Genomic DNA, 138,765 nt, shown 5'->3' with positions numbered 1-138,765 from the left:
GTCCCGTGATGATGGTTGTCCATGTGACTGTGTTTCGATAAGGCAGTTCGCTGAAAAGTCTGCAACTCTTGTCGATCATTCCATTTCCTTTGTACAAATTCAATAAAGAACTTGCCACGTAGACATCGCTAAGGAGATGGGTTTTGTGTGCAAAAGCATGTAAAGATTCTCCGAATGGAAAGTTGGAAGTTAGACCACAAGCCTTGAGTGCAACGCTTAGCACGTGGGAATCGGCGGAGACACGAGGATCATCGACGTGCATTGCAGAGAAGAGAAGGAGTGCTTCGTCGTAGTTTGTTGCAGCTATGTATCCCTGAATGATGGTTGTCCATGAATAGACATCTCTGTGTGGCATTTTATCGAACACTTGGCGAGCATCTCTCAGTTTTCCGGACCCGACGAGAGTCTTGAGTTGATCATTCAACTGATTCGAGACAAGGGAGGCCCGTTTCTCAACGGAAGCTGTGCAAAAATGTCGGAATCTGCCGCCATTTCTCACAAGAGTAATCATTCTGTGGGGTTCTCTTACTCGACGGATGTGACTGCCTTGTTGTCTAGACGACGGAGGTGCCCGCCACATAGTTTCAATCTATGTTACGAAAACGGCACGTCGTTCTAATTTCACAAAATCATTACTTTCATTAGCTAATTACATGATTTCACCTAATACAGAGATTAAACCACACATACAATAAAGTTTATTTTTTTTTTACACACAATAAAGTTTGATGGATCTTGTCTCCCCCACCCTGCCAATTATCATAAATCAAAGTGTTTTTCTTTTCTCTTTGTCCATTATTACTACTAATAAAGTATCATTACCGAGGGAAAATAACTATCACTATAACTTTTCTTGGACAAGCTGAGAACTAACGATTAGAAAGTCATCTCTAGAACATTTTCTAAATAAAAAGTAAAATATTACAAGAAGGCCCCGCTAGATTTTTCAATTTTGAATATTGTGACCTCCTTTTCTTACTGGTCCATAGCCTCTGGCTCTCTTCCATTTCTCCACATTGATCATCCTTGCGAAGATTCTCCGAATGAGAGTCAACTTGCGCGATTGCTGAGCAATGACGTTAACAGTTGAGGAGCTTTGGCTAAGTATGATCCCATACCCATCTTGAAAATTATCCATTCCGTTTCCCAAAAGTTGCCAGAACAATCCTCCTGCCGCTGATCCTCCTCGTTTCGCAGACTCGTAAATCTTGCCATACACTGTGTTGAAGACAGCGTCTCTCTGCGCGGAGCCTGCTTTCTTCGTTGATTTGCCGAACTCTGCTAAGATTATGGGTTTGTGAAGAACGTTCTGAGCGTCTTGGATGTGTGCGTCCAGCCATTTGTTTAAGAATTCCATTTGGGATTGCTCGTTCGAGTCTACAAACCTGCACACAACAAAACAACAAAAATAATACTTAGTTAGACATTGTGGTTTTTCTTTCTAACTGATTGGTGTAAAAATACATTTATGGACATTATTAATTTATTACCATTCGTCTGGGTAAGAGTGAACCGTGACGAAATCAATGCCCGGGATCCGGTTATTGGCGATGAAATCGGTTCCAAACTGGCCTGGTGGGTTCAGAGTCTTGCTTTGTGGTGAGGACTGACCGTAGAAACCTTCAAGTCCAGCTTCAAGCAGATGGTTTCTGTCTAGTGATTTCACATGAGCAGCCATTTCAGTAATCCAAGCCTGTTTTATAATTGACAATATAAAACAAACCAACAAGTTAGATCCCATAAATAAAAGAAAAAAGACATATAAATTATTATAGGTATGAAAATATATGTTTTTAAGGTGAAACCTGAATGGTTCTTCCGGTTGGATCTGAGGGGCAACGAGGCTCGTTCATGAGCTCCCAAGCCATAATGGTCGGGTCATCTCTGTAATGAACTTTGGTAAAAGTATTGAATCTGTTCAGCACAGCCTGCAAGTAGATTTCAAAAGCTTTAGCTGAGAAAGCCATCATTTCTTTTTATTTTGCGTTGGGTGGAATGGTATACAAGTGAGAGAATGAAACCTTGATATGGTTCTTGTAGAAATCTTTAACAAGAAAGTCTGTGAAGAAGTCGTCTTCAGAAGATACAGGACGGCCACGACTTCTAGCCCAGTCCACATATTGCTTCTTCCCTCCAAAGCTCACGTAGTTATTGGCAAAGCTGAGTATGATCTTTATCCCATGCCTTCTTGCTTCAGCTATCGCAAAATCCAAACCCTTTTTCACCATTAAAAAAAATAAAAAAGCTGAGTATGATCTTTATCCCATGCCTTCTTGCTTCAGCTATCGCAAAATCCAAACCCTTTTTCACCATTAAAAAAAATAAAATCAAAATCTTTAGAAAGAAACATCGACAGAGAATCTCAAACCTTGGCCACAAGATCCACCGACTAAAACCATAAACAAAGTAAATCGGTTTTTCATCTTAATAATTAGTCGTGTGAGTATATTTAATATCTGATCTAAACCACATATGGTCTTAGTCTAGTGGCGTTACCTGAAACATATCTTCATTGTAAGAGCCAGGGGAATACTGGAGAGGCCTGTAACCGCCGTCACTGAAGGCCCAGGTTCGAGCGACGGTCAGTCCATGGCGAGACGCTTCTTGGAAGGCGGCGGAGATCTTAGGCCTTTGGGAAGGATCGGAGGCAACGTACATGAGCCAATAGGCATTGAAGCCATTAGCGTAATAAGGATAGCCATTGAGGCTAAACTGAACACCTTTCGTTCTCACGAACCCATCTCTCGAAAACGCATCTGCTCCGAGCTTCAAATAGCTTTGTTGGATCAGGATCGATAGGATTGTAACCAGACACAGAGGCTTCATTTTCTCCTATTTTATGTCGTCGTTGTTGTTGTTGTGTTCTCTTACACTCTTCTTCTTCTGGCTTGTCTTTAAGTGGGTATTTATGGACACCGTTTTAAAGCATAAATCTCATTTAAGAGTGTGATGATAATACACGCATATTCATGTATTTGCAATTTATACGAGGGCTTTTCGCAGAATTGACATCTAAACTATTAAAACTAAAGTACAAATTTGAAATAACCCTGATTTTTCCTAAAAAATTACAATTTCATGCCACTGAGTAATTAAGATGTATTTATTTAAAACAATATATAAATTAATTATTTTGCTGAACCATTTCCTAATCTACGCAAACTATACCAGTACGGTTCGATTGGACTTGGTCCATATATATCAAAACTATGAGTTTAACTATTCATTATTGATAGTGCTCATATTATATATCGTACTAGGAAGTTTTTATAATAAATCCAAGACCTAGCATTATACAGTAGTATCCATTTTATGGCATATAGAATAATTGGTTTAATCTTTAAATACATGTATTTGCAACAATCTATCAAACCGGTTTAATATAGTTTGTTACAACGTTCACCACAGATTATAGTATCGGTGGCATACGAAGTCATTGGTTTAGTAATTGCAAACAAATTCTTTTCACAACAAACTTGGTCTTGGTGTACAATTCAAAAATCAATTTGTATACCGAAATATCTATCAAAATTAGTTACGAAAATCTAAACTTAACAATGTTGATCAACGAATAAAAAAAAATATCCCAAAACGAGATTATAGAAACTCAATATATATACATACCTACCACCCACGTATTAAAAGATTTCCTAATAACAGTAAAAATATTTTAAATATTATAGGTTGTTCACAAAAATCTTTAACATATTAACTAATTTACTTATCTACACCTAAAATCAAGCATATATATTTTCCGTGATACACTCTGTTTTAAAATTCTACCTTTTAAATATTTTATAAAATTTATTTCCAATTATAAACTTTAAAAAAGAATATTCAAAAGTATAAAATCCCTACAATCAATGAAAGTTTAAATATGAAATTAATTAGCTCACTAACCATGCCATCGTCCTATACATATACATTTATTACCATCTACTCTTTTTTTGCATCCAAAACACACAATTAACATAAAAAAGACCACTAACCGAGGTTTTATTCTTCTTAAGGAAGCAATTACTGAAGAGCGTACCAGTGATCATATGATTCTATGTTTGATTAGGTTTGCTAAAATCAGCTTTTACAAAAGTATTAAAAATTCTTTTAGTTTCTTTGTGAACAAAATTCCACTTAACAAGTGAAAACTCAACATTACGTTTTCTTTATGGGAAATAGGAGATGTACAAATCATAAATGCAGTTGATGCTTCAGTTGTGACTCTCAACCCAGCCATGAAAGAAGCTATTGACTTTCATCTTAATCTCATGGACTAACAAAATCTTGAAAATATTTTGTTTTAATTACAGAATGATAAACGATGATCTTCCTATTGCTCTTTGTGAGAGAAATAGTGACAAGAAGTTGATTAAGCATCAAGTTGATTAAGCATCAAGTCAGACCCATCTCTGAAATTTTGGCAGCAGTTGAGGTAAAATTTTAATATTTTGAGATATTTTACAGCGGTCTTATTGTGATTAGATGATTAACATATTGTGTCCGCGAGTACATATAGACCGGTTGAAATTTGAAAAAACAACCATGGAATTATGAATTCTGTCATGCATGTTTTAATTATCCAAGTTTTGTTTATATAGTTAGATATTGCACTTCTAACATGTCCAAAATGTATAAGTGTAAAAATTATTAGTAATAAAATATTTTAAACTGATTTAAAATTTTACCCAAAACATCATAAAATTAATAATACGTTCAAATCATAAAATAATATATGAAAGAAATGTTAATATAAATCTGACAGGACATGGTACATTTAACACATGGATCAAATTATTATCTGTATAACTACATAGGGTACTGCAATATATGGTCTCAACAATAAAATAAACTAAATTAGTAAAAATGCAACAATTAAATTATTATGTTTTAAAATGTTTATATATATTCTAAAAGAAATACCCGCACGGGTGTGCGGGTTAAGCTCTAGTATAACTTAAAGTCAAACACAAAACTAACCTCTTTTTTTTTTGAAAATTGGTTTTGCCCTATTCACCCCACAAGTTCATATAATTTACGAAAATGCCATCAATTTTTTTTTATTTTTTTTTCGAAAATGACATTTTTACTCTCTCACCCTCATCATCTTCAAGTAATTACAAGATTGTCATTGTCATCAATACCACAACCACCATGAACAACCAATTTGAAGCTCTTAATGCTCCCAAAATCGATTTACCCTTCTTCTTTTTCCATTCTTGTGAACTAAACACAACATATCTCTCACTTTCTCTCCACAATGAGCTAAAAAAACCCAAGATTTTGATTCTAAATTTTTTATGGTTCATAGAGTCATAGAAGCTAACGATTCTGGGTGGGTTACTTTCGTTTGTGATTCTGTGTGCTTGGAGAAGCCTTATGTATGCTAAGGAACTTATCTCACCAATTTAAGGTATGACATCGAGTTTTTTTTCAGATCTGTTCGTCAGACGACTTACTTGGGAAGTCGTCTGGCTGTAGACAACTTACCTGGAAGTCGTCTGGTCAACGCAGAGGTTATTTTTGCAATTGACTTAGAAATCTGTAACCTGAGACGACTGAAAGTTAAGTCGTATGTTTTTGTTTGGTTTCAAAAAAATTTCCAAAGAACCTAGACGACTTACATTTCAGTCGTCATAGGTTAGTTTTGCATTTGACTGGATAATTTCAGAAGTTTGACTTCCCCAGACGACTTACATTTCAGTCGTCTGGCGAAAATTAAAATAATAATATTTTTTTAAAAGTAGACGACTTACAATTAAGTCGTCATAGGTTAGTTTTGCAATTGAAAAAAAAACTTCAAAATTTAATTATACACAGACGACTTATACTTCAGTCGTCCACGAGACGACTTACTTGTAAGTCGTCCAGGATTTTTTTCTGAGATTCTGGTCAAACCTCGTAAATCCTGGACGACTTACATTTCAGTCGTCTCGTGGACGACTGAATTATAAGTCGTCTGTATATAATTAAATCTTGAAGTTTTTTTTTTCAATTGCAAAACTAACCTATGACGACTTAACTGTAAGTCGTCTACTTTAAAAAAAATATTATTATTTTAATTTTCACTAGACGACTGAAATGTAAGTCGTCCAGAAAAGTCAAACTTCTGAAATTATCCAGTCAAATGCAAAACTAACCTATGACGACTGAAATGTAAGTCGTCTAGCTTTTTTGGAGTTTTTTTTTTAGCCAAACAATAGTAGACGACTTATTTTTCAGTCGTCCGAAATAACAGATTTCAAAGTCAATTGCAAAAATAACCTCTGTGTTGACCAGACGACGTATAGTTTAGTCGTCTGGACAACTTAGATTGAAGTCGTCCGCGTCTTCTCCGCTAGTTTTTAAGTCTTCTACGTTAGTTTTTGAATAACTTGTATTTTTAAGAGTGATAAGTAACTTCAAGATATGTAAAACTCATATTTACAAAATATGTTCTCTCCCTTAGTTTTACTAAATTTGACTAAGTTTTTCAACGCAAACTTATAATAAAATATGATATGCTTTGACTAGTTACTATTGTTTGTTTCCATCTCTTAAGTATTATTGTTATAGACAATAATAATGACTATTGTTATGAGTTGGAAGAAGTGTTAAAATACTTCTTAAAATGTTGTATCAATATAAAGCTACCAACATTCTTGTTTATTAAGATGAGAAAAAGGCCATTGGAGTTTATTATTGCATATGAGAGATCCAAAGATAAGAAAAAGGCTACTGAAGTCTATTATTTCATTGATTTGTAAATGTGTAAACACATTGTTAGCACATTTAATACATCTTGGAAAACATTATTACTGATTTTACAAAAAATTCACAACTAAAAGAGTAGACATGCAATTCACAAAACAGACCACAAACAAAACTATTATAGATCATTCCTCTACAAAGACAAGCTTGAATTCCACTTGAGTAGACAAGACCACACGACTTTTAAGAAGTCCAAACGACTTCTAAGAAGTCCAGACGACTTCCAAGAAGTTCAGACGACTTCCAAGAAGTTCAGACGACTTTGTCAGAAGACTTTTAGGAAGTTCAGACGATTTCCAGACGACTTTACAGGAAGTCCAGACGACTTTACAGGAAGTCCAGACGACTTTGTCAGAAGACTTCCAAGAAGTCCAGACGACTTCCAGACGACTTCCAGACGACTAACAGGTAAGTCGTCCCAGAAGTCTTCCAGATCTGAAAAACCTGCATATTAAATCCAGATCTGAAAAACCTGCATATCCAAAAACGTTCAAAAGGCTTAAAAACAGAAAAAATGAGTGAAAGATTAGATAAATCTATCTTTACAGAACACACAAAAATACATATCTAAAAATAATAGATCTACCTTTAAATTAGTGGAAGATGAGTACCATCTAATTAAAAACCTGCAAAAAAGATAGATTAGTAAGAAAGACATGAGACAAAACTGGAAAATTCATATAAAGTTTGGTGTTTTCAAGTCAAAGAGATTAGAGTGGGTTTGGAGAGTTTTAGTTTGGGAAAAAAGTAAGAACTTTATACAACAAGAAATTACCAAATGAAGAAAAATCAGACATAAGAACTTATCAAAACGCTCAGATCTATTATGAAAGGGAGACTTCGTCAGAAGACTTCCATGAAGTTCAGATGACTTCCTGGAAGTCCAGACGACTTCCTGGAAGTCCAGACGACTTCCAGAGACGACTTCCAGACGACTAACAGGTAAGTCGTCCAAGAAGTCTTCCAGATCTGAAAAACCTGCATATCAAATCCAGATCTGAAAAATCTGCATATCCAAAAACGTTCAAATGACTTAAAAATAGAGAAAATGAGTGGAAGATTAGATAAATCTACATTTATAGAACACACAAAAATACATATCTAAAATTAATAGATTTACCTTTAAATTAATGGAAGATGAGTACCATTTGATTAAAAAACTGTAAAAGAGATAGATTTGTAAGAAATACATGAGACAAAACTGAAAAATTCATATAAAGTTTGGTGTTTTCAAGTCAAAGAGATTAGAGAGAAGTTGGAGAGTTTTAGAATGATGAACATTACATTTTTGTTGCAGCCATTCGAGAGGAGGAGAGAGAATGTGTAAATTTTTCTTTATATAGGGAGACAAAAAATCCAATTAGATTAAATATTTTTTACTCAGACGACTTCCTGGACGACTTACATTTCAGTCGTCTGGTGAAGAAATTAAAACAGACGACTTACATGTAAGTCGTCCAGAAGAGTTTAATATTTTTAGCGGAAAATTAAATATTTTTAGCGGGAAACTAAAATAGAAGACTTTCCAGACGACTTACAAGTAAGTCGTCTGGTTTAAATTATTTAAGCGGGAAAATAATTTTTTTAAAAAATTTTAGGCGGGAATATTTGGACGACTTACATGTAAGTCATCTGTTTTAATTTCTTCACCAGACGACTGAAATGTAAGTCGTCCGAGTAAATTATTCAACAGACGACTAAAATATACGTCGTCCGAGTAAATTATTCAACAGACGACTGAAATATAAGTCGTCCACACCCTAAACATAACCCCTAAACTTAATTATCTAATTAAAGACTTCATAAAATCAAATCAAACTTGAAAAGTGTTTACTATACACATAAATAAACACATATAGGTGAAAACTAATTTTTGAAAAAAACATTTTAGTTTTCCAAAATCTAACCCTAACAATACATACAATACTACAACATATGTTTGCCAAACTCCTAAACCAAAGTATTTCATGATTCACTACTTCCACTCATCTATCTTCAAGACAAATCAATTTTATCATATCTTAATTTATATCACTTAAAACTGTTTATAATTACTTGATTTTTATTTTTCACGCATCAAAATATTTTTTTACAAGATTTATAAATTATTTTTAAAATAAACCGGTACCAGACGACTTACACTTCAATCGTCCAGACGACTTCCAACATCTCAGACGACTCAGACGATTTACTAGGGCTATATTCGTAAAAATGGCTTCTGTTTTTTTGTTTGGTCACAAGGGGCTGAGCTGTAATTTCACTAGGCTTTTAGGTTAGTTTTGCATTTGATTCAAGTTTGGGTATAAGTTTGGGGTTAAAATCAAGTTGTGGGTTAGTTTTGGCAAAAACCCCTTTATATGAGTGGTTGATTACTGAATGGTATTATTTCTCCAAATTTTAAATTGTTGTAGTATAAGGAAATTAATGGTGTGTTATAAATCATAAATCTCATAATATCAGTTACGCTTCAAATGGTAAAAACAGTTCTAACCGAACAGATCATATCATATCATATCATGCTGATCAAACAGGACAAGTGCAGATCAAGCGGGACAAGTGCAGATCAAACGGATCATGCAGGAGAGAAACAGATCAAACCGATCAAATAATTTATTATAACTTATGAATGACAAAATCAGTTCAAAACTATGGATCATATATTATAACAATAAAATTACACCTAGATATATAACAAATATCTTAAATGTTATAGGATCGGCCAAAATACCTGTAAATGTTTTATAAGATACTTATACTTCTTTTATTTTCTTTTTAGGGGATCAAGATTTTCTTGAGAAAACCGGTAGGTTACACTAATATTGAACTTTTGGTTAAATTTAGCACCGGGAAACTCTCTACCAGTGGGTGTAAAATAATTGAAACGGTAATTAGTCATGAAAATTATTTGATCGTACAATTCAATAAATACACGTTCTCGGTTAAGATTTCATTTAAAATTGTCTTCTCTCAATAGATTTACAAAATTTCAATCATTTACCTATATATTAACTATTTTAAAACATAAAAAATATTAACTACTTACCTTTGTTGATATTTATGCAAAAAAATTTATATCTTCTTCCTTTGAAAATGTTGTGTTTTGTCGGCGATTGAACATCATGCTTATAATTTTAAAACAACACAAACAGTATTAGTGTAAACTATATAGTTTGAACTAATCATTGTACATTATTTATAAAATCAGATAAATATATTTTAAAGTCAAGTATTTGTAACAAAATTATTTTTTATCAAAAAGAAAAAAAAAACAGATCAACACCACCAAATGTTAGCGGATGAGATATGGATGCAGATTTCCCGTTTTTTCCACACAAAAAAAAATATTGAACTGCATGCAGATCTCCCGCTTAAACTGTTTTTCCAAACAGAAAAACGTGAATGGTGAATGTATTGTGGGAGAACTGAACGTATACAAGAGCACTTGTCCTGCCCTTCCATTCATAACTTACTGTCACACTTAAACTTTGAAAAGGTGTTTTACGTAGGAAGTAAAGCAGGTGATTCCGCCAATTTTGGTCCGAATCAATCAAAGGTACAAAGAAAGCGTGAAATCAGCGACAGAGTCCCCACTTAACACGCAAGCGTAACCGTACACATGCCTTAATGCTTCAGCATCGGATCATGTTACACGTGGCAGCGTTTCGTAGGTTCTTGTAGCAGTAACCCACGCGTCTTTCCACTCATGGATACAGAGCCCCTCTAACTTTTACTTGATTGACCCTTCCTGGCTTTATGGGTCGGTGCATCTCTATAATTTAATTTAAAGGCCATACAGACACTCATGTGCCGTTGCTCTCTAGATTTTTTCAGTTGGTTTGACGACAAAATGAGCGGTTCTAACTTTCCACCGACTCAACCAATTCACTCTACTACGTATCACTCGCCATAAATTACGGCCAGCTTTTAGAAAAGTAAAATTTTATTGTAATTGTTTATATATTACCGTGTATTAGGTTGAGAGTCTACTAACTACCTGTGACTATGAAATGAGATTAATATTCTGTGGTTAGTTAGTGGAACAAAACAAAAGAAGAAAGAGTTTTATTTTTCAGATGAATCATCTTGAGATTAAAGACAAAAAGCATTTCTGAGGCTGAGCCGTATCGATTAATACATACAAAACAAAACAAAAATGGGGAAAAAGCTGACCTGTCTTGCCATTTGCACTTTCTACCCTTGTTCATATCCCATTTGAAGCCGATCAATACACACTACTTACTTACATAGCTCGGATCTGTCCTCCATAGCCATAGTATTTGAGAAGTCCCTCATCTTGTCTCCAGTTCTCCTTCACTCTCACTTCCACCTTCATTCCCCCATTTTATACGTGTAATCAATCATATGTTCATTTGATATTTATACATGTAAATGATTCATGAACATTTTTAAGCGCACCTCAAGGAAGACTTTTTTCTGAAGGAAATCTTCAATGTCTAGTCGAGCAGCCGTTGCTAGCGTTTTCAAAGCCTTCCCTTCCTATAGTATATCACATTGAAACCCATTTCAGCTAACTTAGTCAGAGATAAACTTGTCTCCGGTTGAGACCTTATTGATCTTTGAGCAGAACAGCTAATAAACTGGTATGCACTTTATTATGAATGTCCACAAAACCTAGCTACAACATGTTATAACAAGAGGCCTAAGATCACAAGGATTTCTCAATGCAAATCAGCATTTAACGTTTTGATGTTTAAGGGTTGTAAATGTAATACTTACTTTTCCGATAAGGATGATCTTCTGAGAATTTTTATCCACGACTACTTCAACTTGAATAAAATCTTTTGCAGCTGGTCTAGTTTTGTAGCTCAGCACGTTCACCTGCCACATCGAAGCAATAAGCAAACATGACTTAAGCCCACAAGTTATTAATAGGACTCGAGAGAGAGAGAAGAAACAAGGTTGCAAACTTGTCAGCTTACCTGACATGCATAAGGAACTTCATTTCGGTACTGCATAAATATCTTCTCTCTAACGATCTCAGCAACAAAGAATCTCTCCGGGTGCTCACTCACAATATCCTAGAGAGTCCAATACCCGTATATGACATTAAGCAAGCAAATTTGTTGCATGTGTAAATACAAATAAACCTCACAATATTAAGCAAATTAGTCATGAGCTCTGGTATACAAGAGCACAGGAGAGAGTTTATTTTTTTCAAAATATACCTTGGGATAATAAGGTGGGCCAAAGGGAAGTTTGGATAAGATCCACTCTTTCACGTCCTCCACTCCATGTCCGTACTTAGCACTAACAGGCATAACTTCATCAACATCTGTAAAATTTTCATACCACTGCAAAGGAGGAGTTGCAGCATCTATTAAGCAAAGAATATTTACTATGACTCCACCAAATATGGATCTCAAGTTTTAATATAGTGAAGTACATTCTAGAATGGTGGTAACCAAGAAACTCACCTGGAGTTTCTTGGCAATCTCACCAGGTTTGATGAGATCTTTCTTATTCATAACAAGCAGCATGGGTGGCCTCTTCTTTTCGAGATCTCCCAAGCCCTCTTTCAAGACTTGGTCTATCTAGCTAGCGCATAAACACAATCCAATAGAATTATGAGAGGAGAGGGAATAATACTAAACTTAACTCAGTCCAGGGCGAATCTAAATCAAGCAGCATACATTAGCAGGAGTTTTACAAGCATCAACAAGAATGACAACGCAGTCGGCGTTGATGGCAGCATCACGAACATTCTTCATCATCATAGTGTCTAACCTGTGCATCTTCTTCTCGATTACACCAGGCGTATCATAAAGTATCATCTGCAACACAAGATTGCTTCTTAATTTCTAATGTATAACAAGAGAGAAAGGATTCAAACCTGATAATCAGGGGTGGAACAGATGCCGAGAATCCGATGCCTCGTGGTTTGAGGCTTATCAGTAACAATGGAGATCTTCTGACCAATCATTTGATTCGAAAGCGTGCTTTTCCCCACGTTCGGCATCCCAACCACCGCCACGTATCCTATTTTATTATTATAATAATAATACCATCATCATCATCATCATCATCCTAAAAATCGATTAGGAATAGGAGAAAAAAACAAACCGCTGCGATGATTGGTATCAGGAGGAGTGTGGCCGAGCTCCTCCTCCATCTCGTAATCGTCTAGCAACGCCATGTTTCTGTCCGGTTTCATGCTCAGCGAGAGCAGACTCGCCTCGTCACTCATATCCTCTTCCTCCTCTTCTTCTTCATTTTCTATTTGCGATTGCTCAACCTCCGTTTGCCTAATCCATAGTTTCTTCGAGGAGGCGAGTTCCGTCGTCCGAGGACCGTAGCTAATAACGGTACCATTGTTATGCGCTTGAAGATGCGATTTGGTCAATCTCCTCCGACGACGACTATCGATGTTTTGATGTGGATAGAAATTACGGTTTTCGACTGCGGAAGGGGAGAAGAATTTGTAGCGGGAAAGAGTGGGCGAAACGTGCGGAGTGGCCGCCATTGTTGTTTTTTCGAATTGATAGCTCTCTCACTCGCTCACTGGTTTGTGATTAGCCGAGGAACGAAATATGATCTTCATACGACGTCGTTTCTTCTTTTCTTATTTAAGTTAACACCCAATTTTATAATAATATAGCAAATTGCTACCTCAATTATATTTTAGTGCTTAGAAACTCCTTTGAGGAACACTAATAAACATGAAAAGAAGAATCAGAGGCAAACACCAGACGTTGGCTAACATTGCAAACCAGTGAAAGACACGAACCAACCAACCAAATTGGTCTCTGACCAATAATCTCTGCTGCATGTAGCTGCTGTGTTATTTCCTCAACGTGTTCTACTATTCATTCTCTAGGAACAAGGTAAAAAAAAACAATTCATATTCATATCCCTCTATTCACAAGGCCTAAAGCTCAAACTCATCCCCTTTAGCTCAGTTTCTATGTTTCTAACTGAACTCTGCGTCCGCTGTCTGGTGAATGTTGGTAGTTCTTGAAGCGAAGCACATGAAGCTTTTTTAAAGTCAGATTACTGAATTAGTATGATGAAGTAGTTCTCACTCGTAGCATGGACTAATTAATGCATGTATCTCTTAAGTATACAGGATTCCTAAGGCAAAAAGGCTACTTAACAGCCGGAATAAAAGTAGTGATACACTTGAAAACAAAAGACGAGGGGATCCAGGAACTGGCTTAAAATTCGGGATCCAGGAACTGGCTTAAAATTCTGGTTTTGAGATACGTTATAAATGTCAGACTGACATCATAACAACTTCTCGTATTAAAAATGGTTAGTAACAGGGGCGGATCTAGAAATATATTTTATATGGGGCACAAATATATAATTTAATTAAAATAATTAGACAGTTTTATGGTATTATTATAAATTATTATATTTTTACAGTAAATATTTTAACTAATTAAATATTCATTATTTTCCGAATTTTTTTTTACAAAAATTAGAACGTTTATCTTTAAAAGATATATATATATATATATATATATGTATATATTAAGTTTTTAATGCATTTTATATGAGTTAATAATAGTAAATTATAAACTCTTAGAAAATATATTAAATCACTGAATAGTTAATCAAATAAAATAATATATTTATTATCAGATTTAATGCTTTTAATATGTATAAAGCAGAAAATATGTATCTTCTAAAAATAGAAGGAGTACAAAATAAGTAATTGGAAATTCAAAATTGATATTTACAGTGCAAAGCTGAACATATTAGACATGTATAACAAATTTAATAAATTTAAGAGAACAAGAAATGCGAAGAATTAAATATGAAATCAGACATTTGACAAAGAAAGAGTAATTGCACACGTTAAATTTGACAACAACAAAATAAATAAGATAAAAAATGGGTGACCTCATTTATGATTTAACCAAATAAGCTTGATTCACATACTCAAAATTATGTTACAAACAAAAATTTATAAAGTTAGTATGGAGCACGTGCCTCACCTTCTATACAACTAGATCCGCCCCTGGTTAGTAAGCAGAATAATAGAATATGCCAAATGATCTCCTATATTCTTGGATCTAAAGCTAGTTTAGAGGAACTGACAAACGAACTTGTGGTATTTAAAGATTATGTCTTGTACATTGTTAAGGCAACGGAAATACATAAGTTAACATGGTATCAGAGCTATAAGCTCTTGAGAACTTCTTCCTCTCTCTTTTTCTTCTCCTTAAACTCTCCTCTTTTCTCTTCTCAATCTCTTTTCTCAAGACCGATCAATGGCCGCCCCAAATCCCCCCGAGCGTGCCTTTGGCGTCACAAACATCAAAAATCACATCCCTCTCATTCTCGACTTTGAAGAACACAACTATGACGATTGGCGTGAGTTGTTCCTCACTCACTGTCTCGCGTTTGATGTACTCGGTCACATCGACGGCACATCTCTCCCTGCTAACGATGATGACACACCATGGAAGAAGAAAGACGGCTTGGTCAAGCTCTGACTCTACGGAACCTTGACCCAACCACTGTTTCGAAGTACGTTCCAAAATGAAGGCTCGGCTCGCGACATTTGGCTACGTATTGAGAATCAATTCAAGAACAATAAAGAAGTCCGCGCAATCAAGCTTGATCATGACTTACGAACCACGGAGATTGGACATCGCACAGTGCAAGAGTACTGCCAGACCCTGAAATCTACCTCAGATCTATTGGCCAATCTCGACGCTCCAGTCCCAGACCGTACCCTAGTCATGTATCTCATCAATGGTTTGAACGAGAAGTTTGAAAACATCATCAATGTCATCAAACACAAGGAACCCTTTCCAACGTTTGACTCCGCAAAAACAATGCTTCTCAATGAAGAGACACGACTTAAGAAGGGAAACAAAACTCCAGTGACATCAGACAATGCGTCTTCCCCGACAGTTCTCGTAGCCACCACTGACAAACCGCAAACACAATGCTTCAACAATGGAAACAGAAAGCAAAACAACAGAGGTCGTGGTCGTGGACGTAACAACCATCAAAGGAACAACAACTTGAACAACAATTGTAACAACAGCTGGAACTCGTTGTGGCCATTACCTTACATGTCAGGACCAATGATGCAGTGGCCCAACTACACAACGCCCTAGATACAGCAACATTCTAGAGGCATTCTCGGCTCAGCTCCACAACGTCCTCCTCAGGCTCTCCTCACTGACGCTCAATACCAGCCTACCACAGACTTTGCCCACGCCTTCAATACCATGACATTGGCTGATCCTGGTGCAGCAAACTGGTACATGGATTCAGGAGCTACAAACCACTTAGCTTCGACGTCAGGTATATTAAATTATGTTCTTAAAAACTGCACCGGAACTACAGTCATGGTTGGTAACGGTTCTCGCATTCCTATATCTTCCTCTGGCTCTGCTCATTTAACATCTTCATCTCGTCCTTTGTCATTACAAAATGTGCTTGTTGCTCCTAATAACATTAAGAATCTTATTTCTGTTCGTCGGTTTACAAACGATAATTGGTGTTCGGTTGAATTTGACCCCTTTGGTTTCTCTATAAAGGATCTCAACACCAAGAAGATTCTGCTCCGCAGTGACAGCTCGGGAGAGCTATACTCGGTGCCTTGCCAAATAAATAAACCGAGAACACCTCATCAAGCTCTTGTTGTTGACTCTCCATATCTATGGCATAAAAGGCTCGCTCATGTCAACAATGCCTCTCTTCGCACTTTGATTTCTAAAAATTCTATCTCTTGTGATACAGACAAGCTTCCTCTTTGTTGCGAGGCTTGTCAACTGGGTAAACACTTGAAACTTCCATTTTTTAATTCATATAAGACTGTTTCTTCTCCCTTTGAATTGGTACATTCTGATTTATGGACATCATCAATCTCAAGCAACAGTGGATTTCGATATTATGTGTTTTTCTTAGATCATTATTCTCATTTTTGTGGGTATATCCTTTAAGAAGAAAATCAGAAGTGTTTTCCAAATTCACTCACTTCTCTGCCTTTGTTAAAACGCAGTTTCATACCACTATTCAGTCCTTTCAATGCGATAACGGTGGCAAGTATAACAATACCAAGTTTCACAACTTCTTCTCTTCCAATGGTATTGTGGTCCGATTTTCGTGTCCTCACACTTCTCAACAGAACGGCCGTTCTGAGAGAATGATACGAACAATCAATAACTCAATCAGGACCCTTCTCTTCCAAGCTCTCCTATCACCAACGTATTGGGTGGAAGCACTTCACACTGCTGTTCACCTTCTCAATATTCTCCCATCCTCTTCTATTCAAAACAAAGTGCCTTACACCCTTCTTTACCACAAAGAGCCTTCTTACTCTCACCTCAAAACTTTCGGCTGCCTCTGTTTTCCAAATTTGAATCATTCTTACCTTCACAAACTAGCAGCCAGATCAACACCATGTCTCTTCCTTGGTTACCCTACCAACCACAAAGGCTACTGCTGCCTTGATCTAACACCCATAAAAATCATTTTGTCACGCCATGTGATATTTGATGAATCTATATTCCCTTTAGCTCAAACAGAAACCACTCAAATCTCTCAGCCGTATGGTTTTCTTGACACCAACCCGGAGCCATCTCCAGTGTTTCAAAATATACTGGAGTCACCAATGGCTTCGGCTACTTCTCCCCTAACGGCAACAACTCTTCCTCCTCCTCTGATCGTTCCTCCCCCTGCTCCTCCTCAACGTCACTCGATGACAACCAGAAGCATAGATGGAACGATAAAACAGAGAACGGTTCTAAACCTTAACACTTCCACAGTCTCTCCCATTCCAACCAGCCACTTAAAAGCTCTACAAGATCCTAACTGGAACCCTTCTATGACTGTTGAGTACGATGCTTTGATTAAGAATAAGACATTTAATCTTGTTTGTCGTCCTCCTGATGCTAACATTGTGTGTTCCATGTGGCTCTATAAGCATAAACATGATGCAGATGAGAATATTTGACGTCACAAATCTCGCCTTGTAGCCAACGGAAAGTCACAAGAACATGGGCTCGACTATGACGAAACATTTAGTCATGTCGTGAAGCCGGTTACAATTCGATCAGTTCTCCATCTAGCTCTGCAGAGATCGTGGGAGGTTCACCATTTGGACGTCAAGAATGTGTTTCTTCATGGAACTCTTGATAAGCATGTGTACATGCACCAGCCGCCAGGTATGATAGATGAGTCCAAGCCGCAGCACGTTTGCAAACTGGAGAAAGCTATCTACGGCTTGAAGCAAGCCCCCCGGTCTTGGAATGCACGATTCTCGTCCTTTGTCGAACGTCTTGGCTTCCGAAAAAATACTAGTGATACGTCTCTGTTCACCTATAGCAAAGGAATAGACGAAGCTTTTATTCTTCTCTACGTAGACGACATTCTCCTCACTACCTCCTCCGCGCAACTTCGTCATGTTCTTACAACCTTGCTCAAGAAGGAGTTTGAGATGTCGGACGAGGGAAAGCTAAATTTTTTTTGGGTGTCAAAGTGGATTACAACGACAAAGGCATGTTTCTAAGTCAGTCGGCTTACGCCAAAGAAATCTTGCAACGTGCTGGAATGCAAGATTGTAAACCAATAACCACACCCGTCGACATAAAGTCCAAGCTTTCTCAAGAAGGAGGCGACAAGATAACTGACTCAACTCTATACCGCAGTCTTGCTGGTGCCCTGCAGTATTTCACACTGACTAGACCTGATATCCAGTATGCTGTCCACCAGCTCTGTTTGTTCATGCAAGATCCGCGGGTCACTCATCTCACTGCACTCAAGCGAGTCTTACGGTATCTTCAGGGAACTCTGTCACACGGCTTACAACTACATAAATCAAGCTCAAACGTCCTCACAGCCTACACTGGGCAGGATGCCCAGACACAAGACGATCGACATCAGGCTACTGCATCTACATCGGAGACAACCTCATATTCTGGTCCTCCAAGCGCCAGCCTACAGTCTCGAGATCAAGTTCAGAAGCAGAATACAAGGGCATAGCAAATGTAGTTGCGGAGACGGGCTGGATAAGAAACCTTCTCCTTGAACACAAATGTCCAATCACCACTGCCACACTTGTCTACTGCGATAACATCAGTGCAGTGTATCTCTCCAACAATCCCGTGAAGCATCAAAGAATGAAACATGTTGAGATTGACATACACTTTGTTCGTGAGAAGGTTAATATGGGTCAAGTTCTGAGTTCTACACGTCCCTTCCTCTTCACAATATCCAGACATATTCACTAAAGTGTTGCCTACAACTCTCTTCAACGATTTCAAATCCAGTCTATCCGTTCGGGCGCCAAACGATTAGACTGAGGGGGAGTAATAGAATATGCCAAACGATCTCCTATATTCTTGGATCTAAAGCTAGTTTAGAGGAACTGACAAACGAACTTGTGGTACTTAAAGATTACGTCTTGTACATTGTTAAGGCAAGGGAGATACATAAGTTAACACAAAACAGATCCAAAATGGTTACCATCATAAAACCTCTCCAGAGTTTGTGTGAATTTTCAGCTCCTAAATCATCTTCTACTTCTGTGTTGGCTGTTGCTTGTAAAGCTTACTGATTGATCTTTATTAAACTTGAAAAAAATTAGACATGGATTGATCCACACAAAGAAAAGAGAGAGCAAACATTGTGAACTTAGAGACGAGCTTTCCACTTTGATCACAAACCGAAACTAAATCTACAAAGCAACATCTCTCTTTTCTCCATAGAATCTATTTGTAATATATGACAGGACCATTTGAAGTAGCATCCCAAACTCCTCCTTCTTTCACATACTCCAGGTACCTAGAGAACTCTGGTTTCGCTGTCGTTGTGGTCTTCTTTTTTGTCTTCTTCTTCTTCTTCTGTGATCCAATATCGAAGAAACTCAAAAGCGGGTGAACTGAACGTCCAGTTTTTTCCACTGGTTTCTTCACCTCTGCTGGAACGCTCTGCACTTTCCCTTCTAAAAGCCTAACCCCTGCTGCTTCTTCTTCTTTCTCACCACCCAGCTTCTTGTAGCCGCCTCGGTCCTTCCTCGTGCTCAAGGCTCTAATCATCGTCTTCTCTGATTAAGTCTCTGTTGGAAGTTTAGTTGAATCTCTTATGGTGATGTGTTTTTTAAGATACAGAGAACGAGTCAAGTGCGGAGGGGTTTGATAAGGACACATCTTTTGACTTCTCTTGTCCTAATCCATTATCTTAAAATTACCTGTGACATTGGCCATTCACCTACTTCTAATCGCCGGTCAATGCTGCTCCATTCTGACTATGTCTTCTTTTGGTTTTTGACTTTTAGAACAAAGAGACAATTCAACAGCAATGCTTTGGTGGGGATTTTTTTTTCTGTTTCTTTTCATAAAACACTAGCTCAACTGCTCAAGTGTAGTATAAAGTGTTTAATAAAAAAAAAGATGACGACTGATGCTGAAAAAAAAAAACAAAGAGTGAAGATTCACATGAATGAACTGTGTCCAGCTGCTTTAGCCAAACCTTTCTTATTCAACTTCTCCCTCATTTCTTCAACCAAATCCCACTTCCCAATCGCTGCGTAGAAATTCGAAACCAACACATAGACGCTTGCCTTCTCATCATGACCCTTCTCCTCCATAACCCTCCTTGCTGCATACTCCCCTCGCGTTACATCCATATTAAGACTACAAGCACTAAGTACCGCGACCCATATAGCACAAGGAAGGTTGTTTCCATTATCGTTCATTCTCTCGACTAATCTCCATATCTCCTCTGTATCACCAGCCTTGCTTAAGATATCGATGAAGCATACGTAATGCTCTGTTCCTGGTAACAGCCCATACTTCTCCTTCATCATACCAAAACATTCCTTACCTTCTTCAACTAACCCCGCGTGCGCACACGCCGATAAAACAACGAGGAACGTCACTGAATTGGGTAAAACTCCTCTTCCTTCTTCGCACATTTCCCTGAAGGTTTCAAGCGCTTTGACGCCGTCCCCGTTAACCCCATACGCATCTATCATACTCGTCCAAGAGACCACGGTTTTCGACTTAATAGCTCTGAACACAGCACACGCTTGCACGATCTGACCACATTTGCCGTACATATCCATCAAGCCGTTGCACAGCTTCGAATCCGAAAGGAAGCCATTGCGCAAGGCGACGCAGTGTATCTGTTTACCGATCCACAGATCAGAGTTGTCAGAGCAGCTAGCGAGAGAGCTAACGAGCACTCTCGCGTTGGGTCTCCGCCTACTCATAAGCGATAATGCGTCCTTGTAGTTTCGGTTTCGTATGCAGCCTGATAACAAAGAGTTCAACATCACCTCGTCCGTATGAACATTCAGACTGAAATAAACCTTCATGGCCTCACTCATCAGCCCTACGCTAGAGTAGAAACTAATCATCGAAGTTCCTAAGACAACGAGATCGCGTCCGGTGACCACCACCACGGCGTGGACTTGCTTCCCTTGCTGCAGAATCTTGAGAGAGGCGCATGTTTTGACAACAGAACACAAAGTGAACTCGCTGATTGAGACTTTTTCGCTACACATAGCTGCGAAAACGCCGAGAGCTTCTTTGCCCTTACCGTTTCGAAGGAAACCGGAAAGCAGAGCGTTCCACGATACAACGTCTTTATCCTCGACGCTATCGAACACAGCAACGGAGTCAGCCAAGCTCCCGTGCTTTGAGTACATGTCGATAAGCGCAGTTTTGGATATGGTTCCTGTCTCGGCGCCTTGTTTGATCATCAAGGCGTGAACTTGGCGTCCTGTTTGTGGATAGGACGAGAGGGCACAGGCGCCGAGAACAGGAGTGAAGGTGTGCGAGGTGAGAACAGGGCTGGCTCGATGCATCTTAACGAAGAGACCCAAGGTTCCATCTGGGTTTCCTCCGCGGAGGTAAGACGAGAGCTGAGAGTTAAGCGATGAGAGGTCTCGTTGCGGCAATTCGTCGAACAGGTGATCGGCATGGACTGCAAAATTACGCGCGAGCGCAGCTCTCCATAGTAAATTCGTTGATTTACCGGAAGCATCACCGAAGCGAGACAGACATGCGAACATGTGAAAGGAAGAAGGTGATACTCAGTGGCTTATGATAGAAGCAAGCAGAACCCTAATAGCAAATCTCTATATGAGCATGTCAAAGCAAAAGGTCATATTCCATCTCAAAACTGAGAAATGACTGTTCCAACCACTTATTACACAACATAATAAAAGATCCATCCAAAACTATCCTCCCACAACTTTTTTCCTTGCAAGAGAACAAAAACCCTCAAAATCTTTAACAGAGAAATAGAATGTCTTTAAAGCTGAAAATTTTACTTTCCAAAGTAAGCGCTGGTCAATCAAAGGACCTTGAGCTCAAGAATTCTTTATCGGAGAAGCATTGAAATGAAGTTCTTGTTTTCTTTTCAAATCTAGCACGAATCAAAACTTCTCAAGCTGATTTTGGTACATGTTCAGAGAGACTGAGATCACTGAGTACTGAGTCGTATTCTGCATCGCGAGAGTTCTTCTTGTAAAGAAGCTTCTTGAAATCAGTCTCGTCCAAGTTCTTAGTGTTTTCTCCGGCGTGCGCTTGAGCTAAGTTGGAACAATCCACAGCCGAACTAGAGAAGAAGGCCTTTTCCTCTTCAGTCACCTTCCTCAGAAATCTAGCTGGATTCCCTCCCCAAACCTGTTTTTAAAAAAGTTAAAAGCAAGACCGAGACCACAGACTTCACCAGAGCAAACAACAAAGTTGGGATAATAATAAGAGTGTGTGTGTGTGTAGGAACCTCGCCGGAGGGAATTCTAGTGTTCTGCCTGACAAGAGCTCCTGACTCAACCATGGCTTGCTTTTCAACATGAGCTCCATCTAAGACCGTTGCACTTGCACCAATATAGGACCCGTCATCGACAGTGCACCCATGTAAAACAGCACTATGACCTGCCCCAGGATTCAACTTGCTTTATCCATTACTTTAACTAACTATGAAATTCACACTTGAGTTAGAGACAGGAAATGGATTGAGAATCTTACCAATAGTGACATTGTCTCCAATGAGAGTAGGCAAGACCTTGCCGCTCAAGTTGGACTTGGCAACGTGGACAAGAGTGTTATCTTGGATATTGGTCCCAGCGCCGACACTGATGCTGTTAGCATCTCCTGCAGAATGAGCCGTTCAAAGAGTGTGTTTGTTTATCAAAAGAAAGACTATTTGATTGAGATGGTAAAAGTAGTTAGTTACCTCTCAAGACGCATCCATACCAAATGGAGGAAGCTGGTCCCACATGGACATTACCAATGAGAGAAGCGCTAGGAGCAACGAACGCCTGCTTGTCGACACTAGGGGATTTGTCAAAAACATTCATAAGCGTGCGGTGCCTGGATACTGGAAAAAACAAAGGAGTTTCAGAAGTAAGACGAAGCTTCACAGGCTGGAGAAAGTGAATCAATCACAATAGGTAGACAAATACAGAGAACACTAACAAACAATTGAAGAGAATCGCTTTCAGCAATCTTTTTAAAATATATAAGAAACGATTGATTTGTTTCAAATAGGAAAAGAGCACATATAGAGATGAAATCAATAACAATAGCATAATCAATCGATCGATAAAGCATCAAGATGAGAGAGAACTTGGGATCAAACAAGGATTGGATTGGAATGGGAAAGTAAGAAGGATGGAAAGAGATAGTACGTTGTTCTCGGAAGTGATTTTTGCCTTGGAGGCGACAACCCAGCCGATCAAGTGCTTGACCCGTTTCCCGGATCCAGAACCCCACGCTGTACAATGCCCTTCCCATCACCATCCTCTTCTTCGTCAACGATATGAAATCCGAAAAAGGCTTCGAAGAACTAGAGAGAGAGAGACTACGACGCTCGTTGGTTTTCTGCTTAAATTCCGGTTATTATCCAGTTCGCCTTGTTAATTCATTCCGGTTAAAGTAATTTCGGTTAAGTAATTCCGGTTTTAGCCGGTTCATCATCGGTATTCTTTTGGTAAGTTCTTTTTTTCTCTTTTGTCAGGTGCCCAGACACATACTACTACTACAGTTACAAACTTTTACACTACTATCTAATATAAGATGAAAATAAAACTGATTTAAGAAACACAATTACTCTTTGTTCTTTTTTAGGGGGAACAATGTCTAAGAGCATCTCCAAAAAGACACTCTATTTTAAAATTTCTAAAATTCTATATTTAAAATTTAGAGGTATCGTTCTCCAAAAACAAAACTTCAACAAAATTATTTGTATTTTATACTATGGTCCTAATATTTATCATAATTAATTTAAATTCATAAATTTTTTACCAGCACATATATAAAAATATTACAACAATATTAATTAGTAAAATGTTATATTAAAATATAAAATTCTAAATAAAAATAACATAATTAATATTAAAATTTAAGCAAAATACCATAACATTCCACAAAATTATTTTTGTAATGCATATATGATCATTTAGTGCATTTTGAAGTAAAAGTGACTCTCTTTATTTTTAATTTATAGATTACAAGCTAAAAATTGTTGAATACAGACAATATTAATACTTGTAAATACATTAGATATGAAAAATAAAGTAAAAGAGAAAAATAAAATATTGCTAAAAGACTAAAATTCAATCGATGATATTAATACTCGTGAATACATTCGATTGAACAATAAAGAATCAAAAGACATAAAAGCAACAATAATAACCATCTTCGATTACATAAAATTTGTTTGGACAATATTTTGGAGATTTTGGAGGTTCCATATCGCATTTACATGACTATTAGTGTTGTTAAAATATTTAAATTTGTGCAATAGTTATCTCTTCATGTAATTTTTTTTAAAAAAATTTGTTAAGTTTCTTTTGTATATTGTTATTGTCTAAATCTAGTTTTAAGCATTTTAAATCTTATTTTTAATTTAATTTAATTTATGTGTAAAACTTAAATTTATATTTAAAAAATCAAATATTTTTGAGATATATTTTTTAAGGATTAAAACGATAAACGAGAAAATATTTTAGAATTATAAATGTGATGTGTAATTGTAGGGACCAAAATGTAAACAAAAATATGAAACTTCGAATTTGAAGTTTTGATTAGTGAAACTTCAAATATAGAGTTTCAAAGTTTTTTTTTGTAGAACAAAAAAGGACTTTTTGCAGAATTGACCTATAACTTAAAGTCAAACACAAAACTAACCTCCTTTTTTTTTGAAAATTGGTTTTGCCCTATTCACCCCACAAGTTCATATAATTTACGAAAATGCCATCAATTTTTTTTTCTTTTTTTTTCGAAAATGACATTTTTACTCTCTCACCCTCATCATCTTCAAGTAATTACAAGATTGTCATTGTCATCAATACCACAACCACCATGAACAACCAATTTGAAGCTCTTAATGCTCCCAAAATCGATTTACCCTTCTTCTTTTTCCATTCTTGTGAACTAAACACAACATATCTCTCACTTTCTTTCCACAATGAGCTAAAAAAACCCAAGATTTTGATTTTAAATTTTTATGGTTCATAGAGTCATAGAAGCTAACGATTCTGGGTGGGTTACTTTCGTTTGTGATTCTGTGTGCTTGGAGAAGCTTTATGTATGCTAAGGAACTTATCTCACCAATTTAAGGTATGACATCGAGTTTTTTTCCAGATCTGTTCGTCAGACGACTTACTTGGGAAGTCGTCTGGCTGTAGACAACTTACCTGGAAGTCGTCTCGTCAACGCAGAGGTTATTTTTGCAATTGACTTTGAAATCTGTAACCTGAGACGACTGAAAGTTAAGTCGTCTGTTTTTGTTTGGTTTCAAAAAAAATTTCAAAGAACCTAGACGACTTACATTTCAGTCGTCATAGGTTAGTTTTGCATTTGACTGGATAATTTCAGAAGTTTGACTTCCCCAGACGACTTACATTTCAGTCGTCTGGCGAAAATTAAAATAATAATATTTTTTTAAAAGTAGACGACTTACAGTTAAGTCGTTATAGGTTAGTTTTGCAATTGAAAAAAAAAACTTCAAAATTTAATTATACACATACGACTTATACTTCAGTCGTCCACGAGACGACTTACTTGTAAGTCGTCCAGGATTTTTTCTGAGATTCTGGTCAAATCTCGTAAATCCTGGACGACTTACATTTCAGTCGTCTGTATATAATTAAATCTTGAAGTTTTTTTTTTCAATTGCAAAACTAACCTATGACGACTTAACTGTAAGTCGTCTACTTTTAAAAAAATATTATTATTTTAATTTTCACTAGACGACTGAAATGTAAGTCGTCCAGAAAAGTCAAACTTCTGAAATTATCCAGTCAAATGCAAAACTAACCTATGACAACTGAAATGTAAGTCGTCTAGCTTTTTTGGAGTCTTTTTTTTAGCCAAACAATAGTAGACGACTTATTTTTCAGTCGTCCGAAATAACAGATTTCAAAGTCAATTGCAAAAATAACCTCTGTGTTGACCAGACGACGTATAGTTTAGTCATCTGAACAACTTAGATTGAAGTCGTCCGCGTCTTCTCCGCTAGTTTTTAAGTCTTCTACGTTAGTTTTTGAATAACTTGTATTTTTAAGAGTGATAAGTAACTTCAAGATATGTAAAACTCATATTTACAAAATATGTTTTCTCCCTTAGTTTTACTAAATTTGACTAAGTTTTTCAACGCAAACTTATAATAAAATATGATATGCTTTGACTAGTTACTATTGTTTGTTTCCATCTCTTAAGTATTATTGTTATAGACAATAATGATGACTATTGTTATGAGTTGGAAGAAGGGTTAAAATACTTCTTAAAATGTTGTATCAATATAAAGCTACCAACATTCTTGTTTATTAAGATGAGAAAAAGGCCTTTGGAGTTTATTATTGCATATGAGAGATCCAAAGATAAGAAAAAGGCTACTGAAGTCTATTATTTCATTGATTTGTAAATGTGTAAACACATTGTTAGCACATTTAATACATCTTGGAAAATATTATTACTGATTTTACAAAAAATTCACAACTAAAAGAGTAGACATGCAATTCACAAAACAGACCACAAACAAAACTATTATAGATCATTCCTCTACAAAGACAAGCTTGGATTCCACTTGAGTAGACAAGACCACACGACTTTTAAGAAGTCAAGACGACTTCTAAGAAGTCCAGACGACTTCCAAGAAGTTCAGACGACTTTGTCAGAAGACTTTTAGGAAGTTCAGACGACTTCCAGACGACTTTACAGGAAGTCTAGACGATTTTACAGGAAGTCCAGACGACTTTACAGGAAGTCCAGACGACTTTACTGGAAGTCCAGACGACTTTACAAGAAGTCCCGACGACTTTGTCAGAAGACTTCCAAGAAGTCCAGAAGACTTCCAAGAAGTCCAGAAGACTTCCAAGAAGTCCAGACGACTTCCAGACGACTTCCAGACGACTAACAGGTAAGTCGTCCCAGAAGTCTTCCAGATCTGAAAAACCTGCATATTAAATCCAGATCTGAAAAACCTGCATATCCAAAAACGTTCAAATGGCTTAAAAACAGAAAAAATGAGTGAAAGATTAGATAAATTTACCTTTACAGAACACACAAAAATACATATCTAAAAATAATAGATCTACCTTTAAATTAGTGGAAGATGAGTACCATCTTATTAAAAACCTGCAAAAAAGATAGATTAGTAAGAAATACATGAGACAAAACTAGAAAATTCATATAAAGTTTGGTGTTTTCAAGTCAAAGAGATTAGAGTGTGTTTGGAGAGTTTTAGTTTGGGAAAAAAGTAAGAACTTTATACAACAAGAAGTTCCCAAATGAAGAAAAATCAGACATAAGAACTTACCAAAACGCTCAGATCTTTCGTCAGAAGACTTCCATGAAGTTCAGACGACTTTCTGGAAGTCCAGACGACTTTCCTGAAGTCCAGACGACTTCCTGGAAGTCCAGATGACTTCCCTGAAGTCCAGACGACTTTCTGGAAGTCCAGACGACTTCCTGGAAGTCCAGACGACTTCCTGGAAGTCCAGACGACTTCCTGGAAGTCCAGACGACTTCCTGGAAGTCCAGACGACTTTGTCAGAAGACTTCCAAGAAGTCCAGACGACTTCCAGACGACTAACAGGTAAGTCGTCCAAGAAGTCTTCCAGATCTGAAAAACCTGCATATCAAATCCAGATCTGAAAAACCTGCATATCCAAAAACGTTCAAATGACTTAAAAATAGAGAAAATGAGTGGAAAATTAGATAAATCTACATTTATAGAACACACAAAAATACATATCTAAAATTAATAGATTTACCTTTAAATTAATGGAAGATGAGTACCATTTGATTAAAAACCTGTAAAAGAGATAGATTAGTAAGAAATACATGAGACAAAACTGAAAAATTCATATAAAGTTTGGTGTTTTCAAGTCAAAGAGATTAGAGAGAGGTTGGAGAGTTTTAGAATGATGAACATTACATTTTTGTCGCAGCCATTTGAGAGGAGAAGAGAGAATGTGTAAATTTTTCTTTATATAGGGAGACAAAAAATCCAATTAGATTAAATATTTTTTACTCAGACGACTTCCTGGACGACTTACATTTCAGTCGTCTGGTGAAGAAATTAAAACAGACGACTTACATGTAAGTCGTCCAGAAGAGTTTAATATTTTTAGCGGGAAATTAAAATAGAAGACTTTCGTCTGGTTTAAATTATTTAAGCGGGAAAATAATTTTTTAAAAAAATTTTAGGCGGGAATATTTGGACGACTTACATGTAAGTCATCTGTTTTAATTTCTTCACCAGACGACTGAAATGTAAGTCGTCCGAGTAAATTATTCAACAGACGACTAAAATATACGTCGTCCGAGTAAATTATTCAACAGACGACTGAAATATAAGTCGTCCACACCCTAAACATAACCCCTAAACTTAATTATCTAATTAAAGACTTCATATAATCAAATCAAACTTGAAAAGTGTTTACTATACACATAAATAAACACATATAGGTGAAAACTAATTTTTGAAAAAAACATTTTAGTTTTCCAAAATCTAACCCTAACAATACATACAATACTACAAAATATGTTTGCCAAACTCCTAAACCAAAGTATTTCATGATTCACTACTTCCACTCATCTATCTTCAAAACAAATCAATTTTATCATATCTTAATTTATATCACTTAAAACTGTTTATAATTACTTGATTTTTATTTTTCACGCATCAAAATATTTTTTTACAAGATTTATAAATTATTTTTAAAATAAACCGGTACCAGACGACTTACACTTCAGTCGTCCAGACGACTTCCAACATCTCAGACGACTCAGACGATTTACTAGGGCTATGTTCGTAAAAATGGCTTCTGTTTTTTTGTTTGGTCACAAGGGGCTGAGCTGTAATTTCACTAGGCTTTTAGATTAGTTTTGCATTTGATTCAAGTTTGGGTATAAGTTTGGGGTTAAAATCAAGTTATGGGTTAATTTTGGCAAAAACCCCAACAAAAAACTTGTATCTTTAAACGATATCCAGAAGTAACTTAATCAAGACCCCTCTCATTCACACACCCCTCTCTTTATCCTATTTTAACGAGACGACAACGGCCACTAGCTAGGAAGAAGAAGTAGAAGCTTATCTCATTCATTCACTCCCTCCTTTTACACCCACCCTCTCTCTCTCTCTCTCAGTTTCTTTTTCGTCTGAATGATACTCTCACATGTCGCTAACTTTAACTTCCTCTTCTCTCGCACTGGAACACACTCTCTCTTGTCTCCATAAATGCTCAAAGGAGGTTGAACTCAAGCAAGTCCATGCTCACATGCTCAAATCCGGCTTCTTCCACGATCCTTACGCCATCACAAAGTTTCTTTCTTTCTGCCTTTCCTCCTCCACCTTCTCCTCTTACGCCCAGGACGTTTTTCTCAACGGCTTAGATCGTCCAGACACTTTCTTGTGGAACCTTATGATCAGAGGACTCTCTTCCTCTGACCAACCCCAATCCTCTCTTCTCCTCTATCACCGCATGCTCTCCTCTTCCGCTCCTCATAACCCCTACACCTTCCCCTTTCTTCTCAAAGCTTGTTCCAATCTCTCCGCTTTCCAAGAAACCACCCAAATCCACGCACACCTCACCAAACTCGGATACGCCAACGACGTATACTCAGTCAACTCTCTCATTAACTCATACGCAGTCACCGGGCGCTTCAACCACGCTCGCCTTCTCTTCGACCGAATCCAAGAACCCGACCTCGTCTCCTGGAACTCCGTCATCAAAGGCTACGCAAAAGCTGGAGAGATGGATACCGCTTTAACCTTATTCAGAAAGATGCCGGAGGCAAAGAAGAACGCTATCTCGTGGACTACCATCATCTCCGGGTACGTTCAAGCGGGAATGAACAAGGAAGCTCTGCAGCTGTTCCACGAAATGCACAACTCTAACGTTCCCCCTGATAAAGTCTCTCTAGCCAGCGCTCTCTCGGCTTGCGCTCAGCTCGGGGCGCTCGAGCAAGGGAGATGGATCCATTCATACGCTGACAAAGAAAGAATCAGTATCGACTCCGTCTTGGCTTGCGCTCTTATAGATATGTACGCGAAGTGCGGCGACATGGAAGAAGCTTTGAGAGTTTTCAAGAACAGGAAGAAGGCGAAATCAGTTCAGGTTTGGACTGCTTTGATCTCCGGTTATGCATACCACGGACTCGGTGGAGAAGCAATGAACACATTCACGGAGATGCAGAAGGTGGGAGTGAAGCCAAACGCGATCACACTCACCGCGGTGCTCACTGCTTGCAGCTACACAGGGCTAGTCGAACAAGGCAAGTCGGTGTTCTACACCATGGAGAGAGATCACAACGTGAAACCGACGATAGAGCATTACGGCTGCGTGGTTGATTTGCTCGGTCGAGCTGGACTGCTCGACGAAGCAAACCGTCTCGTTCAGAAGATGCCTATGAAGGCGAACGCTGTGATATGGGGCTCGCTGCTCAAAGCCTGTCAGATTCACAAAAACATCGAGCTGGGAGAGAGAATTGGAGAGATGTTAATCGGAATGGATCCTAATCACGGAGGGAGATACGTTCATACGGCGAACATTCACGCCATGGGGGGAAAGTGGGACAAGGCAGCTGAAACGAGAAGACTGATGAAGGACAAAGGGGTTGTGAAAGTGCCTGGTTGCAGTATGATCAGCTTGGAAGGGACCACACACGAGTTTACAGCGGGAGACAGATCACACGCGGAGATTGAGAAAATTCGAACTAAGTGGAGAGCCGTAAGAAGGGAACTTGAAGGAAACGGGTACGTACCGGAGTTGGAAGATGTGCTGCTCGATCTAGCTGATGATGAGGAAAGAGAGGCTATTGTGCATCAGCACAGCGAGAAACTGGCTGTAACCTATGGGCTAATGAAGACTAAACCGGGAACAACGATACGTATAATGAAGAATCTGAGAGTGTGCAAAGACTGTCACAAAGTAATGAAACTCGTCTCTAAGATATACAAGAGAGATATCGTAATGAGAGATAGGACAAGGTTCCATCGTTTCAGAGATGGGAAATGCACTTGTGGGGACTACTGGTGAAATACAAACTTTTATTGCTTAAAGAAAAATGGATACATTCAACGATATTATAACAAAAAGTTAGAAGTACAATTGTTGTATTTCAACTGATGCTGAGGAGCTGTGTTGCTGTCCAAGACTGTCCTGGCTCGAGCTTGACATCCCCAAGCTGAGAGTTAAGAAGGGACAAGCGAGAGTTGAAAACTTCTGAGTCTGTGTATAAGTTTTTTTAAAAGAGTATTAAAGGCTTACTGATGATAATACCTTTGCATTTTCCACGCAGACAAAGTCTCTGTAACAAGCCTCCATCTGAACATGGGGGTTCCACAAGACTGCATCCGACCAGCTGGCATTTGACAAATATGTATTTTATGAGGCACAAAACAAAACAATTTCGGAAATGGAAGCATAGAGCCACATATAAGTGTTTTGATAAACGTACTTTGTGTTTTTGATGATTATTTGATCACCCAAGCCATTATCAAAGTGCAATTCATTAGGGGCATCAAGATAGACGCAATCCACAAATCCAGGAAAATTGACTGCATCCCTGCGAATGTTTGAAATTAAGGAGTTAGACGTTTGAAATATTTAAAAAAAAAATCAACAAAATCTGTAGTAACTTCTGGAGAAGAGGAACTTAGTGAAGGTAAAATAGATAAAAATAAAAAAAAAAGGGGGAAGGGAAGAAAGAAACCAACCTGTCTTCTTGACCCTCAATTGGGTTTTTAGGGTCAGGATCCTTATTGAGAGTTTTACAACCCTTCAGACCTCTAACGGATGCTCCCGTGACAGAAGCCTGATGAACCCAAGAAAGTTATTAAGACAAAGAAAAAAAGAAGAAAATTCAATAACAAAGCTGATTAATCCTGAAACTAAAGCAATTCAAAATGGAACTTACACGGAAGTAAGTATGCAAGGCAGTGTTAAAAGAGAATGGCTTGTTGTCTGTGTTTGTAATTTTAAGTTCGGTGGAAAGGCAGTCCGCGCCAACAACGACCTTAAAGCAACCCAAAACCAAAAACCAAAAAACTGTTAGAAGAAATGGCACCTTAGTTAACATACAAGAGTGAGTTTGCAATAATCAAAAAAAGGAATTGACAAGAAAAACCTTGTAAAGAGCGTGGAAAGCAAAGTCCCACATGGATCGACTATAAGGACCATCCTTGAGCTCAAGAGTAACAGCAGCATTGTCAACGGCATTCTCAGAATCAACAACAGACCAGTCCATGTTCCTTCCAAACCCATGCTAATGATTCAATCCAAAAAATGGTTAAAAAGGCATAATTCAGGTTTGATAAATGGAGGAAAGAAGCAAAAAGAAGAACCTGCTGAATAACTCCAGGTCCAAACTGTGGGAAACAATGTGGAATCCCTCCGCTAATGGGTTTGATCTTATTGAAGACAGCATCAGGTCTAACAAAAAGAAGATCTTTCCCACTTGCAACTTTCCAGGATGTTACGCATCCTCCAAACAGATATATCTCTGCCTCGCTGCATTCCAAATTCCAAACCAAATCAATCTCTGACCCCCCAAAAAAAAAAAAAGAACAAACTTTTCTTTTTTACCTCTTGTCGGGAGAAGTGAGGACGAGTTTTGGCAAATTGCCTTCACCTTCTGTGACTCTCACTCCCGTAGTAGCCATCGCACAGAATCTTCTTCTGCTGATGTAAAAGAATTGTAATTTGTAAAGTGCCACCACACTCACTTTTGATACAAAATCAAAATAGCAAAATGCTTACCGGCTGGTTCGGAGGTGATTTGGAGAATTAAAGGTCAGAAATGAGTTGGAGACTGATACCATCATCGCCATCTTTCTCTCCTTCACTCACTCTAGATTGAAATTGAAGTATTATTTTCCCCAAAAAAAAAACAAATCCTTTATATAAAAAGGGAAGGAAGAGACAAACGGAGACGGAGGAAATGGCTCTTCAATTGACGGTTGGGACCCCAACTTTAACGTTGACCTCCTCCGAATAATCTTACGAATATCCCGACGTTAGTTACAAACTTGAAAATGAAAACGCTAGAGAGAGGGGTCGAACCTCTGACCTTGTGGTTAACAGCCACACGCTCTAACCAACTGAGCTACTCCAGCTAGTTGATAAATTTAGTTACTTAACCAAAATATTAATATATACAAATTATAAGAATCGGTTGTATCTCCTGAAGAAAAACAATATATAAACGAATAGATATTACAAATATATATTACGAAAACTAACAGTTCAAACAAATGAACGCACAAAATTCATCATGGTCAGATAAAAAAAAATGCCAAATCACTGATCCGAACCTTGAGAACAAAATTTAAATACTTCTGACATGCTAAACTGTTGTTGGTATCATCTAATCTTTGAAGTAGTCTTGTGTTTAGTAGATTTGTCTCAACTCAACTCTTCTGCCTCTGTAATACCCTCTCCTCTCTTCCACCGTTATTCATTGCCTGTTTTTTTTTTCCGAAAAGAGTACTCAAAGTTCAACATTTGATGCTTTTTGATATTATCAAAGTATTTCTTATGTCATGTTCGAGTAAGAAAAAATACCAGTTTTAGACATCTCTGTACTAGTAGTATCACGCGCCTTCTTCACAGGTTGTTTTGCAGATTCAGCTGTTCCACAAAGTCAACAAGTAATAGAGGTTACAAACAATTTAACTTTAACATTGTAGGCATTCTTGCACCCAAAAAAAAAACATTGTAGGCATTCTGTGTATTACAAATGAAAATATTTCCCATTAGAAATTTAATTCCTTTACCTTTGAACTTTCTCTTCTTCTTAGCTCTCCTCCTCTTTCTCTCTTCCTGTGTAAGCTCTGAATCTTCCTTTATTTTGCCTGTCCCCGAAAACATTTCCTCTGGAGCAAGCATTGCTGCATCTGACACTGCCAGTGGCGCAACCTACACACATAGTACACATTGAAGAAGCTGCTAAGTACAATGGTGCTCTCATCTCAATCAAACAGACAAAAACAATTGAAAGAAAACAATAGAGTTACCTCTTCCATTGCTATGGCTGGGACGTTTGTCTGTATAGACATTTCTTCTATTACCTGAATGTTTTTGAGTTAAAAAAAAGGTTTTAGTACCTGCCTCGTAACTAGGTTTAAACCTCATCATTTAGGATCTAAACGAAAAAAAAACATACTGGTTTAGGTGTAAAATGGAAGTGTGAGAGAGCATCTAACTTCAGGCATAGTTCTTGAATAGCATGCTTGACTGATTTAACATTTATAAAAACAAAAGGGAGTGTGAAATTGGAAGGGAGGAGATCCATAGGTAAACAAAACAAAAAGAAACCACAAACTAGTTTCAAAAAGGGAACCTCTTTCTTCAGTTCATCAGAGAAAGTTGATGGAGCAAATAACGGATTAGACTTCTGAACGTATTCTTCCTGTAAATAGTGGACCAACACACACTAATAAGTGGTTTGGTTCTCTCTCACAACAACTTAAAAGCAAAATAAATTATTGTAGACCATACAAACCTCGTAAACTTCAGCAAGACCTTTCTTGCTTTTACTATCGTGCTGCATATTTCCAAAAGTAACCAAACAGATTTCATCAACTGTTAAACCAGAGCGAAACATGAAAACAAAGGTTAATAGCTTTTGGATTTAGTGGGCAGACTAGGCGCTGGTTGAACATCATCAAAACGAGCCTAATAAGTCACAAGATCTGTTAAGCAAAGTCCAGGGGAAGAAAAAGTCAAGGAGACTTTTTGTTACAAACGAAGTAGTTACCTCAATGATTCGGCTTTTGATCATATCCTCAAGTGAGGCAGTGACCTCTTCTGTGATTACAGGAGGAGGCCTGGCATTGTGCTCAAAATCTAAATCAACTTATAAAGCACTATTCTTTGGTCTCTTTGTAGCAGTTACCTTTCAACAAGAAAAGTCATACATAAATTTAGCTACAGAAAGCAACGTTACAAGTTTTCACAGATTAGTAGCAGTGGAGTAAAACATGGCTGGGTACCTCTCCCTGCATAGTCCAGTGTTTAGGATCAAAGTTTGCTTTCTCCATCTGATCAATCTTGGATTGAAGCTTTAGTAGTTCTTTCTCATGGGTAGAGAGGTTTTCATTGCCTTAATGTAAGACGAATTCGATTCGTCAGTCAGATCTCGTGTACAATTTCACTAACGAGAAATGAAGTAAATAGCATATCACAATGCTTAAGGACAATCAATACTTGGTCTCCATCTCCAGCTTCCTCATCTTCAATGACATCTCTCATCTTCAATACCAGTCAGATCAATCTGCTGAGAATTAAGTATCCAGCGTATACCTCTCACCCAAAGAGAGAGTTTTGCTTTAATCATAGGCCTAGATTTTGGGCCTCAAGTATTATGATTCGGCCCATATATCCTTATTCGCTTTTCCTTTTGTTCAACCAGCTACCACCATTCAAGTGTTGCTATGGTGAGAGCTTTCACATTAAAATCAGTGTGGGGCTTTTTAAAACAAAATCTCCCAAAATATAAAATGCATTCTAAATCGCCTTAAAGACAAAAACAAAAAGCATTCCAAGACAAAAATTTCTGACCGAAAAATAAATAAAGGTAGACAAAAGCCTTGGGGGAGTTGGTGCATAGTAGTAGTAGTAGTACATAATGGTTCGTTCTCAGGAAAATTATGAACCATATATAATGCAAACATTATTCTCCGTAGCGCAAATTGACTCAAACAACAGGTCAAATGGAAGAAACTGACAAAACAACGGTCAAGTTACTTACGAGAAGAAGAAGAAAGAAAATGAATTCACTACAATGGCCATGTATCTGCACCCACACAGTTCAGACATTGTAAATCTACGTACATTGGCCCGATCATCTGATTTCAGGTCTTTCTCTACATAACACATTTTCAGCGACTCAGGTGAACCTAAAACTTCTCTGTGTGAATGGAAAACAATGCACTTGGAAATCGTTTACTCCTATATATGTTTTTTTTATCTCCAAGTTTGTTATGTGCAGCTCCTAAATTTTTGAATATTTATCTATAATTCATGCTCATTTCAATAATATTCGGAATTCGTGTATTTATTTACTTAATAACATAAATGCGGTTTGTTGGTACCATGCAAAATAAAATAACACTGTAAAATCCTTGACATGCTCGATCGTTGACGATTTTAGTATCATTTGTTACTACAGTTTAAACAAATATTTGAACGAGTGAAAAATACATAATGTTGGTCTGCTGCGTCATATTACTATACGCTGCAGCGTAGAAAGAATGAGATATTTTAAACTTTCCTTGACGAAAAACTAAATCAGCCTTTTTTCAAAAAAAAAAAAAATACATAATGTTACGAATTAAGATAAAAGCGTCGATATTTTAACATCAACATCAACATCAACATCAACATCAAGACTCATTGCCGTATCCTCTACATCTCCACGAGTGGGAAGGTAGGCCGTTAACTCCATCTACGGGGTTCCGCCGGTAATACTCTCCAGCACCGCCGTAGTCATGGTTTAACATGATCTCGCTGGCTACGAAATTGCACGTTGACGATCCGCTCTGATCAGTAGCATTGTTGTGGTTACTATAACTGGAAGGATGGTGTCCGTGTAGATCTTGCGCGACGGTGCTGCTAGCTGTCATCCTCGTCGTATCCATCGTTCTCCTCTCTTCTTTCTTGAAACGAATTCCACACGCATTGCATAACGACTGCATGCACCGATTTATTATATCATTTAGAAAAACATGTGATTTTCTATAAACGAGAGGAAGAACCGAAGAAGGTTAAAGGCATTTAAATAAATGGCAAAATATAATTAAAATACCTTGGGACCTCGAGGACCATTCCTCCATAGGGGCGTAGACGTTGTATCACAGTTGGTACAGCGACGATCAAGTAGAGTATCGCCGCCACCAGAAATACGGCGGTTGGAAGAAGGAAGGACGCTATACGTCGAAGTTTTGGAGGTGTTCTTATCGGTGTCCGTGAAACTGGAGACACGAGAAGAAGTACTGGACTGTCGCATCTTCTTCTTGTCTCTCTCAGATAATCTTGTAGTTGTAGTGGACGGAGGTCCCAAAGAGAGAGTGCAGTCAACAACAGCGGTTTGTGTGTTCGAACAGCCGTTTCCATTGTGGACAAATAAGCATGTTTGAGTGTGCTCGTGGAACCATCCGCAAGACTCACAATATCTCCCCTGCGTCATCTCTTCGATGAAAACAACCCTAAGTGAGACTTCTTTTGGGGGTTGGAAAGAAATGTTTAATTTGGAGGTGTTGTGGTGAATATGGAGAAGGCCATAAGGGTCCTCTATTTATAATAGTTAAGTAAGACAATTGAAGTAAATTAATATGTCGAGACATGCCATTTTAGGGACAAACATAAAGTAGTGTATTAATATAGACCTATCTACAATAACCAACGATCAGTAATCAACACATAAAATTACTCAAACAAAATCTTATTAAGACGACTTAAACAAAATCGTGCAGAGACAACAAAAAAAATCCCATAGCTATATACAGTACTTAGCTCTATCTTCAAGTTTTTTTTTGAAGTCAATGTTTGTTATAATGAACAAATGTTTGTTTTTAATTAAAAAAAAAAAAAAAAAACAAATGTTTGTACAAATGTTTGTTTTAATGAACAATGTTTACTTCATTATATATGTGAGTGTTGAATGTATAATTATCTCTTCTGCAAATATTTGATTACTTTGCGTCATAAACTACTAAAATGTACTTAAAATAAGAAGGAAAAAGAAGAGTGATGTGATTTGATGTGATGTGTGGCTGGTCACTGGAGAAGGCAAAGGTTGGTCAAAAGAGCCCACGTGACAAGGGGGAGGAAGGGGCACAGAGTTCAGGCATCAGAGAGGAACTTTCAATCTCCGATCACGAGGCCTCTCTAGTCTCTATTTATATTTTTCCTTTCGAATTTGATTACAGGAAGCAACTATACCATATGTGTAAAAGCATAATAAACCGTGGCTCTCAGCTTAGTTCTTAAAGGGTAGGTCCCACTGTTTTTACAAAAACCGTGTCTTCCGCATCTTCTATAAGGACAAGTTTAACTTGGTTCTTTGCACTATTTACGGGTTCCACTGATACGTGACGGTCCGCGATTGGTTTGTTTTTTATTTTTTGTTATTAGACAAAAAAAAATCAAATAATAACCCGTGCATAGTTAATCATGCTCTAAGAACATCCACAATGGAACCTCTTGCCAATTTTTTAGCTCCAAAACATAGGTAAAAAATAGCAAAAAATTTGATGGATCCCGCAATATATTAAGGATTGGCCTCTTCATATCCTTCTTTAAAGATCAATTCACTTGGATTATTGTAACTGTCTGCGGGCCCTGCTGTTAGGTGGCGGCCCGCCATTAGTTATCTTTTTTTTCAGCTGAAAAAAATAATAATAATAAAATAATAAAAAAAATTTCTAACAATTTTTAACTGGGTATCACGGTTGCGGATGGTCTAACTTTCTTCCTTATCTATGATCCAAACTGTTCTTGTTCTTTTCTGCCTCTTATTATTTATTTTTTGCCAAATATGTGAAATTTCATTATAAAATGGTACGGTAGTAATAATATTACAAAAAATATAATCCTAAGATTTGCCTTGGCAAAAAGAAATAAGACAATGTTAACAAAGCTGCGAGGTATAAAATAAATCATATAGCTCACTCATAACGAAGCCAGAAACGCAAGTGGATTCATCCCTCCACGTCCATATATATCACACCAGAAACAAGGCAAAGCTTAGACAATGTTAGTGTCTCTCACTCACGTGATCAGTGATCACTACAAGAAAACACACCGAATTCCGACGGAGGTTTCGACGGACATCAATGTCGTCGGACGTTTGTGACGGCTTACCGACCAATTTTCGACGAAATCCAAAAATTTGAAGTCGTCGGAATTCCGTCGACCATTTCCGACGGAATTGACGGAATTCCGACGAAACATGGGTCGTCAGAATTTTCCGACGACTTTTTGACGATATTCCGATAAAAAATGTAACCGTTGTAATCGTCGGAAATTCGTCGGAATATACCGACGAACTTCCGACGACATTCCGATTAACAGTACAGTCGTCGGTATTCCGTCGGAATTTTTCGACGAATTTCCGACGAACCATGTGACCGTTGCCGACAAATATATATGACCGTTGTATAGCCGTTTGAGATTGGACAATACCGACGGAATTCCGACGGACTGCTTTACATCCATCGGAATTTCGTCGGAAAGTCGTCGGAGGGCCGTACGCAATTTCCTATAAATACAACCCCTCCTCATTCAACTCATTCACACTTCATTCTCTCTTCACTCTCTTTAGTCATAACAATTCCGTGAAAATCATGTCTTCAGAAGTTTATTATCGTTCGTGGATGGATAAACCTCATTTGGATCCGAACACCAATTTGCTTACGGAAGAATACGTTCAAGGGATTGGAGAATTCATGAGGCTTGTTCAACAGCAACCGAAAGCAAAAAGTGGTATGTTAAGATGTCCATGCTCTACTTGCAATAATAATAAGGTTATAAAAGAATTTGATGTTTGGACTCATTTGTATATGAAAGGGTTTTCAGGTAATTATAAAGTTTGGTACCTTCATGGGGAAACTGGTTATGAATATGGTAGAACTAGCGAACCTCAGCCTGTTAGTGAACTTCAGCCTGATATTAGGTTAGAAGAATCTAGAACGGATATAGATTATGGTGTAGGTACTGAGCAGATGGTACATGATCATTATAGAGGGGAAGAACCAAATCCCGAATCTAAGAGATTTTTTGACATGTTAGATGCAGGAAAACAACTTTTGTATCAAAATTGTAGAGATGGTCATTCAGTCTTATTATCTGCAACTAGATTAATGGGTATTAAGACATACTATAATTTGGCTGAAGAATGTATGGATGCGATTACTGATTTTGTCAAAGGTATTCTACCTGAGGATAACCTTGCACCGGGTTCATACTACGAGGTTCAGAAACTTGTTGCCGGTCTTCAACTACCGTATGAAGTGATATATGTATGTATTGACAACTGCATGAACTACTGGAGAGCGGATGAGACACGGAATGTATGCAAATTTTGTGGGAAACCTCGTTATCAGGAGACGAGGGGAAGAGTTCCGATCCCATTCAAAAGAATGTGGTATTTGCCTTTGACGGAAAGATTGAAGAGGTTGTATCAGTGTGAGCGCACAACAAAAGCAATGAGATGGCATGCAGAGCATTCCACAAATGGTGAGATTAGACATCCTTCATATGCGAAGGCTTGGAAACATTTTCAGTCAACATATCCAGAATTTGCGGAAGAGAGAATAAATGTTTATCTTGGATTATCTACTGATGGTTTCAGCTCATTTGGAAAGCATGGAAGACATTATTCTCTATGGCCAGTTATTGTGACACCGTACAACTTACGGCCGAGCTTGTGCATGCGACGAGAGTTTTTGTTTCTCTCAATTCTCGTCCCCGGGCCAGATCATCCTAAAAGATCACTAGATGTGTTTCTTCAACCACTGATATATGAGTTGCAACAACTATGGGCGCATGGTTTTGAGACATACGATGTTTCGTGCAAAGAAAACTTTCAGATGCGGGCAGTACTTATGTGGACAATAAGTGACTTTCCAGCATATGGTATGTTATCTGGATGGACAACACATGGGAGGCTATCATGTCCATATTGTCAAGATGACATAGATGCTTTCCAACTAAAGAACGGAAAGAAAACGTGTTGGTTTGACTGTCACAGACGATTTCTACCACCTGATCATCCATACCGCAGGAGTAAGACTTCGTTTACGAAGAACAAGCAGGTGTTTGATGGTCCATTTGAGAAAGTTAGTGGGAAAGATTAGTTGAAGCAGTTTAGGTATTTTGATGCAGAAAGGACGCCAGATGTAGGTGGACATGAAAACATTCGAGTCAGTGCGGTTGGAGAGCTACATAACTGGCACAAAAAGAGTATTTTCTGGGATCTGCCATATTGGGAGAGTCAACGATTGCGACATAATTTAGATGTCATGCATATTGAGAAGAACTTCTTCTACAATCTGATGAACACAGTCCTTAACATCCAAGGTAAAACGAAGGATAATTTGAAGTCAAGGTTGGATTTAGTCGATATCTGTGATCGTTCTGAACTTCACGTTGATGAGAACGGTACGGCCCATTTTCCCATTTATCGGCTGGATGGTGCTAGAAAAGAAGAGTTCTTTGATTGGATTACAGATAAAGTGAAATTTCTTGACGGATATGCATCAAATTTGGGGAACTGCGTTGATAGAATTGAAGGAAAGTTTACTGGCTTGAAGAGTCATGATTGTCATGTAATTATGCAGCGCCTCCTTCCGTTTGCTTTTTCAGCATTATTGCCACGTAATGTTCATGAAGCAATTGCAGGTATCTTATATTTTTACAATTTAATTTATTTTTATATTTAACAATTATGCTTATAAAAATTTAATACTTTCAAAAATTATGTCTTTTATCTATGTAGGGATTAGTGTTTTCTTCCGCGACTTATGCAGCAGAGTAGTGACTGAAGAGGGTATTAATAATTTGAAGATAAACGCACCAGTCAGCATGTGCAACCTTGAGAAGAAATTTCCTCCATCATTCTTTGATGTAATGGAACATCTTGCTATTCATCTCGCAAGAGAATTGGAACTTGGTGGTCCTGTGCAATACAAATGGATGTATATTTTTGAGCGTTATATGCATCATCTGAAGAAGATGGTCAAAAATCAAAGCAGGGTGGAAGGATCTATAGTGGCACAGGTGATCAATGAAGAAACTGCAATCTTTGCTAAAAATTATTTCCACCAGAAGTGCATACAAAACACCGAAGACCTGCTCGGCATGATGATAGAGGGGAGAGAGCAACATATCATGTTACTGTCCCAAGCATGTTCAAGGAAATAGGACGACTTAGTGGAAAATTCACGAAGAGGAGACTTGCGGACACTGAGCACGCTCATTTGCAAACATATTTGCTCATCAACTGTGAAGATGTTCTACAATATGAGAGGTAAAAATATTTATTCATTTATTGTTAGATTAATATTCAATAAATTTATTTCATATTGATAATATTTTTGTATATAGTGTATATATGGCGGAGTTGCGTATGACTCACAGGCATGCAACAGAAGATGAGCTTCGACAACTTAGAGATAACGGATTTGCTGCGTGGCTTCGTAGTTATGTGAGTTATATATCATAATACCCTATGCAAATGATTAGTTTAAATTTAATATAAACTAATTAACTTTTCAATCATATATGTTTTTAAATTATAGATGAATGATGGTTTGGCCAGAGGTCTTGTGTTTGATGATTGGATACGTGAATTTGTGCAGGAACCAAACTATGTGGTCAAATCATATCCTAAATTTTGTACGCGAGGATATGCATTCACAAGGAAAGGTCATTCTAAGACAACCTATGATGCTGGTGTTTCATCTTCTTTCGGTGACGATGTCTACTACGGCAACATAAAAGTTCTATTGGAAATCCAATTTCCTGGGATGGTTGGATTGTGTTGTGTAGTATTCTATTGTGATTGGTATGACACCACCCCAGATAGAGGAGTGAAGATTGATGCGTTTGGTGTTACATCAATTCATTCGAGGCGAAAACTTCAATATTATGATCTCTTCATTCTTGGTTCGCAAGCTGATCAGGTATGTCAATCTATTCATAATTTTTTACCAATATAATTAATTAATGTTATATATTTTACTAATACTTGTATAATTGATATGTATAGGTGTGCTACATAAGTTACCCTCGGGTGACGTACAGAGACGATCCATGGGTTACTGTAACGCAAATCAACCCAAGAGGACGAGTGGATGGAACTTCTGATGATGATGAACCATTGCAACCAGAGTCTACCAGCAACGCCCAGGCAGTTGAAGATTTGGAAAATGTTCAACTTGTTGTGAATTTGACTGTGTTTGGACATGATGCTGTTGTACATTCGGAGCCAGAAGCCGAGGTTGGGGAGTTCGATGAAGATTCAGAAGATTCTGATTAGCTTTTTTTTTTTTTTATTGGTCCGTCGGAAATTCCTCCTAATATAGTGACGACATAGCGACGACCAAGGGTTTTGTTGAAGTTTGTAAAGTTCGTCGGTATATTCTGACGAATTACCGACAACATGTGTTTCTAAAAAATTTCAATCATAAAAATCTATAAATTTAGATGCCAAAACTATGAAAATAACACATAATAAATGTTTAGTATAATATTAGATCGCAACCGTTCAAATATAACAACTCATTAAAATATTTATGTACGCATATCATTGTTTTCATAACATCTCATCTTAACACTCATATACTTATACAATCATATTCATATAATCTTACATTACAAAAAATGTTGTTGTGTAAAATCGTGTTATAAAAACATTTTTATTGTTAAATCTTTATGCAAATACTATATATCTTATCAAAGATATGGATTTTGCATTTAGAAACTTGCAATCAACACCCTAAGCACTAAGTCGTCGGAATTCCGTCGGAATATACTGACGGACACATTCCGTCGAAATATACTGACGGACACATTCCGTCGGAATATACTGACGGACACATTCCGTCGGAAATCCAATTTGCCCGGGAGAACCAAACCGCGTGAAAATTTTCGCGGATCTCCATTTGGTATATTTTAATTATATCGACGGAATACTTACGAACCCGTGTCCGTCGGAATCTTCAGATATAATAACCCTTCTTCTTCCTTCTTCGTTATTTCCGCCTCTTTCAAACATCCTCTCTCCGGCGATTTCTCTTTCTCTCCGGCGATTCCGGCCCTTCTCCACCTCCCTTCACCGGCGAATCCTCTTCTCACCCTCATATCTCTTCCCCAAACCCCAAATCATGTAAGAATCATCCCAAACCTTGTTTTATATCAATTGTTTAGGGTTTTGGAAGTTAGATCTCAGATTTTAGGTTGTTTGATTGAAAATTTTAGGATTGAATGGATAGTTTAGGATATATAAGTTAGGATTGTTGTTTGGATTGTTGTTTTAGTTTTTTTTGGAATTTTTTTTTTGTTAAAATTCAAAACGTTTTAATATTTTTAAAACGTTTTTGATTTTTAAAAACGTTTTTCAAGTTTCCAGTAATGAAATATATATAATAAAACGTTTTTAAAATTTTTTAAAAATATTTGACAGCATTTTTCTATATTTATAAATTTTTTATAATTTTGTATACATATATATATATATCATGTATAATAAAAAATTTAAATTTTTTTATAAGTTTCCACTAATAAAATATGTATAATAAAACATTTTTTAAAAAAAATTATAAATATTTAACAACATTTTTCTACATTTATATATTTTTTATAATTGTGTATACACACATATATATATATAAATCATGTATAATAAAAAAATTTAAATTTTTATTATTTTTTATAAGTTTCTAGTAATAAACTATGTATAATAAAAGGTTTAACAGTTTTTTTTAAAACGTTTATAAAACCTTTTGTAAATATATAAATGAAAACATTAAAAATAGAAATGATTTGAAAATATTTTTGATGTATTAATTTTTTTTTTAGGGCCGAGGATGAACCCCGCCCCGCAGCCCGTCTTCGACGTAGTTCGGTGAGCAGTTCCCGTGCATCGGGATCGTCTCATGGCTCGGTTCCCGCATATATTCCCGCTCCAGCTCCCGCTGCCCCTGCGCTGCTGCTCAACAGGATCCGGGGGTCATGCCAGTTCAACTATTGGTTCAACAACCAGGTCGAGAGCATCTCCCGGTTCTCCAACCCAACCCACGACGAGGACATAGCACTTGGTTAGTATTTTTTTTATTTGTACCATTATGTTTTTTTTCTTTAATTAACTTGTTAACTTGTATTTTTTTTAAAGGTTCACCAAGTCGAAAAATAGCATTAGCCGGAGCATCAACCAGATGATGTACTCCATGCTCCGTTTTGGATATCCAAAGTGGAGTGTGATCCCTTCCGACGAACGAGAGTTGTGGTTTCGTCAGTTTGCGGTATAGTAACTCTTCATTTTTTTAAAGTTTTTACATTTTTTTAAATATATTTACTTATTAAATTATGGTTGGTTTGTAGCAAGAGTTCAACTGGCACTCCGATCTTACGGAAACAGTCCGTAAGAAATTCAACGAAAAGGCCATGGACTCTTATAGGAAGCAGATAAACGCGTGGAAGACAGTTTGGCAGAAGAACAAGAGGCCACGGTTCATCAACAGGACGGTGTGGGCGCAGTTGATAGCTCATTGGGAGAAGGAAGAAACTGCAGAGACGTCTTCTAGGAACTCCAAGAACCGGAAGAGCGATCGTGGCGGGAAAGGTATGTATGTGCACAACCTCGGCGCTTGCTCTATGTCTACTAAGGAGGACGAACTTGTAAGTTTTTTATTATTATTTATCCTTATATTTTTTAAATAAATATTTTATATATTCGTTGGCTAATAATGACAGTTTTTTTAGATCGAAGCAAATGACGGTAATCCCGTTGATCGTCGCCAACTCATTAAGGTGGCTCACACTAACAAGACGACGGGTCAAATTCAGGACCCCGTGATCAAAGGTGTCGTTGATTTGGTGGAAGCTGAAATAGTATCTCAATCTCAGCCTCTCTCTGATGACGGCGATTCTACGGGAGTTTCAACCAACTTGTCTCTATTGCAAATAAATGAGATGGTTGAAAAGGTAATTTTTTTTATTAATATATTTTTTTAATAATATCGATTACTAACTTGTCTCTATTTACTAACTTTAAATATTTATGTAGGCGGTTCCTAAAAGGAAAAGAGGCCGTTTAGTTGGGTTGGCCCGCCGTGCTTCTTCGTATCCGGTATCTTCTTCGCAAGCTCCATATGCCGATCCCATGATTCTCGAGCAGCTACATGACAAAGATGAACGGATTGGGGCATTGGAGGAGCAGAACACACTATCCTTTCTGAGAATACCGCTATCCGTTCAGAGAATGCCACTATCCTTGCTGAGTTGGCATCCCATAAGAAGTTCAACACCGAGATAATGCAGAAGCTAGATCGTTTGATGTCTTCGAGTTCATCTTAGTTTTTTCGGCTTTTTAAAACTTTCTGAATGTTTTTTTTCTATTTCGGTTTGTATGAACTTTAAACTTTCTGAATGTTTTTTTTCTATTTCGGTTTTTATGAATTTAAATTCTATGATATTATTAGTTTTAAATTTCGGATTTTTTTAATTTATTAATTAATTTTTAATATATAAAAATGCAAAATTAATTCGTTTTTAAAATTGGTATATTCCGACGAACTCTGAGTGTCGGAATATACCGACGGACAACGGTTCCTCGGAATATACCGACGAACCAACATCCGTCGGAATTTACCGACGAACCAATATCCGTCGGAATATACCGACGAACAAATATCCGTCGGTATATTCCGACGAACCAATGTCCGTCGGTATATTCTGTCGAACCAACGTCCGTCGGAATATACCGAGGAATCCACTACGTCGGAATTGTCCGAGGAACGTTCTCCGTCGGTACATAGTTTTTTCGATGAACTCTGGTCTCGTGTGTCCGCATCGTAATATCGTCGGAAGTTCGTCAGAATGACGTTTCTCGGTATTCGTCAGAAAGTCGTCGGAAGTTCTGACGAAATTCCGACGAATTTTTTTGTTTCCGACAAAATGATACCGACGGACATGTTCGTCAGAAATTCGTCAGAATCGGTCTATTCCGACGAATTTCTGACGATTTCGGCCATCAGAATCCCCCTGTTTTCTTGTAGTGGATGATCAGAGATGGGTTTTTTTTTTTTTTTTGGACCCAAAAAAAAAAGTATTAGTTATTATACGTATCATTCCGTTTAATATATCGTTTGGACCAATGTAGTCGCAGTAGGTTGAGTGTGTAAACCCCAAGAGAATCAAATCATATGCATGCCTTGTTTTAACAAGAAGAATATCCGTACATATTTTGTAGGGTTTTAGAGACAGAAAAAGCTTATGAGTGGAGAAAACCCATTAGTTAAAAGACGAAACCCTTCTATAATCATCTCACGTAACCTCCTATTGCCCTACATCTGCAAATAACCATCAAATTAATAAAGAGCATATTTATTAGCAGTATATATATATGTGTGTGTGTATGTGTGTACGATAGCTTTTTTCTTCCTGTCCATTCGAGTTTTAGCAGGAGGTAGATTCTGATGTTGAATATTTGAGTGAATCTTGGTGGGTCAAAGAATACGTTCTCTAAAAGTGAAAAAGAAAAGGTCAAAAAACTAATAATGATACCCATTAAAACGATTTTCATCTAGCGCAAAAGTAAAAGTTTTATTCTTGGGCATAGCGTTAAATCATTGTATACCGAATCCGACACACTAAAATCAATTGTTTGTAAGATCATATATCTACTGTATGTAATTAGAAACAAAGACAATGGTAAATGGTAGTATTAACTTTGGATGTGAATATATATGTGATGATATAAACTCAAATGACAAGAAAATAATCATCAAAGTTGGAGGCATGTGTGTGTGTGTGTATATCCAAATGATGATGATGACGTAGGCTGGTTGGATTTTGCCGGGGTCCATGCATCGACTCACAACTTGAAGAGTTCCGAGGAAAATGGCCCGGAGGTAGATTTTCCTCACGCATGCATCATGCATTGCATGCAAAAGCTTGATTATTAAATTAGTTAAAGATACACTTGATTAATACTAGTACATGTTGTTGGGTTGGGAATCACATTACTTGAGGGGAAAATATGGGGACATTCCTCAAAAGTTACAAATACAGCCAGAATGTCCAGCTATTTACCTTTTTTGCCTACTTTTGATATTTTCAAAACAAATCATATTATAAAATTGTTTCTATCGAAGTACGTAGCATATCAAGTTTTCAGTAAATCTAATTACGTATTACAGGAATTTCATTCTTCTAAAGTTTCCTGAACCATGTGTGGTTTAAACATCGGATGTTATTAATATGTCATTTTATGGTGGTCTAGTGGTAGGTGGATTTTGGGTTAATAAGTAATCCGAATTCAAAAGTATCTCATTACATTTTATATGTGGTCACGTAAATATAGATTTATTGTTTAGGATCCATTTGAATACCCAAAAAATGGTCCATGCGTGGGTTACAGTTCCATTTGTAGATTAGTTTAGTTTCTTCTATAGATCATGGATACTTCTATGTTAATTAAAAATAAAAAGAATTTATCATATTCAAGGGAAAAAATGGAAAAAAAAACGAAAGAAGATGTGGATATCAAAAATATTGAACCAACGTACGAGTGAAATGTATCATAGACTGGGAGAGTTGTCAAATCAATATGTTCTTATACGGTGATCCAAAGTTAACTGGAGCATTTTCTTCTAGTACCATCTCGTATATAGCACTATAAGACATATTATAGACATGGAGTTCGTGAGTTGAACATACATATCATCAAAACTTGTTGAAACTGCCAAATTGACATGTTATAAAAGATTTTGTAACATCTCGGATTGTAATCTCCTTACTATCATCTGAGGAGCATTCTAAAAAATAAACATTAGCTTCATGTGTTTACATACATGAAACAAAACAGATCCCCAATTTAAATAGCTTGAAGTTCACTAACCAAGGGATTGAACGCAGTAGAATCAACATTGACATTATCCGTGGCTACTATCATGCAAACTATTTACACAACTGCAGGGACACCAGTTGAGCCCTGAAAATAGTCCCAGAAAGATGACATTACAATCGTACACAAGCTGACTTCTCAATGAGATTGCTCATCCCTTAAACTGCGGTTACCTGTAGAATCAGCCGAGCAGGTTTGAAGGGAATCTCCTGCAGCGTTTAAAAAGATATACAAACCCAAAGTTTAGAACTTTCCTGTGAGATAATAACTTGGTAAACATGAAATTGAAAGGTTGAGATTGATACCTTACCATCCACATGTCTACAAAAACTAATTTTCAACCAAAGCCATTGAAATATCCTCAGGTGATGGTCGATCTACAATTAGAGAAGATAGGTATATGAACATGACTACATGACAAAGAATTAAAAAAGGATTATTACCTAACAAAACCCTAATCGTTTAATATGAAAATTTCTAAACAAATATTTAGAAAACCAAACCTTTATTTCGAGTATATCGATTTGGCTCTTAGAATAGAGTGAATTGTTTTGATAAACACAAAATCTCCTCTTTCGGTCTGGATTTCGAATAAGGATCTTCCAAACAAACTTGAATCATGATGAACATCGAGGAAGAAGAGTTGACTGAGAGACACCGACAGAGAAAGAAAATAAAACATTTAAGACTTTTCAGTTTCGCTCGACCCATTATTTTGTTACCGCCAATAGTTAGTTAGTAATGGGCTTTATTATTAATGTTTTGACTGGGCCATAGTTGATGTGTTTTGGGTATATAATCTAAGACACATAACTTTATATGTCGGTATATTATTTTGTGTCAACATATTTTATCATTTTTCTAATAATGAAAACTCAAAACAGAAAATTCATATAGTAAATAAAACCATATTAAAAGAATTGGTATTATAAGGAATTTAGTTAACTATCTGCAGCCAAAAGCTTGCCTACTAACCTTGATTAATAATTCATAAAAAATAGAAAATAATATCTTTTACAAGGTTTAGGCTTATGGATTAGCTACTATTTTAAACAATACAACAAATACTTTTGAAGTGTTCGTATACATACCAATGATAAAGTGTGAAGTTCTAAACATGTTAATCACCATGTTACTAATGATGTGACTAACTAATATATAGAAAAACATACTTGATATGATAGCTATTAATTTCCAGATAACTGAGAGACACCGACAAAGAAAGAAAATAAATCCATGTGGTTTTTTGTTAACACGTTACAACAGCAATTTCCGGGTATAGTTTAATTAGGTACTGGGATTTGGTCAATCGATGTTCATTGGGCCATATTTTATGTGGCTTTATGTGTTTTGGATTATTTCCTTAAGATATAGCAATTTATTTACGCCATTTGTTTTCTGCCCATATTTTTAGATATAATTCATCATTTTTTGCTGAAACAATAAAAACACAAATCAGAAAAGTCATATATTGCAACATTGTAGAATTGAGTTGAGTTCTTAAAAGACATTCAGAAAGATAAAATTTAAGTAGATAAACAGCTTCAAGATAAACAAAAGAAACGAATTTTAAGTTGACGAAACTGTATTTAACAGATGATTGTTACATAATCACTACCGATTTACATGGAATGGAACAAATTGGATTTTTCTAACTCTAATCCCATTTCACGCAAACATAGCGATGTTCAGGGAAGGGCAATTCCAACTCAACCTCAAATTTTGAGGTTGTAAATAATAAAATCTCAAATTTAAAGTTTTACTATTCAGAACCTCAAAACTATCTTTTATTTTTTATAAGTTTTTATATTTATTTCTTTTCACAAATATATATACTAAGCTTAATTTATAATAACTTAAATACACCAAAATAAAATATAATATGATAAATATTACATAACATTAAAATAAAGTTCACACAATAAAAAATATATTAAATAAAGCTAACACAAAATAAAAATGCATTCTATATGTATATAACTTTCTAAAAATTTTGTGTATGTGTGCTGTTTTATTATATATATATATATATAAAAATTATATTATCTTTTATTATATAATATTACTATTATGTGTTGTATAATATATTAAATGTATGTTTTATATGCATTCATGAAGTTTTATCATTATTAGTAATTTTTGTTAATGTAAAGAATTATAATGTAAATAAATAAGCTTCTAAATATTTTTTTTGAGGATTCATAGTTACAACAATTAACCTTTAAATCTTCGTTTTGAGGTTTTGCTCCCTTTAAAATAAAGTTTTGGTTTGGAGATACTCTTAGACACTTCTTAAGTCCACTAAAATGAAGTCCAACAAATATAGTCTACTAAAATATATATTCAAAGGGCCACCCAATAAACAAATTTTTTTATTCGTAAACATTTGGTACTACTTAAAAAATTCTGTGCATTCCTTTTTAGTTATATTTATTATTTACTTTTTCAATAAACACACCATGCAAATTACAATTCAGTACTTACATGTGTTTAACATATTATACATGTTTATATCCATTAATTTTATACAAAATATCTACAAAATGTTAAGTTCATAATAAATTTTCAAATCAAACTCTCACTCCGCGCGCAAGCGGATCTTATCCTAGTGATAAAATTATATCAATGACAATGTATGTAATATTTCTAGTAATAGAAAGGTACTTTAAAATAAGGGCTGAGAGAGCACGTGGAGTCGCCACATCAGCAAAATGGCAATTGTGTAAATAATTTACAAAATCAAGGTTAGTCTTTAATAATGTTTCTTCTTTAATATATAAGGGATTAGTATCCGAAGAATTATTATAGAAAAGTTTTGACTAAGTGGTTGTTATTCAATCAGTGATTTAAAATTTTTTAATTTAAACATAGAGGTGTTATTGTTTTGTCTATTTTAATGGATTTATAAATCCAATCCAAATCAATTGTTATTGGTTTTATGATTTTAAAATATATATTTAAATCTAGTGTTATTGGTTATGTGATTTTAAAATAGATTTTGAAATCAAGTGTTATTCAATAACAAAGGTTTGTTTAAGAATTTGATTTGAAACTATATTTCAATGGATTTGTAAATGATTTTAAAATCAAAATACAAATAAACAAATACAGAGATAAACCTTGTTATTTTGCTTGGACTTGTTTTGTTTGTGCAAGCTTTGACTTGCATATTCTCAAATTATATAAACAATACATTATATTCTTGTTCACGAGAACAAACATATGGACCAAACCACCTACAACTACAACCTCATCAGAACACGTTAGCTAGGTTCTTTCTCATTTTACTTCCCCATGACTTCCTCGTCACTTCGTCAAATATCATTGAAGCTGTAATTTGCATCCTGCTCAGTGAAATCTCAATGGGAGTGGAGTCATATGTCTGAGCACACATCAACATGTACCTTGTCATACAAGATGTACGTCAAATTATATTACAAGTAAATCTGGACACAATTTTTTAAGTTTATTTTTTTTATGTTGCCTTTGTTAACCTCTGTAGTGCTTGATTTTCTTTCAAAATATCAATGCTTTCATCTTTATTGAAATTTGAAGTGAGCCGATCAACAACTCTCTCAATTGCAAAATTCAAACCTCTCAAATAAAGTAAAATACAGAAAGGAGAATAAACATGTTCAAAGAGCAATCAATAAGGATTTCACAGTTTATATGTGCATTTGACTATCCTTGTCAAAGTCATCTCCGCCCGAATGTGTGTTTTGCTAGAAGTGGAAAGCACTTCAAGCACACAAGCGCCTGCCGCAAGGACTACATAATAAAAAACAAACATAAACCCCATCAGAAAAAATCACACTCAGCAAAATGAGAATCCCTTATATATTAATTGAGGAACATTTGAAAAGATGTAACCTCAATTTTGTATTAATTAAAAGAGGCTCCAATGCATAGGTGGCACTCAATTAGGTAGTCAATTACATTCAATTGAAAAATAAGTAGGTCCACATTCGATTTTTATATGTTGTTAGATACATAAGTTGGTCAAACTATATGATATAATGATATGATATGATATTTTCTTTCCTTAAATAAAACCTACGGAATTACCATAAATGACTAATATATATATGACAATTAATGAGTTTAATAATAAAGATTTGATAACAATGTATATCTCCTCCATCATTTTTTGTTTAATTTTATATTATTAAAATAAATTAAACAATCAAATTAGCTATAAAAATAAAATTTAGATTTTTTCGTATATGTTATATTTTGAATTTTAAAAAACGACAATAAATGACTAAAACTATTAAAATTATTATGTTAAAAATTAATGATCAATTGGTTTAACATTTTTATTATAAGAAGATACACATGATTTTAAAACCATATGAGTAAAAAATATCATTTAATAATAAAATAAATAAATATATATATATATATTAAACACTATATACCATAAGATTACATAAATATTTTAATATTAAAACTTTCAATGAATTTTCAAGAACATTTATAAATTATAAATTTATTAAAGATTTTAGATTGAAAATTTTGTTATCGATGATTTAAATATTTTGTTATAAAACGATATGAACGATCATAGAACTGTATGATTATAAATTCTTATTTAATAAATAACTATACAAAATATACTATTCCTAGAAAAATAGGTTGGTTCATCTTAACTTATATTACACTTTTTATTAAACTAACTATCGAATTGATAAATAACGTACCAAAAAATATTTTGCACTTTCCTTAAATAAAAGCTACGAAATTACCTAATATGATTAACGTATATGTGAAAATTAATTATAATGAATAATAAATATTTGATAACAATTTTTGTATCTTAGTTCTTTTTTTAATTTTATATTATTAAAATATATTTAAAAATCACATTAAATATATAATAAAAACATTTATAATTTTTCTTATATGTTATATTATGAATTTTTCAAAACATCTATAAATTTTTAGAAATTTGAATATCCCCACTCTGAAAATTTTGTGATCAATAGATTATTTTTTTTGTCATAATAAGTTACAAATGATCATAAAATTGTATTAATATGAACTTTTATTTAATATTATAAGAAGATACACATTATTTTAAAACCATATGAGTAAAAAATATCATTTAATAATAAAACATATATATTTATATATATATATATATATATAGATTATACTATATACCATAAGATTACATAAATATTTTAATATTAAAACTTTCAATGAATTTTCAAAAACATTTATAAATTATAAACTTATTAAAGATTTCACATTGAAATTTTTGTTATCGATTATTTAAATATTCAGTTATAAAATGATATGAATGATCATAGAACTGTATGATTATAAATTCTCATTTAATAAATGACTATATAAAATATACTATTCTTAGAAAAATAGGTTGGTCCATCTTGACTTACATTATATTTTTTATTAAACTAACTATCTAATTGATAAATAATCTACCAAAAATTTTTTTGCACTTTCCTTAATTAGAAGCTACGAAATTACCTAATATGATTAACGTATATATGAAAATTAATTATTATGAATAATAAATATTTGATAACAATTTTTGTGTCTTAGTTCTTTTTTTTAATTTTATATTATTGAAAGATATTAAAAAATCACATTAAACATATAATAAAAACATTTATATTTTTTCTTATATGTTATATTTGAATTTTTCAAAATGTCTATATATTATTAGAAATTTGAATATTCCCACTCTGAAAATTTTGTGATCAATAGATTATTTTTTTGTTATAATAAGTTACAAATGATCATAAAATATAACGCATATGAATTTTTATTTAATAAATATTCAAACTAAATAATATATATATATAAACACTAATGATTTAAAGCAACAAGATTGGCTGATCAATTTAGTCGTCGAGTTGAAATCTTTCAAAAGTATGTGAAAGACTAAAGTCAAAGTAAATATTGATTTAGAATAGTAGTTATATTTTACTAACCAAATACCGAAAAAAACCGAACCGAACCGAAACTAACCCGATATCCGGGTTGAACACCCGTAATCCAAATGAAGCCAAACTATTGTTTCATTCTCCAAAATATAATAAAAATAATAACTTAATCCCGCGCAAGGCGCGGATCTTATCCTAGTACAAAAGTATTCAACAAACAATTGATCAGCCACTAGCAAAACTACAAACACTATTAACTCAGACTTGACGTTCTCGTTTTTTCCATTGAGAATTACGTATGAAACTTGCTAAAACTCTTACCAATAAATATTTTTCCATAGAAAAAGTGTTTTTTGGTTAATGACTGCATGAATCTTCACAAACTGGTCACAGCTCTTGTAAATCTATTTGGTTCATTTTCAATAATCTACTAACTTGATTATGAAATCTATATGAAATCTATATGAAATCCACTTATTTGATTTCAAAATCAGTGCATTTATCAAAGATTTCCAAATCAAACTTTTTTCTTCTAAATCCAGTAAAATACCATAACCAATAACCTCCACATAGTTTTTAATTTCAATCTTTTGTAGTATACCTTGGATTTTGATTTCAATCTTTTGTTCATGAGAATCCACCACAAATGATTTGAAATCATTTTTTAAATACAAGCACCTTTTAAATTCTTTAAATTTGAATAACACTAGATTTTAAAATTTTGATTTAAATCATTCATTTAATAACACCAGATTTTAAATTAGATTTATAAATAACATATCCAATAACACTACATTCTAACATAGAATTTAGAATCATCATTCGAGTAACGGTGAATTTTACTTAGATTTAAATTCTATCAAAATACATGATTGAATAACACTACCTTAGACCTTTACAAAGTTACATTCGATCAGGTTAATATACGTCACAACACGTCAATCTGGTTATATTCGATCAGGTTAATTTACAAAGTTAATATTAATTCATATATGTTGATTTCTTAATTAGTGTTAATTTCCATAATTTTAAAATTCGCAGCTAAAAATTAGGGATTCATTCAATTTGATTGTGGCTAGATAATATTATTTTCTCTCTAATCTTTCATAAGCAAAACCCTATAATTGATCTCCTATATATATCAACGGACTGAAATTCATCGACATCACAACCAAAAAAATTTCTGCCTAGCAAAAAAAAGTATCATGAATTTCATCTCTGATTTGAAGATACTTCTCACATGAATTGTGGTTTTATCAGTTTTTTTTATTTTTATTTATTTTATAAATTCATCTAGCATTTTATTATTATATTGCCTATGTTTTGTTTTATTTTATTTTATATTCATAAATTATATTATGCAAACATAATTCTATTGTTTATGTTATGTTTTATCTTAAATCCATAATAAATTTATATAAGTCTTTGCTTACTCTTACAAATTTATTTTCATACAATATACTTAAATTACACAAACAAATAAATCTATATGGTTTAAAATCTAAAAGCTATAATCTCTTTTAGTTCATCATACCGCGCAGGGGCGCGGATTACCAGCTAGTATATGTTGAAAGGGTTAAATAATTAATTTGATTACTTATTTTACTAAAATATCGATCACTCGACTTAAAATAACTATAAAGTTAAGCATTGTTGATTTGGAATAGTGAAATGATGGATGATTTATTGGGAAGTGACATTTGGAATAGTGAAATAATGAATGATTTATCGAAAAGTGATTTAATATATCGTGTGAATGAGGGAAATCACAAAAAAATGTCATGCCGTGACTGCAGGTAAATAAAAAAGATTTTCGAATTTTCTAAAAAAATTAATGCATCACTTATCACATGAAATATAACCCACATACACTGAGTGAGCGAAGAGTTTGGAGTCCAGAAACATCATCAATATTTGGGGATAACAAGAAGGTAAATATATGTTTTATCCACTTACAACATATGCGATTTGATTACAGAATCAAACAAACAAAATCTTAAGAACCACAGAGTATAATCAATCTAGGAATCTTCTGGGGGGGGGGGGGAGGGGAGATTGAGCTACAACGCATCGGTGATGATTTTTTCAGTGAGTTCTTTAGGAAGTCCCATAACAGTATCAACTCCTCCCACCTTAGACCATTACAACGTAAAACGATTTTAGAGATGTTTATCATAATGTTTCTATACATGTATCCAATATGGTGGAAATAAAACAGAACAGAAAACATGGCAAAAGATTTATTATAATTGAAATAGGAGGGCGAACCACTGTATCAATAAAGGGAGAAATGAGGGGATGCTCAAGGGTTAAACCTCCAGCAACCTTGAAAGTTATGGAATCATCAATCTGAAGATTGAGAACAGAAAGTTAGAGACTGAGTTGATAGAAAAAAAAGAAGAATTGAGTGAGGGTTTTACGAGATCGTCAATGACTTTTGCTGGTATCTCATGGAAATAAACCTGCGTAACCAAAAAAAAACTATTAAATTTCAATCCGCTAGAAATATAGTATCTTATAAAACAAGGAATTCCTATTCACAATTTGGTTAATGAATGTTGATGTTGAGCGGGAAAAAAAAACAAGGAATATCAATTGAAAGAGAAGAGAAGGATATGTGGTGAGTGCGAAGAGGAGTAGAGTACCTCAGCTTTGTCCCATCCAGCTCTTTGAACACCAGTTTTCAAGTTGCTTACAATAACAGATCCAACAACGCTTCCGTGTGACCCGGAATAGCCTGTGTTGGTTTGTTTCACACAAAACAAAAAAATGCTTAAATCACATCACATCTTTCATTACAGAACAACATTAACAACTGAAGTTGCACCCAAAAACAAAAAAAAAGGAAGGACCTTTGATAAATTGGCGAGCTTCTTCTTTGGAGATTAGTTTTTCTCGGATAACACCTTTGTACACAATTACCTAAGAAGATACTCCCATTAACACATCAACTCAATAATAATCACAAGAGAAGAAAATCTAATAGTAAAAAAAAACTTTTTAAAAAATAAGCAATACAGTGTCAGCAGTAATCAATAAGGTTGGTAGAGGATCTTGTGCAAACTGGCTTTGACCTCCCAATTTGGATATTATCTCATCTGCCTAGACCCCAATTCCAAAAAAAAAATATTTTTTTCTCAAAACCAGCACGTGAGAAAAAAATTGGAGACCATAAATTAGAGGGTTACCTTGGCTTGAGCAAGAGCGACAACCAAGTCTTGAGGATTGTCTCTCCTGATAGCTTTCTCGTCAATGTCTGCAGTCTTCAACCCCATACATATTCCCAAATCCAATTATCACAGTCACTTGAAAACTAAACACTAACTTAATATCAAACCCCATAAAAGAAGAAGCATTACCACTATAGTGAAATCATATCCCATTTCACCCAATATCTTTTTTCTCGCCATCCACTGAGATCCCAAAATCAGTTGTTTCCTCGTCGAGTTCATAAGAAAGAATCATATATATATATATATAATTTAGCATTCCGATCGAGAATCGAAAGTGATCTATACGAGAAAAGTGAAGAGACCTTGAATCCTCTCTCCACCACCATCCCCATCTCCTCCTCCTCTTTGCGGAAGAGTGAGGAAGGATATAATATTACGATAAATAAAATTACACAAATCGTATGTTTCACGACCATCTCTAATTTATTTTTTTATTTTCTACTATTTCAACTTTCTCTCTCTTTATATACTTTTCTCTAAAATAACTGCAATTCTAATGGTAAGTGTAAGACCAACAGACAGTTTCTTTAGAAAGGGTATTTAGCTATTTTAATATTATTAGTTGTAAAATTATTGAATTAACTATTAAATTTTAATCACAAAAATAAAATAGTGCAATTATAGAATTACACGTAGGAATGGAATATGGCCTAATTTATTGTTGGGATTCTTCTGTAGGTACTTTCCCTTGTCTCTCTCCACTCCTTTTAATTTTTTTGATTTTTTAATTTTGTTTAATCTTTTGATTTTGTCTTAGATACTAGTATCATAGTACCCCTTAAGGCTGTCCTTAATAGTAGTAATGTTTTTTTTTGTGCGACGATAGTAGTAGTATCCCTTTTCGCCAGCCTGGATTGTATCCAATCACAAAATGTCATGTGTTACAAAGAGCCATGGTTCGTAAATTCTCAAATAATGTATTTAGTAAGTAGGCTATTCTGTAAAGTCATACCAATATTGAGACTATATTTCAAGTTATCAAAGATATTGGTATATATAAGTGGACGTACTAGAAATCGGGCACATATCCCCTTTTTTATTATCGGAGGAGCATTATAGATAACTAATCTTTAGTTAATGTGTTATTATCTAAATTGTCATTTCTTAGATGGCAGCACCACAAGCTTTCTCACACCCTATATTTAAAAACCATTTGCTAACTAGACTAATTACAAACATTGTCATTGATCATTAAATTATAACTTGACATTATATACTATAAGCTTTGACTAACAAAACAAAAGAACACGTCAACATTTAATGTGCAGTGCTACGGTTGCGCAAATTAAGCAAATAAGTTAATGCGTAATCATTATTAGTTCCCTATATTCATCAAAAATATTGACCCATGATATATTTTCGTAATTATTCTTAGTTTCCTTCTAGCATTGTATATTAACAAGGTTGAAGGATTCATATACTTCCCTCCTACACGAAAGATTTCATAAACCCTTATACTCGATGGCCCTTACGTTTTGTGAGTTTTTTCTACATAACTCAATTTATGAAATGTTGACCAAGTCATGTAACTATATTCTTATAGTTAAATAGATTGAGACAAAAATAATTTTTTGGTCAAGTATTCATCATATAGCATTTTATATATAGTTAGACATTATATATATATATATAAACACAATTTAAGTTGCAGCAAATTACGTCAAAAAAAGTTGCAACATATTAAATGTCAATTTATAATTCAATTTTTACAACACAACTTATAGTTAGAAATATCCATGAAATCCGTACAGTATATATATTCCAGGGCACACAACTTATAGTTGCTACAAATTAAATGTCTAACTATAAATCATAACTATGGTCCATCAAACACACTTCAATGGACAATGTAAATGATTTGTAGCTTAACCATTTAAGATAGATAGATAAATAAAAAATCATTTATAGCATAACACTAATGTTTATAACCAACAATTATATATTTTAGAGACAACCAATATTGTTCTTGGTTTTTTTGACTATACACAATACTTCAATTTAATAATGACAACGTTACATGATTCATCGTTGTGTATGAGACTCCATTTTACTCAATGCTAGCAAAGTTTTCTGCAAAACACATTCGATCATATATATTCATATGCGTTAAAGAAAATTTATTTTAAAATTTTAATAACTTCATTTTAAAATTTGTAGAAATATAAGAGTCCATATGAACATTACATTCAGCTTTATCAAACTTGCGGTTATGTACACAACGATTTAGAAATACGGTTCAGACATGAAACTGACCGGTTCAGACATGCAACTGAATGTTTCATACTAACCGGGAATTAGGTAAGTGAATGTTTTATAAATACGTCTAGGTTCCTGATCCTATGAAATTTAAACTGATTGTAATCAGTATTCAAATACAAATTCAAATCTGAGGTAATATTCAAGAAATGTTATTTGCAAGGACTATTGTACATGATTGTTAAAAGGAAACTTCTAATAAATTTGACATATTTTTAATTCACGATTTTGGTAACATTTAATTATTACGTGTTTCCTAAATGGAAATTATTATACAATACCTTAATTATTGGTCAATAATCTGCTATGCCATTAATTTTGATAAAAATTTGGTAATAATAGGGAGTCTATTATGATTTCAAAATTTTATAAATTACTTGACTGGTGTATATAAGGAAGTTAGATTATGGATTCAAAATTTTTAAATAAATTAATAATCTTACTTTTATTGATTTTCTTCAATTTTGTCATATAAAAGGAAGTTTGATTATGTTTTCAAATTTAAGGTAAGTTTTAATAAGGGGATTTGAGCGCAAGTTATGTGAAATTAAATAGGTAATATTATCTTTAATTACGGCGATTTGATTTTGTGTCATTAACCCTACACCGGTTTGAGTTTTTAATATAAATATATGTTGTCTACAATGCATCGAATCACCACACCCTTCCTTCGAGATTAATTACGAAAACATTCTCGGAAGCAAACTCATGGCTGGTTTTAACTCCGTTTCCGATTTGAAAACCTTTCAAGACAATGTAGAGAGTGATAGTGAATATTGAACCCAATGATGTTCCATAAATCAATGCTTTCAGAAAGAGGTATATCATTTTTTTTAGTGAATTTGGTAAGTAGGTATGTTTTGGTAAATTAATTCTTTATTATTTCTCTCTATAGGAAAAATGTAAACCAAGAGTTCTGAAGATCTTTTTCACATCATTTTAGTTTTATCAGTTTTTTATTTGTTTCCTTATAATTTGTTTATTTCGTATTTTATTTTCTATTACATATGTTTCTTTTAATAAATTAATTAAGTTTTTGCATACTATTATATTTTTTTTCATAAAATATATCTAATTTGCACATAACCAATTACACAAGCATTTAAAAAAACAAATAAGTTTACATTATATATACATGCACAATTTCATTTGATATATATCATTAGATCTAATATTTGTGCATATAATTTTAAGGTTTCTAATATCTATAGATTAAAAGTAATAATATCTTTAAATCTATTTATTACGTGCTGGGCGCGGGTTATCACGTTGTTGTAAATATTGATGAGCCTGTTTTTTGTACCATACATTATTATGTACAATATTTAGTGAGTCCTATAACTAATGGGCCAAATTTGTAAATTATGAAAGCTATGTGGGCTAAAAGTAAAGCCCAGATGAGAGAACAGGTGTAATTGGACTATGAGTTTGACCGTAAATTAGGAGTTTTTGTTTTTTGATTTTTAAACTGGCTTTCACCAACGAAGGAGTTTTCAGGATTAGTTTCCTTAGTTTCGTTCAACTTTTATGGATCGATGAAGGACATTTAAAGGCTATACGGAGTATTCTACGTTTAGTCCAAAAGAAAATCCAAGAATGTAGCCTCTAAAGAAGGGAACCTCTTTGCGCCCATATACTACTTTTAGATCCTGACATTAATCCGTGCCTCTCTTTTCTTCTATCGACTAATTTGTGCCTTTTTGGAGTTTTTTTCTTTATTCTCTTGTCATTTGTCACTGCATCTCTTTTTCTGTATGTACATGTGGTCAAAGATTTTGTTGACCGTTTGTTAATTATAATTATGTGAGCTATTGATGATCGATAGACACACTCGCAAAAGAAAAAAAAACTGATATTTTGAGGCATGTGGCTAGGCATGGGCGTTCGGGTACCCGTTGGCGTTCGGATCGGATTTTTTGGATTTCGGTTCTCTTTTATAAGACACCATAGGTCTCATTCTAGTAAATTTGCAAGTACGAGTCGGGTTCGGATATAACACATCGGGTTCGGGTCGGTTTTGTATCACATCATAGAACCCATAAAGTAATCATATATCATTCGGATTCGGGTTATATCGGATCGGTTCGGATATACCCAAAATAAAATTTAAAATTTAAAAGTAAAACATAAGAAATATATATTTATTTATATATAATTAAGTATTTAAGGTAGTTATTTAAATTTTAAATACTTATTGTTAGATAACATATAAAAATAAATATGAAATTCAATATTTGAAGTATATATTCATGTTTCATATAATTATATTGTATATTATTTTGGACATTCGGATCGGTTTCTTCGGATATTTTTTCGGTTTTTCTGGTTTTTCGGTTTATCCGTTCGGGTTTGGATATGTTTTGTACCACTTTACAAGACCCATTCGGATATTTTTTACATTTCGGACCGGATACGGATCGGGTTTTTCGGTTCGGGTTCGATTCGGATTTCGGATTACAGATATTATGCCCAGGCCTACATGTGGCTGTGTCTATGTAAAAAAGTTTTTTTAATAAATTTTGAGGCTTAAATTTTTTTTTTGTAACCTATCTGTACGTAATTTTTTACAAAAATTTTGGGAACATGTTGCGAATGTTTCACCTAGCAGGCTCCAAGGCCGCATGCAGACTTATCTTTGAGTGGGAAGGTGTGAATGGACAAGACGATGTGTGAGGTGCGTATGAAACGGATCAAATGCTAGAATAGACCACAATAGGTCAAAAAAATCTGATATAGACCTCTTGTTTTTTTACTTTAAAAATGAATTAAAAATAAATGAAAAATAAGGAGAAAATACCATGAGATCTAATAATTTAAATATATTTACTAACCTATGCCATTGTAATCCTACCCAGATTCCAATCCGGATCCAAACCCAAACCCGACCCGGATCCAATCCCAAACCCGACCCAACTTTAACCTAATCTTCTTCTTCCCCTTTTTTTCTCCATTTGATGTTCTTTCACCTTAAAACAAAATCAAAAAAATTCTTCAACCATCCACTAATTTTCTCATTTTTGATCTAAATCGATCAACTCATAGTCATATTTAATCAATTATATCTTATCTAGAATCAAATTTCATCTTTTATGAACGAGATTCAAAATTAAAAAGAACGCAAAGTATAACTAATACAACTAGTACAACTCCAACTAGTACAACTAGTACAAATCAAATTAGTACAACTAGTACAACTAAAACAAATATAACTAGTATAAATATACTGAGTATAGCCAATATAACTGATACAAGACAAACTTGTATAACTAGTACAACTTTACAATAATTTGGTGATCTTTATTTTTTGTTTTCAGCGTATAAAAATGATAGAAAAAAGGATGACGTAGAACCAATAAGACATGTTAGTCTAATTTTCTCCCGCCTGCATGTATCAAATACATGAATTGTATATTTTTCATAATATTAGAATTGGATAATGATTTATTTACAAGTTGTACTAGTTGTACTATTTTCGGAAAAAAAAATCGTCTTCATCTTTTTGTTCTCAAGGCAAAAAAGTAGATGCGGATCCAAAAAAATATTCAACCATGGTTCCAAAAAACACGAATCACTGGAAAAAGAAAAAGGAGGGAGCGTCGACGATGAGTAAGAGTAACCACCGTCGTTAAAGAAAAAGAAGGTCTCTACTGTGAAGAAGAGAGATGATGCATCAAAGAAGAAGAAAGACGCAGTGAAGAAGAAGAGAGATGTGAAAAACAAGAGTGAAGTCGTGGCGAAGAAGAGGAAGCTTGACGGTGGTGTCCACGGTGGATCTTCGTCAAACCAAAACAAGTGGGCTCGAAATTGCGAGAGAGAAACCGCATCCACCGGACCCTTAATGCGATCTTTTCCCGGAACCATCAACGGCTTCTCCATCTCAGCGCACTAGTAAGCCCCATAAATCATCAGGTCAACCCAAAAATTTAGATGTATTTTAATATAACTAATGCAACAAGTTCAACTACACAATAATATGTAAGAATAGTACAACTAGTAAAACTACTCGACATTAGTGTTTGAACCAAAATGTTTAAAACATGATACACATTTAAAATGTGATGCACATTTAAAACAATATTAAATAAAATAACAAGTAGTTGTACCAGTTTTCTAGTTGTGTCGGCTATGCATAGTTGTACTAGTTTTTGAGTTGTACCACTTTGTGCATAGTTGTACTTTGGCAGTAAAAAAGAAAATATTAGTTGTACCACATAATAAATATAGTTACCTCAGTGGTACCACTTATTTATGTTTTCATGTCTTTGCCCGTTTACAATGAAATCTTCAATTTTGTAAAAATACATTTCATGTATGTTTTCCAAAAATTATGTGGACAAACAAGTTAACAAACCTTAAAAGTATAAGGTATATCATGTAAACTTTTGGAGTTGTGTAATAATTTTTTATCTTTTCCAGAACTTAAAATAAGTCATCGATCAAACTTTACGGTAAAAACCGCGGAAAGTTCGTTCTTTATCGAATGAAACCGTAATAAACGCTTCGAGTCAGAAGAAAGTCCAAAGGGACCTAAGTTCTTCTTTTACCTATATTCGGATTTGGCTTTGATCTATTAATACTTATTTCTAAAGTTCATAAAATTAGAAATTGAGAAAATAATTCTTCTGCAATTATATATAGACGTGATTTATCTATGATTTGTATCATCAAAACGCTTTGTGTCACATTCAGAAAATACTTTTTCGTAATGTTAGTTTTAATGTTAGTTTTGTCTCAAGGTGATCATTGACTTTAAAAACTAACTTTTTCGTAAATTCCCAGCTGGGTTAAAAAAACACTTGATAATTAAAAGAGAAATCAACTCATGCAAATAATTATTCGAATACAAACGGATTAACCAACATAATACAAATAAAAGTTGAAATAGAAATGGAAATAGATGTACTACCAGCATTACAACCACACATACAGAGGGAATACAAATGGTATATATGTTGAGAGCGACACGGTTTAAGTGTCGAGAATTTTATTTGACCATCAGTTTGTGATGAATTACTCCATAGATAGGAATAATGACAATGATGTTTTTAAATGGGTATCTCTTCGATGAACAAGAAGACGATGTGCTGTTTCAGGAACTCAGGGTGGGTATAACAATCTTGGTACCGATAGAATACATCGATGACACGGGATAGGTTAAAAATTCGCATCAAAAGAGGGAAAGGACATGAATGAGGCCTCATTAGCTCTTCGTTCATGTCCTTCCATGCATCAGAAAGAAGGGTTTCTATTCCTTCCACTGCTTGTTCCTTGGAAACACCAAATTGCTTTATATAGCAGTCAATACCCGTTGCCACGTGTTCCCTTTTTTGTTCAAACTGCAAACCATAATATATTTGTCAAATGTGTTCAATTAATAAAGATGTATATACAGTTAGGACTTTATAAACTCGTTGATTCTGAAATTTAATTAAAATTTATGTACACTAGTAAGAACTCACATTTGTTTGGGACTAAGAAAATTATTTTTATTAGGGTAAATATATTTTTTTAAAGAGAAACGAAATATTTGGTCTTGAGATCAGTATAAATACAAATCTAAAGTTTATAAATTTATCATTCACATAATTAATACACAAACCTTAAACATGTATTTGACTCGATTCATTTTGCTTCAGTTGATTTCTTATAAGCTTATTTATGTTTGTTTATAACAAAATTCGAATAATAAAATATTAATTGCTCACCTCGTAGCTAGAAATGTCATCTGTGAATCGACTAATTATCTCGGAAGCTACCCTAATTTTGGGGTTTGAGCTTAACCATTCAAAAGCATCAACAGTTGCGACATCTCCCATTCCCGCGAATGTCATGGCAATCAAGGGATAGTAACCGGAAGACAATATCGCATTCTCTTTATACTCGTCAAATGTAGCAGTATAATCTTCTTTCAACCACTTTGCCTCTCTCATATATCCATTCGCCGTTGTCTTCAACTGATTGTAAAGAATTCGTTAGATTTGAATATAAACAAGAAAATCTGGTATGAATTTAACATTTAAACCAAAATTATGAAATATAACATTTAAGACAATATATATGAAACAAAATGATATTGACGGTTGATTAATTCTTGCGGTCTTAACTGATTTCTTAAGATGGAAGCCACAGCCTGACCTTCCTTCGTTCTCAAGTTCCTCTTCAAGTTTTATCATAGAAATCTACCATGATACGGTACACGTACTTTATGCTCTCAGGTATCATGTTAGGCGGAGCGGGAAGCCACCTATTAAAGCCAACCATATCATGTGAGTCATAGCCATATAGAAAATTCAAAATCTACAGTACATGGTTTATAATTTTAGTTATTTTTGGAAATTGAGTACTTTTCCATTGCATCTGTGAAAATCTCAAGTTCCTTCATTGTGCCATACGCATCATACGTATCATCAAGAATTGTGAATAGGATTAGTGCAATAGCTGTTTTAACTCGTGCTTGAGAATAATGAGGCTCGAAATATGCCCCAAGTGACCACAAGTACGCCTCTGCTATCCGATGCCTTGTGTATGTTATTTTAGATTTAATTTCCATTTCTTCGTACCACCTGAAATGTAATGGGGAAAAAAATATCAACTTCATTTCACACATACTTTTACACGCGTTGAGCGGCTCAAATAGTTACCTTGTTACGCAAGCAAGCTCTTTGCGGTGCAGCTTTTGAAGCATGTTAAAATCTATCTTTGCAAACTCAAGTAAAACTGCGTCACGCTTCTCTTCTGCCTCGTAGTATGAGATATATTTCCTCGTTTCTATCCTCGAGATGCCTTTGTGGTAAGGATGCTCGAGGGCATTCTTGATGCGTACGGCCAGATGATAGGGGTAGGGGATAGACTAAAAAGAGATTTCTTTTAAATGACAGCTTGAAAAAGCGAGAGCTTCGTCCATAATATCTTCACCATGAGTGTTCCATTGTGAAGCTTCATACAAGCTTAATATACTGCTTGCATCTGCTATTAAGTGTTCTTCAAACTTCCCATCCTCGCCCTTGAACTTCTCAAACACATCTTGAGACGTATAAATTTTAACTTGGGTTAATGAAAATCATCCCAAGACGTAGTGTTCATCGTTTATATATGCGAAATACTCTACGATATCAGTTAAACATTTTTTTTGTTTTAAAAAATAACATACAAAGGAAAAAAAAATCTAAACAACATTAACTAAAAGTTAGAATATTTTTATTTTATATTTGGGACTGAATCTATCTTATTAAAGTTAAAAGTACCATTTTGACTTAACTCTCGACTCTCCTAATTATTTACAACTTATGCCACTGAAAACTTAACTAATCCTACATTTTAACATTAGTTAATATTTTGTCATTTAAAGTAATCATCAAACGTGATCTTAACTTACATAAATCGTTTTCATTTGGTGTTGCAATTAATGAATTTAGACATAACTCATATATTCATCTAAACAATACTAAAATCAATTTAGTTGCAGGATGTCAAATACATATATTATAATTCTAAACGAAAATCACGTTATTATGGGTATTGTAACTACCAATTCACATTAAAAATAATATTATCAGTTTTTAATATGAAACGAGATGAACCAAACTATTTATAAGATGATTATTAATGGTTTGATTTTCGTTTAAACCGGATTCAGTGTAGTTATATGTTCAAAATTTTAGATTGACTTCCACGTATAATGCTACAAAAACTAAAGCAGGGAGAGTTGCCATATTCTTCTACATCTTTAATATAATCTTCCCAAAAAATAGACTGTTAATTAATTTTATCCATAATTAATTGTATTTATAAATTAATATCCATATTGAATTAATACAGCCTAATCAATATTCTTGAGTTATTCATAGAACATATATTTTAACTAATTCACAAAGTATTTTTCATATTTTGCGCTTGCATTTTTAATAATTAATATGATATATTAGCATATATATGCAGCCGATTTAATTGTTAAAATGAAATATTACATTATATTTATAAAAAAAACAAATTAACATTCAATACAAATAATAATTTAAAGCTTTCTACGTATAACAAATATATACACTACAAGAAAACAAGGAGGTTCCCGATGGAATTCCTCACGGAAATAAATCGGTCGGTATTTACTGAGGGAAAACCGACATATATTGGTCGGAATACATTTCCCGAGAACTCGTCGGGATTCCATTGATATTTCCCGACCAAAAATCGACGGCCCAAAATTTGTCGGAAAATACCGAGGGGTTTCTGACGATGACGACAAGCCCGTCGGTAATATAAAAATGAAAATAATTACCAGCGGAAAGTTGATTCCCTACAGATTCCCGACGATATTTTCCCTCGGGATCCGCCTGTTTTCTTGTAGTGATATATATATGTATATAAAAGATAAAGCAAAAATCCGTGTGGTGATTAAGGTTTTTGATTTATTATTTAGAGTATGGGATAAGGGTAAGAGATTACGGTCTGTATGGTAGTTTAGTTATTTTACATATTTGCCATATATATTTATATGAAAATAATATAAAAATAAAAATAATTACCAGCGGAAAGTTTGAATCCGAACTGCCTGAAAACTTGGAAAAGCAACCCAACAGTGTACAAATTGCATTCATCACGCCGTATCAACCAATCAAAATCAAGACTGTCAAATAAATTTCCCAACTGCTCTACAATGTCTATCTCAAAGTGATACGAGACACCAAGGCGACATAGAGAGTCGATGAACTTGATGTTATTTGTCGGATTCACTTTTGAAGCCATAAACGATTCCTTCACAGCCTCCTTTAGAGTACTATGCTTTTCTTTTAGCGTCTCAGTACTTCCCTATACGGAAATGGAGTAATATCATGAGAAAATGTTTCCACAATATGCTAAGGATGTCAAATATAATGATTGAATTGAACAATTAATATGAAAGAATATACGTACAAGCTCAGACTTTGAGAAATAAGTTGAGAGATCTTCCCAGATGTTGGCTGAATAATCAGCTAGCGGGCGGTGGACTTCACTCTCCATGCTCATGTTTACGTTAGCAAGCACCTGTGTTTCAGAAGGCTATACCAAAATGAGGGAGCGCTCTATACATTTATATAAGAAACTCGAAACAACCATTACATGAAGGTGTTTGTTCACGATTTAGGCAAGGTTAAAAGTTCCACCATAGAAACAATTTCTGGTCCATCTTTGGCTTTTAGGATAGTAGACAATAACAATGGCCCCGTTTAATGAATTGGTTAACGTGCGAATCCATGATATCACTAGTTGACAAAAAATGCATTTCATTCCGTTTATTTTAACATGTGAATCTGGTTAGAAGTTGCGTGTCCAAGTCTGGTGCCAGACCTTCTGCATCAGCTGCACACTGTCGACTTGAATAGAGGGCTACTACTTCTTGATTCTCCAACACGTACAACCCATTACGACGTGGTCCCTTTGACACTACTCTCTGAGTTTCCAAGTCAATCACACACACTTTAGAAGCATCAAAATAGACACCACAAGGATAATCATCGCATAATTTGGAGACTGACAGCAGGGATTTCTGAATCTCAGGACATACAAGCACGTCATTAAGATAGATTTTACCTGACGTGTTAGAGAGTGTGACAGAGCCCATGTGAGTGATGAGGAGGTAAGTTCCATCAGCCACCATTACAGTATCGTTCCCATTGTACGTTTCTGCAGCTTGAAGGTTTGTGGTGGATGCAGTGACATGAGCTGAAGCACCTGAGTCCGGGAACCATTCTTTTCCATTCTGATCTGCTACTTGAAGGGACGAGAAAGCTTGAGCGTTTGTCATTGTTGCAGCACCATTGTAGTTGTTGTCAAATCTGTTGTAGCATTTGAGCTCCTCCTTTCCGTATACAGAGCCGTTGCTCTGTTTTGTCGTGTCTCTCCTTTGGATCATCTGAGCCGAACATGATGGCTTTGTGCTCTGATGGGCCATTGAGGTCAGTCCCATTGTCATGTTTACCATAATTTCCATTGTCAACCGAATTAACACAATCATTAGTAATTTCTGTTTCCATTGAAAATCCAATATAACACAATCATTTCCATTGTTTAACATTTTACATTGTCAACCGAATTATATATAGCTAAAACATCAAAAAATCCAACCTTGAAAAGAAGCATATCTGAAGTTCGAAAAATTGATAGGTTGCCTTTTTTATAAATTTCTGTAACTTTCTTTTTTTGTAAATTAAATTTCTGTAACTTCTGATGAGAAAAAAAAAAATCATGAGCATCGGCTCCTCTCCCTCGACAACTACAACAGTCTTAACCCATTTACCAGGTACATTGTTCAACCAAATCTTCTTCAAGTTTATTTTATTTTTTTGAGAAGTATCCCTTCTATTTTGTAACGGGTTCTCATCAGTAGGTTTTATTCTTTTCGAATGTTTTTTCTTCGATAAAAAGGTGTACAAAGGTTGAAATTGATATATCGTATCATTACAACAAAGAAGGGAACTTTTCACATATAGTTCCAAAAGCTTGCCAAGCCAATGGTGCTCTAGATCAGACGAGTTTTTCATAATTTGGGCATGTCATTTTAGATTAAAGATTACGACGTAACACTCTAATTCGAAAATATGGTGGTATATATATTTATATTTAAAATAATTCGGTTACATATGTCAGTTAAATAATTTCATCAATATCTACTAATGTCTAAACAAATTATCAGGCACAATGATCAACAAATGAGTGTCTATATCCGGAATCAAACGAGTGTTTATATTTTCATGAGTTTTTTTGTATTTTCGATTTTGTGTATTTTGTATTAATTGTATTGTAATTTTTTTTTATAATAATTAACTTTATTTTTATTAATATATTTTTTATGTTGTATAAGATTAAAATTATAAAACACTAAAATCATAACTATAAAAGGTAATAAGATTATTTAAAAGACATATAATTGCAAAGACTTAAAATTTGATGTTTTTGTAATAAACATGAAATTTGTACCCTAGAACTTCAACTATGAAATTCACTATTCATGACGTTGGTTTTGGAGTAATTAAAATTTCATATTTGAAGTTTTTAAATTCATATACTATTATAAAAACATTCTTTAGTTAAAAAAATGTAATCCTTCTCTTTTGTAAGGTTTCTCAATTCACAAGGTTTTATTTTTTTCGAATATGTCCATCACATGAGACTTTTCTTCAACAAAATGGCGTACAAAAAAACTAAGAAAAAACTTAAAAATCACATGTAGTCTTAAAAGCTTGCCAAGCCGATGGTGATGTATCTATCACAATTTAGTCATGGGTCAATTATCCACCGGCCATATACCAAATTTTGTTATATGTTGTTCTGATACACATGCAATATATTATATATCCATCACGTGGGTTTTTTCTTCAACAAATGGTGTACAAAGGTTGAAACTGATATATCATATAGTTTTTTTTTTTTGCTAAAATGATATATTTCCAAGGAAGAAACAACTTATTCCACATATACATAGGTCCAAAAGCTTGGCAAAGTGATGGTGCTCTAGATACAGAATCAAAGGAGGACAATTTAGTTATGCGTCAGTTATCCACCATAGATCATCCAGGACGACAATGATGATAAATTAAGAGAAACGTTCTGAGTACATACCAATTAGGATATTTGATTGTTTTTCTCATGTGGAATACCAAATTGGTTTTGTTAATTTCTAAAATGTCAAAGTTGTACCAGTTGTACCAGTAATACTCGTCTAATATATAATAAAAAATTATATCAATTGTGTATATGTCTAGTTTTAGGGGTTGTACCAATATTTTACATTATAGGTTTGTAAAAATATGTTCGAATAATATGACTAATGTAGTTAACATACCTTAAAAATATATAGTATATAATATAAAATTAGGAGTATAATGTAGTAATTTAACAACAATTTGAAAAAAAAGTTAAATAAAATAGATGAAATTTTGTCATTATATACCAATTAGGATATTTGCTTCTCTATTTTATATGTAAAACAAGATTTATTAGTCGTGTCTAGTAGCTACATATTATATATAAATTATAATATTTATATACGAGTTATACCAGTTATACAATTTTTAACATGTTTAGTTGTACGAGTTATATTAGTTATACTCGGTCGAATGAAAGAATTAGATAAGGAAGATTGTGTGGCTGTGAATTGTTAATGTGGTTGAAATTAAAAAAAAAAAAAAAAAAAGGAAATATAATTGTAAATTCAGTGGCCAAGATTAAAATATAAAGATAAAATCTGATGGCTAAGGGTGAGCTATAATTAATGACAAAATTGTTATTTACACAGCCCTTGGTCCATGTAGATTAATTTAGGAAGTTGTAGATTTTTTTGAAGGCATTTGGTCTATATCAGATTTTTGTCCGTATGAAACCATCATTTCGTCTTCTAAACTTTTTTCCATCAGGTGTTTATTTCTCCTAACACGTGAGATCACAAATAAAGGAAGTAAGAAAATCATTGAGTGACTTTCTAGTTTTTTTTGGGGTAGTCTACTCTTACTTTGATTGCTTCTTTTATTTTTTCTTGTGCCACGTACAATGACTCGATGAATTTGAAGAAACTGCATCCATGCGGAAAGGACCATGAATACATATATTCACATGTTAGTAAAAACTGTACTATAGCCATTACATATATCACCATTTGAGCTTGCTCTGTAAATAATTAGCAAGAAGATGGAAACATGAATAGCCTCTAAAAAAAATTTTATAGCCATTACCGCGGAATCTTAGTGGGGTTCTAAAAAAAATTTACTGCATGGACCTCACAAAACCATAAGAATCGGTTACAGAAGTTATGAAATAAGGATCGATTTTGGAATGTTTCTTGCACTATTCGCTGGTCCCACTGACACTTGACGGCTCGCGATCGGTTCATTTTTGATTTTTTTTTTTTTTCAGACAAAAAAGAAAAAACAAAAAACAAAAAGAATTTCCTAAGAAACTGTACGACCGGTTTCAGCGATAATTATGCTCTGAGTTACCTAATGTATATGTTTTACATTTTGAGTAAACGACCCAACAATAGAATCATAAACCTGAGCAAAAAAAAAACTTGTACGTACTCGTAGGAGTTGTACGTACTCCTAGGAGTTGTAACTTGTAAATGAACATGTAGCGTTTAACAATATGAAAGAGATATGTCTGTAAGCCGACGTTGGTGGTCGAGTGGCGTGAGGCGGCTCGTAATGGTCCTAAGGGCCGCGAGTTCGAACCTCCCCCTCAGATTAACCCCTAGGCCGGGCCACCCGGGCCCACCCTGCTACTTCTGGGGTGGAAATGACGTGGCTGCTACGGGCTTCGAGGGATGTCTGGGTCCCGGCCTGGGACCCTCGGTTAAAAAAAAAAAAAAAAGAGATATGTCTGCATCAATAAATTCAAACAAGGGGTCTACGAACAAATAATAAACATGAGCACCCTAATGTTTGTTTCCACATTTCAAATTTTCAAAAGGTCGATATAGTTTTTATTTTTTATTTTTGTTCAAAGGTCGATATAGTTTTTATTGTTTGGTTGGTTGGTTTAAAACTGTGTGTGGATGGATGAACAATGCATTGAAAGCTGCACATACCTTTTCTTTTTCTCTCCTCCTTTACATCTGTAAATTTTGCAATAAATGTAATTTTTCTATCAAAATATCATAACAAAAGAAAACAATTAATGTCTGTCTCCCTTGCATTCCACATGGGATTCCTAAACGTCAAAAACCCCATTTTTCAGAATTAGGTGAAACATTATTTTCATATTAACTAGTAGTAATATATAAAAAAACCGTCCATATATATGTCTGCCATTTAATTTGTTTAACTAAACCACTTTGGTCCTTGATTTTTTTTTTTTTTTTTTAACAATTCACTTAAATTATAAAATATCAATGGAGTAATGCATTTCAAAAAAGTAAGAAAAAACACTGGAAAGCATAAAATGGCAGCGTTTGTAGTTAATTAGAATACATGATTAACAAATGAGTGGGATTTTGCTTGTCCCAAAGCGAAATTTATCTGAAAATGTGTCGTCTTGAGAGAGTAGTTGAGATTCTTGCTGTTCTCCAACTAGAAGATTAATTTATAAAAAGAACGAATTAAAGGGAGGAAAGATGGATCAAAAACGAGATCTCCTTTTTCGATATACGAATAATTGTTTTTTAATCAGTCTCTTTCTCATCATTTAGGATTCCAATTCCTTCCTCTTTCCTCTCTCTTTTTCTCTCCACATTCTCTTTAGAAAGAGAGAGGTTTTGGTTTCTTCTGTGATTGTTCTTTTCAGAGCTTTCTTCACCAGTGTGGTCTATAATGGCGTCGTCAGAGAAGTCTACCTCCAAGGGCCAAGCATGGTGATGAGAGCTAACACTGTTTTTAATTAATTACGATAACGTTTGTTGAAAATGCAGAAATTTATCCTTTTAACATTTTGTTTTCTTCTCGTTGATGAAGGTTCTGCACGACTGGATTACCTAGCGACATTGAAATCGAAGTTGATGATATGACGTTTCATCTCCATAAGGTGTGTCCATAAACGCCTCAGATTCTGTATTTCATTTTCTTAGTTTTTTTATTCTTTTTCCTCAAATTTTGTTGTGTCCTCCAGTTTCCTCTCATGTCAAAGAGCAGGAAACTTCACAGGTTGATTACAGAGCAGGAGACTAGATCATTTTCTTCTGTAAATCCCCAAACCTCCACGGCGCTAACTCTAGTAGTAGCAGAGAGCGATAAGAAGGGAAAAGGCCATGAAATCGAGGATGAAGAAAAAGAAGAAGAAGACGAGCAGGAGATTGAAGAAAACGGTTTTCCTCACATAAAGCTTGAAGACTTTCCCGGGAGCTCAGAGAGCTTCGAGATGGTGGCAAAGTTCTGCTACGGCGTCAAGATCGACCTCTCCGCCTCCTCTGCCGTTCCGCTTCGCTGCGCGGCCGAGCATCTCGAAATGACGGAAGAGTATTCGCCGGATAACCTTATTTCGAAGACTGAGAGGTTTCTTTCGCATTCCGTCTACAAGAGCTTGCGAGAATCCATCAAGGCGCTGCAAGCTTGCGAGTCAGTGTCGCCTTCAGCAGAATCGCTTGGTATAACGGAACAGTGCATAGAGTCCATCGTCTCCAGAGCTTCCTCAGTCGATCTTTCACTCTTCGGTTGGCCCGTAAACGACGGCGGCGGCGGCCCTGATCTTTCGCTTATTCCCGGTGGCGCGTCGAAATCTGCTAAGAAACAGAATAGGGATAATACGAATACGGAGCTTTGGTTTGAAGATCTGGCGCAGCTGAGCCTTCCCATCTTCAGAACGGTGATCCTCTCAATGAGATCGGAAGATCTGAGCTCAGACGTCATTGAGAGCTGTTTGATTTGTTACGCTAAGAAGCATATTCCAGGAATCTTGCGATCTAACCGAAAACCGTCGTCCTCTTCAACCGCAGCTTCTGAGAACGAACAGAGAGAAATACTCGAGACGATAACCTCTAATCTTCCGTTAGATAAGAGCTCCATCTCCGCAACGACGAGGTTCCTCTTCGGGCTATTACGAACGGCCATCATCCTCAACGCGTCGGAGACTTGCCGCGATCTACTGGAGAGGAAGATCGGATCGCAGCTAGAGCGAGCCTCGCTCGACGATTTGCTCGTCCCTAGCTATTCCTACCTCAACGAGACGCTATACGACGTCGATTTGGTGGAGAGGATCCTTAGCCACTTTCTCGACTCCTTGGAGGAACGATCGAGCACCGCTCTAGTCGAAGCTGACGGACGGTCTCCGTCGCTGATGCTAGTCGGGAAATTAATCGACGGATTCCTCGCGGAGATCGCGTCGGACGCCAATCTCAAATCGGAAAAATTCTACAACCTAGCCATCTCGCTCCCGGATCAAGCTCGACTCTACGACGATGGACTCTACAGAGCTGTCGACGTATATCTCAAGGTAATCTTATTGGAGTTGGTTAACAACCGGTTATTTGATGATAACCGGTTGTTAACCAACTCCAATAAATCTAATAGCCAATAAAATTCGAGGGATCGGATAATTGGATCTGACTTCTTTTGAATTTTTTTTTTTAAATATCAATGGTAGGCGCATCCATGGGTATCGGAAGAAGAGAAGGAGAAGATATGCGGCGTGATGGATTGTCAAAAACTCACGTTAGAAGCGTGCACACACGCCGCGCAGAACGAGCGACTTCCACTACGAACCGTCGTGCAAGTCCTCTTCTTCGAGCAGTTGCAGCTCCGCCAGGCGATCGCCGGTACGCTACTCGCGGCTCAATCGCCGTCTCCGTCTCAGTCAACGGAGCCGAGACCGTCAGCAACAAGGAATCTAACGATAGCGGAGGTGGTCAACGGCAACGAAACGAGGGGAGGAGAAGAGGTGGACGCTGGGAAATGGAAGAAGACGGTGAGAGAGAATCAGGTGCTTCGATTGGATATGGATACGATGAGGACGCGCGTTCACCGGCTAGAGAGAGAGTGCTCGAACATGAAGAAAGTGATCGCCAAGATCGATAAAGTAGGTTCGCCGGCGACGACGGCTACAGATCGGCCGAGAAGTTGGTCCATCACGAAAAAGTTCGGATGCAAATTCAAGACGCAGGTCTGCGATTCGCAAGAGGCAACAGTGGTGGATCACAGATCCCGACGGGTTTGATCGATGAATTTCTAGTACAGAATCAGGAAAGCATATCGTGATGATGATGATGATTCTTGGATTGTTTTTTTAATTTAATCCGTGCAGATGTCTTGCTATGTTCTATACGAATGTGAAACGTTCTGAGTTTTGTTTTGTATAACCAAAATAAACGTATCTGAATTAGCAAATCCACAGTAAACGTAGAGCCCAAAGCCCATTGATAATTAGTGTTTCATAGATACAAATACAATCAATCATACGAGTTACAACAAAAGTGATATTTAACGTATTGGATTATGCCTTCAAATATGATATTCAAGCAGATTAACACGTTTTTTTTTGCTCCAACTCAAATTAAGCCTGATTGGTTTCCCTCCCTCCTACCACCCGAAAACGTAGATTTTGTGATTGATAGCGGTTGACAGCATTTTGAAACAATCATACAAACCACTACAAATCGTTTTAAACCGCTTTGAACCTCTCAAAATCAAAAGCTGGTTCCAACTAGCGTTTTCGGTTACTGGCGGTTGCAGGTGGATAAATAAATATAAAATTATTTTTAAAAATAATTATTTTTTAAATTTTAAATTTAAATTTTAAAATATAAAATGTATATAGATTAATTTGAATTCAAAACAATATTATAAATAAACATAATATTATTATAAATCATATTATATTAATAATCATTATATTTTATCATAATAGTATGTTTTTTATATTTTTATAATGTTATAATATCTTAATATTGGTCATTTATTATTAAACTGCTGCAATATCTCATAATCAACCAGTTACAAATATTATGCAAACACAATAATTTTTAAAAGTTGTGTAAATCGTACAAAATATGCTTCGAACCGCATCCGCAGACTTCCGCGTCCGCAACTGTGTGTTTGAACGTTGGACCCACGTTATCGTATCATAATCTGGGCCATTCTCTGATGTATTACAAGCTGGGCCGTAATCATTGATTATTTTTGAGGAGCTGGCGGTGAGAAGTGGGATTGTTTCATTTTTAATGGCTCCCGTTTCACGTATATACGCATCGAATGTTGCGCCGTTTTGGCGTAAGGAAAGGGGGAAAGAACACTACTCGCTGTTCAGAGTTAATAGTAAGACTTCATGTCGTTTTATGGAGCAGGCTACCTAAAACCCTAATCCTATTTCCATCCAGCTATAAATTAGCTGGCTACCGTCTGAATTCAAAAATCCAATTATACATTAGATAGACTCTGCAAATTTCATCGTAAACATAGATAGCTCTTTCCTCCTTTATTTGTTATTCTAAGCAGCAATACTCCAGCAGTAAATATTTTTAGATAGGCATACTGTTCGTTGTTCAAATCGGTTTTTAAGTAAATGATTTGATTTATTTATTGGTAAAACGAAAAAAAAAATCTCTGTGATGAAGAAACAATAGATGACGAGTCCGATGAATCCATTCATAAAAATCATGTGGACAATCGAGGCATTTGTCTGAGAGGATGACTTTTCTTTTTCCTGTTATTAATTTGAGACGAACAAGTAAATATGGGTTTCTCGGTGATGAACAACACAATAGATGACGAGTCCGATCAATCCATTCTTTAAATCGTGGGGACAATCGAGGCATTTGTCTGAATGGAATCCTATTTTTACTCTGTTTATGTTAGTTTTGTTCTACACTAAAATTTTTGATTAGAAGAAGAGGAAAGGCATGATGAGGATTGTTTATTGTCATCTGATTCATTATATGATGAATCAAAACCTCCTACTCATTCTGAGTGCCTATTTGTCTAACTCTATGCTCCTTAGTTTCTAGACAATAGATACTCTCGAGTCAAATTAAGTCTCGTAGGCAAAGACTAAGTGGACTCTGCTTTCGCGTTACCCAAGCTTAACTCATAACCCAACGACAATGACGAAGGTGCGTTACCAATCAGTAAACAAGAACAGCATTACAGCACTTTGTACAACTTGCCAACTGCTTAACTATTAAATCCCACTTCGTTCTGACTATTAAACCTGTACCTAGAAAAATCTGAATGTTTTTGCGAGAAATTAGGGCAATGAACTAAAACAGCTGATTCGAATCCTAAACAATTGAGTAATAAGTATTTAAGAACTCATAAAAAAAAAGTCTTGATTCATCTCTTATATAGTAAAGCACAAGTCATTCTACCAATTAAAATTTCAAATGTCATTCATATTTTCAAAATTTAAAATAAATTAGTTAAAACAAATAATAGTTTAGAAAAAGAAAAAGCAACCGTATACGGTTTCTCTAGAAACTCACTACACTGACATTACCCATGATCTTCTTGATCAATGTTCCTTTATTTTTCATACTTCTATAAATATTCGATGAGCAATCAGCACAGCAACTGAGCAACTCCCATTCGATTAAAACAAAATATGAGAGTCATATGCTACTTCTTTAGGAGCAGAAGAAGAAGAGATCAAAACATAAAATTTCCCTTTCAGTTTTGTGTCATATCACTGAAATGCGGGTTGCAATTATGTATTGTGTGGTTTGAGTTGGTCGGATTTTGGAAGTGGTTTTCGAGACCCATGATGTGGAGTACCATTGCTGGCTTCTCCAAGACTGATACTGCTTCCTTTCATGATCCATGGTTTAACAAGGTTTTCCTATTATAATCTTTCGATCAATTTCGTTTGCTTGAACTCAAAATCATAATGCTCAAGGTTTAACTTTAGGGAAGTGTTTTTATAACACTATAAATTTTACAACTCTTGAATAAATCAGCGAGGTGACTGATTATGCTCTGCTTGATGCTTTTTGATTAACTAAACTTTTTTTTCTTCTCATTTTGCTGTCTATGTGGAGTTTCTGTTTGCACAGTACACATGTTTTTCTTTGACTGAGAGAGATAGAATCGGTCTACGAGGCTTGCTTTTTCCTCGTGTTATCTCCTTTGAACAGCTAAAGATTGAATTTCTTTAGTATCAAAATACTAGGTATTTGCTATCTCCTATAATACTTCTCTTTGTTTTGTTAGTGTGTTTTTCACTATAATGTGTGACTATCCATTTATACGTATGATTTTTTACCATGTTTTCAAATTAGCATGTCAATAGAAATATTTGCTCTGCTTTCGTTGCTTAGTTATGTCTGCTGTGAGCTGATCATTTATGTCATATAGATTTAAAAAGCATAGTAGCATGCATTAAGCGATAGAGATCACCTACTCTCTGTGACATGCTGTTTTATTGTTTTCATTAGATTTAGAATATTAGTTTTGTTTGTAAATGGAGATACTTAATGAATTACTAAATGCAGTAAGCCAAAGAAACGTAAATTGCAAGTCAAAGATTAGAAAATTATTGAAAGCAAAAAATATTTAAAAAATTAAACAAGAAAGATTCAAACTAATATTTATATCAAACAAGCTAATCAAGATTAATGTATAAAATCTATAAACAAATCTAACTTCATTTTATATAGTGTGTGGTTAATAATGATAAGTGTGTTTATAATTATATATAAACATGCATATAAATCAGAGTTAAATAATACATACAATTTTTAGCTACAATTTAATTATTATTTTTGGTTATTTGGTAAATTAGTCCTAACTAAATTTGATTTTATTTATGAACAAAAATATTCTCATGCATAGCATGGACACAATACTAATACTACCTATTTTTCATAAGTAATGTCATTTTAGCTTTTCTATTTTGTTTCAAAAAGTGTTATTCTACATTTTCAATGTATGTTTTAACATTAAATCACTTTTTAATCCTTTTATCAAAAAAAAAAAGATTAATAGATGTTTAGTTAAATTGTTTTTATTTGAATAATGGTAGATTAGTATATTTTGTTAGTTAATCTTACTAAAGAACAAACGTGGAAGAAAACATCAGTTTTAACATTTTTTTTCTTCGCAACTGATTTATATATTATATTAAATGGACGTAGAACCTATTCAAATTATTAAAAAAAAAAATTAAGCACGAAACCATACGAGGAGACATCAATCTCTAAGCTAGTAAGTTATAACGATTAAACTCAGCGATTGGTATTATTAAATAAGGCCCATTAACTCAGTTGGTGTCGCAGGTTCGAAACCTGCATGGGCCAATAATTCAATTGTTTTTTTACATTATTTGTCGGATGTCATATGCATGTCAGCATCCCTGGGTGAGACAGTATCCATATCACCACGTAAGATTCAGACACGTGGCAATAAGAAAAACCAGTCAGACAAAACAAACCAATGAAAATCATCGCCTTATCCCAATCTTATCTCTCTCTCCTACGATTGTTACTCTTTAGTCTTCTTCCTCTCTGCTTGGGATCAGGAAAAACCATTAACCATCTTTGATAGAGATATTGTGGCCATGGCAGCCTCTCTCCAATCCGCCGCCACATTCCTCCTGTCTGCCAAAATCTCCGCCGCTCCTTCTCGCGGCAGTGCTCACCTCCGTTCGACTCAGACCGTCGGCAAATCATTCGGCCTAGAGTCTTCTTCTGCACGCCTCACTTGTTCCTACCAATCTGACATCAAAGACTTCGCCGGAAAATGCTCCGACGCTGTTAAAATCGCCGGATTCGCTCTTGCAACCTCTGCTCTCGTCGTCTCGGTAACTAACTTTCTTTCATCGCCTGTTCATAGATAAAAGTTTCTTAGGGAACAGATTGAGCAAGAAACAGAATGAAATAACTAAAACACATATACAATAGAATTAGGAGTTTTGTGTGTGTCATAAAATGTTCCATACAAAAAAAATGTTTGTGAAAATTGTCACATTGCAAAAAAAAATATTTAATAAAAAAAATCGTCACACTGAACACTGACTAAACGAATTCATGTAGATGCAATCACCAGTAACTAACAACTTGTAAATGCTCACACCTAATTTGGTAATGGTACGATTTTAAGAAATTTTAGAATCTTATTGCTATCAGTTTTTTTCATTAGCTGAAGTTGTATCTTTTTGGTGTGTAATGAAAGGGAGCAAGTGCAGAGGGAGCTCCGAAGAGACTCACTTATGACGAGATACAGAGCAAGACATACATGGAAGTCAAAGGAACTGGAACTGCCAACCAGTGTCCAACTATTGACGGTGGCTCTGAGACTTTCTCCTTCAAACCCGGTAAGTACGCTGGCAAGAAGTTCTGCTTCGAGCCTACTTCCTTCACCGTCAAGGCCGAGAGTGTTAGCAAGAACGCTCCTCCTGAGTTTCAGAACACCAAGCTCATGACCCGTCTCACCTACACCCTTGACGAAATCGAAGGCCCCTTCGAGGTTTTTATTTTTACTTCCACCGCAAGAAACAGGCTTCTTTTGGTTTAGATTAGGGTTTGTGATTCATAGATTCTTTTTTTTATCAGGTTTCTTCAGACGGAAGCGTGAACTTCAAGGAAGAAGACGGAATCGACTACGCTGCAGTCACTGTCCAGCTTCCAGGAGGCGAGCGTGTGCCATTCCTCTTCACAGTCAAGCAGCTTGACGCCTCAGGCAAACCAGACAACTTCACTGGCAAATTCTTGGTCCCTTCGTACCGTGGCTCGTCCTTCTTGGACCCAAAGGGTCGTGGTGGATCCACAGGATATGACAACGCCGTTGCATTGCCAGCTGGAGGCAGAGGAGACGAAGAGGAGCTTTCGAAGGAGAACGTGAAGAACACGGCAGCTTCGGTTGGAGAGATCACTCTAAAAGTGACCAAGAGCAAACCGGAGACAGGAGAAGTGATCGGAGTGTTCGAGAGTCTTCAGCCGTCGGATACTGACTTGGGTGCCAAGGTACCAAAGGATGTGAAGATCCAAGGGGTGTGGTATGGTCAACTTGAATGATTATGTTATCATATCTAAACATCTTCTTCTGCTCATTGTATTTCATATATGAGAACATCTTTTCATGCTTCCTCCCTTTTCCCCTCTTATAAAAACAAATGCACATGCAAAATACCAACTTTGATCTTTTGGTCTATTGATAAAAAAAATAACATGTGCAGCTGATCTGCTGTGTGTATACATAGAATGTTTGGGCCTCAAAACATGCTATCAGTCCCAAACATGATGGGCTTTGTGAATTAGAGGTTTTAAATTAAAATCACTTCGATAATCGAGGAATGTACAAATGACTGAAATAGTTGGTTTGTGTAGTTGATAGTTATATGAAAGTATGAAACTAGTTAAATAGACTGGCGAGCAGCAAGTGGAAATAGTATTAAGTAATTTAGTATAATCACCTTGCCCCTTATGGACCTTACCCTGTAGTATTTAATGTGCATGGGTGTGAAATATTAAAAACAAAACACTGTTTTACCTTATAAATAAAACATATTGGTCTGTGCTTGTTCTTAAATCTCGTGACATGAAAAAACACAAACAGTTACATTGGCGTGGGACAGCACATAACAGTCAGATGATCTTTCTTAAGTTTTAAACCTCTGGAATTAGTATATAATTAATGAAATTATTTAATTTTCTTGTTTAATTTTATCCTACAGGTGGAATCCCCCTCGATCCAGTGGTTTGATTAAGGGTTCATTAATGCTTCTACATTAGAAGGTCTAGGGTTCAAACTCCAGAAAACGTAATTATGCAGATTATGGAGAAAAAGTTACGAGAGGTCTTCAGCATGGTGTATGGCGTATCATCGAACATGGATCTCATAGCGCGGCTCAGAGTGATGCAGTCAGACGTGCATTCTCGTATGATGGTAAAATTGTCGGCCATAGAATCGTCTATATAATATTTTTCATCGTTGTAATAGCATAATTAACCAAACGTTAAAAAAAAATTTTATCCTACGGAGATCATATAAGTAGAGAAGTATAGTACAAATCTTTGCATTCGCTCGCCAAAGAAGTTTTCAATATACTCTTAGATTCTATAAGCGTGCGTGTCATCTAATCACATGTTCTATATCTAAAATCGTTCTGCTCTGAGGCATGTTAATTGTTAAGCTCCATCTTAAGGATAATCGACTAATCCACAAAAACAACATTAAGGCAGTATCCCCCCCCCCCCCCCCCCCCCCCCCCCCCCCCCCCCCCCCCATTTAAAAAAATTAATAAAAAATCATATATGTATTTGTTGGGTTTTAAAAAAGAGTTATTTGGGACAAATTAAAAGAACAAATATAATTCAAATTGGGACATAAGCAGAATTGTATTATTGTCTAGTTTGACCTCATGTAATCTATATTATTAAAAGAGAAGTACTCATTTGAAAATGTTCTTACTTCATTAATTAAATTCTTTATTTTTTTGCTTGTCTTTTTCAGTTGCATTTATGAAATATCCTAAAATGAATAAAACTACCTAATTTACTACTTGTCTTTTCAGTTACATTAATGAAATATGCTTAAATGAATTTAAACTTCCTATTTTATTGTTTGTCTTTTTCAGTTACCTTAATGAAATATCCTTAAATAAATTTGGACATAATGTCATTTAATCAACAAAAAAAACTCATGAGTTATCCTTACGTGCATAATTTTAATAATGGAGATTTTAAAAAACGTGCATCATTAAAATGTTACCTAAAACATATAGCACTAATATATAACATGCATCAATAAAACTAGAATTTGACTCACACAATTGTACGGATATTATTTTCAGTTGATTAAATTAAAAAATATTTATTTATTCAAAAATATTTAAGAATGACTATGTTTTTAAAAATTATATGGTATTATTTGCTCATAACTCATTTGTCATTTGCTAAATTGTTAGAAATAAAATTTTAGCATAATATAACTCAGTTGTCATTTGCTAAATTTATGGTTTTTATTTATATTTTTTATTATTTAATTATAATATTTTCATTTTATATTTGAAAGAGAAATGAATTTTCTTTCAAACAATATTTTTGTAAATGTATTTTTTAAAAAATAATCAATTTAAATTGTTATTATCATTGAATATAATTATTTTTGACATAATTTGAATTTTCGTTTACATCAAAACTTATCATATTTTAGGATAATTTTAATTTAAAATGTAATTTTCATATTTTTCAAACAAATTCTAAAAATATTTTTAAAATTTTTTAAAAAAAATATTGAGTTGCATTTCAAATAAAAAGGTAAAGATATTAAAAATATTCTAATTAAAATATGTAAAATTTAATATAATTTTAAGGAAATGTTCAAAATAAAAAAATTACACATAAAAAAATCATGATTTTTGTTAACTGGACGGATCATTATTTATATTATATCGCAAACGAAAAAAAAATTTATGTTTTTACAATTATCTAATTAACTATGTATACTCATTTTTTTATACTTTTTTATATGATATCACACATTCGTAAAAAAAATAGATAGTTTAAGATGCACAAAAAAAAATTTACTTAATGAATATAATATGAATGAATTTTACAAATACATCATTTAATAAAATAAATAATTAAAAACTGAAAATTCATACCCGCACTACAGGATGTAGTAACTATTGTTGGCCTTACCTTACATATGAAAGTCATGTCACACCACCGTGGGAGATTAGTATCCACTAGATCTGACGAACCACTCTTTTATAATACGTTAAACAATGGCTGGCTATTTGGACAAGTTCTCTAGGTATGTAAAAACAATCAAAAGATACATCCGCCAAAATATCAAAATTCCTAAACAAACGATAGACATTTACTGATTTGATTTCGGTGGAGACGTGGGTGATTTCAGCCTCACACAAACATAGGAAAAAAATTGTGCGCGTCTTTTGTGTAAATAGTAAGGTGAGCTATTTTATATTCAGAAAGTAAATAGAGTGGTAGGGCAATCCGATATTTTACCTTTTGTTTTCGAACCATTAATATAGCCAATGAATTGATTATAATCGATAATTGTTGGGATTCATCGGTGGCTACGTCAGATAATATGTCACAGACTGCATCAGAATTTGGTGATAGAAATCAAACAAGATTGAGTAACTTAAACCAAAACAAGAACGTCATATTAGAAAAAGGAAATGTCACTTTTATGGAGATATAGAAGTCGATCGGTAGGATCCTGGAAATATTACTTTCATGGAGTTATGGAAGTTGCAAGTATTTTTGGAATATTTCCTAATAGGTTTATGGAAAGGAGCGAATACCCTAATCCGACTAGGTTAACCTAATAGACTCCTACTATATAAGAGGAGCTCGTGTGTACTCTTTCTCCTTTGTCCAATGATGTTAGGAGTTTTCAAGGCTCCTAAGACAAATGTTGTAGTATAGTGATTGTCGAACCAGTTCTGAGAGATAAGAAAGCACCGAGAATGCAAGTAATCACTTAATCTAAGTGCAACCAATAGTTTTTAAAAGGGTTTTTAAGCTATGACTAAAACTAGAAAGCAATAACAGAATGATATTTTCTTAACTATGGGAAAAGAGAACTCATGGGTATAGGGATTAGACCTCGGGTGATCAAGTTTCGAACTAAGGATGGCAAACGATCAATCAAACTATCAACCTTAAGCTTAGACACAATCCTAAACAAACTCTATGTCTAGATGAATGTTCATTTACTAACACAATCCAAGCATCAAATGTCTTTGGTTGAATAATATGAAAGTAATCATAACTAGCAAGTCCAATGGCTATCTTAGCACCTCTAACAACAAATGTCTTTGGCGAAGTATGCTAAAAGCTAGGAAGAGTTGTCTCGGACATTTCCTCGAACACCTTTCGGGTGAGAAATGCCTAAGGATCAACAACTGAGTGGCCAACTCAGAAGATGCATTAGGTTCACTCTGCTAGCAAGGAAATATGAATGATCTACACTAAAACATCCTAGCTCTAACCTAATCACCCTTAATCTCCCTAACCCATGAATTCAAAGGGGGATTACTCACTAATCTCCATGATTCCTCTTAAACCCATATTGGATTTCAGATTAATCATGTAGAGAAATAGATAAGAAATCAACAAGAACACAAGAACATAACAATCAAAATCCAAGAGATGAACTTCTCCAAAGAGTTTTTGTGTATTTCTCAATAGATCCAAGATAGTCTGCCTGATGGCTACCAAAGATGTTTAAAAACATAGGTTTTCAGAAGTAAAAACGTGCATAATGAAATGACCAAAAGGCCCTTGAGAAATCATGAATTCGCCCAAACAAATAGACGCGGAGCGACCTCGACACGTCGCTGCGAGAGGTCGCTCCCGGGTCGTTTCTTCGCGAGCGACCTGGCTGTGTCGCTCCGAAGACGTCGCTCCCGGGTCGTCTCCTCGCGAGCGACCTGGCTGTGTCGCTCTGAGGACGTCGCTCCGGGCTTCGTCGGGTGTCGTCTCGCCATGGAAACGCGAGCGACCTTGGATCGTCGCTCTGGCAAGTCGCTCTGGGAGGGGTATCACAGCGACTTCATGTAGTCGCTCCGGGAAGTCGCTCCCAACGCTCTGCTCGTCCAATGATCACCTTTATCACCTCTTTTGAGCTCCAAATGCACCCAAATGTCTCCAAGAACTCCATGTGGTACTCCAATACCTGATAAGGACTCATGTATGCAAAATGCAACCTAAACATGGCTAAATCCTAATCTATATGATGAAAATGTTTATGAATGAATGGATAAAACAATGCAAATATGCAAGATATCAACTCCCCCAAACTTGTTCTTTTACTTGTCCACAAGTGAAATTTCTAGAACTCATAGGGAGAGAGGTTTGAAGATGGGAGCTCTTAGCCAAAAGAAACACAACTAGCACTCAATTCAACATCTAATCCAACATGAGCACACTCTCTTATTACACTCTAGCTTCTCTAGGCCTATCTCAACTCCTTTTTGCCCTTATACTCATCATCAAGCATCCACACATTCAAATCAACCAACTCTCACATTCAATAAGCATAAGACATCAAGTGAATTCTTGCAAATGGTCAGTTGGTCCAAGTCATTTGGTTGGGTAAGGGAAGGCTTTTAGTCAAGTGAGTCAAGAGGTTCAAAATATATGATCTTTAGGGTGGTTTACTCTCAAAACAAGTAGCCTTGACATTGCACATAATATATCTAAGAAAGGGACCAACTCATGCATACAATGCTCAATCTCCATTGTTCTACCATTTTCCCAAACATTTAATTACACAATCATTCCCAAATGTCAAACCCAACTCACATCTCTCACCAAAAGATCCTAAGAACTTTAACTCCTTCTCTTTGAAATCTACAAGGGATTTTCCACAACCTCAAAACATTACTTAGCTCATAACAACTTTGCTAGCCCCCTTTTTCTTTCTTTTTCTTTTCTTTTTATATTTTATTTCTCTTCTTTTTTTTTTTTTTTTTTTTTTTAGATGGGGGCCAAGACTTTTCATAACTTGAGCTAGAGGTTTTTTTTTTTTTTTTTTTTACTTATTCCAATAAGACAATTCACTTAAACACAAAAAGTCATTTATTTTCCTTTTTCATTGCTCCCTAGTCATAATCACAACTCTCACTCCCCACCTATAGCTAGACAATAGAGTGTCCAATCTAGCAAGAATGAAGATCAAGCATTGTCGTTCCCGATACTCTCAACATTATGCACATGTAAGACTTTCCGAAGAAGGCCTCACTCATCAAACAATGAAAGCTTAAAAGGAGGGAAAGGTTTTGGGAGTGGTCTACCACTAGAGTTTGTCAAAATAAGATTGGCATAAAGGATGTGACAACTCAGGTGTGTATAGCCATGACTCAGTACACAAGGGACCATGAGCAAGAAGCATTAAGTTCATTCAGTTCAAATAGGGTTTGTAGTTGGCTTCAAAGACTGAGTTTCAGCAATCAACAAGTTTCAGGAAGAGTTTTCAAGGCTCGAAACATACAAGTATTTTTGAGAGGTGCAAAAGCTACTCAGGTGCAACGTAGTGTTCTTTACAAGGCGTTTAAAATCATTTCTCCCAATGCAAGTGAATGCAACCTATATGCTCTAGACTCTCCTAAAAATGCAAGTGATGCAATCTATATGATTTGTTTTTTTTTTTTTTTTTTTTTTTTTTTTTAATATGCAAATAGGTATGCAATGCATGACTCAATGAACAACATCAAAGCAAACATGATCAAATACTTGGTACCTCCCCCAAACTTAAATGACACAGTCTTCTGTGTTGTCAAGTAGAGAGAGATACCCAAAAGAGAAAGCTAATATGCAAAAATGAAATGGTATATACAAGGGAAAGTAAAGAAGTACCTCAAGTGGAAAGTTGAGAAGGAGGATCCTTCTCAATGTAGGGGTCTCCACAAGTGATGGTTCCATAATACTCAACATCCAGTGGAGACTGAATTGGGTAAGAGACAGCTTTGTTGACATTGAGGAGTGTGACCTTCTTGTTGGCGAAATCGATGCAAACACCCACAGTAGTAAGGAATGGTGTGCCCAGGATCAATGGAACTCTCTTCTCAGTTGCCATCTTCAAGACAGTGAGGTCTATAGGGATGGTGCAAGATCCAATCTTCAAAGGGAAATCCTTGATGAGACCAATAGGGGTAGTAGAAGAAGAATCCCCAAACGTGAGAGAGGAAGTATCTGACTCCATGTGTTCAATCTCAAAACTCTTCACCATCTCCATTGAGATCACATTCACACTTGCACCGGAATCAACAAGAGCATCATCAAAGGTGAGCTTACCAAATGAGCAGGACAAGGTGAACTTCCCTTGGGATTCTAGTTTAGGGAGAGACTTTGGTGTGATGGCTGGATCAAGTTTCAAAGTTGAAATGTTGAGGAGCTCTGCTACTTCTGCTTGGTGGTCTACAATGTCCTTGATGAGCATCATTTGGACATGAGCCTCACGCATACCGAGATCTCTGGAAGCTTAACTCCAATATCACTTAAGTCTTTTCTGAACTTGGAAATTACCTTCTTTTGAGCTTTGGTGAGGACCCTTTGTGGAAATGGGAGCTTGTCATATGGTGACTGCTCAACCTCAGTGGTGTCCTCCAGCTTGACTTCTTTCAGCTTCCGGTTAGCTCTCTTCGCAACTGGTTTCTCAGCCATGGGTGCATCTCCCTTCAAAATCTTTACTTCAACCATTTTGTCAGCTTCCTTCACAATCTTTGCTTCAGCTGTTGCTACAATCAGATGCTGAACCTGTTCAATCTCAGTTCCAAACACCAATCTTTCAATTTCATCTACCTCTTTCTTGTGGTTACTCAATTCAATCCCTGAAGAAGTGGTAGAGAGGACAACATTGCAATACTCCTTGGGTTTTTGCTCAGATTTTCCAGGTAGAGACCCTTGCTGGCGATTCTAGTGAGTGGTCATGGAAGCAAACTGGTTTTCCAAAGCCATAAACTTGTTGTTGAGCTCATTGTAACTTCCATCAATCTTGGAGTGAAGGTTCTTCAACTCATATCGAACCTGCTTTTCACTTCTAGTCTGAGACTCCAAGATCTGTTTCAGTAGAACATCAGTGCTGCTTTCCTGAGGAGTAGAGGTAGAAGGATTAGCTTGTTGTTGAGAAGACTGGTTCCCTTTGTTGGAGAAACCAGGAGGAGGGTTTTGCTGAGGCTGATAGTTGCCTTGCTGGTTGTTCCTTGGCGGATAACCACTATATTGGTTGTTAGGATATGATTTTTGTTGGTAGTTGTTGTACTGAAAGTTGGGCTCTTTCTTGTACCAGCTACCATTGTTGTTGACGAAACACAACTCTTCTTGCCCTTCCAAACCCTCAACCTCATGGACAACAGGTGGTGTCTCTTGGCTTGGGTTACCAACAAAGTGCAGCTGCTCTTGTGTGGCTTTATCAGCAAGGAGGATGTCTATCTTATCTTGGAGAGCTTTGATCTCTTTCCTCGTCTGCTTATCATCACCCCTACTGCCCCTGTCGTGGTCTCCACTGTATACTGCATCACTCTTTACCATGTTGTCAACCAGCTCTTCTGCATCATCTTCAGTTCTTCCCAAGAAGAACCCATTGCTAGCTGTATCCAGTCTAGCTCTGTACTTAGGAAGAGCACCTCTGTAGAAGGTACTCAGCAAGCTCTCCTTAGAGAAACCATGGTGTGGGCATTGAGCTTGGTAGCCCTTGAATCTCTCCCAGGCTTCACTGAATCCTTCTAAGTTCTTCTGTTGAAAACTGGAAATCTCATTTCTCAGCTTAGCAGTTCTTGAAGTAGAGAAGAACTTCTCCAAGAATGCTCTCTTGCAATCATCCCAAGTGGTGATAGAGTCGCTGGGTAGAGACTTCTCCCACTGACGTGCCTTATCCCCCAAAGAGAAATGGAATAACTTCAGCTTCAGGGCGTCCTCAGACACACCATTGGTTTTTGACAACCCACAGTAGCTGTCGAACCTATCCAAGTGATCAAATGGGTCCTCTAGAGCCAAGCCATGATACTTGTTGTTCTCGATCACGTTGAGGAGTCCTGACTTGACCTCAAAGTTGTTGGCTGCCACAGCCGGTGCTCGGATTCCTAGTCTATGACCAAGAATGTTGGGCCGATCATAAGTACCAATGGGTCGAGCTGCCCGCGGTTGGTGTTCTGCCCCTTGCGGTGGATCTGCCATATCAATATCCAAGTGGGCCTGGTGTTCTTCTTCTCTTCTAGCTCTAGCACACTCCCTCTCAAAAGCTCTGATGTCTGCTACTATTGGAACTAGGTTTGATGGACCCTTGCTCCTCAAGTTCATACACCTGAAAGTGAAAGGTAAGTGAAGAAGAAGAATTAGTAACAAAACAAAATTAAAATGACTTAGTCTCAAGCAAGTGACTAAATCTCAATGTTTAAATCTACTCAGAATTTGGCAACGGCGCCAATTTGATGTTAGGAGTTTTCAAGGCTCCTAAGACAAATGTTGTAGTATAGTGATTGTCGAACCAGTTCTGAGAGATAAGAAAGCACCGAGAATGCAAGTAATCACTTAATCTAAGTGCAACCAATAGTTTTTAAAAGGGTTTTTAAGCTATGACTAAAACTAGAAAGCAATAACAGAATGATATTTCTTAACTATGGGAAAAGAGAACTCATGGGTATAGGGATTAGACCTCGGGTGATCAAGTTTCGAACTAAGGATGGCAAACGATCAATCAAACTATCAACCTTAAGCTTAGACACAATCCTAAACAAACTCTATGTCTAGATGAATGTTCATTTACTAACACAATCCAAGCATCAAATGTCTTTGGTTGAATAATATGAAAGTAATCATAACTAGCAAGTCCAATGGCTATCTTAGCACCTCTAACAACAAATGTCTTTGGCAAAGTATGCTAAAAGCTAGGAAGAGTTGTCTCGGGCATTTCCTCGAACACCTTTCGGGTGAGAAATGCCTAAGGATCAACAACTGAGTGGCCAACTCAGAAGATGCATTAGGTTCACTCTGCTAGCAAGGAAATATGAATGATCTACACTAAAACATCCTAGCTCTAACCTAATCACCCTTAATCTCCCTAACCCATGAATTCAAAGGGGGATTACTCACTAATCTCCATGATTCCTCTTAAACCCATATTGGATTTCAGATTAATCATGTAGAGAAATAGATAAGAAATCAACAAGAACACAAGAACATAACAATCAAAATCCAAGAGATGAACTTCTCCAGAGAGTTTTTGTGTATTTCTCAATAGATCCAAGATAGTCTGCCTGATGGCTACCAAAGATGTTTAAAAACATAGGTTTTCAGAAGTAAAAACGTGCATAATGAAATGACCAAAAGGCCCTTGAGAAATCATGAATTCGCCCAAACAAATAGACGCGGAGCGACCTCGACACGTCGCTGCGAGAGGTCGCTCCCGGGTCGTTTCTTCGCGAGCGACCTGGCTGTGTCGCTCCGAAGACGTCGCTCCCGGGTCGTCTCCTCGCGAGCGACCTGGCTGTGTCGCTCTGAGGACGTCGCTCCGGGCTTCGTCGGGTGTCGTCTCGCCATGGAAACGCGAGCGACCTTGGATCGTCGCTCTGGCAAGTCGCTCTGGGAGGGGTATCACAGCGACTTCATGTAGTCGCTCCGGGAAGTCGCTCCCAACGCTCTGCTCGTCCAATGATCACCTTTATCACCTCTTTTGAGCTCCAAATGCACCCAAATGTCTCCAAGAACTCCATGTGGTACTCCAATACCTGATAAGGACTCATGTATGCAAAATGCAACCTAAACATGGCTAAATCCTAATCTATATGATGAAAATGTTTATGAATGAATGGATAAAACAATGCAAATATGCAAGATATCATCCAAGAAAAGACCTAGCTTGGTTTGCGAGTTTTGGTTGTGAGAGAAAGAGAGGTTCTATATTCTTTGTACTTGAGATTATAGTGGATTGCCTCTTGCCAGACCCAGTAGACGTAAACCATTCTAGGTGAACCACTGGGTAAACAATTTCTTGTGTCCATCTTCTATCTTTTCCGCATTCTTCTTCCTATCTCTATTATCCTACAAACTCAACTTTCTTACTTACGTCGTCGAGTTCGTCAGAGAGTGTATCAGCGAGTTTGTGTGTTTGATTCTGGTTCTTGAGTCAAACAGTTTCGTCGTTGTGGTTCAACAAAGTGGTATCAGAGCCTTGGTTGGTGTCGTTGTCAATGGCGAAGTCAAGAATTGAGGTGGAGCGTTTTGATGGGAAGGGTGACTTCTCATTGTGGAAGAAGAGGATGCTTGCGCATTTGTTCGTCCTTGGTTTAAAGGATGTGTTATAAGAGTCTATGTCACCTTCTGCGTCAGTAATGAGGAAGGATGAAGACGAAGATGTATTCAGGGAGAGGTTGATGAAAGAGGAAGCCGAAAGGCTTGAAAGATCAAAGAATGTGATGAATCTGATCATTCTCAATGTTGGAGATCATGTGCTAAGGAAGATCGAGTTGTGTACGTCAGCTGCTTCTACATAGTCTACACTGGAGAGGTTATATCTTTCGAAGACTCTACCGAATAGAATTCATTTGCAGCACAAATTCTATACCTTCAAGATGGTTGATACTCGGAGTATGGATGAGAATATCGATGACTTATTGAAGATTGTCTCTCACTTGTCAAGCGTGAATGTAACTGTGTCAGAGGAGGTACAAGCGATTATGCTCCTGAATTCGCTTCCTTCACGGTTCAACTCTATCAAGGAAACGCTTAAGTACGGCAAGGATACATTGTCGTTGGAAGAGGTGACAAATGCAGCAAGGCCTAAAGATCAGGATCTGAAGTCCTCTATAGCTTCACATGATAGTGGTTTTTGGACCCAATTTCGGTCAAAACGTTAATGGGTCGCGATCAAAGTTATGGGCCTTAAAGAAACTGAAGCCCATAGCAAGCAATCGAGCTCGAAAGCGAAGGAGTCGAGGTCCCGGAGACCACGGAGTAGTCACGGAGATCGCGGAGCAGTTACGGAGATCACGAAGTCGACTCACTATAAAGAAAGGAGAATAGACATGAAGAAGGACACGTTGAAAACCCTAGAGAGAGCTACACACTAACATCGACCTTGTTTCCTCCCGATCTTAGACTCTTTTCTTTACAGTTCTCGTTTGTATCACTCGATCTAGTTCAACTCATTGTATTCGATCTTATTCATCAATAAAGTCCATTTTCACCTACAGGAAACTGTTTAACATCGTTGTGTTCTAAAGATATTGTTGCCTACATCATTTGTCTTCTCTAGATCAAACCCCGATCACTATCAAATACTTAGTGTAGACTTAAGGTTCTACAGTGGTGAAGGATATTATGCTAGAGGAAGGACTGAGAAGAGGGATCCAGTGACGAAAAAAAATGGCAAGTTTAAATCAATCTCAGGGTCTAAGATAACTTGCTGGTTCTACGAGAAGCAGGCGCACACCAAGAGGGAGTGCTACGCCTACAAGAAGAAGTATGGCGGAGGAGAAGGCGAAGCTGAAGCAGTAGTTGTGATAGATTGTGAATCAGCGAAAGATGCACTGTCGGTAGCAGATACGTGGCATCATGATAAGTGGGTGATTGATTCTGGATGCTCCTACCACATGACGTGTAGGAGAGATTGGTTTCACATATTTGAAGAGTTGGCTTCAGGACAGGTTCTTCTTGGTAATGATTGCGCGGTTGGAGTGCAAGGGATTGGTACAATCAACATCAAAGCTTATGGTGGTTCTGTCAAGATGCTCACGAATGTCAGGTATATTCCAGAATTAAGAAGGAACTTGATATCTACTGGAACCTTGGATGTGTTAGGCTTTGTGCATAGTGGTGGACATGGGAATACTAGGTTTTACAAGCATGGTAAACTAGCTCTTCAGGGAACCTTGTCTGGGTCATTGTACATGTTAAATGGTGAAACTGTGTTAGGTGAAGTAAACAGCAGTGTCAGGAAGAAACTATCTATGGATGAGACAGTCTTGTGGCATATACGTCTTGGGCACATGAGTATGAAGAATCTACAGATTCTTGCCCGGAGAGGGGTGATCGATAAGAGGAAGATTAGAGTTTTGGAGTTCTGTGAGAGCTGTGTGATGGGTAAGCAGAAGAGGTTGAGCTTCAACATCGGAAGACATGATACATGTGAAGCTCTCAGGTATGTACATGCTGATTTATGGGGATCTCCAAATGTGACGCCAAGTCTGTCAGGGAAGAAATATTTCCTATTTATTATCGATGATTACACAAGGAAGGTCTGGGTATACTTCCTAGTTGCTAAAAGAGAAGCCTTTTGTAAATTTTGTGAATGGAAGAAGTTGGTGGAGAATCAAGTCAAGAAGAAGGTGTGTTGTCTTAGAACAGACAATGGACTTGAATTCTGTAACACAGAGTTTGTCAACTTCTGTAAGCACCATGGAATTCAGAGACATATGACTTGTGCATATACACCACAGCAGAACGGTGTAGCTGAACGTATGAACATGACTGTGATGGAGAAGGTGAGGTGTCTTCTGGTTGAGTCGGGTCTAGAGGAACAATTTTGGGCTGAATCGGTGTCTACTTCAAGATATATGACAAACATGAGTCCATCTTCCGCAATAGATGGGAGCATTCCGGAAGAACTTTGGTTGGACAAGAAGCCCGGTTATCTGCACCTAAGAAGATTTGGATATGTGGTTTACATCCATGCAGATCAGGGAAACTCAAGCCAATAGCTAAAAAGGAAATCTTCGTCAGCTATCCATCAAGTGTGAAAGGATACAAAGTTTGGCTTCTTGAAGAGAAGAAGTGTGTTATAAGCAGGAATGTGTATTTGCAGAAGATAAAATCTACAAGGATTTGAGTGTCTGTGAGGTTAAAGTAGATGTCACAGAGAAGCTAAGAAATCAAAATGTGTTGGGAGAAACAACTGGATCTGCGTCAGAACCGGAAGTTGAACCTTCAAGTGGAGCTGTTGACGAAACATCTGAAATAGTTGCTGACGCAGATGATGAACAAGGTGAAAGTCTTGAAGGATATCAGCAAGCAAAGGATAGAGTTCAGAGAAGAATAGTGTCACCTGCACGGTACTCTGACTCGGAGGATATAACAGCGTTTTCGCTATATGTAGGTGATGACGTATGTGCCGAGGAACCTTAAGACTACCATGGAGCGATGAACAGCAAAGAGAGAAGCAGTGGGATGAAGCATGTAGTGAAGAGATGACTTCACTGGATAAAAACCAAACCTGGAAGCTTGAGAGTGACTTCACTGGATAAGAACAAAACCTGGAAGCTTGTGAGAAGGCCTATTAAGCGTAAGGTGATAGGTTGCAAGTGGGTCTTTAAGTTGAAGTCTGGTATACCTAGTGTTGAGAAGCCTAGATTCAAGGCTCGGTTAGTTGCTAAGGGATACTCTCAGAGGGAGGGTATTGACTATCAAGATGTGTTTTCACCCGTCGTGAAACATGTGTCCGTAAGGTTCGTGTTGTCAATTACAGTGAATCAGGATTTGGAGCTTGAGCAACTTGATGTAAAGACTGCGTTTCTTCATGGTACACTTGAAGAAAAGATTTACATGGAGCAACCAGAGGGAATTCACGTTAAAGGGAAAGAGGATCACGTTTGTCTACTTCAGAAGGCTCTTTATGGACTAAAGCAGACACCAAGACAATGGAACAAGTGTTTTGATCAGTTTGTGGTTAGTCATGGATTTATGAAGAGTGAATATGATCACTGTGTCTACACCAAGAAGTTAACCAATGGTACGTACATCTATCTACTGTTATATGTGGATGATATGTTGGTTGCGTCAAAGGATGCGACAGAGATCATGAAGATGAAGTAGCTACTCAGCAGTAGATTTGAGATGAAAGACTTGGGTCCAGCAAGACGAATTTTGGGAATTGATATTGAGAGAGATCGTGTGAAGGGGATTCTGACACTATCTCAATCTGGTTATATTAGGAAGGTTCTCAAGGTATTCGACATAGATGAGTCAAAGAGTGTGTCAACGCCTGTTGGTGCACATTTCAAATTGTCTGTCTTAGACGATGCTGAAGCAGAGACAAGTATGGAGGATATTCCATATGCTAATGCTATCGGAAGCATAATGTATGCTATGATAGGCACAAGGTGTGATCTGGGATATGCATTGGGGTTGGTTAGCATGTTTATGAATAAGCCTGGGAAGGTTCATTGGACTGCGGTTAAGTGGGTATTAAGGTACCTGAAGGGAACACAAGATCTGAAACTGTGCTTCAGGAAGAATGAGGTATATAAGGTTGAAGGTTTATGTGATTCTGATTTTTCTTCAGATTTGGACAAGAGAATGTCGATCTCAGGTTATGTTTTCATGGCTGGTGGTAATACAATCAGCTGGAGATCAAGTCTACAAAGTGTAGTGGCTCTGTCAACGACTGAAGCAGAGTATATGACACTGGTTGAAGCAGTCAAAGAAGGAATGTGGTTAAGGGGCTTAGCGGAGGAGCTTGGATTCAAGCAAGACACGGTGGAGATATCGTGTTGACTCTCAAAGTGCATTGTGTCTAGCCAAGAACAATGTGTATCATGAGAGGACTAAGCACATCAGCAGAAAGATGCACTTCATCAGGGATATTATCGCTCAAGATGATGTAAGTGTGAAGAAGATCTGTACTTCTAAGAATCATGCTGATATATTAACCAAGGTTGTTCCGGTTAAGAAGTTTGAGGAAGCGGTAGGCTTCCTTCGGATGTCCGAACACTGAGGAGCATTCGGCATCGCCTGGCAAAGCACGGTTTTGATTAACCGAAGTAGTGGATCATGTTTGATGTCATCAAGGTGGAGTTTGTTTGGATTCATCAGTGGCTACGTCAGAGAATCCGTCATGGACTGCATCAGGATTTGGTGATGGAAATCAAACAAGATTGAGTAACTTAAACCAAGACAAGGACGTCATGTTAGGAAAATGAAATGTCACTTTTATGGAGATATGGAAGTCAGCAGGATCCTCAAAATATTACTTTCATGGAGTTATGGAAGTTGCAAATATTTTTAGAATATTTCCCAATAGGTTTATGGAAAATGGCGAATGCCCTAATCCGACTAGGTTAACCTAATAGACTCCTACTATATAAGAGGAGCTCGTGTGTACTCTTTCTCTTTTGTCCAAGAAAATACCTACCTTGGTTTGTGAGCTTTGGTTGTGAGAGAAAGAGAGGTTCTATATTCTTTGTACTTGAGATTATAGTGGATTGCCTCTTGTCAGGCTCCAGTGGACGTAAACCATTATAGGTGAACCACTGGGTAAACAATTTCTTGTGTTCATCTTCTATCTTTTTCGCATTCTTCTTCATATCTCTATTATTCTACAAACTCAATTTTTTTACTTACGTCGTCGAGTTTGTCAGAGAGTGTATCAACGAGTTTGTGTGTTTGATTCTAGTTCTTGAGTCAACCAGTTTCGTCGTTGTGGTTCAACAATAATAGATCCATTTAAATTATTATATATATACACACATGTAAACAAAAAGCAAGAAGTCCACTTGAACATAGAACGAAAGAGAATGATACTCTTCAACAAATCGTCAGAGGAAAAGCATTAAAGTATACACATAACACAAATACACAATACAAGATAAACAATTATATACAGCTTTTTGCACGCCGTCCAACATAAGAAAATAGCACTAGGCACTCGAGGAATGTTCTCGTTGTCACATTCATGCAAAAAAAGCAGTGATTTTTTTTAAAAAAGTAATTAAAATATTTGAATATCAGGTAGGTGACTCTTGTATCTACTAAAAGGGTCCAAAAGAATCTAACGGGGCCAGAACACTGAAGGGCTCCACTGTCCCATGGTAGTCAGTCCTTGATGAGTAATGTCTTTACGTAATTTAAGTAAGACCCATGTTCGAAACCACGCTAGGCGTGAGTCGGACGGTCGGTCAATGCCTAGTGATTTATCAATAACTCGGAGATTATACGGAGATTTATCGGAGAGTAATTTTAATTATTATTTTAAGTTTTTACTAAATATATATACGAACTTAGATGAATAACAAAGAAAGTAATGTGTCTGTTAGTAAATGAGCTTGAATTTGCTCATTCAACGTCGAGTTTGAAACCCAATTAACGTGTTTTAATTATTTTTATATGTTTCTTAAACGAGTGGCATAACTGTAATTTTATCATCTTCTTCTACGCATTTTGTTAAGGGTTTCTGCAACTAGTTTTCCGCTATCAACGCATATCTTTATCAAAATCCACAAATTTTATAAACTTTTCTTGTTGTTTATGCATCAAATTCATGGATCTGTCATCTAACATGAGATTTAAAACATTTGAAACTTCAAAAGGATGAACTTTTTGATGAATCCGATTTCTGGGCCGCTTATGATGAAATCGCCACAATGGACCTCCGCCGAGCGCTCCGGCGCAGTTTAATCGGACAACTCGGCCGCGTTTTAGAACCTGGCGTAAGACCATCCGCCATGGTTTCAACACCCTCTTCACATTGAACACTTTCTTTTTCTCTTTTTAAAATTTCACATCATCTTTTCTCTTTTTCATCTCATTTATTCAACACCCACTTCAATTCAAAGTGGAAGAAGTCGTTCGGGTACATCCTCTTCATCATCTCCATCATCTGCTCGTTTAGCCTCTTTTGTGTCTCATAGCCCGCCTGTTGAGCTGCCATCTGGGTCTCCAACGCAGATATCCGATCATCCTTGTCCTTCAGCTGAGCCGTAAGAACTTCTGGATCAATATATGGCGGTGGTGCAGAAGAAGGAGCAGCCGACCGGGAGCGACGACCCAAACCGACCAAACGTCCCTTCTTCTTTGGAATCGACTGAAATATAAATAGCCAAATTTAAATAATATAAATTGATGATAAAATAAAAATCAAGAAATAAATAAATTGAACTTTAAAAAAAAGAACATACCGATTCAACGATTTCGTTGATTCGAAACCGGGACAAGTTGGTCGAAGCCGTCGAACCGTCATCCTCGGTTTGAAGCTGAAACACTTCGTCTACCACCTGAGTTTGGACCAGGTCGACCACGTCCCTCACAAGACCGTCATCAATCTGGCCGGTCTTCTTGTTGGTATACGCCCTCCTCATTAGGGCGAGATCATCAACCGGCTCGCCATCATTTTCTTCCGCCTTGAAAAAAAACATAAATTAAAGAAACATTAGAAATTAGAAGAAATGCACAATAAATTAAAATTCTGAAACTCAAATAATTGAAGAAAAAGCGGTTGAACTTACCATGCGATCTCCCAGAGTGGCAATAGATTGAGCACCCAAGTTATGCTTGTAGATGCCCTTCCCTTTACGGTCGCACCCATGATAGCCTTCCATGCGTTGTACATCCAGACAACATACCATATGCTGGAAAATCACTTATTGTCCACATTAGTACTGCCCGCATTTGAAAGTTTTCTTTACACGAAACATCGTATGTTTCAGCACCTTGAACCCATAGTTGTTGTAACTCATATAATATGGCTGAAGAAACACATCAAGTGACCTCTTAGGATGCTCTGGTCCGGGAACGAGAATCGAGAGAAACAAAAACTCTCGTCGCAAGCACAAATTTGGGGGTAGGTTGTATGGTGTAAGAATGACGGGCCATAGAGAATATTGTCTTCCACTCTTGCCAAACGGACTGAAACCATCAGTACATAATCCAAGGTAGACATTTCTTCTCTCATACGCAAAATCGGGATACTTTGATTGGAAATGCTTCCACGCTTTTGCATCTGAAGGATGTCTGATCTCACCATCTGTTGAGTGCTCCGCATGCCATCTCATTGGTTGCGCTGTGCGTTCAGACAGATACAACCTCTGCAACCTTTCCGTCAAAGGCAAATACCACATCCTTTTATATGGCACTGGAACTCTTCCACTCGTATCTTTATAACGAGGCTTTTCACAAAATTTGCATGTAACCCGCTGTTCATCCGCCCTCCAATAAATCATGCAGTTGTCGCTGCATACATCTATTACCTGATACGATAAACCAAGACCAGCTACGAGTTTCTGAACCTCGTAGTATAAACCAGGAGCTACATTATCCTCGGGTAGAATACCTTTTACAAAATCAGCAATCGCATCCACACAGTCTTCAGCCAAATTATAATTGGTTTTAATGCCCATCAATCTTGTAGCAGATGATAAAGCTGAATGACCATCTCTGCAACCTTCGTACAATGGTTGCTTTCCAGCATCCAACATATCATAAAATCTCTTAGCTTGTGCATTGGGTAAATCTTCCCCTCTAAAATGATCATTTACCATCTGCTCAGTACCTACGCCATAATCTACATCCGTTCTAATTGGTTCTTCTAATCTAACCGCTGGCTGAGGTTCGCTAGTACTACCATGTTCATAATCAGTTTCCCCATGATGATACCAAATTTTGTAACTTCGTGTAAACCCACTCAAATATAGATGAGTCCAAACATCCCACTCTTTAATAACATTTCTATTTTTACAATTAGAGCAAGAACATCTTAACATACATGTTTTTGCTTCCGGTTGTCGGTGAACTAACCCCATGAATTCGGTTATACCTCGTTGGTATTCTTCCGTAAGCAATCTCGTGTTCGGATCCAAATGAGGTCGATCGATCCAAGAACGAAAATAATTTGAAGAAGACATGTTTTTTATGAATCAAATTCGTGTGTAAAGAGAGAGGATGAAGATATGGAGTGAATGAAGAGGAAGAGGGGTGCTTGTATTTATAGTTGAAATCCTGCCGACAGACCGAGGAAATTCCGACGGAATTCCGACGGAAAAGGCTAGTTCGTCGAAATTTCCTCGGAATTTTTAAAATCCCCCAACGGCTCTCTAACGGCTATAATATATCCTCGGAATTCATCGGTTTTTTCCGAGGATTACATTTTTTCTCGGTATTCCATAAGAATATTTTGACGGATTGATATTTCCTAGGAATTCCGTCGGTATATTCCGAAGAAATTCCGAGGAAACCAAATTTTGTGTTTCCTCGGAATATCCTCGGAAATTCCTCGGGATATTCCGAGGATTTCATTTTCCGTCGAAATGTCCGTCAGAATACCGCTGTTTTCTTGTAGTGACAAGATATTGTTTTTTTTTTTTTTTGATAATCCAGGGGTTCCCTACTTACGTAGGTCATTCCCCTGAGCCCGGTTAGGCAGCGGTCCACTTCACCCGGGAGGGCTTTACCTGGGCTGGGGACAAGGCCCAACATCCAGTACCGTATTTGGTGACAGAATGGGCAGTTCGCCTCCGCCTGGCGTCGAACCCGTGAGCATGACAATTGGTCCACAGGATCCTTACCAAGTGAACTACCTCGTCCCGTCAAGATATTGTTTAGTGAACGAAACAATATATTGTTAACGTACACTATTGTGTTCATGAATGAATACACATGCATTACAATCAAGTGATCAACTTTTTTTTTTCTGATATAAGAGGCAGATACTCATACATAAAATAGAGTTTCGACTTTAGACCTAATAGTATAAAAAATGAGTGGAAGTAGTCAAACTTACTAATATGGAAATCAACAGAAGACAGAAGTCAAAGACAGACAGAAGAAGCAACCCAGTTGTTTCTCTCCTCTTCTTCCTTCCAATCAAATCACTCAAAAGTTGTTTTTTTGAAACCTGTTTTGCGGTATGTCACACATACATTTGGTATCTGTTAAGCCGGTGGCTTCACAGCATAATGTAAAACACAAATGGAAATAATATTCAAAAGTCAGATATTTGATGACTACTGATACCTACCCCGAGAGAGTTGTGGAAAGAATGTATCCGCGCGGAAGGAGGCAAATCACAAACTTAAGCCGGACTTGTCTGAGTTCCAAAGTTTTAGTTTTATTTTACTATGACATAATGCCATCTTCGTTTGTACGTCTGAAAGATGCATTCAGATGGTCTATTTAGATGTTTTATCTAGATGTTTCATTTGGATGTTGTTCGTTTCTGTATTTCGTCTATGTATCCAAATGAATCATCTGAATGCAATTATGTTCGTTTGCTTTCATCTTTTAACTTGCATCTGCATCCAAGTGGACTTGTTAATAAATGACTAAAATATATTTGTTTTTACATTTTTAGCGGGAAAATAACATTTTTACGGTTTTGGCGGGAAAATATGTTTTTGTGGTTTTGATGAGAAAAAGTGTTTTATGTTTTTGGCGAAAAAATGCGTTTTTACAATTTTGGTAGAAATTTGTGTTTTACGATTTTGGGGGAACTGTCTTTTCGCGGCTCTGGCGAAAAATGCGTTTTTGCGGGAAAATGCGTTTTTACGGATTTGGGGAGAAAATTGGCGCAATTGCAGTTTTGGCGGGAAATTGTATCTATAAACAAATTAGGATTTTTTGGTTTGAAAAAATATTTTTGTTTTAAAAAAGTTATTTTTATCATTTATCATTTTGGACTGAACCAAATGCACCTGAATCCAGATGCACCATCAAGATTCACCCTCGTTTGGGTGAGAATGTGAGATTAATTTTTGAAAATTCAGCTGGATAATATATCTAGGCGTAACATTTTAACGTACCAAACTAACATCTATCTGCATCTTATGGATTACGGGGTGAACAAACGAAAAGCACCAATATCAAAAGTAGAAATGTTCAAGAAAAAACGTAACTACATATGTGGTGGTGGTCCCCCTTTTTGTGGCCATATAAAAACTATTTTAAAATATTGACTTAACCTTTGTGGTGGTTGGTCTTTGTTTATAATAATTTGACTATATGTTGAAGACATTTGGCTTACATTATTGATCTTCTCTGTCTATGGGGATTATTAATCCGAAGAACTCGGAGAAATAGATAGAGAGAGAGAAAAGACTTTTACGTCGCCGGCTTCCGTCCCCTAGTCTTTTAGGGTTTAGGTTTTCCGTTTGTTGTTTTTTTTATTTCTGGGTTTAGTTGTGGTTTTGAGTTGTTTCTGGTCGCGTCGGAGGAGAGGAAGATCCCTGACGGAAAGAGTGAGGTTGCATGCGAAGCTTTGGGCGGCTGCGGTGAACGGGGGTGGATGAGATCTCGCCACGGCGATTGATTCTCTCCGGTATTAGAGTCCCATAAGCTCTTTACGGTGAAGAGGTTCGGAACGACGGAGTTCCGGTGTGGCCGGTTTGATCCGAAGGTTGGATCTCCGGTAAGGACGAGAAGCGGGTGTGATGCGATGATCTCGCGACACGTGACTCTCGACGTCGAGGATGTTAACACGTGTCCACGCGACAAAAAGACTGATCTGCGAGGCGGCCGCGTTTCGCTCCCGTGTAGTGTCTAGGGTTTCTCAAGTTGGGCCGCTGGAAATGGGCCCAATTGTGTAACGAATTTTAGCCCGGTAGGTTTAGTGGGCTTATATTATAATCTGTTTCTGGGCTGGGCCCTTGGGCCCGTTTCTATAAATTAAAAAACTATTGACGGAAAAAAAAAAAAAAAAAGACTTTTAAAAGAGAAACATTTGGATTCTTTCTTGTGTAGTGAGATTGGCCAAACCCCTAGTAGATACAAACCTTGAGGTACTATTCACTCATAAAGCATTAGAGAAACACAGGGAATCTTGACATTGAGATCTTGATCCCCATCCTGATAATAAGTTGATATTGACAAACCAAGTCGAAACGCAATATATTTTTTTATTGACAACTTGTTCCACAGGACTACATATAAAAAGACCGGAGCCTATTACGTGTCCATGTACAAGGTTGACTAACTGTTAAAGTTTGGAGATGGAGATATATATAGAGAATTGGTCAGAGCACAAGTAAAATCTCGACATCCTCCTCTCTTGTCCAAGTTTTCAAGTAATTTTTTCTGTATCTCTCTTCACCTTCACCTGATCTTCTTCATTTTCTTATTTCCTTTTTTTTTTTCCATTCAGATTGTCCCAACCAGCAGCAGTAAGTATAAAATGGTGTTCTGTGGGCTCTTCTCTCCTCTTATGAATTGCATCAAACCAAATTCTATCAACAAGAACACTTCCCTGGTCCGAACAGATATGAGTTCCAAATACTCATCAGACCTCAAGTACTACACATCCGCTTGCCAACAAGACTCCGACCTCAAAACCTTTGATTCCTCCCTTCACAAGCGAACAAATAGTGTCATGAAGTTGCTCGCTGATCAGGCCAAGTCCCAGTCTATATCCCAAGGCTCACTCATAGTCATGGAGGTCTACGAGTTTATGCTCGACCTCAACCGAGACGTAGTAAAGGAGATCATCGAAAGCAGAGAAGACGTCAGGAACAACAAAGACCTGACTTCTTTGGTCGATGTCTACTTCAAAAACACCTCCAAGACCTTAGACTTCTGCAACACCGTCCAGAACTGCGTCAAGATAGCAGAGAACAGCCGCCTTATCATCCGATACGCGGTGAAGCAGTTCGAGGCAGAATCCGAGGACGCGAAGAGGAACAAGTACGCGAAAACCTTGGAGGAGCTGAATAAGTTTAAAGCCGTGGGAGATCCTTTCGACGGAGAGTTGTTGACTCAGTACGAGTCGGTGTGCGAGGAGCAGGATCTGCTTCTTGAGGAATTGGGTAAGCTGAGAGCAAAGCTCGACAAGAAACAGAGGAATCTAAAGACGTGGAGGAGACTTTCAAACGTGGTTTTCATAACTGCGTTCGTCTCCGTTCTTCTCTTATCGGTGGCTGCGGCGGCATTGAGCGCGCCGATAGTGTTGACTGCGGTCGCCGCTGGGTTGACCCCGTCGATCGAGGTTGTCGGAAAATGGAGTAACGAGATGTGGAAGAAGTACGAAAAGGCTGTCAGGGGACAGAGGGAGTTGGTCTCGACGGTGGAGACCGGAGCGAAAGTTAACAGAATAGCGACGGATAGCATAAGACTGGAAGTTGAAAATCTGAGAATAAAGTTGAAATTTATTCTGGAGACTGTTGATTTTGCGGTGGAGAGAGAAGGAGGAGGAGAAGAAGATGAGGAGGCGACGAGACTTGCGATGCAAGAAATCAAGAAGAAAGTAGAAGGGCTTACGGAGAAAATCAAGGAAGTAGGTCAACATACGGATAGGTTCAGCAAAGTCATTTCTTCGGAGAGACGTCTCGTCCTGCAGCACATCCTCAGCTTACCCGCCAACTCCCTCTCATAGAAGGGGTTCTTGCAAAGGATGTGTCATCAAAAGTTGTTGAGCAGGTTGTTCACTTGAAAGGGCTGGTTCAAAAAATAAACATCTGTTGACTTAATATTGTCTACTATAATGATCTTTTAGATTCCATTTTAAAATGTAAATGTTAAGATTTGAAACAAGATTTGTGAGAATGTGTTTTATATTTTTTATTGCTTATACCACTATATATAGTGGTTCATACAAGGTGGAGTCAAAAGGAGAATTGATTACAAAGATACTCTACATAATGACATTGTCAAACTCATAAAGACTAAGGTTGAATGAGTCTTCCATGTGGCTGGATGTAAACCCCCAATGGACTCTAGTCTTGAACTTGTATGGTCTAGGTTATGGACCATCCACTTCATGATTCATAACACTCCCCCTTGAATGCCATAACCATATAGAGTTTGTAACATGTTAATGTTGCCTCATTAAACCTCTCCCGGAAAACCCAAAACCCAATGTGGTAAAAAGGGAAACCAGAGAAAGGAAAAAGAGTACAACACACATTACTCCCCCTGATTTGGACATCACTGAAGGTCCTTGAGTCTACGCGTGTCAATCTTGTTGTGTGAACTTCCTGAATGTGCAAGAGGGAAATGATTTGGTGAAGAGGTCGGCTGAGTTTTCACTAGACCGGATCTGAAGGACGTTGACCTCTCCAGCTTTCTGCAACTCATGGGTAAAGAAGAACTTGGGTAGAATATGTTTGGTTTGGTCACCTTTGATATACCCGTCTTTGAGTTGAGCAATGCAAGCTGCATTATCTTCATATATGATGGTCGGACCCGTTGGGTCGCATATGGACGCATAATGTGGTCCTATACCTTTTGTTCAAAGATGAATTTCGATCTTATAGCTTACCTTTATGATAGCTTATTCATTCATACCACAACTTGGTTGGTTCATGCTGAGAATTCGACCAACCATAAGTATTACCAAAATTTGGCTAATTTGTGGTGATGGTCTATAACCTTTTCTAAGGTTTAATGAATAACCATTTAACCTATCTTAGGCTGGTTAGTATAAAACACAAAGAATTTAAAATTCCTCTATGTACTGATTTGAATTGTTCTTATAGAACTCTTCACTTGTTTACATGTAGTAATTTAATTCAGTCTATGAACAACTTTAGGAAAATGCTGTTCAAGAGAAATTATTTTCTCATCTTTTGATTCTGAGCTCAATACCGTTTGGTAAACCTTTTGGTACCAAAAATATTATCATCATCATCCAGTGAGTCATATATAGCATACTACATCTTTTGAATTTCTTCCAGACATCATATGTAGTGAAATATGTAGTAGTATCCACCACATTGGATTATATATAGACCTTTCCCGGTCTGTCTCACGATTTATCCTTCTTTCAGGATTTATATATTCACTGGGCATCATATGGCGTTTAAATATTCATGGCCAATACATACGCCTTTATATTAAACCCCACGTTTCTTTCATTATTCATTATGAGTACTCTTGTGTGGGTTTATGATCCTCGATACATATCTTTGTATTCATGTGCTACATACTTGCGCATTTTCTATGAATGTATGTGTCGACACACTTATATCTATAAAAATAAATTTGGCTTATCTGCTCTCTCAGGCGTCCACGTCATCCTTCAGATATGGGGTTTTTATGCCACGTGGCAACTCAAAACAAACTTTTTTGTTCTTTTATCTGGGCTTCTAACGTGTTTTTCCTCCGGGCTCAATATCCTATTTGATTGAGAAAATGAAACTCAATTCCCTTTCCTCGATGAAGCCATCTGCGATTAACTTTCTGTAACGCCTTAGCATTAAATCGAGTGCAGCCTCTTCATACGTAATCGAGCAAGGTATCCTACAGATTTGCATAGTTGCAGCGATGAATTATCAAAGGAGATAGTCGCTGATACCGCTACCAGGGAAGAGATCAACGCTCAGACGAGAGATCGACGGTTGAGAAGAAGACGATAAGCAAACCAGAGAGCAGGAGTCTGTTTGAGTTCAAGAGGGTACCTTTGTACGGTGTGGAAGACGACCGGAGATGGAAGATGATGTCTCCACGATACCCAGTTTCCTTCAATCTCCAACGAATTCGTTGAAAGATGATCGTTTCAGTCCTCAATCAACCGCTCATTTCTTCGGTGGCTGCAACGGCCATGGCGGTTCTCAGGTTAAAAAAAAGTAACTGATCGCCTAATTTGATCCGATCATTGCAAAATCTCATAGTTTTGATTGAAAACTTTAGGTTGTGTTGTGTAGGTAGCTAACTATTGCAGAGAAAGAAAGGGCCACATTACTAGGAAATTGTGGACTTTGGGGTCTATACATATACAGATCAGAAACTAATACAACATCAACAAAAATGGAACATCAACGTCTCTTTCACAATGCAACATCAAGCTATCCTATCTTCTCTTACAAAGAGCTCTATACAAAACCTCAAACTCACGAATCAACTCATCAAAGAGCTCTCTAAACAAAAATGGGAGCGTGCGTTTCACGTGAATGTACGAGGGGAGATTCGGCGAAGCTGATACTGTTCGACGGGACTTTACAAGAGTTCTCAACTCCGGTCAAAGTTTGGCAGATCTTGCAGAAATACCCGTCGAGTTTTGTCTGCAACTCAGACGAAATGGATTTCGACGACGCCGTTTCAGCAGTCTCCGGCAACGAAGAGCTCCGACCGGGACAGCTTTACTTCGTTTTACCGCTGACGTGGCTCAATCATCCGCTAAGGGCGGAGGAAATGGCAGCTTTGGCTGTTAAAGCGAGCTCGGCGCTGACCAAGAGCGGGTGAGTCGGTTGGGTTGACGGTGACGGTGACGGCGATAACTCGAAAAACATCGTCGGGGTGAAGACAAACGTCCGAGGCGGAAGATTTACGCGGAACTTAAGCACGATCGTCGAGTAGGGTCGATATTAGTCTTTTAAAAGACGTATAAATTGTAATTAGGGACGTTTGACTTTTTCTTTTTATGGAAAAAAAAAAACAAAGTAGCCATTAGATTTTTTGAGAAATGGGAACGAGGATGAATGATATATCCTGTGATATGATTCCAATATCTTCATACATTGCAGTGCAATGTTCCCGTAGGTTTAATTATTTTTCTCACACGTAAATGTCCGTCTTAATGAATCTCTAAAAGTTATTTATAACAAGCAAATACTATACCTTGATTTTGGTCAAATATACTGGCCCGAACCAACCACAGTTGAATCTAAAATAGTTTTGTAAACTAAGGCGCTTTTGCATTAAGATAAGGATTTAACGTTTTGATAGATATGTTCTGATGGAAGTTGTGGTCCATTTTACTTCCCTTTAGTGCTGCATTTATGACTATACGCTATAGAACATGAAAGTTTCAATTTCTGTGTCGAGACTTGTCTGCAAAGAGCGAGTTAGTTCGGTGGTTAGGATATACATGTGACTTGATTGGAATATGTGAGGCGAAGAAGGCAGGATCCATTGGCCCTATCAGCATTAATGGGCCTTTAAAACAAATAAAAGAAATTAAATAAGGCGTTGAAGCTTAGGATTCGAATATCAACAAAGAATTTGAATGGGCCGTAAACCACACGTGCGGGGTCAACAAGTCGTGTGGAGAGACTCAATAGGAGCTCGGCTGTGCTCAAGCCATTGAGTCAACTGTTTAAAGTTTTTAACCATCTGTTTCAATAATCCTCCTGGGAGTAAGTATAATTGGCCAAAAGCCATATTGGAAGAAAAACATGTATTTACTAGAAAAATTAATTGGCAAATAAAACTAATGAGTTTCCTATCCTTTCCTTCGTGCTAAGTAACTGTGAAGAAACAAGAAGATTTGTCCAATCATCCAGACGAAACAGAACATTATTATAATTAGAAGATGGGGACAATCATAGACAACGATATTTTTATATACACGCTGACACACATTATATGAATGAATAATTTTTCATTTGGCAGCTTCTCTAAGAATAAGATATCTGAATGTAAAGCTGTGAGGGATCCAATCAATGGCCTTGCGTGATTTACTACTACCAGATTGACATCTCTTAAAACATTTTCTCGAAGATTCTGGTATACTCCGGTAAACCATCTCTGTCAAACCCGTTGAACATAAACCGGACTCTTTTGCAAACGTCTCCACAAGCTTTGGCAGTTGGACTTTCTGATTGCGTAAGCTTAGGTTAATTCTTATGTAGTCCTCTTTCGACGTTTCTAGCTCTTGATGGATTCTCTTCGGTGTATATACACGAACCTGTTTCAAAACAAAAACAACAACAATCCAAGAAACAGATACTTCAGCGCTTTTAATTGGCGTTTGATTAATTAAAAAGGGTTTCAAAGATTCTCTGAAAGTGATAAAAAATACCGGAGGATCGGAGTGGCTGCCTGAAGTAAGTGCAAAGTGTAGGAGAGGTTCTGGATGATCGATTGCGTAAGCTAATCTTTCATCTCCTGCTTTGAACTTCTTTGAAGCAAATAGCAGTCTAATCCACTAATAAGAGAATGAAAAGGAAACGCCTTTTAACACTCTAGGTTTGTGCTTTGAAGCTAACATTTAAACTCTCTTAAACTTACCTGTCCAGGATGAGACATTTTGCAACCAAGAATTGAGCTTTGTATTGCTTCCGCGCTAACCGTGTGTCCACCAACGTTATATGCAGCCTTTAAACAAAAAAAAAATGCAAATTAGGAGACATAGAGAAAGGAAAAGGATGGTCCATGCATACGTCTTTCTATGTTACCTTGAGTAGCAGTAGGACTCTCTTCACATTGTTCTGTGGAATCCCATAAGCTAAATAGGCCTATACAGAGATTGTAAAGAAAACTGCCATAAGAGTCACAAAACTGACACTGATTCTTTTGAAGAAAAGAGAGCTTTTTACATGCATCACAAGTGCATTGTGCACGTTTATCCAGAAGGCCAGCTTCTCCTCGTGCTTCAACTTACTTGGATCGACTTCCTCCAATCTACTGATAAGCGACCTGCAAGCGTTTAAACATATCAAGATGCTAAATATTCACAAACAATCAAATTCTACCCTCGTCAAATCTCAAAGCGACTCACTTGAAGTTTTGAAGAAGATCTTCGACCTCACTGGCCTTTTTGGCGTCTCTGTAAATGCAAAGCACTTCAACCATGGATCCGTAAGGTCCACTGAAGTCCTCCTTCTCTCCTTGTGCATTGAAAGAGTTGTCTAAACGTACATCGAACGAGGAGGAGTTGTTGTTTCCCAATCCAGGGCTCGATGTATCGTATTGGTCAGAGGGCGAGAATGCACTCCTTGATGATAAAGACGAATTTGGCGATGAAAGCCCTTCATGTAGTAGTACAGAAGGTGCTGGCTCTGCGAGCTTGCAATATATTTCTGACATACACTTGACCATCCCTTCAGACAACTTGTTGGGCGTCTCTGGAACGTGATCCGAGATTCGAGTGCCTAGATGTTCAGCTAGACTGATAAGATTCTCTCCATTCTGCGCATACAGCGGCTGGGAGTGGCAAGAGCGGGTGGCTTTACTCCAAGACTCTTCTAGAGATGCTTTTCTACTCTCAAATGATGAACGCTGCGAGTGGCTATGGTGAAAACTGGATTCCATTTCGGTTTCCTTTGGTTGATTCTGATCATCATCATCAAGCAAGGGATCTGTTTTCGATGGGGTATCATTATCTTCTTCAGAAAAGCCTAAACGCCTTCTAGGGGTGGTTGTCACAGGAGGAGACTTTGGCCTCTCCTTCTTTGAGTTTGGGGATGCAGAAGAGATTTGCTGGTCAAAGGCTTTTCGATATAATGAAAGAAGATACTGTTCCAAATGTATAACTTCCATCTCCAGAACCGCAATGTCTTTTATCAAATCAATAGCTGGCTGAAAGAAGAAAGGAAAAAAAAAAAACAAGAACGTATCTTTAGATGCACAGAGCTCTTTTCTAAAAGATAATAATACAGTTTTGGGACTGACCTTGGGCATAGGAATGTCGTTTGCTTCAGTCAGCATGTACGAAGAAGCTGTTCGATAGCCTAACGCCTTTTCAAATGCACAACGAACCTTAAACTGATCTTGTAGTCTTGTCTCGAGCTGATCAATCTGTGATTCCAACCCACAGGAATAAGGACATGATTACCAAGTAAAAACAAATTGTACAACACATTTACCTCTTGCTTCAATGAAGTTTCGGTGATTGAATGAGACTGATTAGGCTTGTCTTTGGCTGATTCATTTGAACGACCCATGTCCTAATAAACCAAGTCAGACAAATTCCATAAAACGATAACCTGTCTCAGAAGAGGTTTTATAAAGAAACAGCTTCGGACACTCTTTTTTAAGAGAGTTTAGTTTCTAACAACTTAATACCAGAAAGGAAATTCGTTTTTTTTTTAAAGTACAAGACAAGTAAGAAAGATACAAGGAAGAATAGCGAAGAATTTGTGTAAAGGCAGGCTTTCACAAAAAAGATGCAAAAGGAAAAAAAGCAGCTTGGGGTAGAGAGAGAGAGAGAGAGAAAGATACTTATTAGTCAAAAGAAACATAAAGATAAATCCAACAAGGCAAGAATCATGTCTCAGCGTCTTAGGCTGTTCTTTAACAAATACCAATACACTTTAAAAAAAGGGAAAGAAAGTGATTGTACTCACCAGCTTGATGCGTTGAGAGGCTTCAAAAGAAGTATTGGAAGAAGGTTGATCTCCCTCAGCTCTTTTCTTTTCTGGAAAGCTGGCACTGTGCATAAAGATACTCAAGAGATTTTATTTAACCTTTTGGAAACAGGTTGCATGAATAAAAAACACATACTAAAATACAGAGTTGCTATTCTCTTACCACCACATACACATTTAACAAGAATGTCTTTTAAATCCATTAAGTATCAGAATAAAGTTTTCATTAATTCTTCATCCATTATACTAGCAAATTTAAAAGTTTTAACAGACGCATTATCTTGTTCAGGGCAACAAAAAAAAACTCTAATTTATCTGAATGATCCATAAATCTCAGATTTTCAGTTTTTTTGTGTGACCCATCGCAGCAGCAAGGGATTCAATTAACAGACAAATAGAGACACATTTAGAGCAATTTACAAAGTAGTAGTTGTTAATAACGAACAATAGAGTGGACAGCTTACCTTTTTGAACGCTTGTGGCTTTGAACCATCCTCAAGTCCAACATTCTACTACCTCCACCAACTCCAAATCCCATTTGTTTTTTTTTTAAATTACCACAAAGTAGCTTTCTCCTTATCAGTTCCCAGGAGATGGAGAAAACAAAAGAGTTACAGGAAATGCTTCAAGAGATCGAAGCAGTAACCGCATGGCCTATTAAAAAAACTCCAGCTTTAACTTTTAAACGGAGATAGCCTGAAAAGGTGGGGACTTTTTGTGGAAAAGCCAAGTGAATCTTCTTCACCTGTAAGACACCAACGGATACTATAAAACAACCGAAACTTCTATATCCTTTAGGGATAAAGGAGGAAGCTTTTAAACATTAAAAGGGACAAAATAAGCGTGGGTTGGTTTCAACTGAAGAAGAAAAGTTGGCTATGGCTCATGTTTCAGGGAAATGATGGTGAGAAGAAGAGAGATAGATTCACGTGTCAAAAAAGACAGTCACAAGTGTGTACAAGACCCAACCAAATCGGAAAAAAGAGGGAGCTAGAGATCTACATAGATAGTTTTTTTTTTTTTTCCATCTAGAAATGTATATTAAACAGGGCTAAAGCCCAAAAGTCTTACAAAACCCATACACATTGGACACCCAACAAATCAAACCGGCCCAAAAGCCCACAAACTAGGAAACCCTAGCGCCTAAGACGCTCTGCCGCCTCCGCGCTCCATCTCTGTACGATCTGGTCGGAGCACGAACCAAGGAGGCTCCAATCGAGGAGAAGACTGCTCAGTGAGTGCGACACACAACACAACCGCCTCAACTTGTCCATCTCCGCCACAGCACCGCCGGAACAATCATCAAACTGAAAACGCGTTTCATCGGATCTCGGAAACAGACGAGCCTCCGACGAAACCAACCCCGTTCGACACCCCCCTGTCTTCACGCCGGGAGATTCCATCGATCTATCGAGATCTCCTCGGCCTTTGAACCACTTCAAACCCTAGACAAGTGAATCGCGAACCGGAGAATAAAGACCCCAAACCCTAACTCCACCGACGCTTCATTCAAAAGGATAACTCCCCATCGACGCCTCAAACCGACACCGAGACACCACCCACAAACAACCGGAGCAAAACGAGCCTCCGCCTTCCAAGATAACTAAAGCCGCCCGTTCACCTGAGTAAGGAGCCACGGCGGTAACAAAAGCCGACCGTTCACCTGAGAAAGGAGCCACGGCGGTTACAAGAACCGAACGTCCGCCTCGAGAAAAGCGCAACGCCGGAAACACTAGATCTACTCAAAAAAAAAAGAAAAAGCCTTAGACTAGGAATCAAAAGAACGGAAAACGGAGGGGAACAGGAGGAAACCGGGCCGACGGTGGCATAAGGAGCCCACTCCGTCGGCCGGCCGAATGGGCACGGTGGGGACTTTTTAGAGAATACATAGATAGTTAAAAGTAGACAAAAAGTGACAAAAGTGTTTTGCCTTCAAAGGTAAAGTAAAGTTACTGTGGGGATTATTAAGGTAATCAAACTAAATGAACATAATTATACAAATGTACATGTGTATTAAAGTAATACCCAACTTTTGATATGTGTATTTTGATATTGCCCTATAGACTAGCTGATGGTCATATTCAATATCCATGAGTTTTTAACCACTAAAGAGTAACATAACATAATAATGAAAAGGGAATATTAGTTTAACCAATTTGTGGGTTTCTCTTCTTATATTCTTCGGCTAGTTGGGCAAACAAGTCGGAGTTGATGACCTTCCCTCTCTATCTCCTCCACAATTCTTTCTTAATCACATGGCCCCATTGGCATGAAATTTATATTATTTATCTTACTTAACTATATATCTTAGTATTCTAATTAATAATATGAATAGAGTCCAAGAAAAGTTACCAGATGGAAGCAGCGGCTATAACATAGGAGATGGGTTCAGTCAGACATTTCAACGAACACTTAATCTGCCTGCTGAAAAAAAAACAACTGAAAAGCCAAAGGACATGGTCGAATGCATCCAAAATATCATAAAAGGATTATAGTGGTTGGGGGCAGCAGCAAGGGATAAAAATTCCAAATATAAGTGGCTCAACAGAGTAGAAGAAAGAAGGAAGAAGACATTAGTGAAAAACTGACCTCAAAAGAAATGAAAGTAAAAGGGCTAAAGTTGAACATCACACGTTGGAAGAGGATGATAGCTTTTGTGCTCTTGTTATTTGTCTCTCTCTCTCACTCTTAGTTTTTATGGAGAGAGGGACGGGAAGATTTGTTTGTGTCTGAGAAGTCGGCTTCCTTGTGTCAAAGAATCACACTCTCACCCGAGAAAAAAAAAAAAAGCTTTTTTCCTTTTTGTTAAAAGAAAATTGGGAGGACGTGTGAACGCATAAGTAAAGTTTGTCTTCCTGCCCTTCTTCTGACTTTAGATTGTCTTCACATTTTCAACTATATTTTTTTCAATTTTAAAAGAATGCAAAAATATTAAATTACAACGTTGCGTATCCGATCCGATGTTTTGGGTTGCGATTTTGTAAGAGAGAGTAAGAGTTTATTACGGTAACCAAAAAGAGTCTTTTTGGTAATGGTAAACTAACATTACTCGTTTCCTCCAGTGCCGTGCTTAGCATAATAGGGGCCTAAGGCAAAATAGCTAATCTTATTTTAATAATAAAAATATCTAGTAATTTTAGTATAATAATAGTATTTTAATATAGGTTGACAAATAAACAACAGCTTAAAAAATTATTGAAAACTTAGATTGAAAACATTATATGTCTTGTTATAAGCTAAATTCTACATAGACAAAGAAGTTTTCAACATTAATAAGAAAACCAGAAGTTAATGCTCAAAGGAAATTAGAAATTGATGTTTGATTATTAAAAGAAAGCATATTATCACGTTGTTTATGTCATAATCTATAAATTCGGGGCCCCAAAATGAACTAATATGAGAAGGGGCCTGAGGCCAATGCCTCAAAATCAAAAGGGTAGGCACGCCTTTGGTTTCCTCGATTTTAGAATAACGTCGGACATCAGCTCACAAATTACGAGATATGCATGTTTTTTTTTTGTTTCTTTCGTCCTTTAAATCATTTTAATTTAATTTATTTTGACCCAAAAAAAAATCATTTTAATTTATTTAAGCAAGCAGAAAGAGAGTGTATCCAATTAATTGATACTATGGGCTAGCTAAATATGATGTATTGATCTTAACGGGCCTTTAATAATGGGCCTTATGGATCATTTATTAATCTAAACCCTTTAATTTTTTATTATTCTGAAAATGATTGAATATTTTATACATGTTTAATATGTTACAATTAAATTTAGATAGCATTAACAAGTGATAACAAGAGTTATGTACGTTCGAAAGTACCAGCAGATTTGAAGGTGGAGAAATAGATCAGTGCTGAAGATGACGTGTCTGTTCAGTCATCATTTAAAAGAAAATTGACAGAAGTAGAGATCATATTTTCAAGAACATTTTAATTGTATTAGAAAATTATACTGAATAACCTAAGGATCACTTTGATTACTATTTATCTGGCCATTGATCGCGATTGACCAACTAAACCAGTACACGTCTATTTCTCTCTTCTTTACTTGTATCTTTCAAAACTAATCGACAAGCTGATCTTATCCTTGGAATTATTTTGTTTTTTGGGAAATATGCGATGACATTGTATTCTTGTGTATACATTAAGCGTGAGTCAACTCTCTGAACTTGCGGTAATTTGTTTGTAATTATTATCTTATACAATAAAGTAGATTATACTCTCTCCTCCTTCATCCACGTCCTCAAGGAGAGGGGTGATTTTCTTGACACGTGTCACTATCTTTTTATCACCTTTTCTCAGATGTTTAATGATCTGGGCTTCTGATATTTTATTGGGCTTTAAGACAAAGTTGTTATTGTTTTTGCTCTGACCTAGAGCTTCGTCTTTGTAGTCCTACCCCTTTCTCTTCACCATCTTCGACAACGTAACGGTCCGTATTAATTTCAATCAACAAGGAATCCCACTACTTTCTCTTCAATGTATCTTAGATTACTGCTTTTGCAACCTCATTCCGTGTATATATATAGACCCTCTTGCAAACCCCTAACATCTTACCAATTCATAGCTTACATTATTTCTCTAACAAATTGTCTGATCCAAACTTTTTTTTTACAGAGTTGAGGTTGTTGTAGAGAGATTGTCTTGAAAACAATGATGCTCATTGATTGGAAGGTACTTTGATTATCAATTTCTCTGCTTTCATTTATCAACTTTTCAATTCTTTTTTTTTTGATAAGTATCAACTTTTCAATTCGATGTTATCTTATTTCACTTCTCCTCATCAGTCTTCGCTAATCCAGACATCAATCAATGTTCACCGGCTCAACACATCTTGAAACAAGGAGGGCTGTATGAGCTAAGTGTGTTTGGTGCTACAAGAAGCAACCCAAATTTTTGATTTGGTGACGCCCATGTTTCTATTAGGTTCACGGATCAAACAGTGTTCGTTGAGTTATCAGAATCTATCCACCCCATCCCGAGGAGAGCTTTCTGTTTTGCAATTACGACCAACTCATTCTCTTGGCTATCACGATCACAGTTTTTCGAGGTCTGTTTTCATTTGGCCGCCTTCGTACAACTCTATATAATCATCGTAAACAGCACACAAAACTACCATGATGAGTGTAGTGCTAACATCATAAAAGGAATAATAGATGATATATTTTATAAAATTCGTATTTAGGTCATGGATGCTCTTTTACGTCATGTTGTTCTAAATGTGAACATAAGCTCTAGGGAGATATTTCTTCTTTCACATGCATCGTCTGTGATAATACCAGTGTTGTGGGTGTTCTCAGGTGATGATCTAATGGCCATGCTCATCCAATTATTGTATTCTACTTCCATATATTTCTCGACGCTAACATACTTCTTAAGATATGTTCAATGTCTCCAGGTATCGTATTGAGCTGTTTCGGACATATTGACCGTTCTTTGTTGGTATCCAAATAATGATCTGATACAAACATAATAAGATCATGTTCCTGTACAGCCTGTTTGTATCGGACCAGACGAATGACGCTGTCTTTGTTGCTTTTGGTATGGAGATAGTAAAATTAACCAACATTCAAGCTGCTGAAGCTGCCCATATTTTGGTATGCCATATATTCGGCTATTTAGAATTACATACTACTCTTCCTCATGTGTTTAGTTTTCTAAATTTAAGGTGTCTCGGGTTTGCAGGGTGCAGGTGTCAATGCTGGACAACGAACTCCCACAGTTTATTGCTGATATTGTTGGCAGGACCTTCATCTTCCAGCTCAAGTTAGGTGAGGTCAACTTCAGTCCCAAACACCAAACCTTCACCATTTCCTGTATCAATCTTTTCTGAACGACAGGATGCACCTCTCCCAGAATTTGTTATTGATGTTGGTACGTTATACTGTCTTAATATATCTTTTTCCCTAAAGAATATATTCATGATCATTACTGCATTCTGAACAGGGTGGTGACCATAGTGCTGATGATGTTATGCATGGAGAGAATCCAGTAGAATCCAAGGTCTCTGATGGTGACAATAAAACTGATGTTGAGCTACCATATGGTTTGTGAGGAGAACTCGGAGAGACTACAAATGCCAACCATCAACCATCCTCATCTGTGGTATCAGGAGGTGGTCGTCTTGCGTCAACCAAACCGGTTGATGGTCCAAATGAGAATGGAAAGAAGAAGCCACGCTTGGCATAGCTCCACGTCAAAAAAAAAACACAAATCCCTACTAAATTTTCTTCTGTTGTTTTGTCTTCCTTTTATTTTCTTATCGGACGAAGCTTTAGTAACTCTTATCTATTTTTTACTAAAACCAATGCAGTGGTGGATGTTTTGACTTTTGACTATTTACGGAACATGTCCTTTGATTTTCTTATCGTAAAAAGCTTTAGCAATTTAATCTATTTTATATTAAACCCAATTTATTGTTGAAGTTTTAACTATTAAATAAAGTTATATAAAAAAATATTACATGGAGTACGAGTTAAAAAAACTCAGTTAGTGGCTCCATCGTTCTTAAAGAAACAAAAGCTACAATAGTTTGCGATCCAAACACAACTAAAGCACAAAAGATTTTCAGAAAAAAATTGAGCCTTTTTGAGTAGGTAAAAGTAACACAAATTTTCACAGACAATCACATCCGCTATAGAAACAGATCATAGAGTCCAAAAACATCAAAGCTCAGACAATGAGTTCCATAGCCAAAAAGTGCGACCTTGGCGAGATTGACGTAGAAGAACAATGGTTTCATTCAATTCAATGATTGTGTTTGTTTATTTCATTTGAAATTCGTTTTTCTTATTCTAATATCTACGCTTATATGCAACAGCTTCCTTGGTCCCACCATCAGATTTTTTTTTCTGGAAAATGTTGTAAAATAGCTTTTTCTTAATACTAAGGTGGTGTTATCCAATCAGTGATTTGCAATCCATCAAATTTTAAAATTGTTAAAGTTCAAGAATTCTAAAATCTTTGCAGTAGGCTTTGGATTTTAAGTTCCCTTATTTATTCATGAGACTACATAAGAGATGATTTGAAATCAATTGAAAATACAAAGAATTTTAAAATCCTTAAAAGTTGAATAACACTTGATTTTCAAAACATAATTTAAATCATTCATTGAATAACACTAGATTTTAAAATAGAATTTAAAATTATCATTCGAATAACAGTATATTGTATTTAGATTTAAAATCTATTAAAATACATCAACGAAAATATTTTGTAATGGTCTTTATCTTTATACATGATAGAATATCTGGATAAGGTATCCTGGGAAAATAATCATGTCGAGTCCAATCAATGTTGGACCATGATTAAGAATTCACTTATTGGATTCATAATGGAAGGCCAAAATATTTAACCAATACATCTACAGTGAAGCCTCTCACAGATTGCCACATCCTGACATCGACAAAACATCGATGTTTGTTACTATTTTAAAAAGATGAACACATTTAATATCTTCATTCTAATAAGATGATCACAAAACAAAACATGCATTTACATGTTTTTCTTTTTGGAACATCAACTATGCTTTATGTTTTAAATTCAAATATATTTACATTGATGCAACTATCAACTATTTATTATATTTTTATTGAATCAATCAGTGAAAATTACTTACACTACTGTCACTAATCACTATCAAAATGGATAACGAAAACAATTTTGAATTTATTAAAGAATAAAACGTACGAAGTAGCACCGGAATACCACTAGTATAGCGTAAATAAGTCTTATTAAAGAAATTTTCTGAGAATGCGACTGTGCCGGCTCATATAATTAACTAAAACTTTATGATAAACAAGAAAATAAATTATCTCCCTCGTTGGACTCGTAAACATATTGCACATATTTTAAAATGCATCCCCACGCCAAAAATTATCAGAACAGATAAATCACGTTTGTTTAATTTCAAAAGTATATCCAATCAACAAAAGATAAATACATGTTTTCTGAATCCCAAAAATGGAAGTGATTTTCTGAATTCTGTTTGGAAATACTTATACTGTTATACATGGATCATTATTTGACATTATTCCCAAGACAAAGTGAAGATAGCTTGAAATTACGATCAGAAGGAAAAAGAACAGAGAGGGGAAAATATTTAGCGTACATATCAGACATGAAAGCAAGAGAACAAGAGCCTGAGACATGTCTTGAGCGAGTGACCAAGAGAGTCACTCGTCTTTTTCACCGTCATGACCTTTTTCTTGTTCTTGAACCACTTCCTCTGTTTCTTGGCCGACAAGTGGTCTTCACCATCGTAGCATTCGAACGTGTAGCTTCTGAGATATTTTTGTCTGTTGAATCTGTAGACCTCGGGGCTTATGAATCTAACGCAATCTCCTGGTGACTGAAGAGGTACGCCTTTTGCAACTTTATAAACTCTGACTGAGTTTTGAACATTTTTGATCATCATTTTTTTTTGTCTATAATCCTAAAGAGAAGCTTTGTGCCTTTTTTATAGCGTGGCCTGCTGCTGAAAAAGAGAATGATTTATAATTTACAAACTGTCCTTTTGATGATTAAATTAGTCACTAGTCACTACTCAGTACCGGTTAATACGACTTTTTGTAGTTGGTACTTGGTACAGCGCTAGACAATTGTTTTTGAAATTTCCTTTTCAAATATCCAAATAGTGTATACACCTACAATTGTAAATGTGGTTCCAATAAAGAGAGCCAGACGTCATTGCTTCGTCCGTCAAGATACACATTTAATAGAGGCCGAGGCCCGTTTCAAATATATTGTGTTTCTTTATTCTGATCATTCGACTAAGGCCATTAGCTAAACATAAACTGTATGAAACATTAGTTTTGATCAGTGTTTTGAATCCGGGACCGCAGTCGAACCGGTAAACCCGGTGATCCGATATATAATCCGGTTTGGATTTCCAAAAAAATATTATTTAAAAACCCGCAAAAAACCATTAAAACCCATAACTCGGCTACCAGTTGAACTACTGGTAAAAACCAATAAATAGATTTTAATTATTTTTCTTAGATTTTTTTAATTATGTTATTAGAATTTGTTTGTATATAATCTATTAGTTTAAAGTTTTATTTTTATCAACTAATAAAATATTATCATTTAAATACTTGTATCCATTCATTTTTTCGTTAATAATATATTAGATATTAGATTTTGACCAAAGATATATATATTATATATATCACTCTATTACATTAATACAATTTGCTTGCCAATTATTTTGGAAATCACTAACCATAACCGAATTTTACCCAAATGATATTTAATTTTGACATACAAAAATATCTCTCTAAATACAACATACATAATACAATATAGTATATACCTGAAACTATTTTATCATATATTAAGTCTCTTTACTTCCAATTAACTTATCATCTAACATGCCGTTACAAACAATACATAATCATCAAAACATGTTATGTCTCTTTACTTTCCAATTAACTTATCATCTAACATGCCGTTACAAACAATACATAATCATCAAAAACTCTTATATAGTATAATACTTCTAGGTATGACTAATTCAGACCTTTTATTTATCAAAATTTTAATATAGGTGATGTAATTAATAACCAGTGCTAAAACAAATTGGTTTAACTAAGCTATTGTCCAACTTTTTGGTAAAGATAAATTGTCAAATAATTAGAGCAACTAAACTAATCGGTTAATTATGAGTTTACTATATCGTAATGAATACTATTGCAGTCTATTACATATGCAATTAATAGATTACAAGCATATGTTATTTATAACCCAATATAATCCCTGTATTGTTACTAAAATAATAATAGCATAAAAATATTGTCAATATTTATATTGTGTGGTTCTCTTTGTTCTTTCCCTATTAATGAATAATAAAATATAAAACTAATCAAATAAAAATCTAACAAATCAATCTATCGGAAGCATATAAAATTAGAAACCATTCCAAATTCAAGATTTGAATCATGAAATGTTTAAATTATGATTTTGACACAGATTTACTGGAACAAAATAATCCTAATATTTATATAAGAAACAAATAAGATTTACTAATTAAAAGAAAAAATAAGTAACCAAACTACAAGCCACACATTCTAAATCGAACTCATTTTTAATTTAATAAAATGGTAAACACTTCTAACATCATTTTATAACAAATAATTCCGCGTATAAACGCACGTCAGAATTTAGTTCTAGTGAAAAGGTTAAATTTTCAGTTTTACTATTGTTTTCTTATGTTGTCGAGTTTGTATCTCTTTCACTTTTTTTTTTTTTGATTAAAATGACTTAGAAAATGTTCTTGCTGAAGAGTATCACAGAGGCCAAAGATGATGAAGTGATAAACCCAGGAAATTATGTTGGTAATATTTTTTAAAATTATTGAATTTTCTGATTTTTATCATATATAATACCGAATAAATTATTTATATGTATTTTTTAGATTTTTATGAAGATTTTACTATGCTACCCGAAGAAAATGAGTAAACAATGGGAGAAATAACTAAAATTAGTTAATGTGATTTGATATTAGTTTATTTTGTTATTTACAATCTGTTATAGTTTGATGTTTTACTTTTGGTTTAATTTAGATGTAAAGTTTAGATTTATTATTCACATTTGAAAATTAAATACATAGAATTTTTCAGTCTTGATATTTTTATTATGTCATAATTCTTAAATTGTTACAAAAATATTTAAATAGTCTAATTTGTTATTAGATATTCTATATGTTAAAAAAAATGAAAAAAAACTAAAGGTAAGTATTTTTGAATGTTTTAAAACACAAAATATCTCTTATGTTTTTCAATAGCTAATATATTACCATATACTTTAATAAAACTAATTAATTTATTGATCCATGGTTTGTCCACGATGGATCCACAAATGCGATAATCCGGAAAGTTGTATGGTTCAGTATCTAGATCAGATTTAAAATCTTTGGTTTTTCATCGTCAAAATGTATATATAAATTTTAATGACATCGATATATAATGTAAATGAACACCAATAACAGCGTTGGGCAATGGATTGGATGTTAACTTTTTTGTTTTGTTTGTTTTGAGTTAAAAAAAATCTTATCATCTCGCTTTCGCTCTTACTTGGCTAGTTTTAATTTGTTTTATTGGAAGCTAAAAAAACGGCGACGTTTCAAGAGGGAGGGAAACCAACGTGATTGAATCGTATGTTTTTCAATAGCTAATATATTACCATATACTTTAATAAAACTAATTAATTTATTGATCCATGTATAGAAATTAGATCACTCGAACACAATGTGTGTTAATCTCAACAATAAGAAACTCTTTCTTATTAATCACTCTTAAGGAAAACTATCTCAAAAACCTTAAGCTCTCAAACTCATAAGTTAAGCTACATCTTAGCATCTCCTTATATATCAACACATAAATCCTAAACTCATTAGGTATAACACTTTATTAGATATTTCCTAATCCCTTTAGATAAACACAAACTCAATGGGATTAGGTAGCTTACTCCTCAAGCTAACTTTAAGCTTATCCCAACATCCTCTCCTTTAAGCTTAAAGTTCTTTATCTCCAAATCCTTCATGCCAATGAACTCTCTCATTTCCTTGAATCGAATTCTCCCAAGAGCCTTTGTAAGTATGTCTGCCTTTTGTCTTTCTCTGGGGACATGCTCTACTTCAATTTGCTCCTTCTCTACACACTCTCGTATGAAATGATATCTCTTGTGAATGTGTTTACTCCTTCCATGAAACACCGGATTTTTTGTTAACGCAATTGCCGATTGATTGTCGATCCTTATCACTGCCTTCTCACATGGACGACTTGTGATTTCGCTTAACAGATCCTGCAACCAAATCGCTTGTCTTGCAGCTTCTGTCCCGACCATAAATTCATCTTCACATGAAGACAACGCCACTGTATCTTGTTTCTGTGAACACCATGAGATTGGACAATCACCAAGATAGAAGATGTGACCTGTTGTGCTCCTCCCAGCGTCTGGATCAGATACATAGCTACTGTCACTATACCCAAAGATCTTCGGTACCTTTGATGTTGAGCGCTCGAATGTTAACCCATAAGCAGTGCTCCCACGTACATAGCGCATGATCTGCTTCATTGCAACTCCATGTGACTCCCTTGGACTCTGCATGTAACGGTTCAGAACTCCCACAGCGAAGGAGAGATCAGGCCGTGTATGTAGAAGATATCGCAGACAGCCAATGTTCTTCCTAAACCGTGTTGCGTCTATCTCCCTCTCGTTCTCTGCTTTGCTCAGCTTCAGACCTTGTTCCATTGGTGTTTGAACCGAATTGCATTTGTCCATTCCATCCTCTTCCAATATCTTCGATGCATATTGTCTCTGAACTAAAGTGATTCCATTCTCATGTTGGCACACCTCTATGCAAAGATAATACGTCAATTTGCCAAGATCGCTCATATCAAACTTTGTCGCCATATTTTCTTTAAACTCTTTAATCAGCTTGATGTTTGTGCCGGTCACAAACAAGTCGTCTACGTATACTGCGACCACAAGTAACTCGCCATCAACTGACTTTTGATAAACCGATGGTTATTTTGAGCACTTCTTGAACTGAAGCACACACAAGATCTGATTGAGCTTGTTGTTCCATGCCCTCAGCGCTTGTCTCAGACCATACAGCGCTTTGTTAAGCCTATAAACCTTATTCTCTTCACCCTTCTTCTCGAAGCCTTCTGGTTGTGTGACGTACATGATCTCCTTTAACTCATCGTGTAAGAACGCGGTCTTTACATTCAGGTGATGCACTTCCCATCCGTGTGTTGCAGCGAGGTTAACAAGAAGTCATATTGTCTCAAGTCTAGCAACAGGTGCGAACACCTCGTCGAAATCGATTCCGTGTCGTTGTACGTAGCCTTTCGCGACAATTCTGCTTTTCTATTTGTTGATACTGTCGTCGGAGTTGCGTTTGATCTTGAACACCCACTTCAATCCAATTGGTTTTGCTCCATACGGTAGGTCAACTAGTATCCACATATTGTTCTTCTCGATGGAGAGTATTTCATCCTCACATGCTCGTGTCCACTCTCTTGACTGTTTCGCCTCATTGAAGTTTCTCGGTTCATTGTTGAGATACATTAAGAATTCTTCTCCAAGTTCTTCAGCCAAGAGTATGTAGTCGTCGAGATATTTCTCGCTCTGATCTTCTGAAGTTTTGCTGCTCAAGCTCCGTGATCTCAGTTTCTTCTTCATCATAGTCTGATTCTTCAACCTCGGGTACTTGTGTATCACTTGCTTCTTCTTCACGTGACCGCTGCTCTGTTTCTGTAGTGATGCCTCTGTTTCCAAATTTTCCAAGTGTGACAACAAAACTTTCACTCCGGTTCTGGTTTGTATTATCTGAGCTCCAATTCCAGCCTTTTGATTCGTCGAGGACAACATCCCGGTTTACTATGATCTTCCGCGTGCGAGGGTCTAGTATTCGATATGCTTTCGAGCCCGGTTCTGTTCCCAAGTGTACTAGTATCATTGCTCGATCATCAAGTTTCTTCAGCAATTTCCCTTCTATCTTTGCATATGTTGTACATCCGAAAACTCGCATATGATCAACTCTCGGCTTCTTCATGCGATACCCTTCGTATGGTGTCTTCTCGTTCAGGGCTCTAGTTGCTACGTGGTTCAAGATATAGGTAGAATGTCGCGTTGCCTCTCCCCAGAGCCAGTTCGGACAATGCATATGTTTCATAATACTTCTCGTCATCTCCATCAACGTTCGGTTTCTTCGTTCAACCATCCCATTCTGTTGGGGTGTGTATGGGGCGGTAAGGTGTCTTCGTATCCCAACACTCTCGCAATAATCATTGAACTCTTTGGAACAGAATTCTCCCCCTCTATCTGTCCTGAAGGTGATGATCTTCTTTCTTGTTTTCTGCTCCACCGTGTCTCTTAATCTTTTAAATTTGGAGAAAGCTTCGCTCTTCTCTCTCATTAACATACTCCACATATATCTTGTATGATCATCGACAACAACAAATATGTATTTGTTTCCCGCTGGTGTACTTGGACTTGTAGGTTAGATCTCCGGGTAGAAGCTCTAAAGCCTTGCTGGCTCGGTATGTAGTTGCCTTAGGAAACGTTTTTCTCTCTTGTTTACCAAGTAGATAAGAGCTCCACACCTCTTTCTCAATACTCATGTTTGGAATGCCGAGTACTAGCTCCTTTTGCATCATTGCCTTCAAACTATCACGATTTATATGACCTAGCTGCAAGTGCCACTTTCTTGACTCGTTCTCCGTTGATGCTTGGAGACATGTAGTTGGATTTATTCCCATATGAACTTTGTATAATCTGTTTCTTGATCTCCTAGCCTTGACGAGTAACTTCCCAAACTGATCATGCATTGTTAACTCTTCTCCTCTCAATCTTATATCACAGCCTGCTTCTGTAGCCTGACCTAGGCTTATAATGTTACTTTTTAGGTCAAGGATGTAATATACATCCGTCATCATCCTTGAGTCTCCGTTTATATCAGTAAAGGCTATCGTGTCTTTTCCTTTGATGTCTATGCGAGAGTCATCGCCGAAGCGTACTTTTCCAGTGATGGTATTGTCAATCTGAGAAAAATACCTTCGATTTCCGGTCATATCGTTGCTAGCTCCGTTATCAAGATACCATATGTTCTCTCCTCTTGTGTTTGTCTCATACTTCTCAGGTAGAATATTCATCTCGTTTAAGAACACTACCTCATGCATCATAAGTTCATCAGCCTCTTGTGTTTCCGTGTTATCTTTCTCTTGAGCTTTTTGCAGCTTAAGCTTAAGCTCTGGACATTGAGCCACGAAGTGGCCAATCTTATCACACCGAAAACAAGTAATCCTCGATGCATTTCGTCCTCCGTTAATGCGTCCTCGACCCTGTCCTCTGTAGTAGTTAGATCGACCACCTCTGCCTCGACCTCTATATGCTTCTCCATAATAGTCTCGATTCGCCTGGTCTTGGTATGATCGACTAGATTGATCTTGTGAAGGACGGCTTGACTGTTGAGATTGTCCATCTGCAGTTGCATACATTAACTTCCCTTGATCTTCTTCCACTTCTTCTTCTTCGCGAATTTGTTCCTCATACGCTTTCAAGCGTCCCATAATATCCTCAAAACTCGTTACATTGAGGTCTAGCACTTGCTCGAGTGAAGCAACTATGTGTATGTATTTCTTTCGTGGGAGACTTGTAAGAAATTTCTTCACGAGTTTTACCTCTTCGATGGTGACTCCAAGTGCAGCAGATTTTGAAGCAAGTTCCGATAGCATGCCTCCAAAGTCATCAATACTTTCGGTATCCTTCATCTTTAATCGGTCAAAGTCACTCATCAAGGTTTGAAGTCTAGCCTCTTTTACTCGCTCAGCTCCTACATGTCTGGTTTTGATTGCTTCCCATACTTGTTTAGCCGTGACAAGCTCCCCTACTTGTAGTATAAGTGCTTCCGGTATTGATTGGAACAGTAGCGCCAAAGCTATGTCATTCTTCTCATTATTTGTTGTCTCCGTCTCGATTACTTCCCATACCTTATAAACTCGAAGAGTAACCCTCATCCTCATGGCCCATACGGTGTAATTTGTTGCGTTGAGCATAGGGCACTTTATCGATGAAGAACCTCCTCCTTCTTTCATCTTCAAGGTCGCGGGTATGATTTCACTCATGATTTCATTTTGGCTCTGATACCAAATATAGAAATTAGATCACTCGAACACAATGTGTGTTAATCTCAGCAATAAGAAACACTTTCTTATTAATCACTCTTAAGGAAAACTATCTCAAAAACCTTAAGTTCTCAAACTCATAAGTTATGCTACATCTTAGCATCTCCTTATATATCAACACATAAATCCTAAACTCATTAGGTATAACACTTTATTAGATATTCCCCAATCCCTTTAGATAAACACAAACTCAATGGGATTCGGTAGCGTACTCCTCAAGCTAACTTTAAGCTTATCCCAACACCATGGTTTGTCCACGATGGATCCACAAATGCGATAATCCGGAAAGTTGTATGGTTCAGTATCTAGATCAGATTTAAAATCTTTGGTTTTTGATCGTCAAAACGTATATATAAATTTTAATGACATCGATATATAATGTAAATGAACACCGATAACTGCTTTGGGCATGCGATTGGATGTTAACTTTTTTGTTTTGTTTGTTTTGAGTTAAAAAAAATCTTATCATGTTGCTCTCGCTCTTGCTTGGCTAGTTTTAATTTGTTTTATTGGAAGCTAAAAAACGGTCACGTTTCAAGAGGGAGGGAAACCACCGTGACTGAATCGTATGGAAAAAAAGTCAAAGAGGAATGTGGTTACGCCACGTGTGTAAAACACAGCTGGAAGGTTGGACCACAAAAGAAGTTTTCTCTTTCTTCTCGTCAAACCGACTCGTTTTAAACTTTTAACTTTCCTAATGGACCTATTCAACGCAGAGAGAGAGAGAGAGAGAGAGAAGGGTGGGTGTTTTTTTATTTTGGAAGATCGGTCGCTGTTTCCAGTCCACATGAAGAAAAGAAAAGGAAAGGAAAGAGCTTTTTAAAAATTTTGGGCTGTAAACGAAATCCAAAAGCCATGTCTTTGGGAATATTCTTCCGGGTTAGCAATAACCACCATCTCACTCACGAGTGGTCGTCTGGTCTGGCTCTGGGTAAGTATTGACTTGCTTTGCCCTTATTTAAATTCATTTTCATCCGAGTATCAAAGTTTGACGGCCTTTACAAAGATTCTCCCTAAGTACAAAAAAAAAGTTTCAAATCTCTTTAAATGGGTCGTTTGAGTCTTTCACCAACGCGTCGACCTCAAAATTTTCGGGAATTCTAGCAAAAAAAACTCATGTGAATTTTCTTTTGTTTTGTTTTGTCTCTGCATTCCACTTTCAGCTCAAGCTCCCTTCGCCTGGCATTTCTCGGGTTTGTCCGATTCTTGTTCCTTTGGATCATCTTCTGTTACATCGTTTCGCACATTCTTAGTTACCAGTTACCACTAGGCATAGATTCTGTTTCGTTACCTAGTTGCGTGGGTGTGTGTGTGTGTGTATCAGTTTGTCCTTTTGTGTTTTACTATTGTTTTGCATTTTTGATCATAATGTTCATTTTTGATCGTTTCCTAAAGCATGTTTGCCTTTGCTTGACGTAAATTGAGTTGTTTGGCTTTAGACTAGTGAATCTTTGATCTTCTTTCGATCATTGGGGTCAGTGATGATAAAAAAATGATTGATCCCTCGCAGGGGGAAAGGCTGCCCAAATCGGTGAAAGAGTGGGATCCAGAAGAAGAAGAAGATGTGGTGCCTCTCTTGCCTCAAACCCTCTACTTCTGAGGTTACTATCATTTTATTCAGTTGCTGCTTTCGTCTCACCCAAAGTTCCTTTTTGCTTCCATTTTTTTTTAAATCTTATCTTTTTGCTTCCGTTTAGGATCCTTTTGAAGCAGAAATTGATCTTGCCTTAGCAGTTTCACGGGAAGAAGCTGACATTCAAGAAGCTAAACAGCTTGCTTCCGCCCTTCAAGAATCTTCTCGTCTCCAAAAAAAACATGAGGATGAGCAAAAAAAGCGTACCACAGAGTTAGAGAAGGATGCGCAGATAGCCCGTGCTTTTCAATATGATGAAAGAGATAATAACTCTGCATTGGAAGACGAAAAACATGAGCAGCCTGCTAAGATTGCTGCGGAGAGTTTTCAAGATAAAGGCAAAATAAAACAGTTTGAAGAGCAAGTGAAGAATGATGAACAGGTAGCACAAGATCTTCAAAACCGCTTCAACAAGATGGCATATGAGGAAAGTTTAGGGCTGCATGTGCTGGACGACAAAGATGAGCATCTTGCTAAAACCGCTAAGAGCTCAAAGGAGAAACGCAAAAGCAAACAGTTTGAAGAACAAGTGAAGAGTGATGAACAGGTAGCGCAAGATCTCCAAAACCTCTTGAGTGAGATGCCATACAAAGAGAGTGCGAGGCTGCATGATAACTCTGTGTTGGGCAATGAAGATGAGCAGTTTCCTAAGACCGTTGGGAGGAGTTTAAAAGTGAAAGGTAAAGAAAAGATACTTGAAGATGAACAAGTGAAGAAGGATGAAGAACTTGCTGCGAGAGTTCATGAGCGTCTAAACATGGTAAGAGTATCCTTCCCGACTTTAGGAAATAAAATCATGATCCACGTAGATTTATATGTCCTGTCCTGATTAAGAATGTTTCACTTGTAGCATGTGAACAAGGATGAAGAGCTTGCTCTGGTTCTCCAGGAGAGTCTGAACATGGTAGAGCCTCCTCCTCGTCCTCGGATTGAAGAACATAAAAGTATTCCTCGTAGAGCTGCGTTGGATAGAGAAGAGCAGCTTGCTAAGGAGAGGTCAAAAGAGAAAGGCAAAGGAAAGCAAATTGAAGATGAACAAGTGAAGAAGGATGAACAACTTGCTGTGATTGTTCAGGAGAGTCTGAACATGGTAGAGCCTCCTGAAGAAAAGAGCAACATTTCCTCCTCTAGAGCTCCGATGGATGAAGATGAGCAGCGGATTATTTGGGAGAGTTTGAAGGGGAAGGGTCTAATAACTCAATCCGAAGATGAGGTGGAAGATGTTGGAAAGCTCGTAGAGGCGAATCCTCCTCCTCCTCGGTATGCCTCTATTGCTAGTTACATTGCATTCTTGATCTAGACATATATATATATATATATATATATATATATATATATATGTGTGTATTGGCCTGTTTAAGAATGTTTACTTGAAGCAGGTGTGGTGGTTGTTACTATGAGATTGAACACGAAAGGTCTGTGGATGTCTTGGGTGTTCTTTGGCATCCTAAATGTTTAATATGTGGTGCTTGCCACAATCCAATTGCTATCCACGAGGTTGAAACCCATGTACGAATAACCTCCCTGACTTGTTCATTTGTATATATTTTTTTGGTTCAAAATCAAAATTCTTAGATATATATATATAATTCCTCAGGTCTCAAACCTAAGAGGCAAGTTTCACAAAAACTGCTATCGCCGTTACTGCTATGTCTGCCAAGAGAAAGTGAAGGTATATAAATTCCCTCTTGGTAATTTTCAGGAGGAGGATGATTTACTGTAAATGTAAATTGTATTCTTTCAGATTAGAATGTTTAATGAACATCCTTTTTGGAAGGAGAGATACTGCCCTGATCATGATTCTGATGGAACTCACAAGTGTTTCAGTTGCGAGAGGTTAGAGGTGAGTTTTATCAAAACAAACAAGGTAGAGAAGGGAATGAAACTACAATCGCACTGGTTAGAGTTGTTATGTGTCTCTTTTTTTTTTGGCAGCCTAGGGAAACAAACTTTGTGGAGCTTGATGATGGTAGGCGGTTATGTCTAGAATGTATGGACTCAGCGGTTATGGATACTTACGAAGTCCAGCCTCTGCACTTTGAAATCCGTGAATTCTTCGAAGGCTTAAACATGAAAATCGAGAGAGAATTTCCTTTTCTTTTGGTGGAGAAACAAGCACTGAATAAGGCCGAGGAGGAAGAGAAGATTGTGAGTACAAAACAAAAAATTCTTATATATCTATCTCTCTCGCTTTCTCTTTTTGCTCATAAAGTTTCCAACACGAGCAGGACAATCAGGATGGTGTGGTAACCCGAGGCATTTGCCTGTCTGAAGAGCAGATTGTCACAAGTGTAAGTACTTAAAACGCTTTTACACAAGGTTTTGGCAATTCATGGGTTAATAATCTCTGTTCCACACATATAAAAAGGTGTCAAAAGGGCCAAAGTTGGGGCCGAACAAGCAGCTAATAGGGAAGACCACGGAATCTCAAAAGGTTGTGAGTGGATGCCCGGTCACTGCAATTCTCATCTTATATGGACTTCCTAGGTACTTTTACTCTCTTGAGGTTACTTTCCTCTGTGCTGATAAAGACTAAATGAAAGCTGTCTTGCAAAATTAACACAGGTTGCTAACAGGATATATCTTGGCTCACGAGATGATGCATGCTTATCTTAGACTCAATGGTACGTACTGGATTATTTGATCATCACTCTGAGGGAGAGGTCTCTCAAGTGTGTGTGTTTTGGTATTGTTTACTGTTTACAGGATGTAGGAATCTGAACACCGTTATGGAAGAAGGAATATGCCAAGTGCTAGGCCACATGTGGTTGGAGACTCAGACATACGCCACTATTGATGCTGCAGCTTCATCATCATCATCAGCAGCAGCAGCAGAATCTTCTTCTTCTTCTTCGAGGACTCCTAGTGAAGCAAATGCGGGAAAGAAAGGGGAGTGGTCAGAGTTCGAGAAGAAGCTGGTGGAGTTTTGCAAGAATCAGATAGAGACAGATGAATCAGCAGCGTATGGTGATGGGTTTAGGAAAGTTGACCATATGGTGACAAACTCCAGCCTCAAGGATACCCTCAAAGAGATTCTTCGCCGGGGTTGAAGAAGACGACGGATGATCCAAGCTTTAAAGTTCTGTATCAGCAGCCATTTTCTTTTTCATCATGGCTTTTTGTTTTTTCAATAAAGCTTGTGTGAGTGTGCAAACAGTTTCTTTTTTTTCCCTTTCCTTAAGCAGCTGTATCCTCCTCGGATTCAATTCTTCCGGTGGATTTAAAAATCATTTTTCGTCATTTCCCTAGTTATAAATAGTTTCATACATTCAAAAAGCTGTCTTTTGGCACTTTGAGCAGTCTAGCTCAGCAATCGCATCGTCCGACGAATGCACACCAGGTGGTTCGACCATTTGTCCCAACCACTAGTTTCTCCGTAGGCTTGGTCATTGTGACTGGAGATGTTTTCTCTAACCTTCTCCAACTCTGTTAAGCCACTTCACTCCGTAGTTGCTCATCAAGTTCGAATCTTTTCGCGTGATCGATCATTCCCAAACAAACTCCAGCACTACCTTTACCGAGCTAACCTCATCGATTCCATCCGTCTCTCCCTCCGCTCCACAGAGGCGAATCTTACTCCTCTTTTGAACCACCGTCTTCTCGATTACTTCACTCCCTCCCTCTCCTCCGCTTGGTCTATCTTCAAGTCCCTCCCAAATTTCATATGAAGCTGAGACACTTCACGCCTTCGCCACCGTTCTTGCAAAGTTCCACCGATCTTCTCAGTTCAAATCTCTTATTGGAGTTATCAATGCTGGCAAATTCGGCCATGTTCAGTTCAGCTTTATGAAATTTCAGGTTTTGGAAGAATATGGACACATGAATCCTCCTCGTTGGTAAGCTTATGCGTCTGTTGCTAGAATTACCTGAAACTTATATTTTATTTGCTGACCTGATCAAGAATGTTTCGCTTGTAGCATGTGTGGTGGTTGCAACTCTGAGATTGAACATGGAAGATCTGTGGATGTTCTTTGGCATCCTGAGTGTCTCTGGTGTGATGCTTGCCACAGCCCACAAACCAATAGCTGTCCACGAGGTTGAGAACCATGTAATATACTCGACTTGCTCATTTATATTTGCTGATGCAAAACCTGAATCCTCGGTAAATAACACCTTAGTTTTCAAACTCAAGAGGCAAGTTTCACAATGCTTGCTATGAACGGTACTGCTATATCTGCAAAGAGAAGAAGGTACCATTTTTTTCGATTCTCTGCTATGTCTGCAAAGAGAAGAAGGTACCATTTTTTTTCGATTCTCTGCTGTGTATTTTAATGCTGACCATGAGCTTAAATGTAGTAACTGTATTCTTTCAGATGAAAAAATTCCATCAGCATCCTTTCTGGGAGGAGAGGTACTGCCCTGCTTATGAATCTGATGGAACTCCCAAGTGTTCCAGTTGCGAGAGGCTAGAGGTGAGTAGAAAAAAAAACATGGTTAAAAGGGATGCAATGAGATGAATAATTAACCACTAGAAAAAAGTGAAGGAAGTATATTTTTCGGGTTTAACTTCTTAGGATTTTTTCTTTTCTTTGCAGCCTATGGGAACGAACTATGTAAAGCTCAGTGATGGTAGGTGGCTATGCCTACAATGTATGGAATCTGCGGTTATGGATACGTGAATTCTTCGAAGGCTTAAACATGAAAATCGAGAGAGAATTTCCTTTTCTTTTGACAAGCATTGAATAAAGCTGAGGTGGAAGAGAAGATTGTGAGTACATTTCCTATTTGAAACGTCCAATCTTTTTCTTGCTTTCTCTCTCACTCTGTCTCATATGCTAGTTTCCACACAAACAGGACTATCAATATGAGGTGATAACCAGAGGTATTTGTCTCTCTGAAGCGCAGACCATCATCACAAGTGTAAGAACACACTTTTACGAGCTTTAGAGTCTAAAACTATATGAGAATTCATGACTTTAATTATTCTGGTCCAGGTATCAAAAAGGCCAAGGATGGGGCCGCACAATCAGCTAATTGACATGGTTACAGACTCTCAGAGGGTTGTTCGTGACTGCGAGGTCACTGCAATTCTCATTCTATATGGACTACCTAGGTATTGCAACGTGTCTTCTCCTTCATCTCCCATCTTAGTAGGCCTCTTACCCCAATAGACTAAATGAAATCTATGTTCACACACAGGTTAATGACAGGATATATATTGGCTCACGAGATGATGCATGCTTATCTAAGACTCAATCGTACGTATTGGTCAAAAACACATATCTAGTAAGGATGATTTGATCATCACTCTGAGGGAGAGGTCTGACAAGTGTGTGTTTGGTTTTGGTTACAGGATATAGGAATCTGAACACCGTTATTGAAGAAGGAATATGCCAAGTGCTAGGACACATGTGGTTGGAGTCTCAGACATACGCCCCTGTTGATGCTACCGAAGCAGTAGCTTCATCATCATCAGCTTCTTCTACCCACACTTCAGCTGCTACTCATCGAAGAAAGGTGCATGCTCTGATTTTGAGAAGAAACTGGTGGATTTTTGCAAGAATCAGATAGAAACAGATGATTCACCGGTGTACGGTGTGGGGTTCAGAAAAGTTAACAAGATGGTGAGCAATTCCAGCCTCAAGGAAACCCTCGAGATTATTCACCCGGGACTTACGCTTTCAAACCATTACCAAGTACCCCTTTTTATTCTGTTTTTCCTTCTCTGGTGTGTGTGTTTTCTGCTTGTGGGATTGTGCTGCTTCGTGTGAATAAGGCTATGTTGCTGTGTTGAAAGTGGAAACTATTTTATTCTCGTAAATTTTGAACCTTTCGAGGATTTTGTGTTAACCAACAGTATCTTCGTCCGATTTGAAATCTCGCAGATCTATTATTCCCTTTTTGAAACTAAAGGAAGTGTCTTTTGGGGAGGGTTGTGTTGTAATAGTTCTACGTTTACATGTTCACACTGTCAAGCCTTGTTGTTTGGTGTTGATTTCTTATCTGATAAACATCAAAGTGTTCGACCATTGGTTTCAAAGAACTTTCGGCCGAAATCGACTATGTAGGGTGCTAATACCAGATTCTGATAATTTCAAAATAAATTTTTTTTTTTTTAAAATTTCTTCGGGGAAATTGCGCGGCAAAGAAGGAAGGGAGCTTCAGCGCGTCAAAAGCAGTCCCTGGGATTTGTTATGCTCACGCGGAATACCCAATTGCCCAAGGAAGAAGAAGAGAAGTGAAGACACCGGAGCTCCAAAAGGGACTTTTTTTTTGGTGTTGGCGTTGCCATATTCTGATAATTTGAAAATGTGGTAAAACTTCCCTTTTTCTTTTTAACTTTTTTGGGCAACTTCCCTCACAACCAGCTAATTGAAGACGGGGCAGCTTGTGGGAAATTGCGTGGCAAGACTGAACAGAGCTAATTGACATGGATGGTATCAAAAAGGCCAACTTCCCGAGAAATTGCGTGGCAAGAATGTGATAAAACTTCCCTCACAGTGAAGACACAGGGCAACTTCCGAGAAATTGACATGGATGGTATCAAAAAGCACAAAGAATGGGACCGCACAACCAGCTAATTGACATGGTTACAGAGTCTCAAAGGGTTGTTAGTGACTCTGAGGTCACTGCAATTCTCATCCTATATGGACTGCCTAGATATGTCTTCCACCACCTCATCTCCCATTTTCGCAATGTCTTGCCCCAATAGACTCAATGAAATCTATGTTCACACACAAACAGGTTAATCACAGGATATATCTGGCTCACGAGATGATGCATGCTTATCTTAGACTCAATTGTACGTATTGGTTAAAAAAAACACCCAATATATATTAAAAGGATGGATGATTGACCAGAAAAGTCTCTCAAGTGTGTGTTTTGGTTTGATTACAGGATATAGGAATCTGAACACCATTATTGAAGAAGGAATATGCCAAGTGCTAGGGCACATGTGATTGGACTCTCAGACATACGCCCCTATTGATGCTACTGAAGCATCTTCTTTCCACACTCCAGCTGCTACTGCATCGAAGACAGGTGCATGCTCTGATTTTGAGAAGAAACTGGTGGATTTTTGCAAGAATCAGATAGAAACAGATGATTCACCGGTCTACGGTCAGTGGCGGAGCCAAAAGAAAATTTTAGGAGGGTCAGTTCATAATTAATAAGAAGATGCAGTCTGCTGAGGTGATCTGTATCAGTTCATGAAGTACTACAGGAGATAGTACAGGCGTGTGTCATGAAGATGGAGCTGAATAGGAGTTCAAGTTTTGTGATGTGCGTGAGCTTGCTAAGTTTGGAAAAGGAAAGATGATATATGTTTGAAGATATATCGACGTTTTCTATTAAGCAAAAAGGTTTTGCTTCGAGGGGAGGTTTACCTTTACAAGAAAAAGAAAGTTTCTTAAATGGAAATGGAAGTTGTCATATGTGTATTTGGAAGACTTGGAGAGCAAGTTTAAAACGTGGAGGGCAAGATCTGGTCTACTATATAAGGAGAGATGTGCCTTATGAGAAAGCAGACCTCAAAGAAGAGAGAGAGAGAGGTTTCCTTGGTGTGTGTTACTGCTTGGTGTCGAAGGAGATTCTGAAGCATTGTCTGATGGAGTCTGATGTGGACTTAGTTTGGTGGCGTTTGAGTTGGCGCTTTGTGTGGTGGAGTTAGCCATCGTGTGTAGCTCGTGATGAGCTATGTGTGTGCTTGGGTGATCAAGCTTATGGTGTCACTGGTGTACGTTGGGTGCTCACGTACTTGGTGAAGTAATTCCGAGAAGTGGAAGATTGAAACCTAGACTTAGGGGGAGTTTAGCAAAGGCGGTTTCATTGAAGAGATCTGTGAAGATTGCAGCTGTAGAAGACACTGTGCTCCGGTTAACCGGATGGTGATCTATGCATGCGTGCTTGATTCCTAATCTTTGTAGATTGCTACTTAGAAAAGAGTGGTAAACACTAGTGTGTGTGTTGTATCATATAGCAATTGTAGGTTACTCCTTGTTCTAAGTCAATGAAATCTGGACGAGATCCCGGGGATGTAGGAAACGAACCCCGTTAACAAATTTTGTGTGTTTTACTTTCTGTACTTGTTTTTCGTCGCCTCATCTGCACTCACATAATATGTATTATATGGGTCAATTAACTAGTTTTTACATGATTTTCTAATAAGATGGTGAGCAATTCTAGCCTCAAGGAAACCCTCGAGATTATTCACCGGGGTTGAAGACAATCCCAGATTCAGAGTTTTGAATCATCCCACTACGACGCGTTGACACATGCATTACCAGAGCCCTACAAATATATACAGACTCACGCTTTCAAACCATCACCAAGTACCCCTTTTTAATTCTGCTTTTCCTTCCCTGGTGTGTTTTTTTTCTTTCTGGGATTTGTGCTGCTTCGTGTGAAATGGCTATGTTGCCGTGTGTAAACTATTTTTCAACCTTTCGAGGATTTTGCGTTAGTCAACAGTATCCTTGTCGGATTTAAACTCTCGCGGGAGATCCATCCCCTTTTGAAACTAAAGGAAGTGCTCTCTCAAGTCATTTTTTTCTGTGATGTACGGAGATCATGTTAATACGGAAAAATGACATATTTCAACATGAACTTTGTCTGTTGTGACTATTCATTTCTGAACTTTGTATTAGTGCATATTCTATACTGAACTAAACAAAAAATTCAAATATACTACATTAACTTTAATGCAT

At 36.7% G+C, this 138,765-nt stretch overlaps 18 protein-coding genes, 1 long non-coding RNA gene, 5 other non-coding genes and 4 pseudogenes across 39 annotated transcripts; 14 read left to right on the top strand and 14 right to left on the bottom strand.

Annotated features, from left to right (window-relative positions):
* The window catches only part of LOC106412598, a 2,326-nt pseudogene extending 1,741 nt beyond the window's left edge, over positions 1-585 (bottom strand).
* Positions 586-818: 233 nt separating this feature from the next.
* On the bottom strand, positions 819-2,952 carry LOC125589879 (mannan endo-1,4-beta-mannosidase 7-like). Its single transcript, XM_048762519.1, has 5 exons — positions 2,497-2,952; positions 2,022-2,216; positions 1,806-1,928; positions 1,491-1,693; positions 819-1,385 (listed from the first exon to the last, which is right to left on the bottom strand). The coding sequence occupies exons 1-5, from the start codon at positions 2,824-2,826 to the stop codon at positions 947-949; spliced, it is 1,290 nt and encodes a 429-aa protein (XP_048618476.1). The 5' UTR covers positions 2,827-2,952; the 3' UTR covers positions 819-946.
* A 7,841-nt stretch (positions 2,953-10,793) lies between these two features.
* On the bottom strand, positions 10,794-13,274 carry LOC106413904 (GTPase ERA-like, chloroplastic). Of its 2 annotated transcripts, XM_022705443.2 has the most exons (9): positions 12,826-13,273; positions 12,596-12,741; positions 12,396-12,536; positions 12,180-12,296; positions 11,931-12,056; positions 11,685-11,783; positions 11,482-11,583; positions 11,161-11,241; positions 10,794-11,071 (listed from the first exon to the last, which is right to left on the bottom strand). In XM_022705443.2, exons 1-9 carry the CDS (start codon positions 13,223-13,225, stop codon positions 10,985-10,987), a joined length of 1,299 nt encoding a protein of 432 aa, XP_022561164.2. In that variant the 5' UTR covers positions 13,226-13,273; the 3' UTR covers positions 10,794-10,984. The 2 variants fall into 2 exon arrangements, with proteins under 2 accessions (XP_022561164.2, XP_048618475.1); XM_048762518.1 differs by lacking the exon at positions 10,794-11,071 and having other exon boundaries at positions 11,160-11,380; positions 12,826-13,274.
* Positions 13,275-14,978: 1,704 nt separating this feature from the next.
* Positions 14,979-15,836, top strand: LOC106412597. The gene is made up of 2 exons (XM_013853518.1): positions 14,979-15,186; positions 15,256-15,836. The coding sequence occupies exons 1-2, from the start codon at positions 14,979-14,981 to the stop codon at positions 15,834-15,836; spliced, it is 789 nt and encodes a 262-aa protein (XP_013708972.1).
* Positions 15,837-18,225: 2,389 nt separating this feature from the next.
* LOC106412596 (uncharacterized mitochondrial protein AtMg00810-like) lies at positions 18,226-18,708 on the top strand. The gene has a single exon (XM_013853517.1). It carries the CDS (start codon positions 18,226-18,228, stop codon positions 18,706-18,708), a length of 483 nt encoding a protein of 160 aa, XP_013708971.1.
* Positions 18,709-19,262: 554 nt separating this feature from the next.
* On the bottom strand, positions 19,263-19,769 carry BNAC07G16740D. Its single transcript, XM_013854640.3, has one exon. It carries the CDS (start codon positions 19,761-19,763, stop codon positions 19,437-19,439), a length of 327 nt encoding a protein of 108 aa, XP_013710094.1. The 5' UTR covers positions 19,764-19,769; the 3' UTR covers positions 19,263-19,436.
* A 311-nt stretch (positions 19,770-20,080) lies between these two features.
* LOC106413903 (pentatricopeptide repeat-containing protein At5g66500, mitochondrial) lies at positions 20,081-21,769 on the bottom strand. Its single transcript, XM_013854635.3, has one exon. The coding sequence runs from the start codon at positions 21,740-21,742 to the stop codon at positions 20,159-20,161; it is 1,584 nt and encodes a 527-aa protein (XP_013710089.1). The 5' UTR covers positions 21,743-21,769; the 3' UTR covers positions 20,081-20,158.
* A 44-nt stretch (positions 21,770-21,813) lies between these two features.
* Positions 21,814-23,590, bottom strand: LOC125589878 (gamma carbonic anhydrase 3, mitochondrial-like). Its single transcript, XM_048762517.1, has 5 exons — positions 23,366-23,590; positions 22,912-23,055; positions 22,704-22,829; positions 22,459-22,610; positions 21,814-22,358 (listed from the first exon to the last, which is right to left on the bottom strand). The coding sequence occupies exons 1-5, from the start codon at positions 23,475-23,477 to the stop codon at positions 22,119-22,121; spliced, it is 774 nt and encodes a 257-aa protein (XP_048618474.1). The 5' UTR covers positions 23,478-23,590; the 3' UTR covers positions 21,814-22,118.
* A 5,582-nt stretch (positions 23,591-29,172) lies between these two features.
* LOC125589877 (pentatricopeptide repeat-containing protein At5g66520-like) lies at positions 29,173-31,465 on the top strand. Its single transcript, XM_048762515.1, has one exon. The coding sequence runs from the start codon at positions 29,363-29,365 to the stop codon at positions 31,223-31,225; it is 1,863 nt and encodes a 620-aa protein (XP_048618472.1). The 5' UTR covers positions 29,173-29,362; the 3' UTR covers positions 31,226-31,465.
* LOC106358486 (putative glucose-6-phosphate 1-epimerase) lies at positions 31,217-33,134 on the bottom strand. 3 transcript variants are annotated; one of them, XM_013798302.3, is made up of 9 exons: positions 32,948-33,134; positions 32,774-32,866; positions 32,533-32,698; positions 32,316-32,453; positions 32,106-32,204; positions 31,906-32,003; positions 31,647-31,754; positions 31,469-31,550; positions 31,217-31,373 (listed from the first exon to the last, which is right to left on the bottom strand). In XM_013798302.3, exons 1-9 carry the CDS (start codon positions 33,016-33,018, stop codon positions 31,308-31,310), a joined length of 921 nt encoding a protein of 306 aa, XP_013653756.2. In that variant the 5' UTR covers positions 33,019-33,134; the 3' UTR covers positions 31,217-31,307. The 3 variants fall into 3 exon arrangements, with proteins under 3 accessions (XP_013653756.2, XP_013653755.2, XP_013653754.2); XM_013798301.3 differs by having other exon boundaries at positions 32,774-32,869; positions 32,948-33,133; XM_013798300.3 differs by having other exon boundaries at positions 32,774-32,872; positions 32,948-33,073.
* A 95-nt stretch (positions 33,135-33,229) lies between these two features.
* On the bottom strand, positions 33,230-33,303 carry TRNAN-GUU. The gene has a single exon. It is a non-coding gene; the product is annotated as a tRNA-Asn (tRNA).
* Positions 33,304-33,389: 86 nt separating this feature from the next.
* LOC125590544 lies at positions 33,390-35,440 on the bottom strand (annotated as a pseudogene).
* LOC106427600 (GATA transcription factor 18-like) lies at positions 35,275-37,799 on the bottom strand. The gene is made up of 2 exons (XM_048762516.1): positions 36,996-37,799; positions 35,275-36,879 (listed from the first exon to the last, which is right to left on the bottom strand). Exons 1-2 carry the CDS (start codon positions 37,374-37,376, stop codon positions 36,574-36,576), a joined length of 687 nt encoding a protein of 228 aa, XP_048618473.1. The 5' UTR covers positions 37,377-37,799; the 3' UTR covers positions 35,275-36,573.
* Positions 37,800-48,604: 10,805 nt separating this feature from the next.
* LOC125589876 lies at positions 48,605-49,564 on the bottom strand. Of its 2 annotated transcripts, none has more exons than XR_007326069.1 (3): positions 49,322-49,564; positions 49,124-49,195; positions 48,605-49,027 (listed from the first exon to the last, which is right to left on the bottom strand). It is a non-coding gene; the product is annotated as an uncharacterized LOC125589876 (long non-coding RNA). The 2 variants fall into 2 exon arrangements; XR_007326068.1 differs by having other exon boundaries at positions 49,129-49,195; positions 49,322-49,524.
* A 6,986-nt stretch (positions 49,565-56,550) lies between these two features.
* LOC106394530 (7-methyl-GTP pyrophosphatase) lies at positions 56,551-58,428 on the bottom strand. 3 transcript variants are annotated; one of them, XM_013835093.3, is made up of 9 exons: positions 58,263-58,394; positions 58,087-58,140; positions 57,916-57,990; positions 57,746-57,829; positions 57,580-57,649; positions 57,373-57,464; positions 57,148-57,189; positions 56,996-57,076; positions 56,551-56,859 (listed from the first exon to the last, which is right to left on the bottom strand). In XM_013835093.3, the coding sequence occupies exons 1-9, from the start codon at positions 58,374-58,376 to the stop codon at positions 56,788-56,790; spliced, it is 684 nt and encodes a 227-aa protein (XP_013690547.3). In that variant the 5' UTR covers positions 58,377-58,394; the 3' UTR covers positions 56,551-56,787. The 3 variants fall into 3 exon arrangements, with proteins under 3 accessions (XP_013690547.3, XP_013690549.1, XP_022562833.1); XM_013835095.3 differs by having other exon boundaries at positions 58,087-58,378; XM_022707112.2 differs by lacking the exon at positions 56,551-56,859 and having other exon boundaries at positions 56,867-57,076; positions 58,087-58,165; positions 58,246-58,428.
* Positions 58,429-65,019: 6,591 nt separating this feature from the next.
* On the bottom strand, positions 65,020-69,736 carry LOC106394590 (annotated as a pseudogene).
* Positions 69,737-74,140: 4,404 nt separating this feature from the next.
* LOC106390381 (BTB/POZ domain-containing protein At5g66560) lies at positions 74,141-77,000 on the top strand. Its single transcript, XM_013830832.3, has 4 exons — positions 74,141-74,536; positions 74,637-74,706; positions 74,791-76,110; positions 76,261-77,000. The coding sequence occupies exons 1-4, from the start codon at positions 74,496-74,498 to the stop codon at positions 76,828-76,830; spliced, it is 2,001 nt and encodes a 666-aa protein (XP_013686286.2). The 5' UTR covers positions 74,141-74,495; the 3' UTR covers positions 76,831-77,000.
* Positions 77,001-78,212: 1,212 nt separating this feature from the next.
* On the top strand, positions 78,213-78,300 carry LOC125591039. Its single transcript, XR_007327026.1, has one exon. It is a non-coding gene; the product is annotated as a small nucleolar RNA SNOR75 (small nucleolar RNA).
* A 52-nt stretch (positions 78,301-78,352) lies between these two features.
* On the top strand, positions 78,353-78,440 carry LOC125591041. Its single transcript, XR_007327028.1, has one exon. It is a non-coding gene; the product is annotated as a small nucleolar RNA SNOR75 (small nucleolar RNA).
* A 66-nt stretch (positions 78,441-78,506) lies between these two features.
* LOC125590977 lies at positions 78,507-78,578 on the top strand. Its single transcript, XR_007326972.1, has one exon. It is a non-coding gene; the product is annotated as a small nucleolar RNA Z105 (small nucleolar RNA).
* Positions 78,579-80,957: 2,379 nt separating this feature from the next.
* Positions 80,958-82,686, top strand: LOC106390380 (oxygen-evolving enhancer protein 1-1, chloroplastic). The gene is made up of 3 exons (XM_013830831.3): positions 80,958-81,402; positions 81,774-82,067; positions 82,154-82,686. Exons 1-3 carry the CDS (start codon positions 81,160-81,162, stop codon positions 82,613-82,615), a joined length of 999 nt encoding a protein of 332 aa, XP_013686285.1. The 5' UTR covers positions 80,958-81,159; the 3' UTR covers positions 82,616-82,686.
* Positions 82,687-90,737: 8,051 nt separating this feature from the next.
* On the top strand, positions 90,738-90,844 carry LOC125590766. The gene has a single exon (XR_007326769.1). It is a non-coding gene; the product is annotated as a small nucleolar RNA R71 (small nucleolar RNA).
* Positions 90,845-96,904: 6,060 nt separating this feature from the next.
* On the top strand, positions 96,905-97,564 carry LOC125590543 (secreted RxLR effector protein 161-like). Its single transcript, XM_048764141.1, has one exon. It carries the CDS (start codon positions 96,905-96,907, stop codon positions 97,562-97,564), a length of 660 nt encoding a protein of 219 aa, XP_048620098.1.
* Positions 97,565-104,200: 6,636 nt separating this feature from the next.
* On the top strand, positions 104,201-106,315 carry LOC106395227 (UPF0496 protein At5g66660-like). Its single transcript, XM_048762514.1, has 2 exons — positions 104,201-104,838; positions 104,916-106,315. The coding sequence occupies exon 2, from the start codon at positions 104,946-104,948 to the stop codon at positions 106,137-106,139; it is 1,194 nt and encodes a 397-aa protein (XP_048618471.1). The 5' UTR covers positions 104,201-104,838; positions 104,916-104,945; the 3' UTR covers positions 106,140-106,315.
* Positions 106,316-108,631: 2,316 nt separating this feature from the next.
* LOC106395470 lies at positions 108,632-108,946 on the top strand. Its single transcript, XM_013835920.3, has one exon. It carries the CDS (start codon positions 108,632-108,634, stop codon positions 108,944-108,946), a length of 315 nt encoding a protein of 104 aa, XP_013691374.2.
* A 1,007-nt stretch (positions 108,947-109,953) lies between these two features.
* LOC106390378 lies at positions 109,954-115,610 on the bottom strand. Of its 8 annotated transcripts, XM_022707088.2 has the most exons (13): positions 115,381-115,609; positions 115,144-115,212; positions 114,944-115,033; positions 113,256-113,536; positions 112,771-112,855; positions 112,291-112,371; positions 112,097-112,222; positions 111,204-112,003; positions 111,022-111,121; positions 110,881-110,940; positions 110,714-110,800; positions 110,505-110,630; positions 109,954-110,390 (listed from the first exon to the last, which is right to left on the bottom strand). In XM_022707088.2, exons 4-13 carry the CDS (start codon positions 113,327-113,329, stop codon positions 110,085-110,087), a joined length of 1,845 nt encoding a protein of 614 aa, XP_022562809.1. In that variant the 5' UTR covers positions 113,330-113,536; positions 114,944-115,033; positions 115,144-115,212; positions 115,381-115,609; the 3' UTR covers positions 109,954-110,084. The 8 variants fall into 8 exon arrangements, with proteins under 8 accessions (XP_022562809.1, XP_022562806.1, XP_022562808.1 ...); XM_022707085.2 differs by having other exon boundaries at positions 115,144-115,610; XM_022707087.2 differs by lacking the exon at positions 114,944-115,033 and having other exon boundaries at positions 115,144-115,230.
* A 13,561-nt stretch (positions 115,611-129,171) lies between these two features.
* Positions 129,172-133,360, top strand: LOC106390372 (protein DA1-related 6). 3 transcript variants are annotated; one of them, XM_013830820.3, is made up of 13 exons: positions 129,193-129,418; positions 129,651-129,680; positions 129,998-130,088; positions 130,185-130,880; positions 130,971-131,380; positions 131,500-131,629; positions 131,718-131,792; positions 131,865-131,963; positions 132,056-132,268; positions 132,349-132,411; positions 132,489-132,607; positions 132,686-132,744; positions 132,827-133,360. In XM_013830820.3, the coding sequence occupies exons 3-13, from the start codon at positions 130,050-130,052 to the stop codon at positions 133,168-133,170; spliced, it is 2,247 nt and encodes a 748-aa protein (XP_013686274.1). In that variant the 5' UTR covers positions 129,193-129,418; positions 129,651-129,680; positions 129,998-130,049; the 3' UTR covers positions 133,171-133,360. The 3 variants fall into 3 exon arrangements, with proteins under 3 accessions (XP_013686275.1, XP_013686274.1, XP_013686272.1); XM_013830821.3 differs by lacking the exon at positions 129,651-129,680 and having other exon boundaries at positions 129,172-129,418; XM_013830818.3 differs by lacking the exon at positions 129,193-129,418 and having other exon boundaries at positions 129,438-129,680.
* A 709-nt stretch (positions 133,361-134,069) lies between these two features.
* LOC106390375 lies at positions 134,070-135,899 on the top strand (annotated as a pseudogene).
* Positions 135,900-138,765: the final 2,866 nt, after the last annotated feature.

The sequence above is a fragment of the Brassica napus genome, chromosome C7 (assembly GCF_020379485.1).
Source record: "Brassica napus cultivar Da-Ae chromosome C7, Da-Ae, whole genome shotgun sequence".
In the NCBI taxonomy this organism is placed as follows: Eukaryota; Viridiplantae; Streptophyta; class Magnoliopsida; order Brassicales; family Brassicaceae; genus Brassica; species Brassica napus.
Note: the sequence above shows the minus strand (reverse complement) of the source record. Positions and strands in the feature narration are given on the sequence as shown.

Bases quoted from the DNA above. Each gene is read 5' to 3' on its own strand.
- LOC106413903 (XM_013854635.3), bottom strand. From the start codon at position 21,742: ATGTTCGCATGTCTGTCTCGCTTCGGTGATGCTTCCGGTAAATCAACG.
- LOC125589879 (XM_048762519.1), bottom strand. From the start codon at position 2,826: ATGAAGCCTCTGTGTCTGGTTACAATCCTATCGATCCTGATCCAACAA. The intron at 2,217-2,496 runs GTAACGCCACTA...ATGGTGAAAAAG, and splicing joins ACAATGAAGATATGTTTCAG to GGTTTGGATTTTGCGATAGC. The intron at 1,386-1,490 runs GTAATAAATTAA...TGTTGTGTGCAG, and splicing joins CACTCTTACCCAGACGAATG to GTTTGTAGACTCGAACGAGC.
- LOC106412596 (XM_013853517.1), top strand. From the start codon at position 18,226: ATGTTTCTAAGTCAGTCGGCTTACGCCAAAGAAATCTTGCAACGTGCT.
- LOC106390381 (XM_013830832.3), top strand. From the start codon at position 74,496: ATGGCGTCGTCAGAGAAGTCTACCTCCAAGGGCCAAGCATG. The intron at 74,537-74,636 runs GTGATGAGAGCT...TCGTTGATGAAG, and splicing joins ACCTCCAAGGGCCAAGCATG to GTTCTGCACGACTGGATTAC. The intron at 74,707-74,790 runs GTGTGTCCATAA...TGTGTCCTCCAG, and splicing joins TGACGTTTCATCTCCATAAG to TTTCCTCTCATGTCAAAGAG.
- LOC125589877 (XM_048762515.1), top strand. From the start codon at position 29,363: ATGTCGCTAACTTTAACTTCCTCTTCTCTCGCACTGGAACACACTCTC.
- LOC106390378 (XM_022707085.2), bottom strand. From the start codon at position 113,329: ATGGGATTTGGAGTTGGTGGAGGTAGTAGAATGTTGGACTTGAGGATG. The intron at 110,631-110,713 runs GTAAGTTTAAGA...TTCTCTTATTAG, and splicing joins AAATGTCTCATCCTGGACAG to TGGATTAGACTGCTATTTGC. The intron at 110,391-110,504 runs GTATTTTTTATC...GTTTTGAAACAG, and splicing joins GCAGCCACTCCGATCCTCCG to GTTCGTGTATATACACCGAA.
- LOC125589878 (XM_048762517.1), bottom strand. From the start codon at position 23,477: ATGGTGATGGGAAGGGCATTGTACAGCGTGGGGTTCTGGATCCGGGAA. The intron at 23,056-23,365 runs GTACTATCTCTT...TGTTTTTTCCAG, and splicing joins AAATCACTTCCGAGAACAAC to TATCCAGGCACCGCACGCTT. The intron at 22,359-22,458 runs GTTCCTACACAC...TTTTAAAAACAG, and splicing joins CTAGAATTCCCTCCGGCGAG to GTTTGGGGAGGGAATCCAGC.
- LOC106412597 (XM_013853518.1), top strand. From the start codon at position 14,979: ATGGCCGCCCCAAATCCCCCCGAGCGTGCCTTTGGCGTCACAAACATC. The intron at 15,187-15,255 runs GCTTGGTCAAGC...TCCAAAATGAAG, and splicing joins ACCATGGAAGAAGAAAGACG to GCTCGGCTCGCGACATTTGG.
- LOC106413904 (XM_022705443.2), bottom strand. From the start codon at position 13,225: ATGGCGGCCACTCCGCACGTTTCGCCCACTCTTTCCCGCTACAAATTC. The intron at 11,242-11,481 runs GTAAGTATTACA...GATATACTATAG, and splicing joins AGATCATCCTTATCGGAAAA to GAAGGGAAGGCTTTGAAAAC. The intron at 11,072-11,160 runs GTGCGCTTAAAA...GGGGGAATGAAG, and splicing joins AGAAAAAAGTCTTCCTTGAG to GTGGAAGTGAGAGTGAAGGA.
- LOC106390380 (XM_013830831.3), top strand. From the start codon at position 81,160: ATGGCAGCCTCTCTCCAATCCGCCGCCACATTCCTCCTGTCTGCCAAA. The intron at 81,403-81,773 runs GTAACTAACTTT...GTGTAATGAAAG, and splicing joins CCTCTGCTCTCGTCGTCTCG to GGAGCAAGTGCAGAGGGAGC. The intron at 82,068-82,153 runs GTTTTTATTTTT...TTTTTTTATCAG, and splicing joins AAATCGAAGGCCCCTTCGAG to GTTTCTTCAGACGGAAGCGT.
- LOC106395470 (XM_013835920.3), top strand. From the start codon at position 108,632: ATGGGAGCGTGCGTTTCACGTGAATGTACGAGGGGAGATTCGGCGAAG.
- LOC106394530 (XM_022707112.2), bottom strand. From the start codon at position 58,376: ATGGTCGTGAAACATACGATTTGTGTAATTTTATTTATCGTAATATTA. The intron at 57,650-57,745 runs GTATTGCTTATT...GTATCTTCTTAG, and splicing joins TATTGATTACTGCTGACACT to GTAATTGTGTACAAAGGTGT. The intron at 57,190-57,372 runs GTACTCTACTCC...TTGGTTACGCAG, and splicing joins CTGGATGGGACAAAGCTGAG to GTTTATTTCCATGAGATACC.
- LOC106395227 (XM_048762514.1), top strand. From the start codon at position 104,946: ATGGTGTTCTGTGGGCTCTTCTCTCCTCTTATGAATTGCATCAAACCA.
- LOC106358486 (XM_013798300.3), bottom strand. From the start codon at position 33,018: ATGGCGATGATGGTATCAGTCTCCAACTCATTTCTGACCTTTAATTCT. The intron at 31,755-31,905 runs GTTGGTTTCTTT...AAACATTCGCAG, and splicing joins ATTGAGGGTCAAGAAGACAG to GGATGCAGTCAATTTTCCTG. The intron at 31,374-31,468 runs GTATTATCATCA...CTTAACTCTCAG, and splicing joins TCTGCGTGGAAAATGCAAAG to CTTGGGGATGTCAAGCTCGA.
- LOC106390372 (XM_013830821.3), top strand. From the start codon at position 130,050: ATGTGGTGCCTCTCTTGCCTCAAACCCTCTACTTCTGAG. The intron at 130,089-130,184 runs GTTACTATCATT...GCTTCCGTTTAG, and splicing joins TCAAACCCTCTACTTCTGAG to GATCCTTTTGAAGCAGAAAT. The intron at 130,881-130,970 runs GTAAGAGTATCC...TTTCACTTGTAG, and splicing joins TTCATGAGCGTCTAAACATG to CATGTGAACAAGGATGAAGA.
- LOC106427600 (XM_048762516.1), bottom strand. From the start codon at position 37,376: ATGACGCAGGGGAGATATTGTGAGTCTTGCGGATGGTTCCACGAGCAC. The intron at 36,880-36,995 runs GTATTTTAATTA...CGGTGCATGCAG, and splicing joins ATGGTCCTCGAGGTCCCAAG to TCGTTATGCAATGCGTGTGG.
- LOC125590543 (XM_048764141.1), top strand. From the start codon at position 96,905: ATGAAAGACTTGGGTCCAGCAAGACGAATTTTGGGAATTGATATTGAG.
- BNAC07G16740D (XM_013854640.3), bottom strand. From the start codon at position 19,763: ATGATTAGAGCCTTGAGCACGAGGAAGGACCGAGGCGGCTACAAGAAG.